The sequence below is a fragment of the Monodelphis domestica genome, chromosome 4 (genome assembly GCF_027887165.1).
Source record: "Monodelphis domestica isolate mMonDom1 chromosome 4, mMonDom1.pri, whole genome shotgun sequence".
Lineage (NCBI taxonomy): Eukaryota > Metazoa > Chordata > Mammalia > Didelphimorphia > Didelphidae > Monodelphis > Monodelphis domestica.
In genome coordinates, this window is record NC_077230.1 from 133,245,154 (window position 1) to 133,389,332 (window position 144,179).

At 36.5% G+C, this 144,179-nt stretch overlaps 1 protein-coding gene across 2 annotated transcripts; it reads right to left on the bottom strand.

Annotated features, from left to right (window-relative positions):
* Positions 1-30,242: 30,242 nt before the first annotated feature.
* Positions 30,243-111,953, bottom strand: DARS1 (aspartyl-tRNA synthetase 1). Of its 2 annotated transcripts, XM_007494108.3 has the most exons (16): positions 111,709-111,953; positions 108,973-109,030; positions 104,442-104,534; positions 87,949-88,051; positions 58,035-58,137; positions 53,430-53,510; positions 52,449-52,508; positions 43,516-43,627; positions 42,597-42,731; positions 41,075-41,222; positions 39,031-39,177; positions 35,176-35,218; positions 34,368-34,448; positions 33,283-33,394; positions 33,043-33,114; positions 30,243-30,912 (listed from the first exon to the last, which is right to left on the bottom strand). In XM_007494108.3, exons 1-16 carry the CDS (start codon positions 111,766-111,768, stop codon positions 30,821-30,823), a joined length of 1,500 nt encoding a protein of 499 aa, XP_007494170.1. In that variant the 5' UTR covers positions 111,769-111,953; the 3' UTR covers positions 30,243-30,820. The 2 variants fall into 2 exon arrangements, with proteins under 2 accessions (XP_007494170.1, XP_016289098.1); XM_016433612.2 differs by lacking the exon at positions 108,973-109,030 and having other exon boundaries at positions 111,709-111,924.
* Between the last annotated feature and the right edge of the window lie 32,226 nt (positions 111,954-144,179).

Sequence of the window (144,179 nt, forward strand, 5' to 3'; positions counted from 1 at the left end):
CTCCACAAGGTAGCCCCCTCTTCCCTTCCTCCATGAAACCTTTTCTGATAATCCTAGAGAGATGTGGTCTTTTTTACTCCTACAGCATTTACCACCTACATCATGCCTATAGCACTTTAAATTGATTATGAATTATAGCTAATTATCGTAATGTTATCATGTTAACAATGTCATATAGTTATTGCCCCTGCTTGATTTTAAATTTCTGGAGGGAAAGCACTATGTTTTTATATTTCTCGGTATCCTCTTTCCCTTCCTCAGAATTTAGCTGTCAAATATCTGTCGAATGAACGAATGATTGCTTTTTATGGATTAAAAAAGTCACAAAAGCAGCTTTAACATTTTAGTAAACATTTTTAGCAAAGCATATTATAAAGTTTCTTTTTCAAAATTTCACCTATTTTTCACGTAAGGTATATCTGTAAAAATGGGTGCTGGATAAGAAAACCTTGATATCCAGAGTTAGAGTGACTAGGCTATATAAGGAGGAGAGAATTAAATGAAGGGGTTGGAGACCATGTCCACTCTTTAATTTAAGTACTTTGTTTCTCCCAAATAATACCATATTTCTAGAATGCTTTCCTCTTCAACCTGACATACTGTCTCTCTATGACTAGTTGGCTCACTTACATTAAAGATCTTTTCCAATATTTTCTCTTCTTCATCTGCTTCCCCATGGATTCTACTGAAGGGAAAATTCGATTCAGCAGACATAAATATAAAGTTTCTAGTCTTGTGCAAGTCATTCTGTTATATGCTGGTGATACAAAGATAAAAAATGAAGTCTTGTTTTTTAGGAAGGGGAAAAAAACCTTCCCCTCAAAGGGATCATAGTTTGTTCCAAGGTGGGGAATGGAGGGATGGGAGGGATTGATACATGTTCACAGGTAAATAAACACAGAGAAATTCCAAGGGGGGATGAGAATGAACAACCAAGGGGATAACATACACCTGGTGATAAAGTTAGAGGGTAGTGGTCATCTGTAAATAGTTGGGCTTCAAATTAAAATACCTGTGTGAGGCTTATGAATGTGACAAGTTGAATCTACTGTGTCTAGTTCAAGCTTTTGCCTCTTGGTCATCACTGAGTCCATGAAGACTTCTGAAAGCTAGATTTTCATCTCTTGCAATTTGTGATGGATTTTTGCCTACCACCTGAAGTCCTTCTAACCCTTCCCTCATTCCCTATTGGTTTCCTAATATTGGTCTGATATCCTGTGTTTCTGACTTCCCTCTATGTCGAGACATCTCTGTAACCCTTTTTCGGTTCTCCAAGTAGGAGAGGGACTCCAACCACTCACCTGTGCCAACAAGCTTTTCCCCACTTGCCACTGATTATACTCATGCCAGAAGTCAGGGTACATTCATTTACACCTTGAAAATTCTCTTTTTCCCTGTAGAGACTAGTAGGGGATGGGGAGGTTTACACCAAACAGATATATACATTTATTTGCCTTACCTGTCCCCATATGCGCCATCCATGGAGATCATCCCTAAGATCTAAGACCCTCCTCTGCTCAGCTACACAAATAGGGATCAACAGCACTGCTTCACTCTAGGACTTCATTTCTCTATTTTCCCACAACTCCAGCCTTCCTCTTGACTGAGCATCTTGTTTCCCCAGTAGAATATAACAAGGACCATTTCACTTTTTACTTTGCATTTCAGAATATAACACAGCACCCATAGTAAGTGCTTTATAAATGTTAGCTTTCAGTGTCTACCTCATTTTCCTTTCTTTGTATTCTATTCCAAGAATATACTCTTAATATCATAATGCCCATCCACCATATTTTATTCATTTATCTACTCCCACCCCATAAGCACTTAATTATGGGTCTGTTTTCCATCTTATAATACAGTACTAACTCAATATGGATCAAACACAGATCTCACACTCTCTGCTAAATGATAATTACTTGCAAGAAGAGACAGCTTCTTGACACTTTTTTTGCTTCTTGACACTTTTTTTTTAGCCCATGGAGTGGGTGGTTTTTTTTGGAGGGGGTAATTCATGATTGCGACAACTCTAGAAATACTATATCAATACTACATCTTCACTGCATCAATACTGCTCTTTTTCTAAGACTTGGGACTCTAGTAGAGAAGATTTAATCATTCTACTCAGGAGCCTGTCCACAGCCTAGGGTTCCTTTGGAAGCAGGCATTAGAGCACCAGAAGGCACTGTCTTCTCTTAGGTCTTTTTTCATTTTGAAGAAGTCAATGAACAAGCTTTGGAAGGATAGCTGGAATGTCTGCTCTCTAACTATGGCTGAGAGAAAAGTCCTGAGGGAGAAACTAGCCATGACTGTAGCTACAACCACCTAATAAATTAGGCTCAGGTCCGGGTGGCCAGGATCTATAAAGCTATTGTCTAGCGTGGAAGTTTAATGAATTAGATGCCCAGGTGGGGAGTCAACGGCTCTTTGAGAAGTGATTAGGAATTTTCCTGAGCTCATCACTCTCACCTGATGGGGCAGGTTGCCCATTGAGCCATATCCCCCGAGACAGGTAAGAACTTCTGAGAGTTCCTTGCTGGAGTGATGGGAGATTTTCAATAGCCTCCAATTTCCTGCTGAAATGGCTACTTCTTAGCTATACCAGCTCCAGGAAGGGAGGGAGTACCACGGTGGAATTCTGGACCCCCAACACCCTTCTGGTCTGGATGCTGGTCTAGGGCATTTGGTGAAACTAGCTCGACTAGTGGGCCAGTGTGTGGGGACAGTAGAATCTGGTTTGGGATGAACTCTAGAGCCATCTGATGGGCTAGATCTATAATCAAATGTTTATTCTTTAAATTTTATTTTATTTATATTTATATTCAAACCCTTCCACATATACACATAGACAGACAGACATAAGGAAAGACAACCAGGGCCCAAAGGGAATCTCACAAGAGTCCTCCTTTGCTCCAGAGAGAGACGTCAGCACCTCCAGTAGAAATCCACTTTCTCTGTGTAGTAAAATCAGCAGGAAGCAGGCAGGAATCTCAAGACAGCCACAGAGAGGGAACTCAATGGCTTTTCCTAGGTCCACCCCAGGAATACCAAACAGCTACCCTCGGAGTATCTTGAGAGCAAGCAGGACACAGCTTCTGTCTCCCATGGAGTCCAGCAACCAACTCGGAACTGATTTGTCAGTAACTGTCTCTCTCTGTCCAGTCCCAGGGCCTGAGAATTCCAAGTGGAATGTTGGCCCTGCAACTTCTTCTTGCATTTTTGCAAACTCCTTATTACACTCTCCAGGTCCCAATGAGCTATCTAGCTGCTCTGCCTGCCACGTATTTATGAAAGTTGGATGTGCCACACAGGTCAAAGGAAATGGGCTCTTCCCTGAACCAAGCATCCCCAAACTAACTCGTCTCTTAGCCCTGCTCCACAGCCCCTGGCTCCATTGTAAAGCATTATCGTTTGGGAACTTGGTTATTACTCTCCTATATCCTCTGAGGGAAACGTGGTTGATTCTAGCCTAATCTCATCCTAGTCATCCTTAGTCAATTTTATGTAGCTCTGCTGAGCCCCGAGGTTAGGCAATATATCCTGGAAAGCATGAGATCAAGATAATCTAACTCATTTCTAAAAATCTTCCATTATTGCCACTCAATGAAATATTTCATCCATTCAGGACCAGCTCAGGGCAAAACTGCAAAATAGAGCAAGTTTATCTCTGTCTTCTCATTCTTTTCAGCATCACATTCCTTTCTTGGTGCTAACCATCTTGCACCCTTAATTCTGCCCCTTCCCTTCCAAAAATAGCTAACTATACTTATGTGGCACTTTGCTAACATTTATTACTTCATTTGGTATGTGGAACAACCCTATGTAATAGGGTTATTACCTCCATTTTGGAGATGAAGAAACTGAGGCTGAAAGGTTCTGTGACTTACCATGGGTCATATGTCTCTAAGGGACTTTATCACCTAGTTGCCTTTTTTTGAATTCTTAAAGGGTCTTTTTTCTTCAGATAGCTATTAGGATTACAAAGTGATTTGATTAAAAAAAATCTTTCAGGGTGGCAGCTAAGTGACCCAGTGCAGAGAGAGCCAGACCTAGAGATGGGAGATCTTGGGTTCAAATCTGGCCTCAGATACTTCCTACCTGTGTGATCCTAAGCCCTTACCGTTCTTCTGTTTTGGAACCAATATGTATGCTTTAAACATCTGCAACGTGGCTCTATAAAGGGAGATTAGGGTTTTGACCATGTAATTTTTTAGTTCTGAGAGGAATATTGACAAGTGTATTGGTTAGGTTCGTGGAGAGTGGGCATGGTTTGAGTGGCTTCTGTGACAACACATTTTCTTTAATTTTTTTATACATTCTCTTTCCTTTGACTCCTTTGCAGGCTTTTCTTCCTTCCACCTCTTAAATGCAGGTGCTCCCCAGATTTCTCTCCTTAGTCCTCTTCTTTCTGTTTTTATTGACAAAAATTATTTAATTAATTAATTTAGAATATTTTCCCATGATTATATGATTCCTGTTCTCCCCACCACCCCAGGCCAACGAGCAATTCCACTGGGTTTTACATGTATCATTGATCAAGACCTATTTCCCTATTATTGATAATTGCACCAGGGTGGTAGTTTAGTCCTCTTCTCTGATTAAAAATGACTGACACCTTCTATGTTTAAAACCACAATTATAGGGGGCAGCTGGGTGGCTCAATGGATTGAGAGTCAAGCCCAGAGATGGGAGGTCTTGGGTTCAAATCTGACCTCAGACACTTCCCTGCCTCTGTGTGATCCTGGGAAAGTCACTTAACCCCCCATTGCCTAGCCCTTCCTGCTCTCCTGCCTTAGAGCCAATACCCAGTATTGATTCTAAGATGGAAGGTATGAGTTTTTATAAAAAACAACAACCACAAAACCCCATAATTATATATCCCTGTTTATCACCATGTTCTCTTTTCCGTTTCCCCATAAGTATGCACTTACCACTTTTGATTTTGTATTATGGTTATTTGTATGTAGTATAAAAATAATAAATGGCAAGTTATAAAAATAAAATATTTATTGAAATATATAAGGATAAAGAAGGACTTCTAATTCTAAGGGATTCTAAATCTACCCAATAAACTCCCTGGTTCTTCAAGGAACCACTTCTCATTTGATTCACAGGCTACACTAATCCTCCCTGATCTGACTAACCCAAATTTATACTATCTTAAAAAAACTAAATAAAAACTACTGCTATTATCCTTATAAATCTTAACTTTGCCTTCAAATTATAAAATAGCAAAGGCTAGCTGATTGAGTCTCAACAAGAATCAAGTTAAGAGTCCAAACCAAAGACCAAGTTTTTCTTTTGATCTTCTCAGAGTTAAATCAATCTATAAAACCCACAATAGATATTCAATAGTGTTTCCCAAGTTGGGAAAGGAAAAACACTGAGTTCCTTCAGATCTTTTCCTCAGGCAGAGAGAGAGGCAAAGATGTTACCTTCTCCAACCCTGAGAGAGAGTCTCCGAGAGTGTGTCTCTGCCAACTGCCAGAGAGAGTAATTGACACAGAAAAATGGTTATAACTGTCACATCTGAAATTAGCTCTGCTTCAAACTCCAGTTCTTGTCTCAAGCAGCCACTCTACTTCTTATCCCTAAACTAATAAAACAATACTTATTTTCTAATATCATCCTTATAGTAGCAACATGGTAAGCTCATTTCCCCAAAGCAGTAGCTACATCTTTCACTTTAAGATTCTAGAGGATACTCCTGAGGAGTTAGAAGCATTTTTTCCCCCCAACCCTCCATTACATGTGTATGTGTCTTCTCTGCACCAGTAGAATATAAGCATCCTGTTCTTTTCTGTCTTGCTCAGAGTTGGCATGCATACACATTTGTTGACTGGATTTTGTTAAAATTGCACAAGAAATCCATGAATCCATATGTGCACTAAACATTATTATTATAATCTTTAGTTATTTCTAGAAAATACAACATTACAGTGAATGTAAAGAAAAAACCTACCTTTCATAGACTGAATAAATAATTTGATTATATGTTACTATTTTTCAAATGTATGGAATTACTATTGTGGTTACAAATACAAATTTATTAGCATTCTTGAATTCATTGTTGCTTCCAGTCATCATATACTTATCTTTTTAAAGCTGTCTTTTATAATATAAAATTCTCTCCACCCACTTCCACCTCCCAGTTGTGGATGAAAAATAAAACTCTTGCTCTATAAACATGTAAAGTCAAGCAAAACAAATTTCTTTTTTAAATGAAAAATTTTATTTAATTAATTAATTTAGAATATTTTCCCATGGTTATATGATTCAGGTTCTTTCCCTCCCCTCCTCCCCTCACTCCCCTGTAGGTGACATGCAATTCCACTGGGTTTTACATGTGTCATTGATCAAGACCTATTTCTATTTTATTGATAATCAAAGCAAATTTCTGCACTGACCACGTCCAAAAAGGATGTCTCGTTCTGCACCCTGAATCCTTCATCTCTCTGTGTAAGCCTTACTAGGTTTCTCTGAAATCCCCTTCAGGCATCAAACTCTACACCAGAAGGCAGAGTGCAGTACAGACTGGATAAAGTGTAATTGGGAAGTGTTTAAAAAAATACAATATAATATAGACAATGTTAATTTATGGTTTTCTAAGTCAGCATAAAGCCTGTAGGGATCCATTTATATTTCAATACTTTTCATTATGTCTTATGACACAATAGTATCCCATCTTATTTATATGCCATAGTAGCTTTTTGGTCATTCTCTAGTTGGTAGGAACCTCCTCAGATTGTCATTTTTTTTTTGCTATTCTAAGAAATATTTCTTAATTTTTTTTTTAAACCCTTACCTTCCATCTTGGAGTCAATACTTGTATTGGCTCCAAGGCAGAAGAGTGGTAAGGGCTAGGTAATGGGGGTCAAGTGACTTGCCCAGGGTCACACAGCTGGGAAGTATCTGAGGTCAGATTTGAACATAGCCAGGCTCTTAATCCACTGAGCTTCCCAGCTGCCCCCTTTCTTAATTTTTTTAATTCTTTGGGTGGAGGGGAATAATTCACTGTACCTCTCTCTGCTACTCCATTGTCTTAGGTCCACCTGCATTATGTACTTAACAGATACTGATACTCTGCCAATCAACAATCACTTCTTAGGCATGTATAAAGTACTGTACTAGGAGTTAGGAATACAAAGACAGAAATTAAAGATTTTCTACCTTCAAAGAGCTTATGTTCTATTAAGGGTGATGACTATAGGCACACATATAAGCGTAGCACCTGTTCTGGGGGCAACCCCCAACTTGTAAGCCCAGGCTGGGTCCTAGAGGAGGCCTCCTCCAGGTTCCAGGTACTTTCTGGGTCTGCATCTCTAAAACTTGAGCTCACGAGCTCCCTAAGGGGAGCTGACTTGTAGAAATCAGACAACAAACTTAATTAGCTCAAAGGAAGGCATTTACTGAGTTGGAATTGTAAAGACAAAAGACATAAAAAATCCAGAACCTTGGGATTCACTCTCCCACAACTCCAGGGAGTGTCAGTGGGACGAGGGAATAGAATGTACAGAGAGCATTGGTAGAGATGCTCATCTTTGGAAAGCATGTCACTTGGGCAGCTCATGCATCTAGCGAGAGCGTCCCCATATCCTTTCTCTTATTTCCTCCTTCCACACCATCGAAGTATCTACAAAATAATAAAAGGTAATTTTATGAGGGAGGCCACCAACAGCCAGGAGTGTTGGGAAAGACACCCTTTAGGAGATATCACTATTATCACTGGGGGGGAGAGTCTGTGAGACTTTTCATGTTGAAAAAGAGAATTTATATTCAAAAGAGCCCTGACTTAAATCCATACACATACATATAGGTTTAAGGCAAATATCATATCATATTATATACTGTAACATAACATAATATAATACAACACAATATAATATGTAATAGTATTATATAATAAAATAACAACTACATACGACATATAATATTAACTTATATATTCTATAAATGTCATTTATATAACAATATATAACATATTCTATAATTATATGTTATATTATTATAGAAAATATAATATACAATTCCATTATTGATAGAATATATTTTATTTTATATACATACATGTGATTTCCCCCTGTCTTCTCCAGTTTATTAAAGAAGTTACCAAGACTACTAGGATGTCAAGAAGGATAAGAGTTCTACAGCAAAGAGGACTGGCAGGTTGTTTATATATATATATGTGTGTGTGTGTGTGTGTGCGTGTGCACACACACACACATATATATTATATACATATATAACATATATTTACATACATAAATACATGATGCATTAAAACATGCAAATCCCTTTATCGAACAATCTTTGAGCTATGAAAACCCTGTTAGAGAAAGGTAATGAAGGTATTATCTTTGTTTTACATATAAGGAAACTGAGGCTGGAAGATAAATTGATTTGCTCGTGATCAAACAGGTTCTGTCAGAAGTAGGTTTTTGAACCCAAGTCTTGCCAACTCCAAGTCCAGCACTCTAGGCACCATGTCATTCTCTGGGCACTAGAATTTTTGCTCTTCAGCATGTGGTTAGGGCAGGATAATTTGGGCACCACAGCCTTCCCTGGGATCCTTAGTGTTGCTGCCAGGTGGGTGGTTACCTCCCCAACCTAGCATGCATAGTCCTTTGTGGAGAACATAGGTTGACTGAAGAGTTTTACATAATTTATTACCTCTTAATAGTAAGTATCAACTAGGTAAATTGTTTCCACTGTGGTTGAGAGTCCAATAATTACCCAGTGTTTTACAGAGAGATAAAACCCATCTCCTAGACTCGAGATTGAAAAAGAATATTTCACACTCCATTTTCTAAGACATAAAAGAGATACTTATTCTTCATGTGCAGTTGCATCAGGCTGCGCAGACATCACAGGTTGACCATCGCATCTTTTATCAGTCCCAGAGGACTCATCCCAGGCTCAGCAGATTGGCGTGTTGACAGGCATCTCAGAAGGAGATGCATTTATAAGCAATTCAGGTGGAACCGACTGATACATTTATCTCTGATTTGGATGTAAGACCACTAAGTTATCCTGAGACAAATGAAAATGAGAGAGAGAGAGAGAGAGAGAGAGAGAGAGAGAGAGAGAGAGAGAGAGAGAGAGAGAGAGAAAGAGAGAGAGAGAGAGAGAGAGAGAGAGAGAGAGAGAGAGAGAGAAAGCCTTGCTTTTCTCAGCAATTATCCAGTGGATTGTTTAGATGACATCATTGAGCATCTTTTAGTAAAGCCGTTCATTGTACAACGCAGTGCATAGGAGCAAAGATTAGTGATTCCACCTCTTAGCTTAATACTAGCCCAAGGAATTGAAAAAGAATTTAATATAAATAAGAAATAAGAAACAAAATCCACCCTGATTTTGACTCATGACCTAATAATTCTTATTATACAAATTAATTCAATCAGTCAACAATGTGTTTTTGTGGGTCCTGGGTATGAAGTCCTGTATATGGTACTTGGGTCTGTGAGATTTAAAATGGTTGAGGTCTTAAACTGTAGTGATTAAAATAGTGGAAGATATAAATTGTGATAGATATAAGAGAGGGTGAGTAAATTTGACCGCAGAAATATGTTTCACTACAGTGTCTTGGGTTTCAAAATCAAATATAAGGTGGTCGCCAGGGAAATATTCCCAATTATTCAAATACCCAAGTCAATTGGGTTTTATAGAGAATTTAATTAACAATACAATGAGTAATCAAAGAAAAAAAGAGAGAGTAAGAAAGGAATAAGTATGAAGGACCTCAAGCCAATATGGCCTAGACCTGAGTCTAAAAAGAGAAATCAGTCAGTTTTTTTTAACACTCACCATAAGATCTGTCTAAGTAAGGATTTCTAATGACACCAGGCCAGCAGCATCTCAGCTGCTTTCACCAGCTCCCTCCTTCATCTGAATGTTTCAGAATCAGTCTCCTCAGAACGAGTCTCTCCAATCTGAATATTTCAGAATGACTTTCCAGCTCTTCCCTGAGCTCTTATTTTTAAGGGCAAAATCTTCTCTGTCACCTCCCCTAAGTCCTTACATCTACCAATCACTGTAGATGTTTCTAAAGGACCGCCCATTCTTAGTCTTAGTCCACACCTTCTTAGGTTTTTAGATTTTTGAATAATTCACACCAGGAAAGCTCTGAGTAAGTTTTCCAGTTCTTTGTTCCTTGTAAATTCACAAGTTGCTTGACCTTTATAGGTACTTAGCTTAAGAAAAGTATGTGTTTAAGTACTTTTCATTGTTCAGAAAAGAGTTTACAACTTTATCTTCCCCTAGGGCAGACCCAAGTAGGTAAAGTAGAATTCTCACATTCCTGCTTTAAGTAGAGTTCACTGCCCAAATGGGGAATGGTCTTAATCCAGTCTTATAAAGTAGGGTCTGGGAAATTTTAAGGTTTACAGGTCCCATCTTATCCACAGATCTTCAGAAAGTTATCCCAGGTATTTTTTTTTGGGGGGGGGTCAATATCCTATCCAAACAACTTATGAGTCCCCTGTTGATAAGTTTATTTTTACTAGTCAATTTTACTTAAAAAAATGAAATAGCATAGTAATAAAAATATCATAACCTCCTTTACACTTGGAGCATCATCTCTCACAAATATACTTTCAATGTGGAGTGGACATGTTGAGGGGTAACAGGTGGTACATACTGTAAGGGTTAAAATTATGGTTGAGACTGAAAAAAATCTAAATTTAAGCGGTCACCAAGGGAAATCCCAAATAATAAAATACCCAAGTCAGCTGCCAAATGTTATGGTGATTTAATTGATAGTGGAGAAGATTAAGTAGAAGGAAGAAGGAGTAGTTTTTTTCTCTCCCTCTTCCCCGGCCTGATTAGTATTGGGTGAGAGATCAGGAAATAAGGGAGTAAGGGTTTGGAGTATGAAGGAGGAAGGAATCAGCCTGACCTCCAAAGGGGCTCAGCTAAGATGCCCGAACCTGAATTCAGCTCCAGGGCAAAACTCACCACCCAACACTCCAAGATGTCAGTAATGCTTAGCAGGCTGCCAGCCAGAGTCCTCTCTCCAGGGAAAAGAGGAAGGGCCAGGAAGTGCCATGCCTTATATGGACGTTTTTACATCATTTTTCTGCATCTCATCTGTACCAATGAGGACTTAGCTTGACTTAGGACAGCCCAGAGGTCTGTCCTTTTTATTGCAAATGTCTGTTGAAGGCCATCTCCTCAGATAATTAAATCTTGAGTTTGATGCAGAACTTCCAAATCTTGTTAAACTGAGTAGGGTGAAGAATGTAGAGTTTCCAAGATCCGATTCTGTTATTCCAAGTATCTCCATTGTTACTGATCAGGAAATAGCTAAATCACATCTTCTAAAGAATGGTCTGATTAGGGTGGAATAGTTTTGAAATTCACAATACGTGTGTGGCCAGGCTCCACATATGATGGGTACCTCATCACTATTCCCCTGCCCCCTGGGCCAATGATCCAGAAGAAGGGAAGCAGGCAAGTTGAGCTATCACTAGCACCATCCAGACCACTGTCTCTCCTAAAATCCTGATGGAAATGGCCCAGAACCCTGAACCCAAGAGCCTGGAGAATAGTGCCACCCCCAAATCATCAGACTTGCTTCCAGCTTATCCCTGTCTTTGTTGAGGGAAGAAGGCATCGTTGTGGAGAAGACTACCTTCAAATAAGATGCTATTTGTAAAGCACTTAGCCCAGTGCCTGGCACAAAGTAGGTGCTTAAAAATATTTATTTCCCCCCCTTCCTCTTCACCACCAGCAATAATTGCTAACTAATTGAGTAGCAACACCCTCCTACCAGGAGTTCTGAGTCCAGCTCATCCCTCCCAGGTATCATCCAGGGAAATAACACCCATGGAGAGGGGGGCAGCCATCCCCACAACTGCCACAGGAGACATTACCGCCTGCCCTGCTGCTGCACCCCAGAGCCATGGGATCTTTCCATTTGACTTGTGGCTGAAATCTTCCATATGTGCCGGCTTCCTCATGAGAATGTGAGCTTCTTGTGAAAATACATTGTCATACTTTTCTATATGTATACACAGAATAAACACTAAGTTTTCTACATTTGTTTGTTCTTGTTATGGAGAGGTTGGTATCTTCTGGAGAAAAATAAGAAAAATCCTCCCATACTCATCAGGGTTCACATTATCTCTTTTTAAAAGTTTTCTTAATCTGTTTCATTTTCACATTACAAATATTTTCAGTTTGTTTCTAGGTTTTGAGAGCTCTCTTGTAACAAAATAACACAATTAAAGAAAATTAAAAATAAAATGAAAGTGTAGGTAATGTTGCCTATCTGTAGCACTGCTAACCTCTCCATTTTAAAAATGCTTTAAAAAATCAACAGAAATCTCTATGATTTTCCTCCATTCCTTAAAAAGGAAAAAAGAAAAGCCAAACAAATTTCTGATAGCAAGTATTCATAGTTGAGCAAAGCACATTTCCTCATTGGCTAGATGCAAAAATATTTGTCTTATTCTACACTCTAAATCCATGATTTCTATCAGGGAATGGATGGTAGTTCTCTGGTTCTTCTTCACAGGTTCTCTGGAATTATGCATTTGTCATTGTATGGATCACATTTGTCTTTACAATGGCATTATATAAGCTGTTTTGGTTCTGTTCATTGCATATCAGGTCATAACTATTCTTTAAAATTGGGGAGAAGGGGGGCAGGTGGGTAGCTCAGTGGATTGAGAGCCAGGCCTAGAGATGGGAGGTCCTAGGTTCAAATTTGGCCTCAGACACTTCCCAGCTATGTGACCCTGGGCAAGTCACTTAACCCCCATTGCCTAGCCCTTACCACTCTTCTGCCTTAGAACCAATATCCAGTATTGACTCCAAGATGGAAGGTAAGGGTTATTAAAAAAAATTGGGGAAAAGGAAAAGGGGAGGGAAAGAACATGAATCATGTAACCATGGAAAAATACTTGAAAGTTAATTAATTAATTAAAGAATCCCAAGTCTTTAAAATTATTTGCATTTATAATATGTTATGGTATAAATTCATATCTTTCCATTTCTCTTTGAAATTGCTATTCCTTCATTTCTAATAACAAAGTAGAATTTTGTCATCCTTCCATAGCACAACTTATTCATTTGTTCCTCAGCTGGTAGCCATTTCTTGAGTTCCTAGTCTTTTTGCCACTATAAAATAAATTAACCATCTATAAAAGTATAGTCATATATTTGTTCTTGTTCAGTCATAGCCAACTCTTCGTGACCCCCTTTCGGTATTTCTCCACAGAGGTCCTGGAGTAGTCTGCCTTTTCCTTCTCCAGTTCATTTTACAGAGGAGGAAACTGAGGCAAACAGGGTTAAGTGACTTGCTCAGGGTTACACAGCCAGTAAATGTCTGAGGTTCGATTTTAAGATGAATCTCCCTGCCTCTGGGCCCAATACTCTCGCTTAGGTGCCACCGAGCAGCTATGTATAAAAATGGGCTCATCACTAAAACGACCTTTGCTCCTAGGGATACACATTCCAACTAGAATCCTGCCTCTCACTCGGTGAGCATCCTCTGCTGAGATATTTCTTCTTCTCTGTTGCCATCTGCTGGTTTTCTAGTGAACTGCAGCTTCTAGATGGCTCATTTCTCTACAAAGCTCAGCTTATTCTTTAGCCTCGATAGCTATTTCAGTTCCTTTGTGAGTCAGACCCATAGCTTCCTCTATCCACTCAGTGAAAGCCCTCGGCTTGGTTTAAATTTGCTTTCTGAATTTCTTTGCATTTGCATCAAGAGTAACTCCATGAATGCAATCTGCTATTTGAAATGCCGGCCAGATCTCCAGCCACTTGCCCCGGGTTCATGCGAATCATGATGACAGCTTCTCTTGGACCAAAAGTACTGGGTAGAGCAGGTGATTTGTTTTCCCTTCCCACAGGCACTCAAACCTCTGCTCCTCTCACATTCACCCATTTTCCTCTGTCTTAAATCCTTTTCTATCGCATCTTTTGACCTCATTCCCTTGAAATCTGGATTGACTTCACCACTTAATTGATCTCTACAAGATAATAAATGATCTCTCCATGGTTTAATCTAATTTCAGATCTCATCCTCCTTGATCTTTCTGCAGCATTTGCCACTGTTGATTGCCCAATCCTGCTGAATACTCTCTTCTCCCTTGGTTTTCAAGATATTCTTTCTTCTAGTTTTCCATCTATCCTCAGTCCTTTTTGCTAGATTATCATCCATCTTCCTCCCTCTAAACATGTTCTTGAAGAGTCTGTCTAGGTCTGCATGATAATATATGAATAACCCAGAATAAATTGCTTGGGAAGGGAGGGAGGGAAGCAATCTGGATCTTATAACTTCAGAAAACTTATGTGGAAATTTTTACCGTAATTGGTAGAATAAAAATCTTTAAAATTAAAAAAAAAATTTAAGTATTTTTTCATGGTTCCATGATTCGTGTCCCCCCCCCCTCCCAGAGCTGATAAGCAATTCCACTGGCTTATACATGTATAAAATAAAATATCTTTAATGAAAAAAAAAAGACTCTCTAAGGCACTCCTCTTTCTACTTCATATATTTTTTCTCCTCTGTGTTATCCCTTTATATGGATTACTCCCAGATCTACATTTCTAACTATAATATCTCTATTGAGCTCCAAGTCCAAATCATCAATTGCCCAAAGGACATTTTCACTGTCTTCTCAGTAGCTAAAACTCAACATGTCTAAAATGAACTCAGGAATAGCCCATACCACCAGCCCTTCTTCCAACCCAGTCTACAGGGGGAAATCATTGTGAAGAAGGGGACCACCTTCCTCGATGAACACAAAAGACTTGGAAGTGGTATTGTATAATTAGAAATCTGTTACCTTAAAAACTATATTTCCCGGAAGCCCACTGACTTCCTGTTGTTCCATACTTCCTGTCTTTACATACTTCCTGTAGACAGAGGATATTAGGTAGTGGGGTTGCTGGTCCCTGCCTCTTTGCTTTCAGTTGGCAACCAAGGCAGTGTTAAGTGGGGTTTTTGAACAGACTGATTAGCCATGGGTACATGGTTTTTTATTTCTAATGATCATTAATAAATCTTTTTAATATAATATTTTAATTATTTGAGATTAATTTTAATTTTTACATTATTATCCCCATTTCCCTCAACGTCAGTTCTGCTTCCCTCCTAGCCCTCACAGCTAACATCTGGGGAACAACTATCATGGAGAAGGGATCAGACATCCCCACCAATTGTCAACCAACTGCCACACACAGGGCACACAAGTTAGTCTAGTCCCCGTCAGCAAAGCACCCTAAGGAAGAAATAAGAAGCACCATGTTGGACAATAATAATAATAGCTAGCATTTATATATACTATGCTAAGTGTTTATAAATATTATCTCATTTGATCTTCCCAATAACCCAGAGAGGTAGGCACAAGCATTATCCCCATTTTATTGTTGAGAAAATGAGGTAAAGCAGAGAGGTTAGTTTTTCTTTTTAAGTGACTTGCCCTAAGTCACACAGCAAATGAATATCTGAGGCTGGATTTGAATTAGGATCTTCCTGACTCTAGATCCAGTGTTCTATCCACTATGCCACTAGCTACTCCATTACCATCTGCTTTGCCACTGTACTAAGGACCATGAGACCTTTCCATGTGATTTTCAGCTGAAATCTTCCATGCGAGTTGTAGACTGCCCCACTTTTCTGTTTCTCCAGAACTTTTTGCAGAAGTAAGTGCTTAATAAATGCCCCCCCCCCTTCATTCATGGCACTAATCATCTTTACCTCGAAATCTTTCCTTCCGCTGAACTTCCATCCTTTGTCACCCCCTTTTACCAGTTTGTGTCATTTTTGACTCTTCGCCCTCTTTACACAGTAACCCCTGGGGGGGGGGGGGAGAAAGAAAACCCAAACCAGGAACCAAAGGAAACATTTAAATATGAAAACCCAACAGGTTGTGAAGTCTTATGATTTTTGCATCATAAGTAATTATTACACATGGAAATGAATTCTTTCTGTCCCCTTCTCTCTTCACGTAGCCACTATCACAGTTTAAGTCCTCATCAGCTCTCCTCTGGACTATTTCCATAAGTCTTCCTGTGTCTAGTCCCTGCCCTCTCCAATTCCATTTTGTTCTAGACTCACACTTATTGGCTGGATTTAAGGCTGGGAGCTTGTTCTGAGTCTTGGCACCCCCATTCTTTCTAGGGATCTTTGAAATACGTGAGAAACGTAGCTGGAGGTCTGGACAAACTCTCCAGTGTCCCTTCTACATGCAGCACTCCAATAGATCTCTGCCATGACAGGGGCCACCTGGCCAGCTTTTAGAGCCCAACCGTAATTCTACAGCTCCAGGAAATGTTCCCTTACCTTTAATCTCCTTTCCTACTCCTGTGCTGGAAATCCCACAACTCCTGTGTATGCACTTAAGCTTTATTTTGTATGCCAGTTATTTGTGTTTTTTACCTCATGCCCCCAATAACTCCATATAGGTGGAGATGTTAGAGAAGTCACTACCAAAATTAATTAACATCCTCTACCCTTGCACAATGCTCTTACAGGTAACAAATGCTTAATTATTCAATTCAGCAAGCCTTTTTTTTTTAATTAACCCTTACCTTTTATCTTAAAGCCAAAACTATCAATTAATTCTAAGCCAGAAGAGAAGAAAAGTGTAGGCAACTGGGGTGAAGTGACTTGCCCAGGGTCACACAGCTAGGAAGTGTCTGAGGTCAAATTGGAACCCAGCCTTCATCTACCTAACTACCTACCTCTCCCTCAACAAGCACTTATTAAGATCCTACAAAACACCATAAGGAAATAGTACTATCAAGAAAAAAAATGAAAACAATCCCTACCCCTATGAAATTTTTATTTTTCCAGGTGGTTAGGTAAACTATGCACAAGAAAATAAAATCCAGATAGGTTGAGGAGAAAGATAACACCACCCAACAGGAGAATCAAACAAGGCTAATGAGCTGGACCTGGAAGAAAGATGAGGCTTCTGAGCAATAGTGGCCCGGAGGTGGAAGATGTTTCTGATTTGTTCAAATGAACTGAATTATTACCTCAAGATCTGTTAAGGCAAAGGAAAGGAAAAACCACTGAACAGATTTCCTTTTATGATCCTTTAATCTAGATGGACTCTGAAATTTTCAAGAAATATTTCAACTAGAACTCTAAACGAAACTCTAATGCAAATATTGACAACATAGAAATGGGTCAAATCAAGAGCACATGTGACACCCAGTGGAATCACGCGTCGGCTATGGGGGGTAGGGGGGAGGAAAAGAAAATGATCTTTGTCTTTAATGAATAATGCTTGGAAATGATCAAATAAAATATTATTTTTTAAAAAAAGGAAATATTTCAACTAGGGGGCAGCTGGGTAGCTCAGTGGATTGAGAGCCAGGTCTAGATTCAGGAGGTCCTGGGTTCAAATCTGGCCTCAGACACTTCCCAGCCGTATGACCCTGGGCAAGTCCCTTAACCCCCATTGCCTAGCCCTTATCACTCTTTCTCCTTGGAACCATGCACAGTATTGATTCCAAGATGGAAGAAGAAAGAAGAAAGAAAGAAAGAAAGAAAGAAAGAAAGAAAAGAAAGAAGAAAGAAGAAAGAAAGAAAAGAAAGAAAGAAAGAAAGAAAGGAAGGAAGGAAGGAAGGAAGGAAGGAAGGAAGGAAGGAAGGAAGGAAGGAAGGAAGGAAAGAGAGAAATATTTCATTAGATGCCCTCCCTAAGGATCCTACTCCCAGGGGATCACAGCCCTCCTCACTCTTAATGGTGATGTCCCATTCTCTAATGGGTATGCCTCCCTCTCACTGCATTTGCTTCCTTGATTACATATGCCAGTTAGGGCAATAAGACGACTGAAGAACTTGAGCATAAGCATTTTTATGCTTCCCACAACTGGAAAATTCAATTAAGTCTGGAGCTGGAGGAAGTAAATGACTGCAGATGTGGAGACAATGACAAATATGCCTCTGGAGCACCAGTGGTGGCTTTTGGTGTCAAAGATTTTCCTGCCAATTGAAATGTTATTGAGAAGGCCTAAAAAAGGTGATCTGGGTTAATGAGTGTATAAAGGAAGTTTGTATCGCTGCTTAAGAAGTCAGAACCAGCCTCATCTACTTGACTGCTAGAAGATCTGTTTTGCTGAGGAAACATCTGAACTTGAAATGCTGTGTAGACGGCCACTTCCATCTGTTGAATGGATTTCCAAGAAAGGCTCATCCAGAGGTATGAATGCTGAAGAAAGAGTAGTCATTTCAGTAGAAGTCAATTCCGATTGAACTTGGATGATGAACAACGTTTATAATCAATTCGTTCTGAGCATATTATTTCTAGGGAGAGTTCTCTAAAACAATCTCAACTTCTAAGAACATGAAAATCATTCAACCGCAACAAGTTCTTGGGAAATAATAGCAGCAAAGAAATCAACTTTGTGGTAAACCATCCTTTTATTTCATTTAAGTTTTATTCGACATCATGGTCACTTTTGGATAAGCCCTTTTCCCCTTCCCATCTTCACACCCCCGCTCCCTTCCCATTCCCCCAGCCCTTCCCTTGAAACAGACAAAATAATGACAGCGACATGTTGTCTTATAAGATATACAACATCCCTATACCTCTCGTTCTCCTCTTCTCCTTCACATGAAAGGATAGTGGTACATTTCTTTTCTTTTTTCTGTTGTCAGCATTGGGTATCATAATTATAGAGTGAGCAGTATCATTTTTTATAATTTTTTTTCCTAGAATTTACATGGTTGTAATCACTGTATAGATTGTTTTCCCTAGTTCTGTTTATTTCATCAGTTTGTGTGCCTTTAAGAAAAACTGTATGCTGGGGAACTACATCCCCAGAATGCCCCAGGGCTCCCTCCCCCTACTTCCTAGTGTGGAATTGGTCTATAAATGGCATATCAATTTTCCTAGATTTCTCTGAATTTTTCATATTCAGTTTCTTATAAGATAAGAATATTCTATTATACTCAGAGGCCACAATTTATTTAAACATTCCCCAGGCTATGGGTTCCCATTATTTCTAGTTCTTTGGTTAGGTAGCTTAGTTTAATGAAGCTAACATGTAACAATAGAGAGGAGAGGCAGCAATGAGAAGTTGCCACTTTTTTTTTTATAACCCTTACCTTCTATCTTAGAATCAATACTAGGTAGTGGCTCCAAGGCAGAACAGTGGTAAGGGCTAGGCAATGGGGGTCAAGTGACTTGCCCAGGGTCACACAGCTGGGAAGTGTCTGAGGTCAAATTTGAACCCAGGACATCCCCTCTCTAGACCTGACTCTCCATCCACTGAGCCACCCAGCTTGCCACTTTTAGCCAGAGAATTACTATCATCTCTCACTTACATAACCTCAACTGAGCCCTCGACTGCCACTAGGCAACCCTATTATACCTCTGTTATCAACTCACTATTTGGTGACTCTTCCAAACTTTTTCTTCCCCTCTTCAGACCTCTCCTGGGCCACCCCCCTCCCATCTCTTAGCTGAGAACCTTGCCTCCTATTTTACAAAAAAAACGGACACATTTGCCGGGAGCTCCCTCTTCTCCCTTCTTCCTCTTCTCCTATCACTCTGCTTCTACACTTCCTCCTTCTTCACCTGTTTCACTTGATGACGTAGCCTTACTCCTTACCAAGGCTAACCTACTTGTCCAATTGATTCCATCCCATCTCACTGCATCTCCTTCAGCAGATCTCCCCCTTCATTATCCCTACTCCTGCACTTATTTTTCACCTCTCCCTTTCTACCCTAGTTTCCCATTGCCTCTAAACGTGCCCTCTGGCTCCCCTATTCTTAAAAACCCTCAACTGATCTTTCCCTCTCTCTTGCTAGGTGGTGCAGTGGATAGGGACATCTGTGGGGGATGGCAAGCTCAAAGGCATGACCATCTGGTATGTGGTTAAATGCGGGGTATAAGAAACTGGAAAGGCGGAGGAGCCAGGTTCCTGTTCATCTTTCATTTTGAAGAAGACTTCTTATACCTTGCATTTATCCATGCACTCTTTGCTATTTCTCACCCATCTGATTCTGGCCATTTTTACTGGTTATTCTCCATGCCCAGAATTCTCCCTCTCTTCCTCTCTGTCTCCTGGTTTCCATGAATCCCAGGTAAAGTTTCACTTTCTGCAGGAAGTCTTTCCAAATCCCTCTTAATTCTAAGCCCTTGTTTCTGTTTATTATTTCTAAACTATTCTTAATTATTAATTAGCGGTTTGCATTAGACTGTGAACTCCTTGAGATCAGGGAATGAATATTACTTTTCTCTGTATTTCCAGTCCTTATCGCAATGCTTGGTGCATAATAGGTGCTTATTTGTTGATTGACTCATGGTTGAAGAAAGACCTTTGTAAAGCTTTAAAGGGATATATCTATATACATGTGAATTATTATTAGTTGTTGTTTAGAGGTGGCAAAGCCAGTATTGAAGTTTAGGGGTGAATCTGGGACTGCATTTTGGAAGAAAACCAAGTTTCATAGACTGACCGAAGATCAATAACATTTTAATGTTGTAAATCCTCACTAAGCATTTGCTGAAAGAACAGATGTCTTGTTCTAAACAGCCAGATGGGAAATATACTGTATATACTGATTCATTTAAATCTCATTTTAATTAATTAAAGCAAAAGGAATTCTACATTTTCAAACAGGCTTCAGCTTGAGCCACCAAACTTGAACCTTTAAGGAAAAGCTTTAACCCACACAACTTTTCAGAGATGGAATGTGAAGGGGAAAAAATTTGAAATGTGTGGGAGTTGTACAGAACTGCAGATGGAGATGATAAAAGCCCAAGTCCAAATGATTAAGTTTCACAGATTAGTAGTTTGGTTCTGCCCTACTAACTCTTCCATGTGATATTGAAGAGCAAATTTCCAGAACCTATTCTGCCAGTGACTACTTGCAATTCCAAATAGGGACGCCCTGTGTGATTCACATAATTTTCTTCTTTTATATCACAACAGCCAACAATAAACATTTGTTAAGTTCCTTTTATGTTCCAGACTTTATGCTAAGCACTAAGGAAACTTATCAGAAAGATAGTCCTTGCCTTCAAAGGCCTTACAATTTAATAGGAGAAAATAACACATAAAGAAAACTAAAAAGTGGGATACATTGGGGACAGGGTAAAGAAGTCATAAGAAATCCAAAATGAGCAGTCAGATGGGAAATGAGATGTCTGAGAATACTTTCATGTCTCTCTTCTTAAAATGGAGGTTGAGGAGTTTAGGGCTTCACCTCAAAATTTGAGGTTAGAAAATATGAATGAGATATGAGTAGTGAAATAAAAATCCTTCCTAGATGGGTGGGAGATGATAAAAACCCACCTAGGAACCTCCCCAGGGCCAGTAAATCACAACCCTTAAAATTAGTAAAAACAAGTTTATTAAGGGTAGGGAAATGAAAAATACAGTCCTAAATCTATCCAGCTATAGCCCCCCCCCCCCAATTTAGGCCCCCCACCCCCGGGGTTTGCTCTTCTGGTCTTCTCAAGCCCTTCTTATATCTTCCTGCTCTTATCTAAGACACCAAAAGCTAGCTGACTATAAACTAGCCTACTTATTATGGATTAACAAAAGAAGAAGAGAAAAGGACTCACAGGTGTATTTGAACCCTTACCTAAAGCCTGGGGTTGGCTTTCCTAGATAACCCAGAGTCCCAGGTGACAAATCCTTGAGATTACCTTGGTCAAGAGGATTTCAGGCAGATGTATCATAGGCAGATGGTCTCTGTACCTCAGGAAAAATAATCTACTTCAAGGCAAGTTCTCAAACCAAGGAATCACTAATTTCTCCACGAGATTAGGACTGCCAAGGTAACATTTGCCAGAGCAAAACCTTCTTCCAGCTCAGTCAAAAGCAGGAGAGTGACAGTTAATGCCAGTAGAAACTCCTACAATCCTCTCCTCAGAATCCTCTCCCAGGACTTGTATCCAAATTCTCCTCTTTTCCTCTTAAAGCTAATCCATGAAATTTACTCTATACCAAGGCTGATTAGATCTTGCAAGAAGATGAGAATTCTATAGTGTTTTTATGAGGGTATGGTAGAGAGAAAGCAAAAGAAGGTCAAAATGAGAGTTGCCAGGTAGGAAATGATTGTCTAAGGAAGTTTCTAAAGATAATGGAGCAATAAATGGGGAGGTGGTATAAACTGATAACATTACAAACTATTTCCTTTAAATAACAATTATTTATCCAGATCTGTGAATTCATTGTTATGGGGGTTACTCTTAAGTATGGAAATTCCCTGTAATTCATTTGTTAACATACAGTTACAAAGAGTTTCTTGAGGGAAATGAAAGTTAAAGTGATTTATCCACTGTCACACAGCTCATTTGCATTGGAACCTCAGATAGACAGACCCCAAGACTGGTCCTCTGTCGACTCTGCCTAAAATAATGTTATTTTAGGGCCTTGTGATTATGACAACTAGAGGGCCAAGAATCAATACAGAACACAACATATAGGTCATGTCCGTTTAGAATCTCACAAATATTTATTGATAGACTCTTATAGGCAAGCTACTCTGCTAGGCTATGGGGAATGCTGAAATGAAGATTCAAGGGACCTGTAATACAGCTGGGGAGATGAACATTATTCCTTTTTAAGTTGTGAGCAAAAAAAGAGATTTCCATTGTGTTTTAGAATAATTCACATATTGCACCTTATGGTTTATAAAGTTCTTTTCTCATGGCAACTCTGTGAAAGTAGAAAGCAATTAAAGGAGCAGAGCCAAAACTACATAATGCATACACACGTAATATATATATACATATATATATGTATATATATATATGTATAGTGTGTATATATACAATTTGACTTAAAAAAAATAAGAAAACAGAATGAAGGGTGTCAGCATTAAAAAGTCTGAAAGAGATCAAAGGACATATATGTAGTACCCAGCATAGTCCCTGGTACCTTCATCAATAAAAGAACAGAGTAATGAATTGGACATGCAAGATAAAACTTTAAAAGCAAAAACTTTCCATAACTAAATATAAACTGAAGATCAAAGAAATATATACAATTAAAAACAACCAAAATTTTTAGATAAATAAAACTAGGTGCCATTTTGAAATAAGGATATACTTTTCTCATTTTTTTTTTTGTGGTATGGATCCAGTTGTGGTATCTTTGTGGGTAGTAGTCTTAGCTTAGTGGCTTTTGCTTTCTAAATTGCTGAATCAATTCACAGCTTTACGAAGACCTGACGTGTCTTATTTCCCGCAAGTTAGTTCCTCCTCTTGCTGCTGGACTTTGTTGGAAATATATAGAAATGTTGATGATATATGTAGGTTATTTTGTATCTTGCAACTTTGCTAAGGTTATTTCAAAGTTTTTTAGTTGATTTTCTAGGATTCTTCAAGTATACCATTATATCATCTGCAAAGAGTGATGGTTTTGTTTCCTCTTTGCCTACTTTAATTACTTAAATTTATTTTTCTTCTCTTATTGCTAAAGCTAACATTTCTAGGACAATATTAAATAGTAGTGGTGACACTAGGCATCCTTGTTTCCCTCCTGGTCTTATTGGGAAGGCATCTAACTTATCCCCATTGCAGATGATACTTGCTGAGGGTTTTAAATCGATACTACTTATTATTTTAAGGAAAGGACCTTTTATTCTTATGCTTTCTAGTGTTTTTAATAGGAATAGGTGTTGTATTTTGTCTATTTTTTTCATTCTTTTGATTTTGTTTTGTTTCCTGATGTGTCATGAAGTCTCATGAAGTCATTAGCTTCTAATTAGTCAATTCTAACTTTTAAAGAATGATTTTCTTCTATGACCTTTTGATCCTCCTTTTTCACTTGGTCAATTCTATCTTTCAAGGAACTTTTCTTCATTGATTTTTTTTAACCTCTTTCTAGTAGGCCAATTCTAGTTTTTTAAAAAAACTTTTCTTCATTGGATTTTTGTGCCTCATTTTCCACTTGACCAGTTTGCATTAAATTTTCCCCCCCGTTTTTCTTCCACCTGTATTATTTGATTTTTGAATTCCTTTTTGAGCTCTTCCAGTACCTGAGATCATTTCTCATTTTTCTTTGAGGTTTTGTATGTGGTTGCTTTGATCTCACTGTCCTCTACTAAATTTATGCCTTGCTTCTGTCACTGTAGACATTTTCTATTTTTAGGTCTTTCTTTTACTGTTCTCCCAGACTCTTTTTGCCTCTGGCCTACGAGTTCTGAAAACTGCAGATTCAGTCCCCTCTGCTGATGGCTTGCAGGATTTAAAAGCACTGTGAGCTATTTTGCTCCAGGACTAGGGCCTCATTGTAGGCTTGAGCCAAGTGCTATGGACTTTTGGGCCTCCTTGTGGCCTGGTGCCATTGCTTGGGACCTAAGGGGTGAGTGTGGGTGCTCTGCTGTTGGCTTAGGCAGGGCCACAGGATCCCAAAGTTGGTTTGTGCTGAGATTTGGAACTATTTTGGAAAACAATTTGGAATTATGCCCAGAGAGCTATTAAATTATGTATACCCTTAAACCCAACAAGAGCCTGGGGTATTTCCCCAAGATCAGGAAAGGAAAAGGAAAGGAACCTGTTTTGTTCCAAAATATTTATAGCAGCTCTCCTTGTGATGGCAAAGAACTGGAAACTGAATGGCTAAACAAATTCTGGTATGATTGTGATCGAATACTATTGTGTTAGGCAAACTTAATTTTTTAAAAACTTGGAATTACATGAAACAAGTAGAAACAAGAGAATATTACATACATATATGTATACATATAACTACATAATTGAGGATTTTGTGTGAACTGGAAGGTGAAAACATGAAAGACTGAATTTGTCATAAACATGTTGGTCCTGGTGGATACCTTCTGTAATGTGGGGAGGGTAGAGAAGAATTGGGGATGGGATTCATTATGTAGATATAAGCAAAAGTAAGCTAAACACATAAAAGATTTATGATTTCATTTATGTACAATCCTCTTTTCCTTTGTATATGGAAATGCTTGTTTTATTTGATTTTATAGAATTTGGAATTTAAAAAAAACTTGTAATGTCCACCTCTAAAGAATGAACCGAGAAGTGGAAACAATGGAAGACACAATCAATATATACATATCTCTTTGCCAGATAATGAATTCTAAAGTGTGGGGAAGGGAAGGAGGGGCTGAATAATAATAAAAAGAGTAAAGCAAAGATGCTCACTGTCATTATTATGTGATAGTTCTAGAAATGCCAGCTACTGTAAAAAGCATAAGCAAGTGATAAACAAGATAACTGCTATGAGATGATAGTTTAGAGAACTTTATAGATTTAGTTGAAATTATGACTCCAGTAAGGTACCAAGATATAAAATAAATCCACAAAAATAAGCAACTTTTCTGTATTTTACCCATAAAACCCAGCAGGAAATTACAAAAAAAATTCCACTCAAAATGAAGTAGGGAACGAATCTACTAAGTCACACTCAGGATTCCTAGAATCATAACTATAATAAAACTCTTTAGAGATAAAAGAAAAAAGAAAAAAAGAGGAGCAGCTGGGTAGCTCAGTGGATTGAGAGCCAAACCTAAAGATGGGAGGTCCTGGGTTCAATTCTGGCCTCAGACACTTCCTTGCTGTGTGACCCTGGGCAAGTCACTTAGCCCCCATTGCCTAGCCTTTACTGCTCTTCTGCCTTGGAGCCAATACATAGTATTGATTCTAAGAGGGAAGATAAGGGTTTAAAAACAAAACAAACACACACAAAAGAAATGAGAGAGAGGAATTAGGTTTTGTTGGTAAAAACAATGCCTGAATTAATTTCTAAATTTAATGTCATATTAAACTGTAAAGGGGTTACTTTATTTAATTTTTAAATCCTTATTTTAATAACAAATTTCCACCTATGCTTTCCAAGGCTATATGATTCATGTTGTCTCTTTCCTTTCTTCCCTCCCCACTTCTGGAGTTGACAAGCAATTCAATTTGGGTTGTACATGTATCATGCAAAACATATTTCCATATTATTCATTTTGTAAGTTTATAAAACCAACACTTTATTTAAAAAAATTAAATATTTTTCATTTTACAAAAATCGATTCTTTCACTGTCTTGACATCTGGAAAAAGAAAAAACAAGGTGGGTGCCTATCAATTGGGGAATGGCTAAATGAATTATATGAAAGTAATGGAATATTAATGAGTCTTAAGAAATGATAAATAAGTTTTGGAGAAACCTAGGGTGACAAAGAAATTGATGTAGAATGAAGAAAGCAGAATTGTTACAAAAAATGTACACGACCATAACAACATAAAAACTCTTTGAAAGACTTCAGAATTCTTTTTTTTTTTTAAGTTTTCAAAACATTATTTTATTTGGTCATTTTCATACATTATTCATTGGAAACATATCATTTTCTTTTCCTCCACCCCCCACCCCCTCCCCTCCCCTAGCCAACGCCTTGCTCTGAATCCATTTCCTTGTTGTTGGTATTTGCATTAGGGGGCCCTCAACCTCTGTTGCTTTTCCTCGGTGTTTTTACTCCCTCAGTTTGTCCTCTGCTTGAGGATAGTTTTTTTTTCTCGTAGATCCCTGCAGATTGTTCAGGGACATTGTAAAGCCATTACTGGAGAAGTCCATTACCTTCAATTGTACCACAGTGTATCAGTCTCTGTGTACAATGTTCTCCTGGTTCTGCTCCTCTCGCTCTGCATCACTTCCTGGAGGTTGTTCCAGTTCACATGGAATTCCCCACTTTATTATTCCTTCTAGCACAATAGTATTCCATCACCAACATATACCACAATTTGCTCAGCCATTCCCCAATTGATGGGCATCCCCTCATTTTCCAATTTTTGGCCACCACAAAGAGCGCAGCTATGAATATTCTTATACAAGTCTTTTTCCTTATTATCTCTTTGGGGTACAAACCGAGCAGTGCTATGGCTGGATCAAAGGGCAGACAGTCTTTTATCGCCCTTTGGGCCTAGTTCCAAATTGCCCTTCAGAATGGTTGGATCAATTCACAACTCCACCAGCAATGAATTAATGTCCCTAGTTTGCCACATACCCTCCAGCATTCATTACTTTCCTCTGCTGTGATATTAGCCAATCTGCTAGGTGTGAGGTGATACCTCAGAGTTGTTTTGATTTGCATCTCTCTGATTATAAGAGATTTAGAACACTTTTTCATGTGCTTATTAATAGTTTTTATTTTTTTAACTGAAAATTGCCTATTCATGTCTCTTGCCCACTTTTCAATTGGAGAATGGCTTGATTTTTTGTACAACTGGTTTAGCTCTTTATAAATCTGAGTAATTAGACCTTTGTCAGAGGTTTTTGTTATGAAGATTGTTTTCCAATTTGTTGCTTTCCTTCTAATTTTATTTTTATTTATTATTATTTTTTAAAACCCTTACCTTCCATCTTGGAGTCCAAGGCAGAAGAGTGGTAAGGGCTAGGCAATGGGGGTCAAGTGACTTGCCCAGGGTCACACAGCTGGGAAGTGTCTGAGGCCAGATTTGAACCTAGGACCTCCTGTCTCTAGGCCTGGCTCTCAATCCACTGAACTACCCAGCTGCCCCCTCCTTCTAATTTTAGTTACATTGGTTTTGTTTGTACAAAACCTTTTTAATTTGATGTACTCAAAATTATTTATTTTGCATTTTGTGATTCTTTCTAAGTCTTGCTTGGTTTTAAAATCTTTCCCTTCCCAAAGGTCTGACATGTATACTATTCTGTGTTCACCTAATTTACTTATAATTTCCTTCTTTATATTCACGTCATTCACCCATTCTGAGTTTATCTTGGTGTAGGGTGTGAGGTGTTGATCCAAACCTAATCTCTCCCACACTGTCTTCCAATTTTCCCAGCAGTTTTTATCAAATACTGGATTTTTGTCCCAAAAGCTGAGGTCTTTGGGTTTGTCACTGTCTTGCTGAGGTTGCTTGCCCCCAGTCTATTCCACTGATCCTCCTTTCTGTCTCTTAGCCAGTACCAAATTGTTTTGATGACTGCTGCTTTGTAATATAGTTTAAGGTCTGGGACTGCAAGGCCACCTTCCTTTGTATTTTTTTCATGATTTCCCTGGATATCCTTGATCTTTATTCTTCCAAATGAACTTTGTTATAGTTTTCTCCAATTCAGTAAAATAGTTTTTTTGGAAGTTCAATGGGCATGGCACTAAATAGATGTTTGGGTAGGATGGTCATTTTTATTATGTTAGCTCGTCTCACCCATGAGCAATCAATGTTTTTACATTTGTTTAGATCTAGTTTTAATTGTGTGGAGAGTGTTTTGTACTTGTGTTCATATAGTTCCTGTGTTTGTCTTGGCAAATAGATTCCTCAGTATTTTATATTTGTCTTGGGTGACTTTAAATGGAATTTCTCTAATTCTTGCTGCTGAATTGGGTTGGAGATATATAGAAATGCTGATGACTTATGTGGGTTTATTTTGTATCCTGCAGCTTTGCTAAAGTTGTTGATTATTTAGTTTCTTGGTTGATTCCCTAGGATTCTTTAAGTAAATCATCATATCATCCGCAAAGAGTGACAGCTTGGTCTCCTCACTGCCAATTTCTTTTCTAATTGCTACTGCGTGTTTCTAGTACAATATTAAATAATAAAGGTGATAATGGGCATCCTTGTTTTACTCCTTATCTTATTGGGAAGGCTTTGAGTTTTTCCCAATTGCAGATGATGTTTGCTGATGGTTTTAGGTATATACTGTTTATTATTTTTAGGAAAGGCCCTTCTATTCCTATACTTTCTAGTGTTTTCAATAGGAATGGGTGTTGTATTTTGTCAAAGGCTTTTTTTGCATTTATTGAGATAATCATGTGACTTTTGTGAGTTTGCTTGTTTATATGGTCAATTATGTGGATGGTTTTCCTAATATTGAACCATCCTTGCAAGGACTTCAGAATTCTGATCAATGTAGTGACCAGTCAAGACTTTGTCAGACTGAAAAGAATTTGTTCCACCTTTTTACAGAGAAGTGGACAGAGTTGTATAAAATGATTCTTTTACTAATGGTCAGTGTTTTGATTGGCTACACTTATTACAAAGAAGGGGGTATGTGTGTATAGTAGTGATAAGTAATCCCCTACCCCATTAATGAAATAATATGGAGAACAAAAAGTTTAGAAGGGGGGACACCAACAACAGTTTTTATTACTATTGTGTTATACATTAAAAAAACTAACTGAAGCTATCTTATATGCAGTTTAGTTTTGTTCTTTGTAAATTATTCATGTTTGATTTTTGAGTTAATAAATTTTACTTTGCAACATCTCACAACCACCCCCTTCTCTTCTGACACCACCATCTCCCTAGTGTAGACCCTCATCACATCACTCTATAATTAAGCAATAACCTATTAGTAGGTCAGCCTGTCTCATTTCTCTCCACTCCAATCCATCCTCCATTTAGCCATCAACATGATTTTCCTGAAGCACAAATCTGTCACCCTCTTACTCAAAAACTCTAGTAGCTTCTTGTTGCTTCCAGGACCAAATACAAAATGCAGTCAGGCCTTAATAACCTAGCCCCCTCCAATCCTTGCAGTCTTCATGACCTCAGCCCCTCCTGCTGGCTTTTACCACCTACTCTTTGATCCAATGTCCTCCTGGTGGTTCCACACTGGATGTTCCCAGAATTTTCTCTGCTTTACTTCAGGACTAGAATGCTCTCCTTCCTGCAATTCCATGGCTTCCTTTAAATCCCAAATAATATCTCATCTCAGGAAGTTTTCCCCATCCCTTCTTAATTCTGGTATCATCCTTCTTTTATAGCTTTGTCTTTTTTTGTATGTTGGTACCCCAATTAGATTGTGAGCATCTTGAAGGTAGGGACTATCTCTTGCTTCTTTCTTGTCTCCCTAGAGCTTAGTCCAGTGCCTGGCACAGCTTTTAACTGTGGACTTAACACTGGACTTCTAGTTGAGAGATCTGGGAGTCCAAGTCTGACCTATGCCTTCATCTGTGTGAACTTCATCAAAGCACCAACACTTTTGGACCTTGAGTTTAAAAATGAATGGGTTGGGGTAGCTAGGTAGCACAGTGGATAATGCCATGCTGGAGTTGGAAGGCCCAGGGTTCAAATCTGAACTCTGACATTTCCTAGCTGTGTGTTCTTGAGCAAGTCATTTAACCCTCAATTGCCACTCTTCCACCTTAGAATTGATACTAACGTCCTGGGTTTAAAAAAAAATGGTTTGGATAAAATTATTGTTAGAACTTTCCAGCTTTAACATTGTGACAGAACCACTCAAAAGCACCTTCTAGAAGGATCCTTAACTACCTGCTCCTCTGTTGCCAAATACAGAGTATACTTTCTCTTCCCCCCAAAAAAGACAAAAATGACAAATTTTAGTTTTATTGAAATTTAGTTTTATAATTTTAACAACTCAATACTTTATTAAAAAATTTGTTTTTCTACCAGCATTTCCACCTGCTTTACATGATATCCAAATATAATTATTATTTAAACTAAAATGTTATTTACTACTTCTCCCCATGATAATCAAGTTAGAAAGATGCTAATGTTCCATAATATTTTTCCAGGCTGTCATTGAACACCATTACAATTGTTAAAAATTGGCTGAAATACTCAATTTTAAGACATACAATCTTATGGCCCTTGTAAGGTAAGAAAGAAAAAAAAGTTTTTATTGCACAACCTTGAAGATTTAAAAGGTTAACTGCCTAGAAATTTGTTAAAATCTGAGATAACAGAGTATGAGTTAACATAAACATGAAATCCTCATACAAAATATTTAAGCACTTCCTATCAAAGAACGTCAAAGACAGTTAAAATCATCTCTAAACTGTAGTTAACGAGTAAAAAAAAAACTGTGGCACTTTAGAAGATAAGATATTTATTCTATTGCATATTTTGAGCACTCAAGAAACAGCCTGGATACTGCTCAAAAAAGGCAGTTTCCCCTAAGGTGTTAATCTTTTGGGATCACGGGGGAACATGGATGTCTGACGAACATTGTGTAATCCCAGGTATAGCATGGTAACTCGCTCCAACCCTGTGAAAACAAGATATTTCCATCATTTGGGGGGGGGGAGGGGTACAAAAATCTTCTCAGGATCTGACGCATTTAAAATTATCAATACTAAACTTATTCAACTGAAATAAATCATAGCTGCTTTTCAGTAAGGAGAACAATACAATTATTTTGGGCTAAAGACACATACTAGTTGTCAATTCAGAAATGTAGATTATGCTAAGGAGCTGGATCAGGTGATTTAAAAAAATCTTCTCCAACAGGTGTTCTCCAATAAGCTTGCTAGTACTGCATAAAGAAAAAGTATTTGGACCAATGCAACCATTTAAAAAACTGCCCAGGAAATATGAGTGAATTCTATTTTAGTGTATAAGATTTTGTAAAATTTCAAGCTATACCTCAAACTCATTACGGTACAGAATTCAATAAAAATTGTCACTAATACTTTATAATCTTCTTTTAATAATACTCAAGTGCAAACGGAATTCTTGATTAGAAGAATAATTTTTCTAAGTATGACCAAATTAAATACCATTCCCTTATGAAGTTTTCCTTAACTTTTTCACTCTTTTCCCCAATGATCTTCCCACTCTTGGGCTTCACAAGGTACAGTTCCTCCTTTTATAAATATATTTTGTAATATCATGTATATGTCACATTCCCATAACAATACTGTAAGGTCCATGGATTGGATTCAACAAACATTTATTGATAATGGACTTGACGCCTAAATTTTTTATTTCCTTTAGTGACTAGCAACATTCTATCTATGTATCTATCTCCATCCATCTATCTATCTATTTGATGCTTAATAAATATTTAATGAGATGAGTAAAGTATGAGTATAAAATAATTTTTCTGTGCAACTTGAAAATACCAGTTATTTATTTCTATCCACTGGGACTATTTGTTAGGATTTATGACTAAACAGCGAAGAAGGCAAAAAAATTTAGCAAACTGTTTAATTACTCTGGTTTTATGACAATGTAATTAAAAGATTATTGACTATATGTCATAAATTAGCTTTATAAAATAAAATGAGATTCTCCCCCCCCACCCCCCCAATGTGGTACTGTGAAACTTATTCCTCCAGGTAGTCTGATCCTGGGGGTGTCCTAGCTTGCCGACGTCCTCACTAAAATGTGGTGCCCATAACTGAAAATGACAAAGATTTGGAGGACTTGCATTTTTTTTGGATGCAATGTCACCTTTTGGGACTGTTTCACCAAAACAGCCAGGTTCCCCCCCCCCCCTTACATAAACATTTGTTGCACATAAACATATTTCTGCAGTTGATTTCTGAGTCTATATGTAGGACTTAGTAGTTATCTTTATTAAACTTCATCTTATTAGATATAGGTCCCTTTCCTGTTCTAAAGTCCATGATTCTATGATATCTAAAATTAGATTTTTTTCCTCCACTTTCTATACAAAATAGGCAAGCTAGAGACAGTTTTGAACAAGTGATCAGGGTGGGGATGAACAGCTCACCTAAAAGCACTATTCCTCAATTTTCTTCCAAGTATTAATGGAGGGGGAAAAAAATAAATCTTACTTTAAAAAATCCTTAGCTTAGTTTTCAAAGTCAGAAAACCCAATTATAGCTATAGTCTAATAAATTACATTGAAGACTCTAAATCCTGTGAGGATGGTAAGGCAAAATGTTTTTTATTACTAATTTTGGAAGCTGTCAATAAAATTCTCAACTTCATCTAAACCCTTTTAGTATCAATATAGTTAACATTTAAAAAAAGTAAAAGAATTGAATTAGACATCTTCAAGGACTGATGAGGGAAAACTGGATATTCAATTTATATTTTGAACTCTTGTGAATAAAATAAAATCACTTCTTGCCATTCCTCATCTTACATTACTGAAAATACAAGAATTTCATAACATAGTACAAAAAACTATGGTGAATGAATTTTATCTTGACTATTTTATTTACTACCACTTATTTCAAGGAGATCTTCCCATTGAATTTATGGAATTTACAATATTTTAAACTGGGCAGTATTTGACATTTCTCTTTAAGCATTACTAAAATACTTTAATAAATTCTAGCTTTAGTGAAATTTAAGGCTGATCATTTCCTCAAATAAAATTCCAATTGTAACCAGATATGACAAAGCAATAGTAAGAAAATATTACCAATGCCACCACCAGCATGAGGAGGGGCTCCAAAACGGAAGGAATCAATGTAAGCCTTTATTTTCTCTAGGTCTACGAAAGGAAAACAAAACAGGCATAATTTTGAATTAGTTCCATTGAAAGAGGACTTAATATGTAATTATCAACAACCAATTATAGAACTATGTAAGTTCTGTTTATTTAAAATGAACTCTTCCCCTCCCTCTTTCAGATTTTTTCCCAGACATTTAAGCAAATTACCAATTCCATGATGTAAAGCCCTCTCTGTTAGCAGTTGAGGATCATGAATTCTTTGGGCTCCAGATAGGATCTCTTCCCCTCTCATGAACATGTCATAAGAGTTGGACTGTTTCTAAAAAAGGCAAAAGTGACTTAATTCTATTATGAATTCTATTATCAATTATAATACTATTATTATTACTAATTGTTACTAATTGTAACTACTTGTTTCACATGGTCTGGACCTGTGCCATCAATGGTGTAGGGAATTCCTAACAAGAAAACTCTATCAGCCCAGAATGGCAACATTCAGCAACATTTGATCTTGGAAAGTTGTTAGAGGCACTGAGAGTTAAAGGCTTTGCTCAGGATTTCAAAACCTGAGTGTGCCACAGCCAGAACATCAGTTCAGGTCTTATTTAAGCCAAAGAAGGATCTTTATCCACTACTTTGAGCTTAAATTTAAAAACAAAACAAAACAACAAAAAAAAGCCATTCCAAACTCCAGTGTAACTCTACTTAAATGTAGAGATAAAAAAATTTTGGTCACTCTGAATACTTAACAGTAAGGAGTATCTCTATTTCTGTAAAAATCTATTCCAAATAACATGCTAACTTTTTCAAAAATTAAATTACACTGGAAAAGTGAATGAACTTTAATCTGATTCAATAATTAAATATAAGCAAGTAATTTTGGATTTGGTTATCATTTGTCAACTTTTAAGTTATCAGATTAACCAACAATAATGGGAGAACTTTTAAATTTCCAATAGAAACTAATGATGGAGAACAACTAAAAATAAATTTATGATTATAACTTTTTAATTTATGTCATCGTTTTACATAAAGTTATGAATAAAAGGTACCATATCAAGTGAATATTAATATCAGGTCATATGACACATAGTTGAAAGAATAACATTCATATTTCAAGCATTATTAGATCTGCTATTACATGAAGACAGGTTAGGAACAATATGTATAACATCTATGAGGCCATTCAAGTAAAATAAGTTAATGAAGGTAATTTTCCTAAAATGAACACAAATGCCACCCCTACCCTCCACCACATCCCAACAATAATGATTTTAAAATAAAGTACTTACAGGGTTTCTTGGGTCAGGCATAGTATAGAAAGGTCTTACAGCCAAAGGATATTTGTCAAGAATATAAAAATCAGTATCATACTTTAAAGAAAAGAAATATTTTTGATAGTGTTAAAACATTTTTAAGGTGACAGAAATAAAATTACTCAACTTTGTTGATTTACTTAATTTTTTATTTACAGAAGTATATCTTACTTCCAAAGTCAGTTCTGTACTTCTTAACAGCCAGCAGGAGGAGCTCACAGACTATTCTAAATTTTATTAGACTCTTCCTCCCCAAGTTTGTATTTACATTAAAACAAAATGTAAAACTATAACCTCCAGCTTTAAATTATTTTTCTTTCTCAAAACATCAAACAATTAGTAGAAGAATATAAACAAACTGTTATTTTATAGAGGGGGTCTTTCCTCTTCAAAGATACAAAAAAAAGTCTCAAGGCTGATAAAGAAGAAATAGATTATTTCAAAAGACTCCTAAAGAATTTTAAGGTCCTCTTTCTATGTCTAAAATTCTTATGCTCCTTAAATATTTAAAGTAATATTAAAGTAACTACCATTTGGTAGGAGTATCATCTTTAGAAAATCATTTAGTACACATTAGTGAATTGCTTAACTCTACAAAATCTACTGTTACCAGATTCAGCTAAAGAACAAATTTTCTTAGAAACGTATTCTGTTATTTAATCATACTACTGGATATTTCTGGAGCAATGCTATACTAATGATTTGTTCACCTTGGAATCTATTGTTAGCATTGGATTATAGAAAATTTTGGAAATTCTAAGAAATAAATAAAAACAAATATTACCTTTTCTTTTACCAGACGACCCAAGAGTTTCTCATTTGGTGTACTGAAATAGAAATTTGAAATGTTATGCCTTTTAAGTTTCCATGAATATTTTTTTAAATTACTATTTTGGAACGTCTACACTAGTTTCAAATTTAGAGTAGAAAGGAACCTCTGACAACATCTAGTCCAACTACCTCAATTTTACAGGCAACAAAAGCACTTATTGTATTTTAAAAAATTTTAATATTAATTTTTTTTGAGATCCAATTTTCTCCTGTCTAGTCTCTACCCCACTCACTGAGAGGGCAAGCAATATGATACCTATTATATATGTGAAATCATGAAAAACATATTTCTACATTAGCCATGTTGCCAAAAGAAAGAAAAAAAATCATACTTCAAATGACACTCAAGAGTTCGTCAGTTTTCCCTCTGAAGGTAGATAGCAATTTTGTTCCTAAATCTGAATTGTCTTGAATCATCATTGATCAGAGTAGCTAAGTCTTTCATAGTTGATCATCACAATTGCTATTACTGTGCACACTTATGTACTAGTTCTGTTCACTTGACTTTTTATCACTTAATATAGATTTCCCAGGACTTTCTGAAACTATCCTCCTTGCCATTTCTTATGTCACAATGATATTACATTGGTCATATATACAACTTGTTCAGTTACTCCCCCCAAAATGGGTATTCCCTCAGTTTCCAATTCCTTGCCATCACAAAGAGAGCTGCTATATTTTTGTATATATTGGTCCTTTTCCTTTGATCGCTGAGATACAGAGTGGTATTGCTGGATAAGGGTATGCTTAATTTTATGGCCCTTTAGGCATAGTTCCAAATTATTTTTTCTTTGTTTTTCCATAGTTCTAAACTGCTCTCCAGAATGGTTGGGACAGTTCATAATTCTACTCACAGTGCATTAATGTACCTATTTTCCCATATATGTCTCCAGCATGTCCTTTCTGATAGGTGTGAAGTGGTATCTTAGTTATTTTAATTTGAATTTCTCTAATCAATAGTGATTTAGAGCATTTTTCCTGACAATTTGGCAATTTGGATTTCTTCTTCTGTGAATTGCTTGTTCACATCCCTTGACCATGCATCAATTAGGGAATGGTTCTTATTTTTATAAAATTTTATAAATTTGACTCAGTTCCCTATCTATATATTTGAGAAATGAGACCTTTATCAGAGACACTTGCTTCAACTAGCATTTATTATGTGCCTAGTATGTGTGAGATTCAAAGGTAGACAACAAAGGGCAAAAAAATCTCTGCTTTCAAGCAATTCATAGTCTAACGAGGCAGACAAAATACAAATAGTTATGAACAAACAAGATAGATAAAAGATAAAGTGACGATTAAAATCTCAAGGGTGCAGGTTCTAAGGCTCATTAAGTCCCAGGAAGGGCTTCTAGAAGAAGGCAGGACTTTAGCTGAGACCTGAAGAAGGTCAAGGAAGTCTATAAGTGGAGATGAGAAAGAGTTCCAGGTAAGCAGACAGACAAAGAGACGCTTACAAAAATGAATGGTGCCAGGAGAGGAGGTTTCTCGTGTGAAGTAGAGCTAAGAGACCAGTGTCAATGGACCATAAGAGAATGTGGAGATAAGGTATAAGAAGTCTGGAAAGGTAGGAAGGGGTCAGGTTATGAGGGGTTTTTAAGGTCAAGCAGAAGATTTTATATTTGATAATGGAAGTAATGGGGAGCTGCTGGAGTAGACTGAAAGGTGATATTGTGTGGTTGATATAGTCAGCCCTATGCTTTAGGAAGAATAATCTGATAGTTGAGTGGAGGGTAGTCTAGAGATTTTACCAACTTATTGGAAATGGCAAGGTAAGAGAGAATGAGGAGAGTCGGGGATGGCAACTAAATTGCAAGCCACGGTATCTAGTAGGATAGTAGATAGTGCCCTAGATAGTAATAAGGAAATTAAGAAGGAACAGCTGGGGGAGGGGGGGAGGTGAGTTTAAGATGTTTAAAGGACATTCACCTCAAGATGACCAGTAGGAGGTTATAGACTAGAGACTGGGAAAGAGAGGCTGGGTTTAGACAAATAGATCTGAGAATAATCTGCATAGAGATGACACTTCAATCCACAGGAGCTGATGAGATCACCAAGTGAAAACAGTTTAGAGAAAGAAGAGAAGGCTGGGGAACAGAGCCTTGGACTGTATGCATGGCAGAGAAGCAGGCAAGAAGTCAATGAAGATCCAGCAAAAGATACTGAGAAGCTATTAGGTAGGTGGAGAACAGATGAAGAAATTGAAGCCTACAGAGATCAGTCACACAAACATTACTTAAGCAGCAGGGGCAGAATATGAACCAGGTCCTTTGATTCCAAAACTGAACATAGTCTTTCCTTTGAATTCTATAGAGCCCCAAACTTGCTCCTACCTTGCCCTTCAACAATAGGATTACAAAGAGTTTCTATTTACTTTTATGGTCTGAGAACCGATTGATTCTATCAGGGAGACCTGAAAGTTTACTGGAAGCTTTAATTTTAATGGCAAAGATGGTACATTATTTTGCCTTAAAATAACATTTTTGAAATCAGAATCTGGTTCTAATATCTGTGTGAACCTGGGTAAGTTAATGTTCAAAATGTAGAGTAAGTAATAATGAAGAGAACTATTTCTCTGAATCCGATTCTGATCACTGAGAAAGGAACTTGGTTGAAGTAGAAAAGATGGTAAACTCTGTGGATGTTTGCCAAACCATCCTAAGAATGTGTGAGACTGAGAACAAAAAGAAGAGGGGAAGAGACAAGAGGGAAGGAAATTCTCTCAGTTCATGAATTTAATGCTGAGGTGACAATGCACATAAGTAGATTGTTTTGTTTCAGTGAAAGGGACCTGCAAGACAACAAGTTTTTTGTCTGATACAAACCTGTATTATGGTAGGGTTAAATGTTTAGAAAAATGGTAAATAAGTCCTATATCTTAAAATCCTCCAAGGAAAGCTGGCCTATAGGAAGCTCCCAGAAAGAAATTCTAGCAATATTAAGAGAAACAATTCCAGTGAGTGGGAGGAGGAGCTGCTCAAGAGGTGGATGTGGATGGATACACAGGTAACTCACTGATTAACACAATTTAAAAAGATACTATAGAAGATGAAAGCAAAGGCAGTTAAGGAAAAAAACTTTTTTAAGTGACAGTGCTATGAAAATAATGTAAGTAGGTCTGATTCATAATGAATGAATATTAGAAATGAATGCTAAGGATAACCAAAAAGAGTATCAAAGAAGGACGAGCATATCACTGTTTAGTGTTGATAGAATGATAAAAGAAAGGCAATAATTAATTCTTATTTTAATTTTTTTTTTTACTGCCAAGAATGACCCCTAGATTGGAAAATTCAGAACAAAAATGGTCAAGAGGTAGTTGATAATCAAGAAAAGTAATGAGAGCACAATGGAACATCAAGAAGAGTGAGAAGACTGTTTTGAGCATTTTTTATGACCCTTAAAGACTTTGGGCATGGGACCTCAGTTTTTTCATTTGTGAAAGTGGAATAATACTGCATTATCTACTTCACAGGACTGTTATGAGATAATTTCTATATATTTCTTCATATACTGGAAAGAAAACAACAGTTTAAAAGTAACTAATTTAGGACAAAGGTAAAACATCTAATAAATTTATATCACAGGAGGTATTCTGAAAGACCATGCAAACTTTTAAACATTAATAACTTAGTGTATAGGTATAATAGAAGGATTATTGAATTCCGTGGCTAGAGGATGTGAAGTCCATGCCTACTGGTTAGAGAAAACTCACAAGAAATAATTCTGTCTGAGCCGTTTAAAGCTTATAGTTTTAAAAACTGCAGAGTATTAATGAAGACTTCTCATTTTCCAAAACACAAACCTCAAATCTTCTTCATCTCCCATTTCCACTCCAGCTTCCCTGAGCAAAGCTAAAGCCTCACGATATTCTAGTCTCAAAGTTGGCTCCAAAAATTTGAAAGGCTCACACGGAAATTGTTTGTTTACTGTCTGAATTTCAGTTTGAAACCTATGAAGAGAAAATATTTTGGAGATTCTTAAAAAAAAAAAAAAAGCCCCCCCCCCCCCCCCCCCCGGCACAAGACACCACTGTTGTAACATACAAAATCATATTCTGAGCCACAGTACAGACCAAGAATGTCACAAACAAAAAGTTATTTAAGTTAAACACTTAAACACTTTATATATTAAATATTTAATGGATTTTTTTTTACACTTAATCATTGTTTATTATAGCAACAACTTCACAAATTAGGAATTCTTACAATCAACAACTAACATACTGGTTTGTTTCAGAGAAAAAGAACAGGCTTCTAGTTACCACAGGACTTGATCAGGAATCATCCTATTTAGTAAAACTGGGATATCAACAATAAAATAACCATTTAAAAAATTAGAAAGTTCTATTCTGTCAATTAAGAAATTTAGGAATATCATTAAAATATGTCTATTATGAAGCACAATCTTTTCTTAATTTAAGTATAAAAACCTCATTATTTCATTATAACTATCTACAAAAGACTTAAGTTGACAACATTGTATCATCATTTAACAGACAAAAGTTTATCTCTCTCTCTCTATTTATCTATCATATATATCAGCTGTGGGCCATCAAAAATGAGTCAGGCAGTTATTTAACTTACCTGATTTTCCAATTTACAAAGATGACACAAAAAATTTTAAAGTACTGCATGGCTTATATCTAAATCAGGCTTTTATTTTAAATGTCTACTGTACATCAATGGATGATAAGTATACCAACAGCAAGTCAAATAGTATACATTTATTATAAGATGAATAGGTATCTTTTTGAGGGCAAACTAAAGGAGGTAGCTAGTTATTTTCTGATTTGTAAATGGTTCTTTAATTTCATAAGATCTTTTTGACTGGTTCAAGCCTGGTAATTAAAAAAAAATGGAGATGTGTGGGTAAGATACCAAAGCAAACTGTCCTCATAAGAAAAAAATACAATAGCCTAAATGGACGAGATTCCAATTCTACAATTTCAGAACACAACTTCTTGTCTTGCAAAAGTGAAAAAGAAAATTAAATTTTTTAAAAGTCTGTTCAATAAAAGTAGATCTCATAATTATAGCTGGAAAAAAGGGACACTATGAATTGTACTGAGGGCTAACTGAATTTCAAAACTCAGACTTAAAACGTAAATATTTGGTGAGGGGAGGGTAAGAGCAGGCAACAAAGTTAGGATATGAGACCATTCTATAATAAGGCAATGTAGAAGACTGCTGGAAAATATCTGTGCTTATGCTAAGGGAATAGCTATACTAGATCAATAATTCATTTCTGAGCCCTTGAAATTACTTGCTTGGTTCTCCTGAGAATAGCCATAGAAACTCATTAACACTTTTGCTGCTCCTTCCCACTACCCTCTCTTACAAGTCACCTACACTTAGAGATGAAAAAAAAGGGGAAAGAATGAATTTAGAAATGAAGAACTTTGCAGTGAGATACCTGCCTAATATCTATTATTTTATAATATTTTGGAAGCAAGCAGCCCCATCAGTGTGTGTAAATGAGTGGGATGGACTTTCATTTGGAGCACCAGCAACATCATTATCTGGCATAGCCTTTTCTACAACATAAGTAGTGGAGAAGTCACTGCTAATACTTATGCTGGAGAGACCACCAATGCTTAAACTTTGTCTGTGGTTAAGATTATAAGACCCATTAAGGGTTTTATACAAGAAAGATTTGGGGGGCAAACGTGAGATCTATATTTAGATTAATACGGTCTGGTTCACCCCACAGATTAAATCTAACTACCAAATCTTCATTTACTTTGTTTAATAGTCATAGCTTACACATCTCTTATGCAAGAGTCCTTCCTTTTCTGAAACATTTCATGAGTACTTAATGAGATGCAGAGAAATAGAAAACATTCTTACCTTTCTTGAAGTCCTTTAAATATTTGTACCAACGTGTCAGCAATTTCATCTATTACTTCATGGTAATGGTAATTAAAAGCCATTTCAATGTCCAAACCAACAAATTCAGTCAAATGCCTATGTGTATTAGAGTCTTCAGCTCTGAATACTGTAAAGTTAAGTAAGAATAATAATTAATGGTGCTCCAAAATTTGAGGAAATTGCCATACTTTTAAAAGTACAAAAATCAATTCTGCCCTACTTGTGCTATTCAAATGAGGCTGTTTTCACAGAATTATAGACTTAAAAGAGGCTATGACATGTTATTTGCTTTGACTTCCCTATGGATTGTAAATTTATTACAAACTTCTGTAAGAAAACCAATCCATTCTATAAGTTGGCCTTTCATAAGCTAAAAATCTATTATCAATGATCACTAGTGTAAGGATAAATGATGTTCATGATAACTCAAAGACAGTGCAAAACCTTGAAGTGTCTTCTAAAAGTGTGAAAATTATTTTAAAGTATGTTTGGTGTGGCCTTAAATATGTTCAGCTACATTTTAATTTTGTACAGATTAATAACTCACACATGGACCATAACATGATATTCTAATTGTGGAGAGGTCAAATTGCATACACCAAAGCTTTAACATACCTAGGTGCTTGGCCCTGAAGGAATAATTTTACCTAATAGCAAAAACAGGCCTTCCAGTGGAACATCTGAGTGTTATCTGCTCACAGAGAACATGGTACCTACAGTCCTGGTCCACCAAAAGGTCTCATAATGAGATAAGATTTTTAAGAAAATAAATTTTCTTAAGCAATTAAAGTAATTAAAATTATAATCAGTCTTCAGTAATTTCAGAGTTGGGACCTGAAGAGCCATCCTACCTACACCTAATTAAGTCCATCCTACAATGTACTTGACAAATTACCAACTAACTTTGCCTGATGACATCTAGTGAAGAAGAATCTTATACTTCTGAGGTACACATTCCACTAATGGATTAGCTCTACCTATTAATAAGTTAAGTTTCAGACAGTAGGGATATCTTCTTTATTAACTAACACACTTTAGTTTATTAACACTCTTCCTAGAGTATAGAGTTTAAAAGTAACATTTCCCCAGAGGACTGTAAGATTGAGGGAAAGGATATCTAAAATAACTTGCACAAAACAAGCACATAATGTTAAATGAACTGTATTATAAAAGAATGAGGGTAGCTTGCCACAGTGACATATATTTCAGCATAGTCTAGAATACCATTTAAATTGTAGTATGAGAATTTATAGATGGGATTCATGATTTGGGGAGGTTAGACTAAAAGACATGCCTATCCTGTGTGAGGAAATCAAAAAGTTCAATCCAAGTTTTTTGTGTTAAAAATGATTAGCCCAAGTAGGTCTGTTAGCCTATAAGGCTTTTCCTGTCCAATATACCATTTTGATATTTAAAGGAAATTACTATTTTGGTTAAAAATATTTCTAAACTATTAACATATAGTTCTAACCAAGTAAAATCAAGTTGATCAAAAGTTTACCTGGTCCAATGCAGAAAACCTTTTCAAAATCAGCACAGATACACATCTGTTTATATAGCTGTGGTGACTGAGCCAGGTATGCATTACTTTTAAAATATGATACAGTAAATACATTGGCTCCTCCTTCACTGGCAGCTGAAAAGTACAATATTCATATTATAATAAGAAGTTATAATCAAACTAAGATATAGTACATGTGTAACCTCATAGGAAAAACAATTTACGCTTAAATTTTATATTTTAATTGTTGACCTTTAAAATGAAAAGCAAATGGAAATTTTATAGATACTTATAAAAGACTTCTTTTTTAACATAGGGCAGTTATTAAAGCAACCATCTAAAAACAACGATTAAAGAAGTAAAGCATGAGAACAATGAGATTTCCCTATGTGCTGTATTTAGTAATTTTATAAAATAGTATCTACTCAAATAAGATGGCTACAACACCAGTAGAAAGAAAACTAACTAAAGAAAATAGTTCTTGATGCAATTTACTTGTTACTTTGTGGAAGATGCAGTAGTGCTTCAGTTTAGAACTACTTAATTTTACATAAAAACTTTTAAAATAAGGGGAATGAGTTGAATTTGTGGTGAGACATTGGTAGTTTCATAATAAAAAATATGGAGAACTGTTCACAAAAGCATAAAACAAGAAAAGGAAATAATAAATTTGCATTTAGGTAGCCCTTTAAGGTTTCAAAGAAGCTCATAAATATCACATTTTTATTCTCACAATAACTCTGGGAGATTTACATATGAGGAAATTGAAGCATATAAGTTTTCAAATGACTTTCCATAGCATAGTCTTTAAGAATAGATTTGAACTCAACTCTTCATAACTCCAGGCCTACCATTTTTTCTATTGTATAACATCAACTCTGGGTACTGCAATTTCAATTTTTCAAATTTAGATAAATACCTGAAATGATTTTGGGGGTTTGGATTTCTACAAACCCTTTGTGAATTAGAGTTTCACGGAAGAGGTGGCAGATACCAGATTGGAGGCGGAAGACTGCCTGACTAGTTGATGTCTGAAAGAGAAGTAAATAATGAATTTTAAAATAATTTAATGGTTAAAATGTATTTTGTCTGTTAAATCAATAAAACAAGATTAAAGCTCATAGAAATAATTACTGGGCAAATCAAAGTATAAGAGGCTCCAGAAAAGTAATACAATTTTCAACAATTAATAAAACACCCACTGCATGTAGATAGCATCTTGAATTTAACTGCATACAATGGCTTCTATTTTAAGAAAAGGGAGAATATACTAAATAAGTAGGATGTATTACTTAACTGTGTATTACTTGGTAAAAAGCTAGCCTAGGTAAAAAGGATTTTCAGACTTAAAAACAAAACTTATACATTTGAAAAATTGTATATTCTTCATTTCTTCTACATATTTAATTAAAAATAAAAACAAAAACATCACTATACTATCATTCCATGTATTACCAGCATAATACACTGCTTCCTATAGTCAAGATCAAAAGAAAATTGTTTTGCTTCTGAGCAATTCAATATTGTTAAATTAAAAAATGAAGATGGGCAAATGTTAACAACAAAGTTAATTAACTTAGAATACTGAATGGCACTGGAAATAATTTTTAAAAATCACTTTATTACCCCCTTTGCTTATGTTTCTATTCTAGATGGACATTAATTTAGCTCAGTTGATATACTTATGGCTAAAGAGGTTAATAACTGCTGGATTTGAAGAATTTGTGTTTCAGGTTCAAAAGGTAATGAATTTTACTTTCAATTGTGTGACTGAATTTCACAGCAAAAAACATGCTAGGAACGATACAAATTAATTTTCTTAGACTTCCCTGGAGCTTTAGCCACATACTTGACCATCAATCTAGGTAGGCCTGTCATGTGAATGGGATATTGTAGCAAACCTGGATAGGCTTTACATTCTCTATGATCTCAATAGATGGAACTTAAGAACTGGCTCATTTACAAAAATTCTAAAGTTATATGCAAAAATATTTTTCAAATACTGTTAATAAAGGAGGGCTATGTTATAATTGTTTCATATTCAAACTGAAATATGCTACTTAATATATTTTAAATGCACTTAATTTTTTTTCACACAAATGAGGAACACATGAAAAAGATTTTCGTCATTCATCACACTGTTTACTTGTTCATTTTCAAGGTATTTGCATTTTCAGTTAGACAGACTTGTGGTTTTCACTTATGTGTGGTTTTGTGACACATTCTTTTTATCCAATCAAAACAAATTGCATAATCTTGAATTTGAAAAGCCCAGTAACCCATTTAAAAGAAAGGCTAGCTTTACCTTCACTGAAAAAAAAAATATCTTTACCAAATTTTAATTCAATACAAACCATGTAAGACTTAAAATAATTTTATTGCCACATTTTCTTTTATTTAGTTAAAGTAACTAAATTCATTTTGGCCTCCTGCCAAATAGAAACTGAATTAAGGAGGCAGTATGGCCCAATGGAAATAATACTGTACTTGGAATCAGAAAACTTGGGTTGCAGTCCTCATCTTGCCAGCTGCATAATCTTAGATAAATAATTTCACTTTCACAGAATTAAGTTTCCTCATCTATAAAGTAAATGCTAAAGTCCCCCCCCCTTTTTTTTTATCTTTGACTTATTCTATGACTCTAGTGAGTGAGCTGTGACTCTTCTTAGCACTGGAATTTCTCTAGTTGTATTTTCATAAAACCAAAAGTCTACATTCTATAGTTACAATATATGAATAAAAAATACTCATTATCAGCTACTACATGGTAATCTTTTTACTCTTTTGTAGTCTGATTCTTTATCATGTTTCCAATAGCAGCTATTTTAAACCTTTTTCATCTTTACCGTTTGCTAGTGTTCCTTCCCTTTCTCAAATTACCTTGTGTATTATCTGTATACATGTTATACCCTCCTAGCAAAACATAAATTACTGGATAGCAGGGTCTGTTTTTCATTTTTGACTTTGAATATAGTATCTGCAGGTAATCATTTGTTAAATATTTCCTGAATTGAATTTTTCTTACAATTTAACTGGATATCATAATCTTATAGACTATGAAAATAAAAATGTTAAGACAAAAAAATTTCAAAGAATGATGAAAGGTGTGTAGATGGGAATTAAAGTGTGGCCTAGGAATATAGAAATAGAAAAAAAATTCTCCTACTAACCCAGAATTACTCACTATATATAAAATAGATATAACTGCAAAAAGAACTACACTCCACTAGTAAAGTTTGGGCTGCCCATTCCAGTGGCTTAAGGAAAAGTGTCAATGAAGTATGTTTCTGGGTTTATCTGAGTTTGTCTTTATGGTCACAGCTACATTTCATCTAAAGCAAAGTCATGATCATAGTTATAAAAAGGGCTGATGAGAAAGATCAGATAGTTCAAGGTTCATGCTTTACAATGGTGGGCGAGTGACATTATTTTACTTAAAAAAGTCTGTGAAGTAATAACTTTTTTTGGTTTTACATAAAACCCATCAAATTCAGGAGAATGTAATAAATATGACTCTTTAATTCTCATGACTAGTGACTTTAACAACTGACAGTTAAAATATCAAAATGATGCAATTTCATATTGTAGCATAAAATGAATTTGTAAAAGAAGCAATGCAATTGTATATGTAAGCTGGTTTTTTAAAAGCGCTTTTTAAAAGTCTATCATTTTATTATAGTGCTAAGAAGTTAGGAGCTGATGTTTGTAGCTGGTAAGTTGAAGCAGTTGAAGCAACCTTTAGATACCTAATTTTGAATCTCTAGATACAGTTCAACTTTCCACTAACTATAACTTTATATTAATTTTAGAGATTCAATATCACAAAGATTATATAATATATATATACACATATATTTCAACTTTTTATTCAGCTTAAAGATACACTGAACAAAAAAGCCTACTTATTCTTCTTTATAGGTGAAGTGCCATGCTTTATAAAAATGAATGGTGCCGGGGACAGCTGGGTAGCTCAGTGGACTGAGAGCCAGGCCTAGAGACCGGAGGTCCTAGGTTCAAATCTGGACTCAAGACACTTCCCAGCTGTGTGACCCTGGGCAAGTCACTTGACCCCCATTGCCTAGCCCTTACCGCTCTTCTGCCTTGGAGCCAATACACAGTATTGACTCCAAGACAGAAGGTAAGGGTTTAAAAAAAAAAAATGAATGGTGCCTTTGGGAAACTGATACTTTCAGTTACTCTTACTGTCTCATCATAAACAGAAAATAAATTTGGGATCTTAAGATTTAAAAGTTAAAAAATGTAAAAGGTAAAAACACATGTACTTAATTAGAAATATCCTTCTCAAAGCTTAATAAGAATAATAATGAAATAGAAAATTAGGCATTGGGTGTTTCAGAAGGCATAGAATACAAAAGAAAGTAAGGAACTAGTTTTCTTTACTTTTTAAAGAGTCAGGTAGGTAATTTTTAACTTTAAAGTTCCCCTTTCCTTGAACTTGGCTCTATAAAACGCCTGCCATTCCTTATAGACCAGAGACCATTTTCCATTTTCTAGCAAACTGTCTTAAAATGTGGGCCTCTTCTCTCTACTAGCAGTTTATTAAACTTGTTAAAAATAAGATATTGGCATTATGAACAAATGAATGACAAACAAATCTGGAGTACTGATATACAGTATAATTCATTTCCCCGAGGACCTCTGAAAGCATTTGAAAAATGTAAAAAAAAAAGGTAAAACCTGATTTTCAAGATCTCTAAAAGGAGATAGGAAAATGAAAACAATTTCAATCTTTAATATCCCGCCTCTAGTTCTACTAAAATCATTATATTTCCTACAACAAATTGCTTTTTATGTTGAATGAAGTATATTGCTTTAAAAAATACTTAATAGTTTGCCATCTTAACCATTCTCACTATAGCTTTTGCTTAATGCTATCACATAAGAGTTCTTGACAACAGTTAGGGCTAACTGTTGCATAAGATGCTACAATTTTTGAAGTCATAAGGCAAAAACAAAGGAAATGGAAAAGAGCCAAGAAAAGTAGTTTTAAATTAATATCTGAAATGTATTTCAAGAATCTATTGAAGATCAAAGTGATATGTAAATTCTTGCCATTGGGCATCAAGGTACCAAGAACCTGAAACAACATAAGTTAAAGCAATCAGAAGGAAAGTATTTTTTTGTTCTTGTTATTATTATATAATAGAGGACTACTATATTACACTAGAAGGTATATGACCCAACACTCCAAAAATTACCTCATTCTAGTGGCTGAAAGGGAAACACTATAAATAAAAGTTCATAACCATTATGAACCTATATGCTGATAATACATCTAGGTTTTTTTAGGGCATCTTTAAAAAGAATTTCTAATGGCTGGATTGGTTTCTGTAAACAAGTCTCATCTGCTTCACATAGACATCCCCAATGTCTCTAGTCCATAATTATCTCTACTCTTTCTCTTAGCACTAGTAACACTTCTCCATTCAATAAAATCTACCATTTGATTATATGCTTTTACATAATTCTCAATTGTTATATGAGTTTACATTTTATATACTCCATAAACCACAAATTTCTTAAAAGTAGGGAAGACCCATCTTTTGGGTCTTCTATAGTGTTTAGAATATTGTGAGGCAGGGAACAGCTGGGTAGCTCAGTGGATTGAGAGCCAGGCCTAGAGATGGGAGGTCCTAGGTTGAAATTTGTCCTCAGACAATTCCCAGCTATGTGACCCTGGGCAAGTCACTTAACCCCCATTGCCTAGCCCATACCACTCTTCTATCTTCTACACATTATTGATTCCAAGGTAAGGGTTAAAAAAAAAAAAAGATATTGTGAGGCATTGTAATAGTCATAACATCTCTGTTGACTAATAGGGCTGTTCCCAGAGTGTGGACCAGGAAATCTCTTTCACTCTCAAGATGGCTCACATGGTCTCATGTAATTCTGAGATGGTTCCAATTCTGAGGTTATTCTAAGAAGGTATATTCAATTTTTTACCTTGGTTTTGCATTCCCTTATATGTCCCTTCCTTGATTCCTATATACTTAAAGGGTGAAAAACAGACAGAACTGAACCCTTCTAAGCAAAAACCTCTTATGGTGGTTTCGGTCACAGGAACTAGATATGCCCTTTAGGAATTTTGTAGGTGCAATTTTTATTCAGATTTCCTCAGTAGCACAAAATATGCCTTAATACTTTTGTTTATTTTCCAGGTTAGTATGATATCAGTCTATTAAGATGAGAGCTGGAGAAGAAAAGTTATGAATAGAAGAGATAAATGATATTAAAAACTTTCAATTGAGGAAGGCCCTAGGTCAGAATCTTCCTAGATTTTCCAGAATTTTAAGATTCCAAAGAAGTCAGTGGAACTCAAAGAAATAACTAGCTATTTCCAAAATCCACATCTTTCCAAGTTAAAGCTGACAAAGACTAGTTGGATTTTATTTTTAACTCATAAGTGGTTTAGTGACATGAACTTGAATGATACTAATAAATGACAAAAATTTTTACTTAAAAGTAGTGAGTTACATAATAAATATAGTCTTGAGGCAAAATGAAGAAAAGAGTCAAGAGAGAGCAGAGTATATTGTTAGTAAGGCTAAAATACATGACATGGACTTGGGTTATAAAAGAGGAAAACTGGCCACATGCTTATTACTAAAGCTCTTTAATATAAAAAGGGTCGTAACAACTAGTTATTATGCATAACAGCTCGGTGAGCCACAAGGATTTTGAATAACCTATAATTTTCCGAATTATCAGTCTGTAATAGCCAAAAAACAAGCAATAACCCTGGTACTTGAGAACTATGGTTCAAATAATTTAAGAAGAGGTTCCATCATACCTCCAACAACTACCATTGCCAAGAACCTTCAGTGGGATGTTATATCTCACTGTTTTAGATATCCTGTAATTGCTATCATTCTTTGGATTTTTTATTTTACCTGGATTAATCCAGGGATACCAGCTGTACCTAATAGCCAAATTGTAACAAGAAAGAATAAAACAACTAAAAAGTGAAAAAAAAAAATATAAAAAGGGTCACAAAAAAGGGAAGAGGCCTAAATAAGAGACAAAGGAGTTAGTCGGGGCAAAATCTGAGTAAAAGATATGGGCAGACATAAGAGAAAGAAAATTACAGAGGATTTTTTTTAACCCTTACCTTCCATCTTAGAATATATTCTAAGTACTGGTTCCAAGTGTAAACCTTAAAATTTCTTAGACTTATAAATGTTGGAAATTTCACCATTGGGAAATTTCATACTTGAAAAAATTTCCTATTGATAGTGGGTCTTGGCTATTGGAATGTGAACCCCATTGGCATGGGAGGTTCCTCCTCCTCCCTTCTTAAGATTACTTTAGGACAGAAACCTTTTGCTGAACAATGGAAAGGACTTTGACCTATGCTTAAGCATAGAACAGGAATTTCTTTGAGTCATGATTGATTTTAGAATTGATACAATGGAGATACTTGGAATGACAGAACCAAGTCTTGGAAATTGCAATCTCCACCCTACTCAGTCCTAACAGGATTTAGGAAGGGCTGCAGCATAGATCAAAATTTAATTATTCCAATCTCTACCCTACTCAGGGTAACAGGATTTAGGAAGGGCTGTAGCAAAAGATCAAGATTTAATTATTTGAGAATATGACCTCCAACAGACATGTGCAAAGCCACAGACCTCTGGGTGGTCCTGGGTTAAGCTAGAGCCACCATTGGCACAGGGAAGACATGGACAGTGATTGGTAGATGTGAGAATGGAGGGGAGGAAACTTGGATGGTTTGCTTAAAGACAGAGGGGTCTGAGGACTGAAGGTGGGTTGGAGAGTTTTGGCTCTGAGTGGTTGGAGAGGTGCTCTGAGAAGCTTGCTCTGAAGGAAGCTGGAGGTGGAGGCCCCGGAGACTGTTTCTCCATTTTGGTCACGTGAGTAATAGGGACTGATCTCCTTTCTTTGCACCAGCTATCTAAGGGCTTGGGCCTTTTGGCCCAGCCTAAACAGAGGAAGTATTTAAGCCCTATTCCCTTCTCTCCCTCTCTCTCTCTATCTCTAATTCCTTTCTTCCTCCTGTTTGTAATTAAACTCTATAAAAGGCTGATGGCTGACTTGAGTTTTCATTTAGGAATTACATAGCTGAATTCCTTGGCGACCTTAAATTAATATATATCAGTCTTTTAAAGTGATTTCCTTGTCACACAAGGCAGAAGAGTGGTAAGGACCAGGCAATGGGGGTTAATTGACTTGCCCAGGGTCACACAGCTAGAAAGTGTCTGAAGCCAGATTTGAACCAGGACCTCCCATCCCTAGGCCTGGCTCTCAATCTACTGAGCCACCCAGCTGCCCCCTACAGAGGATTTTTAAAAGGTGAAAAAACAAACTACAGGTGGAATAAATGATGAAACCACATTAACAAATTCAAAAAGGAGGAAGATGTGGTCAGGATATTAAGAAAGATGACACTGGTTTTACTACAATGATGAAACCACCAAACTTTTCACTTGCAAACCAAACCAGAATCTGAAGGGGGTAAAGACCAATGAGACTATTGCAAAACCCACTAATACTACTTTTACCATATTAAATTATTGAGTTTATATTCCATAGCCTAGTCAATATCAAAAGAATTTTTAGCATCAGTTCAGCATTTGCCCATTTTATGCCCAATTTCCTTTATAAATATTAATTCACTTTTCAATTAATCTTAACATTCATTAAACATTAACTTTGTGGAAGGAATTACTAATCTCTGACCTCAAGGAAACTTATAATATACTAAGGAATATGAAACATGTATACAAACTATAACACAAATTAGAATAAAAGTGGAAAGAATTCCAAATGAAGAAGGAGATTTGGTGAGGGAAGAAAGGTTTTATGGAGAGGCACCTTAGCAGAGTTATTATAAAGAAAAGAATGCCAACAAATAGATGATAATGACCGAACCAAACTGTACCAAGATGGGTTTGGGGGAGGGGAATGGATGATAAGTGTGAACATGGGCAAAAGAGTTAAGAGAATGAGAAGATATGAAGATACTAAAAACGAGTAATTTGGTGGGAAACAGTGTGCCAAAGAAATCAATGTGAGATAAAGCCGGAAATGTAGGTTGGAATTAAACTACAGAAAAACTTGAATGCCAAGTCACAAATATTTGCACTTCATTTTGTAGAGAAGAGGAAAGAAATAAAAGTTTTTTGAGTAAGGAAATGAGATAATTATTGCAGTACATTAGGAAGATTATTCTAGAAATAGGATAGTCTAGAAAGGAGAGATCATGGGGCAGATCAGTTAGGAATATATAAAAATAGTCTAGTTAAAAAATAGGTAAGACCACAATTAAGATGGTGGCAGACAGAATGGAGGATACATATACAGGAAAGAAAAGGTAAAATTGAGAGGACATGTGAATTGATTGGCTGTGAAGGTGAAAGAAAGGGAAAAAGTCAAATGACTTAAATTTCTAGCATGAGTGATTAAGAGGACAGCAGAACCATGAGAAGAAAGAGACAGCAAAGGGTCTGGATATGATACTCTGGTTGGAGTAGATGACTTAATTTTCCTCACTACTCTAACATGTCATGAGTGGAGGGGAGCAGGACAGGTTTGGCGCTGGAAACTTGGGTTTGAAATGCTGATGACACTTCCAAGTAAAATGTGTAGAAAGTAGGTGAAAATGAGGAGCTGAGAATGTTTATTTTTGGACCAAGAGCCATCTACATTTATAAATGCTCTAACCAGCTATTATCCTAGAATACGTGTGTCTTAAGGGTTAATCTACTTTTTCATGTACTTCCCAGTGTATAGAGAGAAACCAAACTTGATCCTTACATGGCCTTAACCACCTAATAAAAATTCAACAATATGCTAAAAAAAAAAAAGTCTTACCCTAAGATCAATGACTCTGTTATCTAGTCTTGTATCTTGATTAACAGTAGCTCTTCCTTCCTAAAAACAGATCAACAAAAATTTTCTTAAGGATTAAAACATATTTAGTAGAAGTATTAAATACTTTATTAGCTTTCCAAAACACTTTTGCACCTACAAGTAAAAAAGGCAATTTAGAAGTATAAAAGCAGAAGCACATAAATACATAAATCATTAGAACATAAAATATTTGCTAAGATGCCTAAAATCATGCCATATGGAACCATACTCAATTTCTTTTGGAGATAAAACTGATGGCAACAGGATCCTTTTTCACCAGGACAGAGGAAGAGTTGGAAAAAGGGAGTATGGTAATATTGTTATTTACAGACCCTTAATTCATAGTTACTTCCATTTTTACTCAGTGTGCTGGTCTTCCTGACCTAAAAGGATGGCAATATCAGGAAAGGAGAACCAGACAAAAGGCTAGTGATGAAAAGGGACAGGAAAGAAAAAAATGAGAAAGAAAAAGATACAGGAGAAGTTAGAAGGGAGAGATGAATCTAAACATGTGGCTATTGATTCTTTCTTAAAGGCCCTTCTCTATTTCATGACGTTATCTGCCATACTCATAATGAATTTCCCTTTCTTAGATATAGTAACTGCATGCTCCTCTGCTAAGAGTGAAGTTCCAAAAATTACACTGAACACAAAGGTACTGGTAGTACCAGGTGATTAAGAAAAGATAGCATGTGACACAAATGACTAAGATAAATATAGACTGATTTTAATGTTATCAAATTACTTACCATCTCAGGGAAAGGGGAAGGGGAAGGAGAAAGGGAGAGAATTTGGAACTCAAAATATTAGAAAACAAATGCCAAAAATTGTTCTTAAATGCAATTGGGAAAAAGCCATTACCAACGGGGGAAAAACCCACATGCTTTCAAATCACTGCCAACTAAAATACAGAGCAAGGTATTTCAAAGACAAATTTTTTACCTCTTCTCCCTCTACTTCAGGTCGAATTGCATCATCCAACTGTAAGGGTAGGCGAGGTTCAGCCAAACTGATCACATAGATCTAAAATTGAGACAATATGAGAAATATTATGAGGTACACAGAAATAAAACATATGTAGAAAATAGTCTACAGCTAGTATAAACATAAAGCACCATTTGCATAAATCTTTAACTGAAACTGAGGAAGTTTAACTAAGCATATACCAACTCTAAGCTATTTATCTTCACTTTTAAGGACCAATTTAGCTCAACTACATAATTTCTTTTATTCCTATTTCCACTCTTGCTCCATTTGCTTTTCTCAAGTCTCTGTTTAATACATTATTTAACTCTGATTACATATTATGTTGCATAGAAGGGAATAGCTATTGTCCTTTTTTCTGCTGAAACCAATTTCCTCCCATTCCCCAACTTTTTAACACTCCATTAATGCCCCATTTTCTGGGGAAAAAAATTAAACTCAATTATTAAAAAAAAAATTTTTTGTGTGTGAAACACACGAGAGGAAACAAAGCTCTTCTGGTTAACCCATGGAAAAAAGTATGTTGCTCCAAACTTGGCATCATCAGTTTGGACACTTTAATAGTAGAATATAACAGTAACAAAAGATTTTTATTCTATTATTTTGACAAGACTATGTCCAGTATGGACCCATACTTTAAAATGAATGAGATTCTATAATTGGTATGTCTATAGAATACTGTCTAGTTCAATTTTCTCCCAAATAAGAATGCTCTATTCCCAAAGTCATTATGCCTTTGCCTGAAGTCCTCTAAAGTAGAGAAGATAGGTGGGAAATTCACTATTACCTAAGGCAGTCCATTTTATTTTTGGATAGCTCTAATTGTTAGGAAGATTTTCTTTACCACCAGGCCTAAATTCACCTCTTCGCAATTTTTACTTATTGTGTCTAGTTCTATCCTCTAAGTCAAACAGAAAAAGTAATCTGTTTTGAAGAAAGAAATCAATCCTTTCCCTGCACACCTCCACATCTTTCTTTCCCTAGTTCTTTCAACTGATTCTCAAATCATATGATTACACAAGAATTCACCATTCTAGTAGCTGTCTTCTGGATGCTCTCCAGCTTGTCAATGTTATTCCTAAGTGAATGTAACACTCGTGATGTGGTATGAGCAGAGCAGAGAACAGTGAGATTATTAGTTCTTAAGGCCTGAAAATAATTCCTCTTTTAATACAATTTAAAATGTATTTGCTTTTTTGGCAGCTCAATCACATCAGGCTTGTATTATACAAAGCTTTACACCATTTTGAAATGCCATGTCACCCATACTATACATTTGTGAAACTGATATATGAGATTTTATATCAATTAAGTTTCATTTTATTAGTTTCAGTCCAATAGTATTATCAATATATTTCTGGATCCTTAAGTGCATTAAATATTTTAGCTATGCCTTTTATCTCTACTTTACTTATAAATTTGATTAGAAGGCCAACTGTACATTTATCTAACCTATTATAAGTATTATCTATAATAAAGATAAGCTAGAAGGCTTCCCAATAAAATCAGGGATGAAGCAAGGATGCCACCATCACCATTATTATTCAATATTGTAATAGAAATGCTTGCATAGCAATAAAAGAAAAAGAACTTGAAGGAACTAGAATAGGCAATGAGGAAACAAAATCATTACTCTTTGCAGATGACATGATGATATCATTGGAGAATCAATTGAAAAACAAGCTGAAATAAGTAATAACTTTAAAAAAGTCATGGGATATAAAATAAACCCATATAAATCATCAGTATGTCTATATATTATCAACAAGTCCAGCAGCAAGATATAGAAAGAGAAATTCCCTTTAAAATAATTTTGGACAATATAAATACATGGATGTCTGTCCACCTGCCAAAACAAACCCAGAAACTATTATGAATGCAAAATATTTTTCAAAACACTTTTCACCCTAACAGTCAGATCTAAACAACTGGAAAAATATTAACTACTCAAGAATAACTTGAGCCACTATAATAAAAGGACAATTCTACCTAAATTAAGTCATGTATTTGAAGTCATACCAATTTAACTTACCAAAAATTATTTTAAAGAGCTAGAAAAAACAACAAAATTCATCTGAAGAATTAAAGGTCAAGAATATCAAGGGAATCAGTTTTTAAAATGTAAAGGAAGTTGGTCTTTTAGTACCAGATCTCAAATTGTATTTCAAGGTGGTAATCAACAATCTAATAATGGCTAAGAAACAGATTGATAGATTAGTAAAAATAGTTTAGGTTCATAATAGAGTGTAGTAAATGACCAAAGTAATCTAGTGTTTGACAAATCCAAAGATTCAAGTTTTGGGGACAAAAAATTTTGAGAAAAAAAATTGCTGGGAAAATTGGGTAACAGTTTGGCAGAAACTAGGTATAGATTAATGCCTTACACTGTATAATAAGATAAAGTCAAATGGGTACATAATTTAGAAGCAAAGGGTAAAATCATAAGCAAATTAGGGGAGAATGGAATATCTTATTTATCAGATCTATTGATAAGTTAGAGAACATTACAGGAAGTAAAATGGATAATTTTGATTACACTAAATTAAAAAGGGTTTGTACAAACAAATCTAAGGCAGTCAAGATTAGAAGGAAAGTAGAAAACTAAGAAAGAAAATTTTACAGTAAAGGCTTCATTTCTCAAATATGTTAGAGAATTGAGTCAGATCTTTGAGAATATGAGTCATTCCCAATTGATAAATGATCAAAGGATATAATATAGACAGGCAGTCTTCAGAAGAAGAAATCAAAGCTGTCTATAGTCATGTGAAAAAAGGTTCTAAATTACCACTGTATAAAAAAATGCAAGTTAAAACAACTCTGAGTACTACCACATACGTCAGATTGGCTAATATGACAAAAATGGAAAATGACAAACCCTGGCGGGATGTGGAAATATTGGACGTTAATGTATTGTTAGAGTTGTGACCTAAGCCAACCATTCCGGAGAGCAATTTGGAAACCAAGTCCAAACGTTTATAAAACCGTGCATACCCTTCGATGCAGCAATAACACAACTAGGTCTATATTGCTTAGATTAAAAAAAAGAGAGAGAGAGATGAAAAAGAAAAGGAGCTAAATAAATTTATAGCAGCTCTTTTTGTGATGGCAAAGAATTAGAAATCGAGGGCATATCAATTGATTTAGGGAATGGCTGAACAAATTGTGGTATGTGACTGTTGTGTCTTTTATAAGAAACGACAAGCAGAAGGTTTCAGAAAAACTTGGGAAGATTTATATGAGCTTATACAAAGTGACCTGGGCAGAGCCAGGAAATCACTATATACTTTAAAAGTAATATTGCACAATGATCAACTATGAATGACTTAGCTATTCTTAGCACCATAATGATCCAAGACAACTCCGAAGTACTTATGATGGAAAATGCTATCTACCTCCAGAGAAAGAACAGATAGACTCTGAATGAATATCAAAAGCATACATTTTAAAAGTTTTCTTGAGAGTGGGTGGGATAATGTGTTTTCTTTTGCAACACACCTAATATGAAAATATGTTTTATATGATTGTACACGTATAATTTATATCAAATACCTTGCCTTCTTAGGGAGGGAAGAAGGGAGAGAATTTTGAACTTAAAATTTTTAAAAATGCCAAAAATTATTTTTACATGCAATTGGGAAAAAATTAAAAATAAAAGGGATGATATTTAAACAGATAAAGGGAGATAAATTGTGATCTAGGTTCTAAGCATATATAAGAATTTACAAGGGCAATGAATTATTAATTCTGGTTATATAGCCCATTCCATTCTCAAACCTCAAATACCATAAACCAAATTCTCAAATACCATAAACCCCATTCTTTTTGGGGGACCATAGGAGAAGGGAGTGGGGGATTAATTTAGTAACAAATACTTTATTTCTAAAAAGATCCTAGGGGGAAGCTGGGTAGCTCAGTGGATTGAGAACCAGTCCTAGAGATGGGAGGTCCTAGTTTCAAATCTGACCTCAGACACTTCCCAGATGTGTGACTCTGGGCAAATCACTTAACCCCTATTGTCTAGCCCTTACTGCTCTTCTGCCTTAGAACCAATACACAGTATTGATTCCAAGACAGAAGGTAAGGACTTAAAATAAAAATAAAAAGATCCTCATTTGAAAGATTCTCTAGTTTAGTTCCACAGTCTTCTTACCCTATACTGGAATATCTATATGGAGTCTATTTAAAGAAATCAATTATTATGATCCCTTTGAATTTTTATATTTAAAAAAGGACAATTAAATTTACTAGAAAAAAGATTAGATCTTGAAAAGCAATAAGATGAACTAAGCTTCTAATTTTTCCATATTCTAAATGGTCAGAATTAGTTATTAACTGTTGGTGCAAGTAATTAACCCACAGAACTGGATCACTGGCTGGGAAAAGAAAAATTTTAATTGTATTTTGCTCATATTAATAATAAAAACTTTTAGATTTTACTTTTTTCCCATGATGAAGAAAAACTGTGGAATCATAACACTATATACTTAAAAAACATACATCTGATGTGGAAAACAATTAAAATGACTTAAACTAGCAAGTGTACTTTATTTTTTAAAAAATTACCCTTTGAACATGAAGCTCAACATCTTGCTGTGAACAGCTTCCAATTTTCTGATTCACTTTCCTCACAACACCTTCCACATCGACGATGCTTTCTTTATTGATGCTGTCAACAAAATAGCCAACTTTAATATTTTCATCAGGTGTCAGCACTCAGTTGGAATCCTACCACCAGAAAAAACTATTTTATTTTATTGAGTTGAAAATTTTTATTTATTTAATTTTGAATATTTTTCCATGGTTACATGATTCATGTTCTTGCCCTCCACCCCACACTCCTTCCCATAGCCAACACGCAGTTCCACTGGGTTTTACATGTGTCACTGATCAAGACCTATTTACCCATTATTAATATTTCCATTAGGGCGATCACTTAAGAGTCTACATCTCTAATCATATCCCCATCGATCCATGTGATCAAGTTGCTGTTAGAAAAAACTATTTTAAAAGAAAATTGAAAATTTTAAGTTTTTCTTTAGTAGACTTAGGACATTTGAGACAAAAGCAGTCTACTGACCTATTTATAAGTCATTATAGTTTATCCTTGGACAGCTAATTTCACCCATGTCATCATTAAGTTACTGCTTGTAAGGTATGATCAGAAAAAAACTACAAAATATGGAATTCTGAGAACAAAGAAGAGCGTCTTTCAATCATTTGTTCTCATATGACCAATTTAATACTAAGATTAGAATCATTTGCTAAAACAGAATATAAAAACAGTAAAAATCACTTGAAAAAAGATCAAAGTAACATATGGGAAATTAAATATCTCTATCTTTCTAGATATAGTCTTCTATATTTCTTAGAGCCTACTTTGTCATTTGGCTATTATGAGAGGTACCCAACTAGATGATCTTAACCTTTCCTACAAATATTTAATAAGCACCAACAATAGGTCATTTGTATTACATTAAATATAACATGAAACTGTATATGAAGGGGCTAACAATCTATTAGAGGAGAAGATACATACACAAATAAGTATACTACAAATCAGAATATGATAAATGCAAAGAAGTAATCCAAACAAAGCAAAATGAGACTTAAGGAGGAAGAGATTTTTTAACCTTGGGATACTCTTGTTCAAGTTTCTTGATATATAGGAAGGCATAAATATTAAGGTAGCTCTATTCCCACCAGCTCCATTCCCCTTACCCCCAAACCTTCCCCTCCTATTTGTTATAGAATTCTTCCTCCATTTCCTCCCTTAGTTAAATAGATTTCCCTTTCCTTTTCTCCCCTTCAATTAGTCTCCATTATTTTAAATTTCATTTCTTTTCATATTCTATTCGAGAGGATTTCTTCATCACTCCTTATGTAATTATCCATCTTCTCAGTCTACTCTAGAACTTTGTTCAATGTTTCATGACCCCTACAATTGCCCAGTTTCTCTTAATTCTTTGTATTCCTCATTTAATTAAAATGTCCAAGGCATCCATTTCCCCCCCTGCTTCTCCTCCTCTTTTGTGCATTATTACAAGGCCAATTCCTTCAAGAGCCAGAGAGGCCCCTCTCTAATGTTAAGATCCCCCTTTTCATATCCCTGATTATGTGACCCATCACTGATCTATGCCCCGTCTTCAGCTGGTTATCCTCTTTTCCCAAATTGCTTCAAAACTCCCTGAGGGGCCCATGCCTTCCTGCTCCTCAGGTGTTCCAATCCCCACTTCACTCCTCAGATAAAATGCTCTTTTCAAGAACCAAATCCTACATATACCACCATAGAGCACAAGGTTCCTATCTTTCTTCACCCATAGAAGCATTATTATCTCCTACCATCAAAGCAAAGCCTCCTTCCTCCACCTTCCCCTTTATACTTTCTCACTCTTCCTCTTCTGTTTGGCTCTTCTCATCCTGAAACCACAGGGCAAATTTTCCTCTTTTTGCATGTCCTTGATTTGACTGGGGCATCTTAAATACTTCTTTCTCTATGCCCCTTTTCCTTTCCATCCCTTTCATGTTTTCCTATTTTGTCAAAGTCACTGCCTCCCCTTATCAACAACAAAACTTGATTTACCCAAAGACAGGATGCTGTGAGATTCTGTCCATAATGTCACACATCAGCACCTTCAATGTTACCTCCAGTTTACTTCTGCCTTCACACCTGTCTCTGTATACATTTATAAAGAAGTTTCTTACGTGTCTCTCTACAGTTATTATCCTTGGGGGCTTCATTTATTTACCTGTTCAGCTAGGTGATACAGTGGACAGTGCTGGAGTCAGAAGATGAGTTTTCCTGAGCTAAAATCTGGCCTCAGATACTTACTATGTTGACCCTGGGCAAATCACTTAACCACATTTGCCTCAGTTTCCTCATCTGTAAAATGAGCTGGAGAAGGAAATGACAAGCCAATCTTTGCCAAGAAAACCCAAAATGGGGTGATGAAGAGTTGGACATGATTGAAAATGACAGAACAACAACAACAACAACAACAAAATCTGCATTGCTGTGGTGAGTGTTTTGAGAAACAAATAATCTCTTCAGTTCTGGCTTTCCTTCTAAGAAAGCTTCAAACACCTCTTTATTGAAGAGCCATCCCCTCCCCCCCCCCCTTTAAGCACAGATTTACAAGATAGTTCATCCTGAGCTCAATTGTAAGCTTCATTGCTCTTTGGGACATTTTCTGGTATGTAGAGAATTTTCTTGTTTTGTTCAAATTTCTTTCATCTTATATTTGAAGGTCTTTCTCCTTATTGCTGGCAGAACCTGGTATTTCTGAATTGAACTGTTAAATTTAACCACTAGGTATCTAAGTTTTTGTTTTCTAGAGCAATCGATGAATTCTTTCAACTAGCATTTCATTTTCTGTGTTCAAAAGTTGTGAAGCATTCCCTTATTTTATTTCTTACATTATGCTGCTAATCTTGTATTTTTTTTTAATCTTCTTGTATTCTTCTGGGAAATCTATGATTCTTACTGAGGTTGTCTCTATGCAATCTGTCTTTAAGATTATTAAATTTTGCTTACATACTGATTATATTCTGTGTGTATTCTACCTGACATGTATAAAGCATTTTAAGATTCTTAAAAGACCTGTGAACCTATACATACTTGTTTCCCACAATAACCATGAAGTAATCAAGGTATTATTTTTTCTTTTCTTGTGTTCTAAATTTAGTAAAAACTAACAAAAAAGAACATTTTCATATTAAAGTTAAAAAAAGACAACTGTATTAGGAAACCATGAATACCCATTAGAAAACTATATACTTAAAAAAAACCCCTACATAATAAAAGGTGTGATTTTCAAAGCTATCCTGCTATTTGTCTGTATTTCCTTCTGAATTTTCTTTGTTTCTCTTCTGTCCATTTCTCTCTTTTTCTAGGGGGAGGATAGGAGTGAGGATAGGGGAAGGGCAATGTTATCACAGCTTCTGTCAACTACCCTTTCCCCTGGGAAAAACAAAACCTTTTGTCAGTAAGCATAGTGAAGCAAGAGAAATGCACATGTGAGCTGCGTCCAAAAATATATACTTCATTCTGCACCATATATCTACCATTCCTCTCTCTAGAGGTAGGTCACACACTTCATCAACACAATCAGTCACTGCTAACCTCTGTCTGCTTGTTCTCTCGACTATAAAATGAGGATAATAACAGTACCTATTCTGAAGGGTTGTTGTGAAGATCAAATGAATTGTTAATATTTATAAATTGTTTAGCACAATGCTGACATAGAGTAAACGCCATATCAATAAATAATAATATTTTAGTCCTACAGGATTGTTGTGATGCTCAAATTTAAGATAACACAATGCAAAATATCCAAAGCATAAATAAAGGTCAGTTATCTTTGTTTTATCATGTTTATCTTCTCGCATTAGATATTAAGTTTCCACTGGGCAGATACTTAATCATTTTTTATAAGTGGGTACCTTACACAGCAGGTATTTAGCAAATATCTGTTTAATTAAATCCTTCACCGTTATGGGCTTAAACTGCATATTCCTATATATAAATGTTACCAAAAGGACACACTTGTGGCCAGAAGGATTTTCTACTCAATATATCCATGAGGATAGCAAAGCACTTTGGAGTGCTTAGGGTGTGTTGGAGCACAAAGGACAACACGGCCATCCAATGCAGCTGAGGAAGTCTCCAGACGTAACAATTTTTCATGCCACTAGACCCAGGCTTCCAACGCCGAGAGAATGGGACTGTCTCTGTGCATTGGCTTTTCCACTTAAATCTCTTTCACGCACAAGTATCTTTGTGCACACTCATCTATCCTAACCCTGTCCACCCTCTTCAAGACCTGCGGCGATGGGGGAGTGACGACGCAACAGGTGGAGGTGACCACTGGCAGGTGTAGTCATGATCCTGCACGTAGGCGGCCCACAGACCAGTGGTCACTCGGCCCTGTAGGCAGCAGGGACGTTCGGCAGCATCCTGGGTGACTGAGCGGCCCTCTCTAGGACAGCACTGCTCACCCTAATCAAGGGAGGGGACTAGAAAAGGTGTCCCAAACATTGCCTGCCCTACAAACACCCGGTCAGCACACCGCGGCTGGTGGGTCATCCCCTTTAAGCAGTCGTAATCAAAGAAAAAATACAAAGAAACTCCTACTAGGAGCATGGAACATCAGGACATTACTTGATAGAGAGAACACCCCAAGATCTGAGAGAAGAACAGCTCTAATCGGTAAAGAACTGGCGCGATATAACATCGACATCGCAGCCTTAAGCGAAACACGCCTACACCTTCTTCTGGAAAGGTAGAGCCTCAAATGAAGACAGAATCCACAGTGTTGGCCTGGCCATCAAGACCAACTTGCTCAAACAGCTGCCAGACTTGCCTGTGGGCATCAGCGAGAGGCTCATGAAGATCCGTTTGCCTCTCAGCAAAGACCGATATGCCACAATCATCAGCGCATATGCCCCAACACTGACCAGCACAGAGGAGACCATCGAGCAGTTCTACTCTGACCTGAGTGCCGTCCTGCACTCAGTGCCCACAAATGACAAGCTGATACTACTGGGAGACTTCAACATTATACTCAACAGACTCCTGTCATCTGTTTCAGAGCAGAACCTGCCTGAATCACAATGTGGCTTCCGACCAGATCGCAGCACCATCAACATGGTCTTCACGGTGAGGCAAATGCCTTGAGCAGAACCTGAGTCTCTACATTGTCTTCATAGACCTGACAAAGGCGTTCGACACAGTGAACAGGGATGCATTGTGGGTGATCCTCAGCAAGCTCGGTTGCCCATCAAAATTCGTCAAACTGATCCAGCTCTTTCATGTCGACATGACAGGGGAAGTCCTATCTGGAGGAGAGACTTCCAATCCTTCAACATCTCCAATGGCGTGAAACAAGGCTGTGTCCTCGCTCCGGTACTATTCAACCTATTTTTCACCCAAGTATTACAACATGCTGTGATGGATCTAGACCTGGGCATCTACATCAAATACTGACTGGATTGCTCACTATTTGACCTTCGCCGCCTGACTGCAAAAACAAAGACAACAGAGAGACTCATCCTGGAAGCTCTCTTTGCAGATGATTGTGCTCTCATGGCCCACCAAGAAAATAATCTCCAAACCATGGTGGACAGGTTCTCCACCGCAACAAAACTGTTTGGCCTGACTATCAGCCTCAGCAAAACAGAGGTGCTGGTCCAACCCACACCAGGGAGGCCAACTAACCAGCCTTGCATTACAATCGACGGCACGCAACTTTCTAACGTCAAAGCTTTCAAGTACCTGGGCAGCACCATCGCCAACGACGGGTCCCTAGACCACGAGATTAATGCCAGGATCCAAAAGGCCAGCCAAGCACTTGGGCGGCTGCGCTTCAAAGTCCTCCAACATAAAGGTGTAAGCACTGCGATGAAGCTCAAAGTGTATAATGCAGTGGTCCTCAGCTCGTTCCTGTACAGTTGTGAAACATGGACACTGTACCGGAAGCACATGAAACAGCTGGAGCAATTCCACCAACGCTCCCTCCGGTCAATCATGAGGATCCGATGGCAGGACCGAATCACCAATCAGGAAGTCCTCGACAGAGCCAACTCCACCAGCATCGAAGTCATGGTCCTCAAAGCCCAGCTATGATGGTCTGGACATGTCATCCGCATGGACCCACAGTGTATGGGGAACTGTCAGCTGGACTCAGGAAACAAGGCCGGCCAAAGAAAAGATTCAAGGATCAGCTAAAGTCCAACTTGAAGTGGGTTGGCATTACACCAAAGCAACTAGAACTCGCTGCCTCTGACAGAAGCAGCTGGCGAACCCACATTAGCCATGCCGCCACCACCTTTGAAGATGAGTGACGTTGACGTCTTGCCGCTGCGCGTGAATGCCGACACCAGGCCACAACCGCACCTCCCATAACAACTGGAGTCCCAGGCCCCATGTGCCACAAACGCTGCGCCTCAGCCTTTGGACTCCAAAGCCACATGAGGGTACACCATAGATGAAACTGCACAAAGACAATAGTCATTCTCGATCACCGAGAGATGACGACGACTACGACAACTACAACAACTACGACGACTACTACGACTACTACTACTACTATTATATCCACGAGGATATAGACATAGCTGCTATTGTTTCTCAAAAATGTTATCATCTCTGACTAGTCCAACAATTTACAATATTCCAAACTGTCGCAATTTAACGTCCTATTGCTATTTATTCATCTCAACTTTTACCCAGAGGCTTTTAGTTAATTGCCATATTTCAGATCATCATTCCTGATATAACTTGTCATGGCATATTAAATATGGTTTTCTAGAAAATGGTAAATAAAAAGTATAGAGTTTACTCGGGGAAGACAATTAATTCCAGTGTTTTGAACTTGCCTTTATAATAGCAAGGGATCTCTTTTCCCTCTTTGCTGAGATGGTGACTGGGTATGAAACACTACCATAAACTGTAGTGAAGGATGTGGCTGTTATCTGTATGGGTGAAGGATTTGAGAAGTTGGTTCACAGAGAGAGAAAGAGAAGAAAACAAAGGTCTGAAAGAGGGGGAAAATAAAAGAGATATTGTCTGAGAACAGAGTAGAGAAATGGAGAAACTGGGGCACTAATGACACTTTCCCTACTTTATAAATATCACAAAGGGCCAACACCATCAATAAGGAAATAAATTACAAATGAAAAGTTCTAAATAAAAAAGCTTTTTACAAGTCCTGGAGAAGGTTGCTCTGTCACTTTGGTGACAAAGTAAATTCTCTATTAAAAATACTGTACAGAAAAGTTAAGATCATATTTAGAACTATAGAGATTTTAAGAGTTCCCACTCCCCTCATTTTATAGATATGGGAAGGGGGTAGAGAGAAGAGGAAGAAAAGGTAAATGGCTTGCCCAAGTTTAAGTAAATTTATCTCCACTTACTGTCCATTAACTTTCATCTTCTCTCCAGCCTCATCCCTCTTAGATATCTCAACTGTTGGAACAAATAGGAGCTTAGGTGCTTCAATCAAGATTATGGTAATTATATATACACAAAACTGCCTGTATTTGGGGGCAACTGGGTAGCTCAGTGGATTGAGAGCCAGGCTCAGAGACAGGAGGTCTTGGGTTCAAACCTGGCCTCAGACACTTCCTAGCTGTGTGATCCTGGGCAAGTCACTTGACCCCCATTTGTCCCTTCGAACCAATACCCAGTATTGATTCTAAGATGGAAAGTAAGGTTTAAAAAAAAACAAACAAAAAAAACTGCCTGTGTTCCTCTACTAGTTTTGACAACTGTGTGATCTAGTGGGAAGTACAAAAGACTACGGAATTTCTGATTATTTCCTAATGTTAAGATTAAATTTAACTCTCTCCTGATTGTGAAATTGAAATTAATTCACTCTCCCCTGATTGTGAAAATTAAATAAACTCCCCTGCCCATTTTTTGGTTTAACCACTAAAAGTGTAAACAGTCTACTTAAAGTTGTGAGGAGATCTGTGCATTTTTAGACTTAATCACCAAAGGTATAAACACCCCATTCACACTTAGTGGGGAAGGTCTGTGACACATGTGTGCAACAGTGGGTGATGAATCAGAATTAAACTAACTGCCCCTTGACAATCTTAAAGAAAAGCTTCAACTGTGACTGGTAGATGTAAAATTGGGGAAGGCAGAGGAAGTGATGCAAAAGAAAGTGTCTTTAAAAGGGAGTTACAACTTCCTGAGTCACTCTACTTGGGAGTAGAGGCTGAAGAAAAATCTGTTGACTGGACCTGAGACCCTGTTCCTGGAGAGACTGTCCTTATTTCTTCCTTTGGACTATATATTAAGGAAAGGAAAAGACTGCATTTTGATTGACAGAGACATGTGACAGAATCACATGGGACCCTGGGTTAAGATTCCAAGCAAGGAGGTTGGGGGAGGTTTGTCCCAACTGACAACAGTTTTCCCTTTTGGAGCAGAAGTAAGTGTGGCTGATAGCTACAATTTCAACTATAAAAGAAACCACTGGTCCTTGGAAGACATCAGCTGTAGAGAGGGACTATTTCAGCCAGAGTGCAGGTCAGCTGGACTGGAGAATACAAGGAAGATTCATCTACTTGGCTGGGAGCTATTATCTTCCCTTTTGGACTTTGGCCTATCTTGGACTCAACTTTGTGAGATACTATTAATGTGGACTGAACTTATTTAGCTTAGGAAGTTAGCCAATTGGATAGTTATTAGTTTTGGGGATAAGATTTAGAAATTTCCCTTCTCCTTGCTACCCTCATTCCTATCCCATTTCCCAATTAATAAACTCAAAATATTTAGATGTTTACCTCTTGTTTCTTCCCCTTAACACCCCATAATAACAGCTGACATTTGGTGACTCTTAACTGCTGGATTTTTCTGAAGAGACTAGCCTCAGGAGAGACCTATCCTCTTGAGAGAGAATTGCCCAGGTCCTTCACTTTGCTGAGGCCAGCTGAAACTAATTCTCCCTGCCCAGGTTGAGCCAGGGGCCCAGAGTAAATTACTTAGTGCTTAGGCTAGATATCTTACCCTATCCTCTCTCTGATTTCCTACTTCATTCTTTCTATATTTTGTAAATAAATTGCAAATAAATATCTTTGGGATGAATTAAATTCCTGGCGACCCTATTTTAAATATAATCCAGTCCAATGTTCTTACATAATTAACATCTTTTCCCCCCTTACACTAATGTGACTGTAACTTCTAATCTCACCTTCCTCACCTGTAAAATGAAAGCTAAGACCATGTAATTTCCAAGAACTAATAATTTTCTGTCTCTATGTCTTTTTTTCATTTATAAATCCACTACAAAGGATTGAGTTTAAAGCTTTTCCCCCTGACCACTGGGAATTCAAATACCAGAAAGGCTATTTATGACAAAATTTATCCCAACAAAGTAATCTGGACTTCACTAGAGATTTGTTTTACAAGTTACTTTAAATATAATTTTGAAAATCACATTCCCAGTATTCAGAAGAAAGGGAATATAAGATCTGTACTCAATCTGGAAATGAGTGGCAAACACACTTATTGGGTGATACTTTTGGTATCCCAAGCACAGGGAGCAATAAAAAAGCAACAAAGAAATACCTATATGGGGGATAGTGAAGAGTTTGGCTTAAGCACTGTACACAGTATGTAAAGGGCAAAAGCAGGATATAAGGTTAAAAGGTAATGGGGGGGGGGGGCGGGTGTTATCAGACAGTGGTGGGCCCTCAAAGGCTGGCAACAATCTCAATGTTATTCATTAGACAGACACATTAGACATTATTATTTAGACATTAGACAACAGGAACCCAGTTAAGGGTTTTGAGGATGCACACCAAGAACAAATCTGGACATATGGAAAAATATGACAAAAATAAACAGAATTAGTTGGGATAAGGGTGGAGGTAAAAGGGAAAAACCCAATTAGGAGGCTTTTTGTAATAATTTAAGCAGTTAGTGACAGTGGGATGGAAAAGAGAGATAACAGAGTTAATAGGACCTGACAAATAACAGATATAGATTGAAAAGAAAGAACTTGGTCCTACCAGACTTCATCTAGGGTAATGGATAGAGGATGTAGAATGACTTAGAAAGCTACAAATTAATACTATGTTGTATTGTGTTATTATTTTTTAAAAGTATTTACCAGGAGTCATGAAGCCTGTAGGCCTTGGTATTCAAGTTGAATACCAAGGACCCTAAGACATTATGTCATTTGGGGCATCACTGTTTAAGAACACTGAAAAACTAGTGTCCAAAGGAGGACAATCAGGATGATAAAAACCTTTAGTCCATGCCATGAGATCATTTTAAGAACCTATACATACTCAGGTTGTAGAAGAGAAGACTTGGGATTGTCTTCAAGTATTCAAATAGCTTTCTTATATGGAAGAGAGATGAAACTTGTTATGTTTTCTTCAGAGAACCAAGAATAATAGATGGAAGTTGCAAAGTAGCTCATTTTGGCTTTATGTCAGGGAAAATTTCCCAACAATTAAGAGTAGTTAAATGGAATGGACTTGCTTTAAGAGGTAGTAGAAATAAGGTAGGAGTATATTCCTTTTATAGGGAGACAGCCAGTAGTCTGATCTAATCATATGATTCTCCTACACAGTCAACCTCAGTGAATCCCTATTGACACTAGGAAAAAATACCAGCTTTTCTACTTAGCTATTAAAGCTCTATAAAATCTAGCTCCAATCTCTGTCTCTAGCCTCACTGAACATTACTCCTCCTCATATACAAAGTAGGTTCTTAATAAATGCTTGGTGACTAGGTGTAATCTGCCCTTCGGGTTATGGTAAAAAGAGAGATGGGCTGGAGATATTAAAAGGAAACTGTTATTAGTACCACTAATCAGATACTTTTATTATAATAGAAAATTCAGCAAGGAAAAGCAAGGTCAAAGATCACACTAAAATTGCTAAGTGCTGCATTTTAATTTAATTTAAAATGAAGCTTTAAAAACAAATTTATCTTATACACAATATAGTTTAGCTTGAAAGTCCAAAAATTTAAGATGTACAACTGAATAATTCATGAAGACCTGGTATATCAGATAGCTTTGGAAAGTAAAATTTAAAAAACACAGTAACTATTTCTTAAACAAAATATTAAAAACAGTGGGGGGGGGGGGCTTAAAAGTCTAAAGTGGTAGTTGCAATGCATACATCCTTTGAAATAATTCTTTTAGGGCTATTCAGGACTAATAGGAATTAATAACCTATTAACTATCTACGGAGTATTTTTTTAGGAGTGTGTATATGTGTGTATGGGTGTGTATAAGATACATAATAAGACACAGTCCTTTCCTCCAGGACCAAATAGGAAGAATGAGAGAACTAATGCTAGTATACAGGACAATGTGACAAGTAACAAATGATCAAAACCATGTGGTTTGATCTTATGTGATCCAGTTAATATCATATAGAGGGGGAAAATGATCCACTTCACTCATAAACTTGACCAGTCATCTTGTAAAATATGTCACTAGTTATATGTATATACGGCAGAACAAAAAACTGGTAAAACTGGAGAAAAAATCCCAGGCCAAGATGTATATGATTATAATGACAACAATATTCTTTTGTTAAGCACAATATTTTTTGTCTTGGAATTTATATTCCATTATATGATGAAGTATATATGGAGTTAAGTACTCCAAAATGCTTTTATTATCATGCTTGATTTTTCCAACAAATTTTTTTTTTAAACCCTTACCTTCTGTCTTGGAGTCAATACTGTGTATTGGCTCCAAGGCAGAAGAGTGGTAAGGGCTAGGCAATGGGGGTCAAGTGACTTGCCCAGGGTCACACAGCTAGGAAGTGGCTGAGGCCGGATTTGAACCTAGGACCTCCCGTCTCTAGGCCTGGTTCTCAATCCACTGAGCTACCCAGCTACCCCCATTTCCAACAAATTTTTAAATCTATAGAAAGACAATATTTTTACTGATAGCTTACTACTACATGATGTTATTAGTGATTGTAAAGGGGTGGGAGCCTGAAAATAATTAAAATATTTTTGGAGTTCATTTTTCATAATTATTCTTATAGCCAGCTACTAGAAGAGACTGAAAATTATAGTAATTTTTTTTCCTATAACACATGTAGCTACATTTACTAAAACAAAAGTAGGTGCTAAAATTATTGCTTAGCATTAAAAGAATGGACAGCAAAAGAAATGGAAATTTAAGAGTGTGACAGTGGATTTTAAAATCTAACACTGAGGCACTCTTTTTCAGTAGAAAAAGGCAAATCCATCAAAACAAATTTTTGTAGTTACAAAGGGTATCCAAATATATTACTAAATATTAGTGGTTCAGAACAAAAATAATGTGTTAGATATATCCATCATGATCCACATTCAAATAAAAAAGTTCTAATTCTTAAAGAGGAAATGGCAACACTGTCCATAAATTACTTGTTTTCAAAATGCACTGATAAAATATACTTTAATAAATGAAGACTCCATGAACAATCTAGTAAATCAAAAGTTCACCTGCTTGGACTATAATCACTAAAAAACACAAGTCTCTGTGTCCTCTTTCTCATTCATGTTACTATAGTACATAATACTATAATATAGACAAGTATAAAATATCTTTTTATGATGAGATCTTTTCAAGTTCCAGCACAAGGAGCTTATTTACAAGGAGATCAAGCTTAGTGTGTTAAATTAGTCAGTTATTATAAATCAATGGATAGCATTATTTTGTAATTGCCAGTATTAGAAAGATTATGAGGTGATTAAAAATAAAAGTTCTTGCTCTAAAGGAGATTACAATCTAACCAGAGAAACAATACATATGTAAGTGACAAAGCAATTTAAATTAGCAAGTGTTAAACAGTGCAGATTATAAATGCTACAGTACATTAACATTTCAAAGGATGACCATGATTAACTGCAGTAAGAATAAGTATCATGAAAGTGGGGTAGGAAGGATGAACAAAATTTAAATAGGCAAAAGCGAATATGGGATAGCATTCCAGCAAAGGAATATCAGAGTATTGGTGAAATAAATTTGCATAGTAAGGCAATTGTGGCTTACAAGTGTCCTTTTCAGGCATCCTTGAAAGCCAAGAGGAGTTTAGTTGAGACTTTAGGGAATGGGGCCAAAGAAGACTTTTAAACAGGGAGGTGATATGATTAAAGGTATTTAAAGATTACTTTGATATTAACATTTAAGATGGACTCAAAGAGATAATACTAACATAATATGTTTAAATTTTACTTTAATAAATACTTGCTGAGAAAAACACGTTTTTTTTAGAAAAATTAAAAACCAAAACAGAAATCCTAAAAACCAAAACAGATGAACAAAACTGAAAACAAAAACAATCCACTGATTAAATAAAACTAAGAGTATTTTTTTAAAGTTAAAAAACCAAATCATTGGTTTCAAAAATGTAAAAGGTAAAAACTTTGGGGTCAAAAAAATTTATACACATTGGAATAAATGTTTGAAAAACATATGCCTGCTATGATAAAAAAATAACACAAACTAAATGCTCCTAGGGGACTGAAAAATCAAACCTAATAACAAGACAGAGCCAAGGAACCCTCCTGCTGGACTCAATTCAAAAGGGATGCCCCAAAAAAGCTGGAATTCAAGAACACTCGGGTTTAAGGGGAAGGCAGAAGGAAGGTTCCACCTAGAGCACTAAGCCTCCAGTGGCAGCGGGAACCTCTGGCCGGGCCAAGGCACTTGTCTGGAGGGTGTACCTTGCGGGCAGGGCTGTGCCAGACTCAGAGCGTCGAACACAGGTGATGGGGAAGGAGCTGGAGAAGGAGCACAGAACAGGCAGCCTGGCCACATTGGCAGAGACCCTCCATATTGCTCCAGCCTTCCAGGAGGTTTTGGCCTCAGAACACCCAGCCCAACTCAGCTGAACTTAATCCCATCAAAAGTCTTCAGAGGTCAGGGAAACCCAAGCTCCAACACCTCTCCCCCACAGACTGCTGGACTTTAATCCAATCAAAAGCCTCCAGAGGACAGGGAAGTTCAAACTCCAATACCCCTCCTCCACAGACTGTACAGAGAGATCTTCTGTCAAAGCTCCAAGAGGAAAAACTGACAGAAAACCCCAAAACCAAAAAAATTGAGAGGAGCAAGAGCACAGACAAATATGGGGAGTAAAGAAGGGGTAAATATGAGCAAACAACAGAAAAAGAAATTACAATAGACAGCTTCTATACAGGCAAAGAACAAAGAGCAAACGGAACAGAGGAAGAGGGATCATCAAACGATAAATCAGAAATCCCAGCGAGAACTCAAAATGCAATTCAAAACACAATTAAGAGGCTGAAGACAAATTGGGAAAAGAACTTAAAAACTAAGATAAGTCATCTGGAAATATAAAATAGTGTCTTGAAAGCCAAAATCAACCAGCTTGAAAATGAGGCAAAGGAGATGAAAGATGAGGCAAAGGTGATGGGAGATGAGGTAAAGAGGATGAAAGATGACCTCCGAAGAAAATCAGACCAGAATGAAAAGGATGACCAAAAAGCCAGGGATGAAATCCAATCTTTAAGAACCAGAACACAACAAATGGAATTAAGTAACCTCACAAGGCAGCAAGACACTATAAAGCAAAACCAAAAGAATGAAAAAATTGAGGAAAATATGAAGCATCTCATTCACAAAAAAGATGATTTAGAAAATCATTCCAGGAGAGACAATTTAAGAATCATTGGTCTACCAGAAGACCATGACAAAAGAAAAAGCCTGGACATAATACTACAGGAAATTATTCAAGAAAACGGCCCCAATATTCTAGAACAAGAGGGAAAAGTGGAGATTGAAAGAATACACAGATCACCCCTGTACTTAATCCCCAACTGACAACACCCAGGAATGTTATAGCCAAATTTAAGAACTATCAGACCAAAGAAAAAATATTATAAACTGCCAAAAAGAAGTCATTCAGATACCATGGAACCACGGTGAGGATAACACAGGATCTGGCTGCATCTACAGTGAAGGACCCGAAAGGAATGGAATATGATATTCTGGAAAGCAAGGGAACTAGCTCAACAATCAAGAATCAACTACCCAGCAAAACTGACTATATTCTTACAGGGGAAAGTATGGTCATTCAACAAAATAGAAGAATTCCAAACATTTGTAAAGAAAAGACCAGACCTGAACAGAAAATTTGATGTCCAAGCACAGAACTCAAGAGAATCATCAAAAGGTAATTAAAAAGGAGGGGAAAAAAGAAAAACAAAACAAAACAAAACAACAACAAAAAAGCCACTTTTTTAAAGAGACTCAATAAATTAAAATGATATGTATCCCTATAAGAAAAGAGGTCATGGGTAAATCTTAAAGACTGTTATCACCTGGGCAGCTAGAAGAATTACACTTTGAGGGAACAGTGACAAACTGTATTGGATGAAATAACAAGACAAAATAGGTATATAGATATATGTATGCATAAATACATATATGTGTATATACAGACACACACACACACACACACACACACACACACACACACAACTAGAGCTAAAAAAAGAAGTTAATACTAAAAGAAATGGGAAAAGAAACAAAAGGGGGTAAATTTTGTAAATCTTGAAATTTCTCAGACTTGTGAATGTTAAAAATTTCCCCATCGGGGAATTCTCAATTGGAACAATTCCCTACTGGGAACATTCCCCATTTTGATGTGAGAACTCACCAGGATCAGAAATGGGAGGACCTCTACTCCACCCGTACTTAAGACTGCTTTAGGGGAGAAAACTCCTTGCTAAACAATGAAAGTACTTAGACCCATACTTATAATGAGGCAAGGAGTTCTTTGAGCCATGCCTATTTTTAGAATTGATACAATGGGATGCTAGGTACCTATAAAGGTCAGGCAACTTGTAAACTTGCCAGGAGCAAAGAGGTGAAAACTTATTCAGAGGAGACTTTTGAAGGGATTAGTCGACCCAGCAGTGTTTTTAGAATGGGTTGTCCTTTGGAAAACGTTTACTGTGATTGGTATTTGGAAGAACTTAGGGGAGGTAATATAGGAGAAAACCCCCTATATAAGAAAGAGATTCTCTTGAGAAGGGAGCTCTGATGACAAGCTTTTTGGAAGGGATCTCTTATGAGGATCGCTTGGGAAGAATCTCTTGAGAGAGGCTCTGGAGAAGGGAAGCTCTTGAGAGAGGCCCTTTGAAACAGTCTCTGGCTGGATCTCTCTTTGAGGTGGACTCTGGCTGGAACTCTCTCTGGTGAAGTCAGCTGAGATGGAGCTGGCCTGGTGTCACTAGAATCCTTGCTTAGACAGACCTTGTGGTGAGTGATAAAAGACTGACTGACTGATCTCTCTCTCTTAAGACTCAGGTCTAGGCCATGTTGGCTTAAGGCCCTTCATACTTATTTCCTTTTTCTCTCTTTCTCTCTTTTCTTTAATTCCACATTTGTATTAATTAAAATCTCTATAAAACCCAGTTAACTTGGGTGTATTTCATAATTGGGAACATTTCCCTGGCGACCACCTTATATTTGATTAAAAAACCAAGACACTGTAGTGAAACATATTTTTTCTGCGGTCAAAATTTACTCACCCACTCATATCTAACCTCAACAATTTTAAATCTCACAGTTTATATGTCACAAAGAAGCTCATGGCGGGAAGGGGGAGAACATCAATATACTGGAAGGGTAAAGAGGTTGGAGGTAGGAAATACTCAACTCTGACGTGCATTGAAATTGACCCAAAGAAGGAAGAACAATCCAATCCATTGGGGTAGAGAATAGATTCGCACCCTGTAGGGGAGCAGAAGGGTAACAAACAGACTGGTGGGGAAGGAAGCAGTATAAGGGAGCGAGAGGGGGGGAGTAGTTTTAAAAAAGACTGCAAAGAAAATAAGGGGGGAATAAGAAGGGAGGGGGGTAGAAAGGGAAGTAAAATAAGGGTGGGAACTAGAGGGACTGATTAAAAAGAAACATTGGTATAGAAGGAAATGGTGAAAGAAGAAAAGGAGGACCAGGAGTCTACAGGGGTGTAGACTCTAAATGAACATCCTAGTGCAAACATCATGGAAATAGGTTCTGATCAAGGACACAAGTAATACCTAATGAAATTGTGTGTCAACTGTGGGAAGGGTAGGTGAAGGGGAGGGAGGGAAATAAAGTAATTATTGTAACCAAAAAAAAAAAAAGAAGATGACTGGCTTATCTCCCCAGACAGGAGAAGACTGGAGAGGTCTGACCTTTCTCTTTCAACATTTCTCCCTGGCTGAAAGCACTCTACCTTGACCAATGGTGGTCAGCCCTAAATTAGTCAGTCCCACTTCTCAGACCTCTTCTGGATCTTTAAAAGAGGAGTGAATAAAGACTAAGGCAGAAAAGCACCCTATACACTAAAGAATTGCTTTTTGCTGGGTTTCTTCCTATATATGCAACATTTGTTTTGCATCTGAAGACATCTTCCTTTACATTTCAACTGTCTTTTTTACCCTGAAGATCTGATTTCTGAAGATTTCTGAAGTCTCACAAGGCAGCCTATTATGCCAGAAATGCAAGGTCACATCAATGTTATAATTGATCTTCATGAAAAAAAAAATTCCAAATTATGTCAATCTATGCAAAATAGTCTTTAGAAAAAATTTGATAGCAATTCCTGTTGGAAAAAAAAGTGCTAGGTTGCTCACTGGCTACAGGAAAGGTGGGGGGGGAGGAGAGGGAAAGAACATGAATCATGTAACCATGGAAATTTTTTCTTAATCAATTAAACAAAAAAAAATTTTTGTTAGGCTTATAGTTTTCCTAATATTGAACCAGCCCTACAATCATGGTATAAATCCCTACTTATCTTAATATATGATCTTTGCCATAAACTTCTTGCTATTCCCATGTTTCTTAATAATTACTTTATTTATATTGTGCACGCACGCACGCGCACACACACACACACACACACAGATATATATCTATATCTGAGGAAACTGAGGTAGACAAAAGTGATTTGCCTGGGGGTCACACAGTTAGGTGTCTGAGACTAAATATTAATTTAGATTTTCCTAATTCTAGTACTCTATTCACTGTACCTAGTGGCCAATAAGATGGTTACTTAAAAGGTCCTAAGGAGAGGTATCAAATACTTAAGCTTAAAATGTCTTTAGGAAAAAAATTTTATGAAAATATACAAATATTTAATAGAATATAGTGTTAATATGTGGTTTTTCTAAGTAATGTGGGCCTATAGGGATCCTTTTAAGTTTGACACTTCAGCAAAGTTATAGGTATAGAAAAATAACTTAAAATTTACAAACTTAAATAAATTACAATTTTCAAACTTCAACATTTCTCTCATTCTCTCAGCATTACTAACAAAACCTAACAGGACAGAAAAAGAAATTACTTTAAAATAATTAAGGAATGGATAAAACACTTGGGATCCTATCTGCCGAGACCAAAACAGGAACTCCATGAATACAGCTCTAAAATATTCTTTACACAAATAGACATATAGCTAAATAAAGTGTAGAAATATCAATAGCTCATAGTCAGGCTGAGCCAATAAAATAAAAATATTCTCTAAATTAACTTATTCAGGGTTATAGCAATTCAACTACAAAGGATTACTGTATAAAGCTGGAAAAAATAACAAACTTCATCTGGAAGAACAAAAGATTAAGAATCTCAAGGGAATTAATGGGGTTGGAACAAAGGAGGTTCCAACTCCAGATTTCACACTATACTAGAAAGAAGTAATAATAAAAAAGATTTGGCATTAAGAAAGGGGTTAATCAGAGGAACGGATTAAGTATACAAAACTTACAGAACTAACCCAATTACTTCAACTATTGAGACAAGAACTCACTAACAAAAATTGCTGGAAAAACTGGAAAGCAGTCTAGTAGAAACAAGGTATAGATCAATATCATACAACAAATAAGATAAGCTCCAAATGAGTACATGGTATATAAAGAGTGACATCATAAAGAAATTAAGAGGTGTAAGGAAGAAAATACCTTTAAGATTTATGATTATGGGACAGGCTTATGACTAAAGGATAAAGAGTATCACAAAACTTAAAAGAGGCAATTTTGATTACATAAAATTATAAAGTTTTTGCACAAACAAAACTGATGCAGCTAAAATTAAAAGGGAAGCAGGATGAAAAATCTCTGCAGCAAATTACTTGCAATTAAGATATTTTCAAGATATATAGGGGACTGATTCAACTGTTAATAAAAGATACTCCTTAATTGATAGTCAAAGGTAGTTTTCAGAGGAAGAAATCCAAATGATCAATAACCACATTTTAAAAGATGCTACAAATCACTAATATTTTGGAAATACAATGAAAGTAATTCTGGAGTTCCACCTCAAACTCTTTAGATTAGCAAGGTTGGCAAAAATGGAAAATGATAAATGTTGTAGGAGCTATGGAATATAGGTTCTTTAGTTAAAGCACTATTGAAGATGAGAACTGGTCTGACCATTTTGGAAAGCAATTTGGAAATATCCCAGAGGAAGTCACTAAAGTTTGTATGTCCTTACATATACTCTAAAGAGATCAGAGAAAGGGGAAAAGGAATCATATGTACTAAAAGTATTTATAGCAGGTCTTTTTATGGAGGCAAAGAACTGGAAAATAAGAAAGTGCCATCAATTAGGAAATAACTGAACAAATGATGGTATATGAATATATAGTAGAATACTATTAGACTGTAAGAAAATAAAGAGACTAGTATGAATAGTGAGAATGATGAGAACCAGAACAATTTATATAACAACACTATGAAGAGAAACAACTTTGAAAGACTTCAAGAATGTTGTAGGAATAGGAATAAATGGAGAGGGGAGATGGAACACAGGCAAAGGGATGATTGACAGATGGAGAGGCAGAATGGGTAGAGGGATGCTGGGAAGGTTTTCAACTGACTGAAAGGGAAGTTGGATCCTGAGCTCTGATTTGAGGAAATCTCATCTTATTGAATAGCCTGGAGTGTCCCAAATAGACTGCAGTGCCTCTGATGTTAATTAATCATCTTAAAGCTCATCTTGTGAAACTTTGGTGGTCAGACAGGACATTTAAGATTGGTCCAAGAAGGATTAATCCTAGGAGGGCAGTCTTGTGTTCTGGCCAGAAGAATCATTTATCTCTGTTACCTCTCAAGACTCAGAACTCAAACTTATAATTAAGAATTTAGTTTAAGTTAAATATAGTTTAAGGGAAAAGGAAGAATTGTTTTTGGACTGGTCCCAGCTAATGGCCACAGCTGAGGACTCAAGACCAGTCTGAATAGATTAGCTTAAGGATCTCCTGAATCCCACTTTCCTAAACCTTTCCCTCACTTGTCACATTAATAAACCACTGTTAATTTATATTGAATGAAGTCAGAGAAGTCTTTGGAATATATCAAAGAGTTAGAGGGTGATAGGGTTCAAACAGGGAGTCAGTTCTAAGAGACATCAGTTAATGTCGGGTTAAAAAACCCGAGATGGGCAGCCATTACTGACTCCCTAACAGGGTCTATATTAGAAAGGACATCTAGGGGTGCCAGGCATTTTGCTAAGTCCTGGAAAGCCACCAATACTTTACCCCATTGATGTCTTTTATCTGAATACTGGATCCTGTCTCTCCCTGTACTTGATTTTCATCTCAGGGACACTCCCTTGAGACCCTCTGGTTAAGAAGGAAGACAACCCTGCTAGGATTCAAAAACCATCCAGCCTAACTAAAAATATCATCATCAATAGGGGTTTTATTTCTCATCTTACAACGTAATGACTGTTATAGAGGACCCATGATGAAAGAAGATACACCACACCACCACACACAGTTAAAGAATTCAGTGTATAAATTAAGACATGCATTTTTTGAACATGACCAATGAAGGCATTTTTTTTTTGCCTGATTATGCATTAACTGTTTTTTTTTTTTGTTTTTGCTTTTTAAACCCTTACTTTCTGTCTCAGTAACAACTCTAAGACTGAAGGGAAAGGGTGAGGCAAATGTGGTTATGTGTGACTTGCCTAGGGTCATATAACAAGGAAGTATCTAAGGCCACATTTGAACCCAGGTCCTCCCAACCCTAAGTCTGGCACTCTGTGAACTTGTGTCCCCTAGTTGTCCCTCACTCATTATCTGTTAAACATTTTTATTCCCCTCCTTTCTTTTTTTGATGGGGTAGAGGGAGACTGAGCAATTGGACTGTTATTATTTTATAAATTTTAACTTAAAAATAAGTTCTTTCTGAATAAATTAAATTTTGCTAAAATCTAAGTATCACCCAACAAGAATTGAAAAGAAAAATATTAGAGAAAGAGTAGAGTGTAAAGCAAAAAAAAATTATCATCCATCCAGAGGAAATCACATTTATAAAATTTTACATGTTTTAAGATAAAGCTAATAACCACATAGTAGTATATTATTTTTCATTATTTTTTACTTTTTTGTGCCATTAATCCAACTAGTGGTTTACTATTTATTCTACAAGAATATAAAAGATCCATTTACATATAAGCTAAGGTATTTACAGTAGTGAAAAAATTGTATAATACATTTAGACCACAACTGGTTATGAAAGTTCTCATTTTTCATGTTAATGCTAAAAAGAGGAACATCTGTTTACTGTTCCTGAAAATTTTTATTAAACTCTTTTATCACAGATTCTTGTCCTTTTAAACTATAACTATGTATACATACACCCACACAACAGAGAAGAAATCTATGACAATTCTTATCTTTTACTCATAAATATATTACTTTCATTAATTTAGGTTTGGAAAGGGCATATTTTCATAGAATGAAGACAGCTAAATGACAGAGGGGATAGATTGTTGGACCTGGAGTCAGAAGATATGAGTTCAAATCACTTAACCTGTTTGCCTCAGTTTCTATATCTGTAAAATGAAGATAATAATAGCTTCAACCTCCCTGAGTAGTTATGAAGACAAAAGGAAGTAACTTTTGTAAAGTGCTTTGCAAACCGTAACATAAGGCTGTCCCCAAAGTCTTAGTGCAATTTAAAAGCTTTTCTAGCTTAAAACTGCCCTAAAATTTTTAGAAGGTCCTCTATATATGAACAAAATTTATTCTATACTATTTGCAAAGCACTGTGCCAGACACTGAGGACACAAAGAGAAAAATAACACAGATCCTATTGTCAAGGAGTTCATATTCTAACAGGGGAAGAACACCTAGAAGTTTCAGTTAAGTCATATAGAAAGATTTCATGGTCCCTGGGGTACAGGGGCAAAGCACATGGTAATGTATCTTTGTTATTTTCATTGAAAAGACCATATCCATCTTTGATGCTGAATCATTTGATAGTACTAAGGACTTCAGTGGCAAGAACTTTCTTTTCTAGGTCTTCAGCAGCTGTTTCTGGTGAGGGGGCACAGGCCGCAACACCTGCAGAAACAGTTACTAGGTCATATCTCTACCTGGGTCGATTCCCTGGATGCTGGCTATAAGGCCTGAACTCAAAGTAGGGCTGGTGGTTGGTGAAGTGTTTTAAGTTCAAGATAAAACTGTTCAGGTATATGCAGTTAATTCTTGTAAATTAGATTTTTGTAGAATCAGAGCTTTAAAGCTGGAGTGATTTTAGAAATGAGCAAGTCAAACCTCCGATTTTACAGAAGAAAACAAAGCTTTTTTTTTTTTTAAACCCTTACCTTCTGTCTTGGAGTCAATACTGTGTATTGGCTCCAAGGCAGAAGAGTGGTAAGGGCTAGGCAATGGGGGTCAAGTGACTTGCCCAGGGTCACACGGCTAGGAAGTGGCTGAGGCCAGATTTGAACCTAGGACCTCCCATCTCTAGGCCTGGCTCTCAATCCACTGAGCTACCCAGTTGCCCCCGAAAACAAGGCTTTAGGAAGCTAAATGACTACTTTAGGTCACTCAAGAAGGAAATGACAAACCTGGGAATAAAAGCCAATTCTGAATCAGTTCAATAATTTCTTTGTATCTTTTTTGCACATTCGTTTCCCTGCATAATCTACTCTAATACTGGTATAAAAGCAGAGCTCCTCAGAGAACTCTATTATTTCACTAACATCAGTAAAGGAGTCAGGGGACAGACAAGTTTGGCCCTGCTTTCCTCTGTGAAAAAATGCTTTGCTCTAACCTACTGCCATGAAGATATGGACCTGGAGTTATTTTTCCAAGAGGCCTAAGGATTTGTAGTGTTCCACCTGCCTGTGGTCCTTTTGACCAATGACAAACATTTATCAGCTGTCTTGCCTAGAAAAGAAATGTAATTTGAAGTTATATAAAAGAGTTGTTAACTGCCAGATAAAGGCTTCTCACTGTTTACTTATCACAATCTTTAAAATTGCAGAAAGCATATGTCAAGTGAATATCCTTTTAAAATATCAAAAATCCATGAACACATTTATAATTAATAACTCAGCCTGATCATAGCCACAGAGAATTAATCAGCAGAAGTTTATTAAGTGCCTACTATAGGCCAGATGCTGTGTTGGGCAGTGATGATAAAAATTAACCTGTTTCTTCCTTAAAAGAGCTCAAGAACTAAATAACTATTTCAAACACTATATTAAACTTATCACACAAAACTACAGAGCTCTATGTAACCAGTTCAAATCTTTGTACCTTTATAGCATCTCTATTATGAAACCCCCCTTTCTTTCACATATTCAAATGGATCTATGATCTTGCATCAAAGATTCTATCTAAAGATGCAGACCTCAGCCCACATCATTGGTATTCATCTTGTGCAATTCTTGTCCATGTCCTACCAAAAGTTTGCTGCAGGGGGTCCAACTAATATGATAGGTTTCCTTTGATTATGGTGAAGGTAGAATACTCTGACTTTCCACTTGTCTTTCTTTGTTCTTGCGAAGTGACCTTTTTTCTTTCTTTGATACAATTGCTTGATAATTTTTTTTTTACTTTTTTCATACTCATCACATGCCTTTTCACTGTACTATGATGGTAATCATGCTCATTGAGGATGCCATCAATTCATATATAAGATGACCTTGAAAAAAACTTTATATGGAAGAGTAGTCATATGAGTTGATAATTGTTGTTTTCTTGGTGACTCCTTTTGGGTACCGTTAAAGTATGGGATTATATGTCCTCAAGCTTTAATTAATATCTTCCCCTTCTTATATCTTATAAACTGGTCCTTCAATTACTTCATTACTGAATCACCTCTAATAGAAATCTCCCTTCTCTCTCTGATCCAATTTGGCTATTTCCCCCATCTTTGCTGTTCTTGATTTTTTTTTAAAGTGTCATTTCTAGTTCCTTTTAAATAACTTCAGAAACTATAATGTTAGGGTATGGCATACTGTGAGGCCACTATCCTTGATGGAGAAAAAAGTTTCATTGTAACAGTTTTTTGCAAATATTTTCCATTTTCCTTTTGTTTGTAGTTGTCTGTTTTTTCATCCTGGGATGTCTTTGCTAAGTACACTCCCTCCTAAACTACCTTTAATTATTTTATATTTAATTCCACACATATTTTTGTACATGCTTATTATCTTTCATCAGAATAATTATGAATAGCCATTATTTTTCACCACATGTATTTGTATACCCAGTGCTTAAGTGCCTGGCTCACAGAAGGTTCTTCATAAATGCTTATTGAATGACTAGCATGTGAAGATGGGACTGACTCTCCCCTTGCCTATTTTTAAATTTAATCAATCAAAGCGTAGACACTCCTATGTAACACTAAAGTGGGTGACAACTCAGAAATCTCTAACCACCCCTGGGCAGTGCTAAGCAAATTTAAAGACAGCAATTGGTCCCCATAAAGTGGAGGAAGGGACTTCTTGAAATTTCGGATTGGAGGATCTTGGACTGGGACTGTGGCTTGGAACTATGACTTGCACCTGGGACTCTGGATCTTGGACTGCTTCTGGTAAGACTGCTCCTAGATCTTCTCCCTTTGGAGCTTTGGCTTGGGTGAGTGAAAAGCAGACCCTCCTTTCCTGGCTTTTGGAGAGATTAGTTCTGGAGAGGCCTCCCCCTTCTTGGAGGAGGTTGCGTGGGTTGAACCCTTGTTTAATTCACCACTAAGTCCTCCAGCTGAGGGGTTAACGAGCCTTGCCTGGGACTGGAGCTGGGATTAGAGCAACTTTAGGGTGATAGTGTAGACATTTTCTCTACCCTCTTTTACATTCCTCTACTTTCACTTTTCCACCTCTTTTTAAATAAAACTATTGAAAATCAATTTGACTTGGGCTATATTTTTAAATCAGCAACCACAGTATTTCCTTAAAATTCTCATATATTTAGTCCAACCACAAATTTTAATTTCTTACAAGCACTTTTGCCGAACATTATTTGGCTAGTTTCATTCTCCACTGCTTTCCTCTATTTTCTAAGATGGCACTGCTTATTATCATATGCCATATTCCTTTCTTAAGATGTTACATAGGGATAGTAATACATTGTCGGTGAAACTGTGAACTGATCTATTTTGGAGAGCAATCTGAAATTAAACACAATGAGTTATAAAGCTGTGCATACCTTTTGACCCAGTTATTACTGCTTATAGGTTTATTCCCTAAGGTGATTAAAGAAAACGAAACTATATGTTCTGAAATATTTATAGCAGCTCTTTTTATTGTGACAAAGAACTAGAAACTGAAAGGATGCCCATCACCTAGGGAATACCTAAATAAGCTGTGGTATATGCTTGTAATGGAATACTATTGTGCCAGAAGAAATGACGAGAGCAGCACAGAAATACTTGGAAAAGTATCATATGAAGTGATGCAAAGTGAAGTGAGCAGAACCAGAAGAATGTTGTACATAGCAACAACAACAATGTATGCTGATCAACTGTGAGTGACTTCTTTATTTCTCCCATGAATTTTTTTTCTAGTGTTACATCTCATAGGGAAATATATGTTATATGAGAATATATGTATAAGCTATATAATATTACCTACCTTCTGGGGGGGGGAAGAGGTAGGAGGGGAAAAAAGAATAAGGCATAGATTTTTGAATATAGCTAATGTGAGAATATTTTTCCTTGGATAAGCATATTTATTATAATTATTACCTATTTATAGCAAACCATATGTCTTATACTATTTTCATGTTGCATAATTATATTGTTACATATATCTGTATTATACACATACATAAATAAAAAAAATTTGTTTTTAAAAAAAGAAAAAGAAAAAAAACAAGGGTTCAAATTCTAACCCAATATTGCTTTTGGCAGCTACCTTTCTCCTCTTAGCCATTAAATCAAATGTTTATTGATTATATGTGCTTTTGGGGCTATTTTGGGTTCAGTAAACTTCATAAAATTGTTAGTGTTGATATTATTTGTGTTGTACATGTCACATTTTTAATTTTTCAATAGCTTATTTAAAGCATTTAAGATTAAATCCAAATTGTATATCACTTTTCACCATTACTAATTTTTGCTGCTTCTTTGTTATACCAACTATTCTTTTTTTTTTAAATGGCATTTTTTATTGACATATTGGGTGCACTCTTTAGCATGTGTTTCGTAAATTCTTTTCCCTCCCCTGTACATTTTTTTTAATTTGGAAAAATTTATTTAATTTAGAATATTTTCCCATGGTTACAAGATTCATGCTCTTTCCCTCCTCTCCATTACATTTGATTGTATATACCGATTATTCTGATGATGAGTAGTTTATTATAAATCTTGATGAGCTAATGGTCTGAACATAAACAGAGAACTCAGGGAGCACTCATAGGTCCATAAGTATTTTCCTGTTATTTAAAATGTAGTAATTCCAAATTGTAGTATATGTTGGTGATGGAATACTATTGTGCTAAAAGGAATAATAAAGTGGAGGAATTCCATGGAGACTGGAACTACCTCCAGGAAGTGATACAGAGCGAAAGGAGCAGAACCAGGAAAACATTGTACACAGAGACTGATACATTGTGGTACAATCGAAGGTAATGGACTTCTCCATTAGTGGCAATGCAATGTCCCTGAACAATCTGCACGGATCTAGGAGAAAAAACACTATCCATAAGCAGAGGACAAACCGTGGGAGTAGAAACACCGAGGAAAAGCAACTGCTTGACTACAGGGGTGGAGGGGATATGACTGAGGAGAGACTCTAAATGAACACTCTAATGCAAATACCAACAACATGGAAATGGGTTTGAATCAAGAACACATGTGATACCCAGTGGAATTGCGCGTGGGCTATGGGAGAGGTGGTGGGGAGGGGGGAGGGAAGAAAAGAAAATGATCTTTGTTTCCAATGAATAATGTTTGGAAATGACCAAATAAAAAAATTTTTTAAAAATGTAGTAATTCCTTTTCTTATGATGTTATTTGGTGCATGTCATGTCTAGAACCTACCAATTACAATTTCTTTAAAAAAAATGTTTATGATACAAGTGTGAGGCTTTTGTATAATTTATTAAATCTTCAGCCTCTTATTTCTTTCTTCTGTATCATTACATTTTTCTTTATCCTCACCTTTGCAATAAATCCACCAACTATCCAAAAGTATATTGATTTAATTTGGAATTCTAAAAACACCTCCCAATATTTTACTGTGTAAAACAAATTCAAAATTATTAAAAAGCTATTTTCAGCTTAGCCTTAAACATAAAAATTAAACTGCACATGTATAGTTAAGCTAACAATTTGCTGAGGTTTAAATTTTAGAACAAAGAAATGCAGAATTAGCTAATTCGTCTCTTGGCCGTAAGGCAGCACCATACTTAAAATCATATCAGAGGGGGCAATGGAGGTGGATGAGTGGCTAAAGTGTCAGACCTGGAAACTGGAGGCCCCAGATTCAAATCTGACCTCAGACATTGACTTGCTATGTGACCCCAAAACCCCAATTGCTTGCCATGTTAGAACTGATACTTAAAGTAAGAGTTAAAAACCAACAACAATAAAAAACCATACTAGAGAGATAAAAGCCTATTTAATTCTGAAAGACCCCAAGAGAAGCAATTGCACAGCTTAGTAAGTCACGCCCATGTTTTAATACATATTATTCTCAGGAAAATTTCCCCTATATCTAAGCTAAATTTATCATGCTACAATTTAGGATAATTTGTAGTAAGAGTTTTTAATAACAAAATGATTTCTACATTTCCGCACATCCCGAACTGAACATTTCATAAACTGTCAGGGTACATACTTTTCCAAATGGGTCAGACTCTAGTTATTTTTGGAAAATACCTAGCACAAGTTTTATAGTTGCTTAATCAAGTACCTTTCTAGAGTTAATGATAATTTCATCAAATTAATGTATATTTGAACATACATATTTTAATTAGCTTATAAAATATTACATGACATAACTACTTTATATCTCAGTAATAGCAAAATGTCCTTCAAAGTAATGTTAAGATTCTTAAATGCATTTTTGAACCAAAATATTTTCTGTGGGAAGGTACTAATAAAACTATAATAGTTTATATGATTTCACATGTATAATTGATATCATATTGCTTGCCTTCTCAACGGGTGGGGACAGGAGCTGGAGGCAGAGAACTTGGTATTCAAAAATAATTTAAAAATAGAAATCAAAAGAAAACTATTTGTATTTTCTTTAAACATTAAAAAAAAAACCAACACAACTTATTCATAAGGTAAGAGGGCCAAGTTACATCTTGTTACATTTCAATTATAGGTAAATTAATTCACAGATTACTTTCCCCAGTATTTTTCTAGGTACTGAAGTTAAATATATATATGTGTGTGTGTGTATGTACATATATGCACTCAATACAATATGTACATACTTGTGTTTATACAGGCATGCATTTTTTGCCTTTTTAATGTGGATCTGTGTTTGTCTCAGTGTATAAAGCTCCTGATGAAGAAACTTCTCCTAAGTAGATCAGCACTTTTGCAATTTATAATCTTAGATAGTGGCCTAAATTTGTCTCAGCTGAGAGATTAAGGGCCAGATAGATCTCTTATATGTCAGAGACTAGATTTGAATCTAGTATCTTCCTGACTTCTTGACTCCTGACCAGTTTTTATCTACTCCTCCATTCTAGTGTACATGCATATATGCATAAATGTTTTTATATATTGTTTTAATAGTCACTCTCCTTTTTAAAGATGTGCTATCAATGTACAAACTACTCTCCAGGATTCAAGGTATAGTCCACTAGTCTGTTAAAAGTTAAAAAAAAATTTTTAGGGAGTGGAGTATCCAATCTAATTAAAAGGTCTCTGACAGAAGGAATAGCTTATATATAGAGCAGGTGCTTAATAAATGTTTGCTGTATTGACTCCAACCTCATGCCATAAAATGGCTATAGATTTAAAAGGACGCTTTCACATAAAAAGAAAAGCATGCTGCTTGGGAGAGAGAAAAGTTAAAAAAGGCCCACCCACCCCTATACACAATTTCCCTAAATTACCATGAAGACATGCACATATAAAACAATGTGACTATGGTTCAAAATCACACACAAAAAATCTTTTCTTTCTTACGGTTCCATTTGAACAACAAAGCAAATAAATATGCTTCTAAATAAACTATAGGTTAGATTTCCCAAGTTTAATATATGTATACATGCATAAACAAAAGAGAAAAATATTTCTCCACTTAAAAAAAAAAGTGTTTGTGTGGCCATGCACATCCACACCCATAGTTTTCTTCCTTTCTTCTAAATCAGGAATCTGCTTACAATATTCCTTCCTTTCAAGATAATACTGCTTGTTATTTATTAAGTTTGAAAAACCTGTTGCTCAACTATAAAAAGGTCATGCTTAAAAAAAAAAGAGACATATCCAAATGGAAGAGAATGAAGTGGTCTTGATGCTGGAGCTGCCAAGCTTTTTGTTACTCAGTCTGAAAGTCAATGTGGGCTGTCTCTGGAAAGACTGCTACTTCAGCACTTCCAAATGAATTTCAAGTCTATGCTCTAGTTTATCTTTTGTAAGTTTAATGTATTCAGCAATAGTGAACTGACAATTTAAATAACTACATTTTAAAACAAATGATGCATTGATGTTAATGTGTGAAAATGGTCCCAACCCCTGGGAGTCTTGGTTCCCACCATTGTTTACTCTGACAACAGGATATAATTGCTTACTTACTTGGCAGCAAATTTTACCATCTGCTTGCTTGCATGGTCTCCCACAGCCACAAGAGCCTGGACATTAAACTGCTGTTGACGTAGTACTAAGAAACACTGCTTCCCTGAATAAAGAAATACAAACAATGTAGGTACATTAGGATCAAACTACTTTGTTTTTTTACAAAGAGAAAATATTTCTTCACTTGAAAGTAAGGCTAAAACTTAATAAATGTAATATGTATGAATATATATGTGCATCCAGTCAGTTTCTTAAATGCATAAAGAAACCTCTTTTCCCCCATCAAATCACCCCCACAGTCTCTCATCCAGTTATCTATCATTACTAAGTAATTTAAAACATTACACAAGTTCTAGAACTCAGATCAGAATATATAATCTTCAAAAAAAAACATACAATCATTTAGGAAAAGTGCTTTTTCCCTCTTGCATTATAAATTTAAGTTAACCTCAAGTCATTTCTGACACTAATAGTAAATAGGAATATAATACTCTACTAAAACAAATCATAGTTCATAGAAAACTATTTTTTAAAGGAAAACAAGTAAATAGAGCAATTCATCTTCTGTTTCCTTCACTTTTCCTTTACAAAATTCTTTCTCATTTTGTAGCAGTTACTTTTATTTTCTGTCACAAACTTTCTAGGTAGCCATCTAAACTTTTTTCTTTAAAAGATTTTCCTCTTCATTCAGTTTTCTTTTCACACTTCTCAACTCTTGCTTCTTTTCTATTCATCAATTCAGAACCATACAATTTTAGAGGTAAAAGGGACCTACACACTCACAGGACCATAGGATCACAGATCTGAAGCTCAAAGGATCCTCAAAAGCTATTTAGTCCAATCTATTCATTCTCCAGACTGGAAAACAAAACAGGGCAGTTAAGGGTTACACAATAATGTGCTCCAGAAGTACAATTTGAATGCAGGTCCTCTAACTCCATACCTCTTTCAAACATACCAAAGTGCAACCCATCACTAAGAACTCCACTACTTCATTTTACAGGCAAGAAAAGTGAGACTGAAAAGTTAAAATGACTTGTTCAAAATTATAAGAGTTATAACTAGAATCCAATCCTGAATTGTTTTTTTCTACAAGCCTTTTTTTTCCTCTTTAAAAAAATCATTCCTGGGGGCAGCTGGGTGGCTCAGTGGATTAAGAACCAGGCCTAGAGACAGGAGGTCTTAGGTTCAAATTTGGCCTCAGACATTTCCCAGCTGTGTGAGCCTGGGAAAGTCACTTGACCCCCATTGCCTAGCCCTTACCACTCATCTGCTTTGGAGCCAATACTTGACTCCAAGATGGAAGGTAAGGGTTTAAAAAAGAAAAAGTCATTCCCTTAAAAAATAACAATGGAATTAGAATTAGAAATCATAGGAGCATAGATTTAGAGCTGAGAGATATTTTAAAAATGTCTTCTATTTGAACCTCTTATGTTATATGTGAGGGAACCAAGATCAGGGAAGTAGACTTGTCCAAGATTACATGGGTAGAGTCAGAATTAGGATTTGAACACAAGATCTCTGAATTCAGGGTCCTAGGTTTAATTCTGCCATTTACCAATTATATGAGCTCTAGAATGTGATTTAACCTTCTCAATCTATTCTTAATCAATGATATGGTGATCAGGTGCTATCTTCTGTACTCTTCCAAAGCTGACTAAAAGAGCCTCTGAATCAAATTTTGGGAAATTAGTTTCCTCATATGGTATTTAAATCTAAATAAAAATTTATACCTCCTGTTCTCATTATTACACACAGAGCTTTAAAAAAGAAAATCTAAGAATATTCCTTAATAAAAAAGAGTAGAGGCATTATTATCAAGCACTATCTTCCATGTGAAGCCTTTTCTGATCTTCTCCAGCTGTTAATCCTCTCTGTTCCAAAACTACCTTGTTTTAACTTTGAATGTTTTACACAAATATATGCATGTTTTCTCCTCCAATGGAATGTAAGCTCCTTGGGAGAGTGGATTATTTCATTTTTATCTCTATATCCTCATTATTTGGTACATAATAGGTTCTAAATAAATGCTTAGTTAATTATAGTTAGCACATCAAATGGTTTGTTGAGTCTGATAAAAGGATAGTAATATCCAGTTAAATATAAAAGGCTAAAAAACCCCAAGGCTGTTAATTTTAAACACAATCTCTTTAAATTGTTGACCATACCTTGTTAATTGGAATATCTGCACCATTTCATCACCCCAAAGCCACAATTTTATGAATCTATACACTAATTATACAATGGGAAAACACTTAGTGGCATGGCTTCAAGATGGTAGTTTATCATCATAGTAGAAACTCCAGATACATAAAAATATCAATGTCTATCCTGAAGAGCTGCCTTGAACCCATGCCAGATTTTTAAAAAAGGGCAACACATGGAAGAAGGTGCACTTACTCTAATGACTGGTGCCGAAAAATGAATAAATGCCATAATCAAAGAATAAATTGCTATTAACTTAAGAGACTAGACTTTTAGAATTTTTAATTTTCAGTGAACTAAAATTGCACCCCCAAATCCCAAGGTTCTGGCAACAAAATAAGACTGAGCAACAAGTTAAAAAGAAAATTTCCAAGAGCTGAGGGTTATTCCCATTGTGTGGTTCCTTGTCATGTTGCTGACCAGAGGGACAGGACCATCTGGATGGCTGTCAACATCTATAAAAGGCCAGAAGTTTCTCTAGAAAGCTGAGATGCATGGGAGAAGTAACACGAGACAGAAGAGATAAAAAAGAAAAGCAGAGAGAAGAGAGTGACAGAGATTAGAAGTGGTAGCAGCTGGAGTAGTACTGAGACTACTGAGAATAACAGATACTCTGATATTAAGGGAAAAAAAGTACCAGTGAGAAGAAAGAACAATTCTATTATCTGGAGTGGGGAGGAACAACATCTAGTATGTCTTCAAATTTTTAAAAGCCATTATTAATATCTTATTATTATATCAGTTTCATTTCTGAATATATCCTTCCCACCTTCTCTATTCAACAAGTCATTTCTTGTAACAAAGATTTAAAGAGAAAAAAATATTCAATAAAACCAACTTAACAACAGTTTGACAGTAAGTATGATATCTTGTACCTATAATCTCCTGGCTCCCAACACCTTCCCACACTCCATAAAGGATCCTCTTCTTTGGGTCAAAGTTTGTCATTATAATTATATGGGATTCAGTTTTACAACACACAGTTCTACTTATGTAGTCTTTGAATGTACATCTCTAACCTGTGTGTGTCAGACATGGGGGTGGGGAGTATAGAGAGAAATAGGCAGATACACAGACTTGGGAATTATTAGTCCTGCTCTGTCACTAACCAGCTTTAGGCAAGCTACATGACCTCTTTGATTCTTAATCTCTTCATCTGTAAAGTGACAACCTAGATTATTTGATCCTTTTAGTTTTAGACTATGGCTCTGAGCCAAAAAGTACAAGCCTGCAGTTTGGAAAGTATTAAGTATAGAAAGAAGTGGCAAGCTAAAATGTAATAAACTTACTGTTTTCCTGAATACAACCAACAGAACAAATATATATACTGTTACTTGTATTATAAATTTCCTCTAGAAAAAAGCATAAAGCAGAATTTTAATAAAATTGTCCTAATATCGAAAGAGAAAACAATAATTTACACATATTGAAAAGAGCAACAGAAAAATACAGCCTCATTAAGTCCATCAAGGTATCTAACATGTGCCAAGTACTGTGGAGGACACTAATATAAAGCAAGATGGTACAAAGGAGTAAATGCTGAATTTGGAGTCACCTATGCATCCTTAGGCAGGTCCCTTAACTTCTATGGGCATGCCAGCTGACAACAATAAAGCAAACAAACAAACAAACAAACAAACAAAAAAAACAACTGAAGGGGTGTGAATAAATAGATGCTCCAGCCTCTTCAGTTCCAAATCTATAATACTGTGGTATACGGCTATTTCAAACAAAGACACAAATGAATCACTTTTTGACCTTAAGGTATTACATTTATTAGAGATACACATCCACATAAAATATATAAAATATGTACATAAAAATGAATACAGGATAAATTCAGGTGGAGGTGGGAGAAGGCACTTGCAGTTGTCATTGGAAAAAGCTCCAGGAAGGAAGATGCAGTTGGGGTTGAATTTTGAAAGGAACTAGGTATTGTAAAAGGTGGAAACAAGGAGAGGGGACTATGCAAAGGCAGGAGATACAAGATTATGTGTGAAGACCATAGCCAATTTGATAATGATTAATTTTATAGTCTTCCTAAGGTTTCACCCTTCTTGTATCTCTGGTCTAATATCTAGATTGTCATTAAGATCTTTATTTGATAAATAGAATCAGGAGAACATTATACATAGTAACTGAAATATTTTGGGATGATCAAATGTGATAGACTTTGCTACTAATAGCAATACTATGATCCAGGACAATTCTGAGGGACTTATGAAAAAGAAAGCAAACCACATGTAGAGAAAGAACTGCTGGAGTAGAAATGCAGATGAAAACATATGATTTATCACTTGTTTATTTGGGTATATGATTTGGGGGTTTAGTTTTATAAGGTTATACACTTACAGAAATGACTAATACAGAAATGTTTTGTGTGATAACACATGTATAACCCAGATCGAATTGCTTGTCAATTCTGGGGGAGAAGAAGGGAAGGAAGAAGGAAGACAACATGAATTATATACATTTGGAAAACTTATGTGTAAATTACTTATTGAAATAAAATAAAGATAAAACAAAAAACAAGCTCTTTAATTGGTTTTGGGTTGGGCATTTTAATTTTTGAAGATAATCCAGGACTTCTTTTGTATAATCAGGTTGGTTGACATATATGATGCTATTTATTTTTTTCTGCTTTTGTTGCCTAAGATGCAGAACAGCAATTGATCAATTTTGGAAGAGGGAGCTTCCTCACTGGGAGATCCCCACATTGATGAGGTTTAATCCAACGGAAAATAATGCCAGTAGCTTATTTTCATATAGCACTTTATAACACAAGTAATTTTCATTTACATTACCTCATTTGATTTCTAGTAATAAAAACTTTAGACAGAAAAATGTTTTAGTTCGTATACTATTCACATTTGCTACTTTATTTGATTCCTGCAACAGCCTTTTTGAAGTAGTGAGGGCCATCTGATACTTTCTATTTTGTACACCTGAAGCTCAGATAGGTCATAGAGCTTCTAAAAAGGGTTAGATTTTATTTTGAAAATGCTGAATACTTTAAAGCCCTATGTTTTCTTTCTCTTCACAATAGAGGTAATTGTGAAAAAATTTTCTCTGTTTTGCATTTATTTTAGATAGCAATAGCATCAGAATGAATACTTGAGAAATGTTAATTAACTGTCAGTTTTAGGTTCGGAGAACCAAGGAACTCACAGATACCACTGGATGAATGCAGTGATCCTGTTTTTACATTTTTTCTCCCCACCCACTTTTTTGAACCCTAAAGAACATCCTAAACAAATTAACTATATATAATACCTTTATCTATATATCACTTTCCAATAGAATGTTCTCATTTCTCTATCTTTTAAGTTAAGATTCAGGTCTTAGAATAGATTTATTTGCTCTGTGTACAAAAGACTAGGAAAAAATGTACTTCTGTAAGGTCAAATCTAATAGCAGAGATAAGCCAATCTGTGGAAAGTATCAACACACTGCAGATACGTATATCAAAAGAAATCACAGAACTACAAGTTTAGCACAACTAAGCAAATTCAAAAGATCACTTAGGTAACAAACAGGAAGAGCTACCAACACAATTTTAAAGTAACACATTTCTGTATGTCATTTTCCCTGACATGGCCTTCCTTACTTGAATGATATTGTGCTCTAGATTTCAGCATAAAGAGCCCTAAATCATTTGCCTAAAGAATAGTTACCAGGGGGCAAATTGCACCACCCTGAATAGCAAGTTGAGAACTTGGGCAATGGTAAGCATAAAATAAAAGTTGTGTTTAATAATAATATGGTATGACTGCATAGGAGTTTAATGCTTTATGGAAAAACCACTGGAAGGCTATTGACACAGTTTAGGAAGGAGATAGTCTCAGGATTGGACCTGTGATTTCATTAGAATAAGGAACTACTATTCCTAATACAAGTTGGTACCTTTTGTGTAACTTTGTTAAAATGCTGCACAAATATGACATAAATATTATCTTATTAAATCCTCAAAACAATGCAGGGAGGTAGGTTTTTTAATTATCTCCATTTTACAGATGAGTAAACTGATACACTCAGAGTGACCTTGCTAAGGGTCAGTCATTTAGCTATTAAGTAGATGAAGCCATATTTTCCAGCTGCAGGCCAATTGCTTTATCCACTGCACTGCCAGCTGCCTTGAACAAACTGCCTAGCTTAATAACCACTCTCTAGTAAAAATCAACTGCAGTTTTATTTTGTTTAGTTTTGTTTTCTCGGAGATTTTAGGCTGAGAGATGAAATTCTGTTTGGGCAGAGCAGGATTACTTTCTATCTTGAGAGGGAGTGAAAGCTTTTCCCCAGGTTTTTTCCCTCACATCTAATTAAGAAACAGCCCATTTACTGCCAGTAGAGTAGCTGAAAGATAGAAATCCTCCCCAAGTGAAAAACCTCAGGTCTGCAAATTGGGTTATTTTGCAAGGGGGTGGGGTGGGGTTGGGAACAGTTTTCCCAGGTGAGGTCTCAGGGTCCAGCTGCTAAAATTAAAACAAAAACAAAAAAGCTATGCTAATATTTATTTTTAAGGGGAAAAAGGAAAAAAAATTGAACTTACCCCCACAGCTGATTTGTGTATACCCAAAATAAGCTATTAAAAGCTGACTTAGGGAGAGTCTCTCATACATACACACATACGAAAAGTTAAGAAAAGTAGAAAGATTGAGGGTATTTCGTCGCAACCGTTGTGGTCTGCCAAATAAAATGTAAGGGGAAAAGGGGTTATTTTAAAAGGGTTGGACTGGGTTATTTAAGAGTGTGGTTGCCAGGAATTTAATTTATTCCAAAGAGATTTATTTACAATTTATTCACAAAATGTAGAAAGAGTGAAATAAGAAAGACAGAGAGAGGATAAGGCAAGATATCTAGCCTAAGCACCAAGTAATTTACTCCCAGCCCCTGGTTCAACCCGGGCAGGGAGAGTTAGTCCATAGGCCTCAGCAAAGCCGAGGACCTGGGGAAGTCTCTCTCTAGAAATCTCTCCTGAGGTTAGTTTTTTCAGAAAATCCAGCAGTTAAGAGTCAGTTTTTTACTTAACACGTGTCAGTTCAAAGGAAGAGATTTTAGAACAGCCTCACCAGGAAACAGGGTCTCAGGTCCAGCTTCCAAAGATTGAATTACTATCTCCAGTCTCCACTTCCAAAGAATGAAGAACTGTCTCTCATAGGAAGTGACAGCTCCTTTTAAAGATGCTTCTTTTGTGTCACTTCCTGTGTCTTCCCCTAATTTTACATCTACCAATCACAGTTGAAGCTTTGCTTTAAGACTGCCCAGGGCCAGTTAGTTTAATTCTGACTCGTCACCCACTATTGCACACCTGTGTCACAGATCTCCCTCTTAATGATTAAGTGGGATGTTTACACTTTTGGTGATTAAATCTAAAAATGGGCAGATCTCCATACTCAACTTTTAAGTAGGGTGTTTACACTTTTGGTGATTAAATCTAAAAAATAGGCAGGGGTTATAATTTTAATCTTCACAATCTGGGGAGAGTTAATTTTAATCCTTGCCCAATGAAATAATTTATGTAATAATTTTTATTTTCCACTCTCTATCCCAGAATTGTGTGGCATTCATGCTGTCAATGAATGAATCTAAGATTAGGTAATGAGCAATGCAAACAGAAAACATAAGTCATTCCTACACAACAACATTGTGTACATACATGTACAATATAGGGTATAGGATGCTCAATTAAATATTAATTCAAAATGAATGTAGTTTCAATAACAGAAAAATATAAGACATGCTGTATTAACCCAAATAAATGAAAGTCTTAAATGTGAAATGGAAAATTTGAGCAATTTTCATTAGGCACATAAGAGAAAGGAAACTACAAATAGAGAAACGTTGCAATTTTAAGAAATCCCAAGAATCTTTAGAAGTTTTAAAACATCCTCAAACCATAAAATGCTGGTGTCCATTGAGAGACACGATATACAACAGAATTTGTATAATTTCTTTTAAAGTAACTATTTTTAAGACAGTTAATAAGCAATGCATTAAGAATATTTCGGTCTAGAAACTACCACATATGTTTCAACTCCTATAACTCTTTTAGGCCCATTACTGGAGGTAGACTGGGGAGGGGGACAAATGCTATTTTTCAACTTGAAGACAACTGTGGTAGCCCAGAAAAATTTTTGGTTTCCTAGGCCTAAACTTTTGGTTCTGCTCTAGAGCCTACTCTTCTGTCTCTTTTGGAATATACTGGGAACTCATTTCCTAGGAAACTTCCAAATTCATAGCTAAGTGGCAACAGCAGAAAACTAAAACACAATCAAATGAAGTTCTTCCCCTCTATAGAGACTTTTAGCCATTTTCTGCCTTGAAGAACAACTCTGCTTTAGGTGTTCCATCAAAAAAATGTTACTTCCTCAGAGGCAAGGGCAGAATGGTACCTCTCACTTAGAACACTGTCTTTCCTTCTCCCACAGGGTCTAAAAATGGCATAGCCAAGATAAAGATACTAGGTATCCTGCCTCTTCTAGAGGTCCTAGTTGAATTCTTGTAATCCTTATATATATCCTTCTCTGTCTCTCTCCTCTTCAGGCAACTCATTAACTCCCTTCACTTCTGTGAAAATTAATCTGGACATAAGGGGCCTAATTGCTTTCTGTAGTATTAACTATTTTTGTTTCTTCTGTGGAAATCAATTAATGTACCCAGATATATTTGTGCAAGCTACATGAATAGGGATTAGTTTTTTCATTTATTTGTATTTCCAGTACCTGGCACATAGTAGGCATGTAGGCTTGTTGATTGTAATTTATTTCAGTAACACAGATCACCTATCCTGGGCAACATATCAATTCCCTGACTTTTCTTAATGCCTCCAAGACATCAGTGAAGTTCTTGGGCCATTGACCTATTGTCCCAGGTTGTGACCATTCCGATGTCTTTTCCTATTATACACTTCTCTGATTTTCTTCAAAGTTCCTCAAATGGTTAAATAATGCAGGCTGCTCATAATTATATGCCCTTTTGTCCTCTGTGTCAGTTATTTTCAATTCTTCAGACTGCTGTGGTATATTCTGGACAGCTATTCATAAACACCAGTATAGTACAACAAAGGAGAAGCTTGAGGCCATTAAAGATTTTCAATTTCCTGCAGTTAATTCCGTCTGTTCTCTTCCTCTTTGATTTTGATCCTAAATTATTGTCTATGTTTGTTTCAGACAAACACATCATTGGAGAAACCTTCATAGGTTACATTTTGAGACTTAGGCAATGGACATTCTTCATCCAGTGGGTCTTTTCTGTATTATATATATATTTGTATATATTCTGCAAGCTAATTCTTTACAACAATGGGCAGGTCAAACACTTTTGTGTAGTTATGGGTCTCTTGTAAAAGGTGCTGTAATTTTCTGGAACTTGATGCAACCAACATTTTGGCCCTTATAACCAAAAGTATCTGGAGGACTTGACCTGACACAGTAAATTATTCTTCAAGTTGACTACTATGTTGGACTGCTCCCTTTACAGAGATGGATACTTCTAGTGAACATATAACTTAATTGATGTTTACAAGCAAGAGTTCTTGAATAAGGTTATTTTTATTGTTAGTATCTTTTAAAGAATATTGAATTGTTTTTTTTAACATGGTCACAATGGATAGAGTATTGGACCTAGAATCAGAAAGGTTGAGTTCAAATTTGGCTTAGGCTTATTAGCTGTGTGACTCTGGGTAAGTCATTTGCCCTTGGCTTGGCTCAAATTTCTCACATATCAAAAGGGGATAATACAAAAACCTACCTTCCAGGGTTTTTGTTAGGATAAAATCAGATAATATTTTTGATAAATGTTACTGATGATGATGTGAGACACCTGGTGGAGAGCCTTTGCTTTACTGAACCAAATTATTTTTTACATTCAATAAACACAAAGGATTTTTGTATTTTCTACATGTTACTAAAGTCAGTTACATGTTACTAAAGATATGGTCGGTCTATTGTTGAATACTGCTTCTGAAAGCCTGCCTAATTCCTACTTCCATATGGAATATGCCCCAGATATTTGCAGAAGAATCTCATAAAGATTTTGTATATATGAAAAAGTAGGAATGTAGACTAGTAGTTGTTGAAACTATTTTAGCTATACTTTTTCAATATAAAGTCCAAGTTTTTTCTACATCTTTGTTATTACTCCCTGAGAGATCTCAGGAACCAGTTCCTCAATGCCCCAAGGATTGTATAGAATGCCTAGTCTAACCTGGCTACATTTTCCATCTTTCTCTCCTTAGTGCCAATTCTACCTCCTTTATTAACATATTTGGAAATGTGATACTGAGTTCAAATGTAATGACTCTTGTTTTTGATGGTAAAAAAAAGTTGGCAATAAAATTTACCAAGCTTTCCTTAAATTAGTTTTCCTATCATCACTGTTTTCTTTATGAGGATATATTGTTCACAATTACTCCTCATTCTTTTTTATAAGGATTACAATTAAATTTATACTCTACAATAGTGCTGCCTTGAGCTACTACCTCTTTGCTTAATAAGCAAGTCAAATGTTTGCTGACAAAAGTAGTTTTAAGGTCCTTTGGTCTCTGGATTATGTATGGCAACTGATTTACAAAAATTAAATGTCTATGTGAAAGTATTATTAAGAAAATCTCCAAATTCCAAAAAAAGCAAACTGCAAGAGTAAAGAAGAGGCAGGTGTAAGAGGAATTGTGGAAGCAGATTAACAGGATGTGGCAACTAATCATTTACTTCAGGAATAAAAGGAAGAATTAATCCCAATTTAGATTTTAAGTTAGGGTGACTAAAGAGGATGGTGATGTCCTCAAAAAAAATTGAAATAGACTGAAAGAAGGTCAAAAAGTAGCAGTAAACACTGGTAACATGCTTTTATAAAGCTGTCACAATCTTACAAACTATTAGGAAAGTATATTATTTCAACTGGGCTACAAAGAGCAAATTTTCTGCCACCACTCAGGAACCTCTTTTCCTTTGAAGTTCACTTGATAAAACTTTTTATCTATTTCAGATCATGATAGCTGTTGAATACCAACCTTCAGGTCATCCTCCCCATCCTTCTGAAAAGGTCAGCAGTAAGCTCACCATCTTCCTCTCCTTGACCCAGTCCTTATTTTCTCCAGTAGACTGTCCATCTTAATCACTTCCTTTCCTCTTCAACCTCTCCTTATCTACTACTTAGTCCCTTCAAAAATGTCCAAGTCTCCCTCATCATTAAAAAGCCTTTAGTAGACCTTATTATTCTCTTCCTCTCACTCACTTCTCAATCCTACACAATGAGTTTTTCAGCCTCATCACAATGTGGAATCCCTTTCTCTAGTTACTAACAATCACTTAATAGCCAAATGTGATGGTCTTAGCCCTCACACTTCTCAATCTTTTTGCTATACTTGGCACTACTGACCACCCTCCTCTTGAACATTATCTCCTTGGGTTTTCATGACACTACTCTTTACTGGTTCTTCTCCTCATCTAATGGCTCCTCTTCTCAAGTTTATATCTTTGGCCCTCTTTTCTCTCCACACCAGAGGTTCTTCGCCTTTTGTGCATCATGGCCTCCTTTGGCAATCTGGCAAAACCTTTGGATGCCTTCTCAGAATGTTTTTAAATTCATAAAATGTGTAGTACTAGAATGAAAACCATTTATATTGAAATGGTTATTAAAAACATTTTAAAAATAATAACTGAACCCAAGTTAAGAATCCCTGCTCTATGCATACACTTTTTATTGATATCATTAGCTCCCATGAAATTCATTATCAGTAAGATTCATGATAGTAGAAATTAATATCATTTGTATTTGTATCTTCAGAGTCTAGCAAAATGCCCAGTACATAAGAGGCACTTAATAAATTTTGGACCAACTGATGTCTCTGGTAGAAGACATACCTATCTATATATTCAGATCTATTTTCTTCCTTGAGCTCCAGTCTCACATTACTATTTAACAGATACCAGAAATCAGATACCCCAGGGGATATTACAAACTCAACATATCCAAAACCAGAATTCAATAATCTTTCCCCTTACACCAAACCCTCTTCCAAATTTACCAGTTTCTGTTAAAGGCATTATCCATTTTTCAGTCTCCTTGATTGGTAAATATAGTTATCTTTGACTCTGCCTTACATTACACATGTAATAACCTATTTCCAAATTCAATATACAATATTCTTCCCTCCTGCATTCTACTGTCAAGACAGCAGGCTCTGTCCCTCTGATATAGCACCAATTCATCTCTGGTCTTTGTACCATCTGTCTCCACTGTGCTCTCACCTCACCTCTGCCTCATGGAATCTTGTTCTTCCTTCTGAATGTAGTCCACACACCACTTTGTAAATGAAACATTTCCTGATTCTCCAACTACTAGTATTCTGTCTCCCTAACTAACTTATAAATAAACATATATATACTTGTTATCTCCAACATTAGAATGTACCTCCTTGAAGGAGGATTGTTTCATTTTTATATTGATACTCTCAGTGCTTGGCATATGTCTATTGTTATTATCATTATTATAGAGATCAATGAATATGTCAAAAATTTTCTGATGAACTCAATATTTTTTTAAATTACACATAAAAGATGGTAACAAGTGTGCTTTATAAAATGGCTCTCAGGTTAAGGGGGATATGACTGGGGATGTAGACTCTAAATGATCATCCTAGTGCAAACATTAACAACATGGAAATAGGTTCTGATCAAGGACATGTGTAAAACCCAGTGGAACTATGCGTCAGCTACGGGAAGGGGCGGGGAGAGGGGGGGAGGTAAAGAATATGATTCTTGTAACCAAGGAATAATGTTCTAAATTGACTAAATAAAATCCCCTAAAAATAAATAAATAAAATCAGCAACTTCAGGGAAAAAAGTGGCTCTGAACCGTGGGAGACTACATCTCCCAGGACTCTCTACCTCAGCTTCCTCAGACATCCCACTTCCTTTGTGGGAGGTGTCTGAGAAGATATAAAAGAAAAGAGAAGCATGGGTTTTGGTGCCTTTTCTGGAGAAAGAGAAGAGAGCCTTTTTCTTTATTCTACATATATTTCTATATGTATCTCTTGTCTCCCTCATTAAACCATAAGCAACTAGGGACTGTTTCACTCCTTTTATTTGTATTTCTAGTGCTTAGCATCATGCCTAATACAGTATAGGCATTTGACAAATGATTATTGAATGGCTAAATGCTTACTATGTGCTAGCATTGCAGACATTGAATATATACTGAAGTATATACTGATATACGTAAAATGGATGTGTCATTTTGGCAGGAGGACTGCTAACAGCTGGGTGGCTAGGAAGGACTTCATGTAGAAGATGAAATGTAAGCTCAATCTTGAAGGAAATTCCTTTAGAACAGATTCTAAAAGATAGGGATGAGGAGGGGAATGTGTGGGAACAAAGACAGTAGAAGATAGGGAGAGAAGATAGAATGCTATGAATGTTAAACAATGGGAAAGGACAGTATAGTTGGATTGTAGAAAATGAGAGGGGAAGCAAAGTAGGAAGGGGCCAAATTGTGAGAAGATTTCAATGCCAAAGTTTTATACAGCAAGAAAGGTACATGAGTGTGCATACATATCTATGTCTGTGTGTGATGATCAGACCTGAATTTTAGGAAAAACAAATTAGTGGTTATATGAAGAATGGATTAGAATACATAGAGGCTTGAGGCAGGATGATAAAATTGGAGGCTTTATTACACTAGTTCAGGCAAAAAGCAATGAGATCTTCAACAAAAGTGCTAACTAGATAAATGAAGATAAGGAAAACTGTAGTTTAGATTTTTTTCAAAAAGGAAGAGGGTGAAATTTTAATTTTAGGCTACTGAGCTTGATTTCAATTTGGCAAAATTACAGAAAATATTACCATTGAAAGAATGGATTATGTGGTATTTATATAAAAAAGTAGACAATCAGCATGGATTCATTAAAACTAATTGATCCTGACATCATAAGGAGTACATTCCAGGCATGAGCAATAGTCAGTGCAAAAGTAAAAGAGAGGAATTGGAGTGTCTATGTGAGATCCAAAGAAGGTCAGATTGGCTATTCACAGCCTGTAGGAGAGGGAATAAAACTCAAAGAGCCTGATATGTCCAGGCCAGATTGGGAAGAGCTTTCTAAAGGGTTTATGCTGGAGGCAATAGGAAGCTTAGAGTTAGTTGAATAGTAAAGTAACATGGTCAGATCTGTGTTTAAGGAAAATTACTTTGGCAGCTATATATTAGAGGGACCGGAATAGTGAGAGACTTAAGGTAGGGAGAAAAATTAGAAGGCTGCTGCAGTAACCTAGGCAAGAAGTAATGAGGACCTGAATTGGGGTCGTAGCTGTTTAAGTGGTGAGAGGGAGTTTGATGGGAAAGATGTGAAGGTAGAAATGGCAATTTTTGTCAAATGACTATTGGAAGACAAATTTATAGATTGTGTGAAGCTGAGAGTTAAAGGTAATGTATCAGGTGATACCAAAAGATGTCAACAAATTTGAATGATTAGTCAAGTCAAATCAAAGTTCAATTCTATACTTAGTCCCTTGACACCACCTGCCAACTCCCCCCTCCCAAACCCCATCAACTTAATTAGCTAGCCAAAGACTAACCAGATAATTTGGTGGAAAAAGAATTAGCCATTCAGTGGATCACAGTCTCTAAGTGTGACATGGTAGCCAAAAAACCAACATTGTTATCCTTTGTTACAGAGTCAATGTTCACAGCAAAGAGGTCTGGTTTTTCTTCTGTACTTTACTTTGGTCAGATCACATCTAGAGTAATGTATTCCATTCCATTCACCATATTTTAGGAAGGAAATTAACAAGTTGGTCAGAGAACCTCCACCAGAAACCATACCATTAGAGGACTGGCTAAAAGAAACAGTCAATGTTTAATTTGAAGTAAAGAAGCTCTAAAGAGGGCATTATAGCTTCCAGTTTCATATCTTTTAAGAGAGGCTGATACAGTCTTCCTAGCCTCATACTGTAGAACATAAGAAATAAAGAAATATCTGGGCCATAATTCTGAGCTGAAAACTGACTTTATTTTGGGGTAAATAGACTCAGTGGTCCCATCACTATTCCCTGTCTCTAATGAAAGACATCTTGTGGATGTTTAGTTGTTTTTATAGGTTTTTGCCAGTTGATACAAATCATTGATTAACAAAACCTACATACTCAAATATGTTAGTTATAGTTAATCAATTTTACTACAATGTCCAAGCATTTTATTGATCCTGTCACTATCTTCAGACAGTAATTTAGGAAAAGGCTTTACTGGTATTATAACAGACAACTCACAAGAAAAAATTTAAAGATACATAAAGTTACCTCTCTAAGTCATAAAATCTGAGGACCTTACTAGTGACACACATTCCTAGAAAAGCAAATACCAGTCCTACTTTTATAACTGATCCTATGATTGCTTCTGTTATCTTATTCAGAATTAAGAGAGAGTAAAAATGTTTACTTTACACAAGGTTTACAATAGGAATGCTTAAGCTAACTCTTATCTAATAGTTAATTAACAACTGAGACTAGCCTTTCTAATACTTAGTTACCTATAAGATAAATTAGTTTTATACTAAATGATAGAAAAAGAAATTAACTGAAATAAATGCAAGTTAAGCTGTTCAAGAACTAGAAGCAATGAGTGAAAATTTCAAGAGTAAATTTAGGCTTCATAAAGGAAAAGCTTTTCAATAACTAGAGCTACTCCAAGTAGACAGGATATTTTTGAGACACAGTGGACAATAAAATGTTGTAAAAATTAAGGCATTATTTGATAACAAGAAGTGTGAATAACAAAGGTAGGCCAAATTAGGTCTCATGATTTTACTTCTAAAGGGTGCTAGTGAAGCACTAAATATATGTACCAATAGTTTCTTAAAAGTTAGAATGCCAAGCTCCTTAAGAGTTGGAATGGTTTCATTCCTTGTATTTGTATCCTCAGCACCTCAAACAGTACTTGGTATATAGAAGGCTATTAATAAATGTTTGACTGATTAAAGTCTAGCCCTCAAGTTATTATAATCCTTAAGAAAAAGGCAAAATGTCTCATGGAATTAGTCACAGGCAAATATTTTAAATCAAATACCATAAGTATTAGGTTCATGAATTTGTATATGAGAAAAATGGAAATTCAAATAAGGTATTCATATAAATATTTAAAAATACACTTATCAGGGGCAGCTAGGTGGCTCAGCGAATTGAGACCAGGACAGTCCCCACTGCCTCAATCTTACTCTCTTCTGCTTTGGAAGCAATATACAGTATTGATTCTAAGATAGAAGGGTAAGAGTTAAAAAACAAACAAAAACCACTTACCTTTAGCTCTGCTTGTATGAATTCTAGCACGAACCCACACTACATCATCAGCTTTTTGTACTGTCAAATCTTTAACCCGAACCAAAATTCGATCTGCATGAAACAAGTTTAGCAAGTCAACAAGTTGTATAAGTCTAAATCGTCATTCTAAAAAAAAAAAAAAATCCTATTTCAGTTTTGGCATACAACTAGGTGAATAGTTTTATTCTGTCATCTTTTGATAGCTTCTAGGTTTTTCTAATTTTTTTTTAAACCCTTACTGTTCACCTTAGAATCAATACTATGTATTGGTTCCAAGGCAGAAGAGTGGTGAGGGCTAGGTAATGGGGGTTAAGTGACTTGCCCAGGGTCACACAGCTGGGAAGTGTCTGAGGCCAGATTTGAACTTAGGACCTCCCATCTCTAGGCCTGGCTCTCAATCCACTGAGCTACTCAGCTTCCCAAGGTTTTTCTATCTCTTATACTTTCACTTTACCAAAAATCAATTATAACAAGATTTCAGTGATGACAATAAGAGGATGACTATATTTTTTAAAAATTGTTTTTTCTTACTGAAAAAATGTTTAAGTTTTTTTCTTTTAAAACAATGGAGGTTAAGTGACTTGTCCAGGGTCACACAGCTGGGAAGTATATGAGGCCATATTTGAATCTAGGACCTCTGATCTCTAGGTTTGGCCCTCAATCCATGAGCTACCCAGTTGCCCCCTAAAGTCTGAAGCTATAGTTGAAACTTAAAAAGGAAAAGTAGGACCACAGGGAAATGTATAAGAAAAGGGTACAAATTAATAAGTAAGAGTGAAGTTGGGTATAATGAGGGCCAAGAGAAGAGACTGTTTTTTATTCATAAGTTGAAAAATCAGGTTTAGCTAGTGACTATACTTAATATAGTATCTAAAAGCAGAGGCCCTTAACCTGGGATCTGTGAACTTGTTTTATAAAATATTTTGATAACTGCATTTTAACATAATTTCCTCCCCTGTATTTTATTTTATTGACTTGGAAACCTAAATCTGAGAAGTGATTTTTTTGCAAGATTGCCAAAGAGTTCTATGACACAAAAAAGATAATTCCTGGCCTATAAAATTGTCTGCAACAAAAATGATGATAGCAAATAAAGGATTAAAAGTAACATTAATACGAAATAGTGGTTTTTACCTATTGACTTTGCATTAGTGTATAGATAGGATATAAGTAATCCATGGATACAAAACTATATGTGATCTTATTTCTACCAGACTGTCTGAGGGATTCATGGCATAACAAAGGTCAAGGATCCCAATACTAGACAGTGATAGCTAAGTACAATCTCAGTTTTGGATGGTTGAATAATGAATCAACTCTGACTTATTCTACATTAGTACATCTTGTGTATTGCCTAACCTGACCATGTTGAAAATATGGGTGAAGTTAATAAACTAGTTATCAAGACATAGGAAACCCAATCTAGATTAAAAAAAAAAAAATCCACATTAAATGTCTGGTCTGAACTAAAGAACTCTTCTTACTATTAGTTGAGAGGAAATGTACTGTTTAAATACACACACACACACACACACACACACACACATTTGTATATACATGTACATCGATCCATAAAAAGAACAAAGTTGTGCCAGGCCTGGCGTCAGGAAGACCTGGATTCAAATCTGGCCTCTGACACTTCCTAGCTGTGCGACCCTGGGCAAGTCAATTAATCCCATTTGACTAGCCCTCACCTTTCTGACTTAAGAGTTGTTACAAAGACAGAAAGTAAGAAAGGAAAAAAATGAACAAAGTAGTCACATATCTTAAACCTATGTTGCTTTTTGGTTTAAATCTGTCATTTCATCATTCTAGGGAACTCCTCCTAGTAATGAAAATCTTTAACTTGTTTTGTAATCTTATGTTGCAACTACCATAATAAACTGGATGCTTAACTTCTTAAATTTCAAACAAAATATTACATAACAATATGAGCATGAATTCTTCCTAATTTATGAAAAAAAAACCAATTCAAACTGCACTAGAGTTGAATGCTTCTGAAAGGAAACAGGGAGACACTGATTTGCTTTTTTTGGGGGGGGTAAAGTGAACTCTAACATTCTTTAAAAATCTGGGTTCAACTACATGTACAACACCCCTCCCCCTTAATTCATTTTCAGTTTTTAGGTAGTATCTTCTTTCAAATACAATGGCAAAAGGAGACTACTAATGTTAATCTAGAAAGAGAAAATTAAGCAAGAAAACAGGGATAATACTCTTTGATTGGATCAAATCATACTTGTGAAGAGGATCCTTATTCTCAAAGGTTCATTATATTGCCCGAGAAGCAATCAATGTCATGTACAACACAGAAACTGTAATTACAAAGCTACACTCTTTCCAACAGAGTACATATCAATAAGAACAAATCTCATATTTTAGAACAAATATACTTTATGATTTTCCCCTGCTTTTGGAGATATTCTGGCACAGAATAAAAAGCCCTAGATTTGGCACCATTTAAGTGTTGAAATACTGTCTCTGCCATCTTATGACCTTGAACAAATCATTTTACCTCTCTTGGCCTCAGTTTCATTATCTGAAAATGAAGAAGCTGATCTAGCTGTGTGTAATTATGACTCTTGCATAAAATACACTCATACAAGGAAGCAAGATACACAAGAGAAAAGGTAATTTTTTAAGAGATGAATAATTTTCATAACCAAAAGTGAAAAAGGACACATATATGTGTGTCAAAACAACATTTTTTAGAACTAGACTTGAGATCAAATCTATTTCCAAGTCAAATGGAACATCTTTTTTCCTTTGTGCAGATTCAGTCATTAGGAGAAAAGAAAGGGAAGAAAGGAAAAGTAGTATAACCTCTTACTAGAAAAAAATTTATGTAACTCAAAAGAAAAAGTTACAAGAAGACTAAAGTTGGAAGAGTAATGATTGGGAAGCCAGAAGGATGAGACACAAAGCCAAAACAATTCAGAATGAATCACTTAAAGAGAATTCTGAATAACCTTGATAGTCCTAGAAACTGAAAATTCCTAGATTTTGTTATGTTGGAAACAGAAGTTATGATCCTTCCTTCTCCTAAAATTCCAACTATATTAATATATGAATTTGGGAAAACTAAAGTAGCAAGTGTATAAAGCTGCATCTGAGATTGTATTAAAAATTAAGGTTGAATCAGATGAAATGAGGTCTATTCCCAACTTAAGACTTTATGATTCAGGGGGCAGTTGGATAGCTCAGTGGACTGAGAGCCAGGTCTAGAGATGGGAGATCCTATGTTCAAATCTGGCCTCAGATACTTCCCAGCTGTGTGACTCTGGGCAAGTCACTTAACCCCCATTGCCTAGCCCTCACCACTCTTCTGCCTTGGAATCAACAGAAGCTAAGTGTTAAAAAAAAAATTATATGATCCTATGATTTTAGAAAATATAAAACCAGCATAGTGAATTATTTTATTGATTTGCTATATCAGGTACACTGTAGGATTAAGTAAATTTGGAAGGTAAAGTGAATTTATGTTAGTGAACAGAGTATTAAGTTCAAAAGGATATAAACAGAATCATGAATGTACTATATTCTAAAAGTACAACTTCTTAGGCAGTTCCCTTTTTTGAAGCTTTCAGTTATTTAAAGGTTTAGTAGAAGTTTTAGTTTCACAAAAATAAAAAGATGTAAATCTGCACATCAAGCAAAAGAATTAATTAATAATGAGGAATGAGCAAAGGAAGAGAAACAAAAAAAATTGTAGAAAAAGCAGAATCCAAAGAAAATGAAATAATCATGATTAGGGAAATAAATATAGGAAAGATTTAGTAAATTAAAAGTAGACAAAAGCAATCATAATTGTACCTAAAGAGGAATGTGCCTAAAGAGTAAGCAAAGCTTTGTACAAAATTCAAAGTAAATGGATATCTACTGTTTTTCTTATAATTTAACAATATTCTCCAAGTTCTTATTTGAAATGTCAACTGTTTCTGCAAGTGAGGCTTTATTTTCACTCTTATTTTAAATCAGAGACAAGATTATAAAATCTTTTCAATAAGATATGATAGATACAGTATGATTCACAAATTCCAGTTAGGCCTCTTTCTAGAGGAACTTCTAGTAAGAATTGTAGATCTTCCACTTGAATGAACTGTATAAAAGATCATTTATTCCAGGTGTCAAACCTGCCACACTTATGAATGCTGTCCAACCCAGATTAAAATATAACTGGGAAATAGTTAACAAAATTAAAAAAAAAATACAACAAAACATATGATGTTATTTCATGATTTTATAAGTCTATATGTGCCTATAGGAATCCTTATATGTGGCTTAGTTGTCTGGTTTCTAGTCCAATCCCCCCCCCCCTTTTTTTTTTTGAGAAAAAGATGAGGAAATTGAGGCCCAGAGAAAGTGGCTTTCTGAAGTCACATAACTAGGGAAAGAATAAATTTGAACTTGGGTTTTGTGACTATAAACTCAACATTCTTTTCATTATATCAAAAAATTTCTTGGCATTAGACAGAAAAAAGTTTAACCTCCTTGAAAAATAGCAACTAACCTGGTTTCTCTTGTGATTGTATCATTGAAGATATTCCATATCTTTCTTTAGCATAATCCTAAATTTTAAAAAGATTTTACATATTATGTCTTTATATTGATAACAAGTCATATACAGTAAGTTAATATAGAAAACAATTATGAACATAGTAATAGTTAACATTTAGTACCAATTTGATTTAGATACTCACAATCCTAAGGGAACTGAGATATGTAATAAAAGAAAGGCTAAGTCAACATACATGTCCTGTTCAGAAAGGGACATGGTATGTCTCTTTAACATTAGAACATATATATCAACTAATATTTTAAACAAACATTTATTAAAAGGTTCCCATTTATATATGCTTTAAGATTTCCAAATCAATTTATCTTTGATCCTCACAACAGTTCTGAGGCATGTTATTATTATCTTTATTTTACAGATGAGAAAATTAAGTCTGAGAGATTAAATATCTTGTCCAGAGCTACATAGCTACTGTTTGAAGCAGGATTTGAATATCAAGTCTTCCTGATTCCAACTCTAATTCTTGAACCACTGTCCCAATTATAAATTTATATATTTTAATGTTTTTTCAAAAATATGCCACATTATTTCAAAGAAGTAAAATACATTAAGTCCAGAGATAAAGACAAATAGCACAGACTAGACTGGCTAGATTAGAATCTTAGCAGCTTCTTCTTATTCCAGGAATATTAAGACTTGGAACCCATTTTGAAGGAAATTATTTTGTTTCAGAATTCTATTTAGGCTTGAGATCTGACATGTTTTAACATATAACTTTCCACTTAAACATCATCAAAAAAATATCTCATTAATTTGTATTTAAAATGGCCTTTTCACAGAAGCAAGTTATTTCAACCTTATGCCTAAACTTGTGGTATTTGCAAGGCTGTATCATTAACTCAAAGTAATATCTCAAAATCAAAAGGACATTTTCTTTAGATGTGTGACAGTGTAAGTAGTATTTCTGATGTAATCCATCAATTTCTGTCTACACATTCTAGCTATCAGATAGAACACGGTGTATTATAAATTTCTCCCTTCTATCTTCATAGACCTTAAATTTTAAGTAAAGAAATTAATCTGGACTATGTGCATCTATGAAACTACAATGCTTAAAAAGATAATTTAAACCTTTCATTTTCACAGGCATCAAAACTACATACATCAATGTTGCAGGTGAATTTGAGTTAAGTAGTCACAGATCTCTCTATAGGCATCTGGGAGTAGAGTGAACTGGAGTGTTTCATCAAGAAATTATTATAGATAACAGCAGCTCCCATTTACATAGTACTTGTAAACTTTAAAGCATTCTCCTCACAACAATGTGAAATAGGTTGTACAAATACTCATTTAATGGATGAGGAAAACGAGATACATAGAGATTAAATGACTTCATGGAGTCTTCCTATGCCTGTAATAGCTTCATACTTTAAGAACTCTATTCCACATACAGGCCAAGTCAGTATTTATTAAACATCTACTATGTGGCACTGTGCTAGGGTTAATGTTATATATGGAATCTAAAAATAGATTTAAGTGTCACTTTTCATTCAAATATTTATAACCCTAAGGGAACTGAGATTTAGTAATAAAGGAAAAGGCTAAATTTATACAAATGTCCTATTTAGAAAGTGATATGGCTTATCTTTATATCATATGAACATAAAACATCTAATACCAGTGACATTTATTAATAATAGCTAGCATTTACAAATATTTTTAAAAGTCACTTTGCATGTCACCTATGATCCCCACAAAAAACCTGAGGTAGGTGCTACTATCCTCATTTCATCTGCTAAAGGATGAAAAAAATTGAGGCTGAGAGATTAAATGCCTTGCTCAGTCACACTTTGTGAATGACAAAAATAATATATTCATTTTATTTTCTATTCAGAATTCCGTATGAGAACAGGAAAAAAGATTAAGATGCCCTAATATTAGCACAAAGCTGCTTGAGGGATTGCCAGTCTCCTTTAAATCTTTTTAATTTTACAACTGGTGTGTTCCTACCACAAACATCAACATTAGGCTAAATCTTTAATCTCAGTTTTCAGGCTAGTAAAATGAAATTAACAGCTGCACCAGGTCTTGGAGAAATTGAAATTATGGGTGTGAAAGTTAAAATTACCTTTCTAAAAAAAAATAACCAAAAGTACTTAGTACAGCTTCAAGAGCTGACTTTCTGATGCACTTAGGACGAAAAAGTTACCTCCTCGCCAACAGTGACACTTTTATGGGTCTGGGGCGTGGGTGGTGAGGCCTAAGAGGTAAGCACGGAACTAACCCAGAGCTACAGACACTTACATTTCGTTTTTTAAAATAACGTGGGTATGGGAGTGTGTTTTGTATATGGGGGGGGGGTGGATTTAGGACCCCGATGTGTTGGGGGGGTAAGAACCCCAGAGTATTTGCTGTGAATTAAGGACCCCTCTATGAGTGTATAGGGGGGAGGTTTAAAGACCCCACCACCACCACGGACAGCGGTCATTCTGTAAAGATTCCCCCCACGCACGCACACACGTGTTAAGGCGGGATCGTACAGGTCTCAGACTCGTCGAGAGACGGGGGTCATTGAGATTACCCAAGCCCGCAGGCCCAAAGGCCTGCCCTGGTCTAGGCTCCACGATGGCCATGTAGGGCAGGGCCCGGGCTCCCGCATTTCCCCCACCCCTTAAAGCAGGTCCGCCCAGGTGACCATTCCTCCCGGCCCCAGGGAAGAAGGGCACCCACTTCCGCCGCCTCCATGATCTCCCGCGGCTTCTCCTGACTCTGGCGGCTTGCGCTGGGCATCGGGAACAACTGGACTGTGGCGAAAGGGCCACGCTTCCTCGCAGGTTTCCGTAACTCTCGGGCCAAGGGGCTTCTCCCTCCCCCAGATCCTGATCCTGCCCCCGCCCCCTCAGTGCCTCAGACACGCAGCACACGCGCTCACGCCGTCCCTGCGCATGTGCGTCTTGAAAGCTCGCGAGAAATATGCTTCTCCTCCCCCCCCCGCCCAACCCCCGCTCCGTCTCTCGAGATCTTGGAAGGCCCAAGAACGGGAGGGAGGAGGGGCCCAGAGCTCCTCCTTCTGCTAAGTTCCGCGACCCTCATGTAGACTGCTAGGCTAAAACGCGCGGGATCTGGGTTTCCTCGCGACATTTCCCTGAAAGAGAGAATTGAGGGAATGAGATGGATAGCCTTATCTAGAAGCTTCCCCGTGGTTTTAGTCTCTTGTGTTTAAGGACTTGATATAGTTTTCTTCACATTGATCTTTACATTGATTTCATACCAGCTAAATCCAGTGGCCTCATCTTTAATCCCTCTGCTTTATCTGCAGTTTTTGACACTTGGATAAATTCTTTTTCAGGGATATTCTATGGAGGTGAGGGAAACACGCCCCTGTCTCCCCCCCCCCCCCCCCAAAGAGACCAATATCTTCCTTGTTGGTTCCCAGCCTTGTAGGTCGCTGGATGTTCTGTCCTGGGATTGTTCTACATCCACTAGTGAGGATTCTCATCTACCCAAGAGTTCAATGATTATGTAAATCTACATATCCAACCTGTACTTTCCTGAGCCCCATTCCCGGGTCATTCATCCCAGGAATATTAACTGATTCAACTTCTGTCAAAGGCCTGGACATCTTTACAGTTGATTGCCTGGGTTCTTAGTTTCAGTAACATCCTCCCCTCTTTCCTTTTCCCTCCTATATGAAATCATTTGCCAAATCTTCTGAATTTCACCTCCACCATGCCTTAGGCCATAAATATTAAGTGCCTACTATGTGCCGTGCACTGTGCTAAGTGCTGGGGATACAAAAAGAAACAAAAAAGATTTTTATTTCAATCCATTTCTCTCCACTGACAGAGCCACCACTGCATTTCAGTAGCTAGCTAATTGGTTTCCATGCCTCAAGTCCCTCCTCCAGTTCATTTCCCAAAGGAGGGCCAAAATGATTGTCCATAGGTACAACCAAGTCACTATACTCAAGAAATTCCAAAGGGTCTCTGTTGGCTCTACAATCAAATTCAAACAACTTTCACAACTTGGTTCCAAACTACCTTTCCTGCCTTATTATATAGTACTTCAATCCAATAAACATTTATTAAGTACACACTGTGCTAGAGACCAGCGATACAATTAATAAAAACAGGGTTCTTGCACTCAAGAAGCTTACAATCTAATGGGGGAAGACACACACACACACACACACACACACACACACACACACACAAATGCAGGAAAGTGGGAAGAGAGAGGAAGAAGCTAAGGGTTACCTGATAAAGGTAGGGATTTTTTTTTTCCATGGAGTTGAAATATACCCCTTCCATATACTTATTATTTTAGTCAAACTGGCAGTGTTCTTTCTCACCAAGATATTTGATCTCTTGTCTCTATGCTTTTGAACAGGCTGTCCCATATATGTATCCAGTATAGCTGATAGTCACTTTTTCTTCACCTTTGCTTCTTAGAATTCTTAGCTTCCTTCAAAGCTAAGTTCAGAGGTCATCAACTATTTGAAATATTTTCTGATGATCTAGCTGCTATGCCTTCCCCCTAAATTGCTTTGTATTAGTCTTCATATACTTACTTATACATGTGCACATGGTCTCTTCCAGAGAATGTAAATTGATGGCAGAGACTGTTTCCTTTTTGTACTTTGCATTCCCAGTGCCTCTAGATAGTGCCTGTCATAACAAGCACTTAATAAACATTTGTTAATTGATTCTTCATTATTATCTTCTATAAATGTTTATTGTCTTTTTTGATTTCACGTGCTTTGCATCATCAAGTGAAAAGGCACTGGTGAAAGGGAATAGGAAGAAAGAGTAGGTATCAGTTATTGAGACAGCCTAATGTTTGAAAAAACAGAAAATCTGTTTAAGTACCTAAGTATTAGCATCCAGGTAGAACAATAAAGACAAATGGTTGTAGGACAAAGAATAGGAAGTTTATACTTTTTAAGGTGGGACTTGGAGTGACAAGGCAATTTTCTTCTGCTTTGGGGGGGGGGCAGATTAAGCCTATGAGTAAATTAATTTATTACTAAATCAGTGGTAGGGAAAAAAAGGGAATTCAAATATTTAAAAGTGGGACTTTGGGTAGGCAACTGATTCTTCTCTCTTTCTCTTAAATCTTGAAGAAAAAATAATAGAAGGAGCTTTTGCCCTTATCCTTCTCCAATAAATCCCTTCATTTCTTTTCACAACTATCCTATATTCCCTTGATAGAAGGAAACTAATTTCTCCCCATGTAACCTCTATGTTTTTGTCAGCAGCACCAACATTTTCCTAGTTGCTTGGATTCAAATATCTGAAATCACATTTGACTCATTGCTCATATCCAATTAATTACCAAATTCTATGTATTCTTTTTTTCAAAATGAAGCTTTTATCAGCTGAGACAACTCCCACTCCCAACTCCCATGCTTTGGCAAATTAGGTTTCCTGAGTAAGATTAAATCTCCTTAGTGTTGTAGGGGTGCCCTGTGGGACAGGAATGTCCTTTTTTTCCTAAGTTTTTATTGACATTTTTAAAAATTTTCCAAATTTTTATCTATAGCCTTTCCCTTTCCCTGTTCCAGAGTGTAGAAACTAACAGATTTTAAGCAAAAGAAAAAAGGGAGAAAACAAATTTGACAAAACACCAATTAAAAAAAAACACCTTATACTGTAGTTCTACCCCCATAAACCTCTTTCTCCTCCTTTCTCTTCTTATATCTCTTTTTTGGGGCCAAGTTTATTCTTTTTTTTTTTTTTTAATTTTTTTTAAACCCTTACCTTCTGTCTTGGAGTCAATACTGTGTATTGGCTCCAAGGCAGAAGAGTGGTAAGGGCTAGGCAATGGGGGTCAAGTGACTTGCCCAGGGTCACACAGCTAGGAAGTGGCTGAGGCCATATTTGAACCTAGGACTTCCCAACTCTAGGCTTGGCTCTCAATCCACTGAGATACCCAGCTGCCCCAGACCAAGTTTATTCTTTGTAATTAAGCAGCATTTTTTTTGTTGTGGTGGTTGTTTTGTTGCCATTTATAATGTTGTAGATATTATGAATGCTGTTTTCTTGGCTTTATTTGCTTCACTTAGTTCATATTGGTCTTTCTAGGCTTCTCTAATTATTATATTCATTATTTACTTCAGTACAGTAATATTGCATTAAATACAGGTACTACAGTTTGTTTAGCCATTCCCAATTGGTGGGGATCCATTTTGTTTTCAGTTTCCTGTTGACATAGAAATGTTGCTATAAATATTTTGTTGGATATAAAGCTTTGCTTTGATCAATGACACCCTTGGGGTATGTACATTACATACATAGCAGTAGAATCTCTGGGTCAAAGTGTAGAGACATTTCAACCACTTTATTTGCATTATTCTAGATTACTTTCCATAATGATTGCATGAATTCAAAGTTTCACCAAGCTTTCCTTCCACAACTTCTCCAATATTGACTTTTGCTATCTCTGTCAATTCCTTAGCTATGAGATAAAACCTTGGGGTGTTTTGATTTGCATTTTTCCTATTATTAGTGATTTGAAGCATTCTTTCATATGCTGTTTGAAAACCAGTTATTCATATTCTTTGACCACTGATCCTTTGGGGAATGATTTTTGATCCTATATAATTTTGTTTTCTATTTATCTTGAATATTTAAAAAATCTGACAAATTTAATTAATATATTTTCTAGTTTATTGTTTTCCTTCTTATACTAAATATATTAATTTTCTTCATGCAAAAGTTCTTCAGTTTTATGTCATCAAAATTAGCTATTTTGTCTTTTATGATTGCCTTTATCCCTTCTTCGATTAAGAACTCATGCTCTATCAATAAATCAGAAAAATATTTGATCTGCTTTTCTTCTAAATTTTTCATTGTATGTTTTTTAATATTCAAATTATTTATCTATTTTGAATTTCTTATGGAATATGGTATGTTATTGGTCTAAACTTTATCAGCCTGCTTTCAATATTCACAATAATAAATAAGGAACTCTTTCCTAGGTAATTTACATTTTCAGGTTTACTCAGTACCAGGTTTTAAGTCCTAGGATTTCTGATATACATATATCAGAAATCCTAGGACTTAAAATATATATATACATATATATAAATATGTATATATATGTATATATATATGTATATATATATATATATAGTTTGAGCTCTGAAGGCATTATTTGGGGATATTTTTCTTTTTTAATTTGTTTTTTGAAAACCCTTACCTTCCATCTTAGAATCAACAATATGTATTGATTCTAAAGCAGAAGAGTGGGAAAGGGGTAGGCAATGTGGATTAAGTGACTTGCTCAGGGTCATATAGCTAGGAAGTATCTGAGTTCACATTTGAATCCAGAACCTCCCATCCTTGGGTTGGTCATTGGTTCTTTAAGGTTCTGGTTGGTTCTGGCTCCTTAAGGGACATCTTTCTAATAGAATTACCTCAAGTTCCCATTCCAGTATATCAATCACTAGTGGTTCCTAAATTAATATTTCATCCATTAGCTTTTACAAAAGGAATATTTCCTGAAAAGATACAGCAAGAGTAGAAAGGCTTGGGAGCTTTGCCCACCTTCCAGTCTCCATTTCCCAATCAGCGCTGTAGCCACATCTTTTCTCCTGCCCCCCAAATCACAGAACAACTGGTTCTGTCCCTTGCGCCACCCCTGGTTCCATGCTATGTGGTACCTTTCTTAGTCATTTTGATGCCTTCAGTGCTGACATGGAGAGGCAGTGTGATATGGTAACTGGAGCCAGGAACACCTGGCTTCAAATTGTGTCTCCGGTATTGGTTGTTTGACCCGGCCAAATCATTTTCTCACTTCTCTAGGCAATACTTTACCAGAGAAGATATTGACTGGAATTGGTGGTAGAAGGAATTTCCTTGCCAAGGAGTTCCCTAAAAACCTCTGGTCTAACTCCTATCTCTGTGATAACAGTGAAAAGGGGTTGGGGGTGGGGGGGGTTCTTTATTCTTAACCCTAATTTTCTTTTAAAAGGGAAGGGCAAGGCTTAGGCAAATGTGATTAAGTGGCTTGCCCAGAGTCACACAGCTAGGAGATATTTGAGGTTAGATTTGAATTTAAGGCCTCCCAACTTCAAGCGAGGTGCTCTATCCACTGCCATCTAGCTGCCCAAAAAAGAATCTTAAAAAAAAAAAAAAACCTTCCAAAACAGTTTTCAGGGTCATGGTTACAAACATTTATTATACTACTTGACATATGTTTTCTGTTCCTATTACAATGGATAGGGCCATTTGCCAATTCAATAATTGGTCCTAAATTGTTGTGAAGGTTTTTTTTTATTTTAATTTTTTTTGTTTTTATTTTTCCTTTCTCTTCCTTAATTCATCTTAATTCATCTCTTCCCAGGTAGTAAAAGCACTTTGTTGTAGCCCCTCTAATTTGCTGCTTCTTATCTGTCCGGTGCTTGGAAATCAAGTAAGTTTATGAGCATCATGTGCAAAATTTAAAAAAAATGGCCTTTAAATTGGGGGCCCAAGAAACTTTTCTGTGAGAAAAGTGAGTGAATTTTGTGGCATCTGTTTTTGTGGTCTCAGATATTTTTAGTGGGTATTTACTTCTTGGTTCTCACCTATACTTTTAATAGGTGAGATTGTTATTAGCTCATTTGAACTATTATCACCCCCAAAACCTCTCAAACAAAACATTTTGCCAGTATGGAAAAAATATTTTCTGCAGTTTTTGCAAATATGTATCACAGTTTTTGTTGTGGTTGTCGTTGACTTTCAAAGTGACTTTTACCTCATTCTCTGTTAAGTTCTTGAACTACTTGAGACAAAAAAAATTTTAATAATTACCTTTCTTTATTATTTTAAGATTAAGGAAGTGCTTTCTTCATAAGTCTATGTGAGATAACCAATACAAGCATGTTTATTCCTTTTTTATAGACAGAGAAGCTTAATTAGCTTGCCGCAGGTCATTTGGGAGAAAGTGGTAGAGAGGTCTTAAAACAAGCCTTTTGACTGAAGGCCAAAGTTTTTTTCCCCCAATACATTTAATTGTCTCTTGGTATGCAAGGAGCATTGGCTTGGAGATCTACTGATTCTGGTTTTCCTGCTCTTTAACTGTGAGCAAGTTACTTAATTACTTTGGACCTTTTTTTTTTTGTAAATTTTTTATAAAATGAAAGGATGAGACTAAATGATCTCTACAGGCCTTTCCAGCTTTAACATTCTATGACTTGAAACACATTTTTATTTGAACTATACACAATCTGCCCTCTCACCCTCCAACCCCAAAAACCTACCCCCAATTGATAACACAAGAAAAACAATATCATCAATTAAAGCATATTTTCACATTGTCCATGTTGAAAAAAAGTTTGTCTTATTGTGCATTGAGTCCTTCATCTCCCTATCAGGAGTTAGGGAGCATGTTTTGCCATTAGTTCTCTGGAATCCTTGTTGGTCATTATGTTGATAAGAGTTTAATATAGGAGGCAGCTAGGTGGTTCAGTGGATTGAGAGGCAGGCCTAGGGACATGAGGTTTTAGGTTCAAATCTGGCCTCAGACACTTCCCAGCTGTGTGACCCTGGGCAAGTCATTTGACCCCCATTGCCTAGCCCTTACCATTCTTCTGCCTTAGAACCAATACATAGTATTTTTAAAAAAGAGTTTAATATAATAGTATTCCATCACATTTATTATATACTATAATTCATTCATCCATTTCCCAATTTATGAGTATCCCCTCAGACTCCCATTCTTTGCCACTTTAAGAAGAACTAAAAATATTTCTGTACATTCTTAGGGTTTGTTGCAATTAGGGTTAATCCTTTTCTTAGTTTATCTTCCCTCCAATTCTCTCTCCCTCCATTTCCCTTTCCCCTATTTCCCTGTTGAATGAAATAGATTTCTGTATTTATCACTAGGTGTATATATTTTTCTTTTGACCAGTTCAGATGAGAAAGAGGTTCAAATGTCAGCCACTGCTCATCAGTCTCTCCTTGCTTGTGGAGATGTAGACTTGTGTACTCATATCATGTGAGATGATTTCCCCTAGTATTCAGCTCTTCATTCTGCCATATATTATTGTTTTGTTTCATTTCATTTATTTTTAAGTTCCTAATTCTGTCTTTCCTTCCATGGTTCCTTTACTCATTGAGAGGGCATATCAATTATACGTGAAATAATGCAAAATATATTTCTAGATTAGCCATGTTGCCAAAAAAAAAAGCAAGAAAAATAAAGAGTAAAAAATTAGACTACAATTTGATTCAGAGTTCATCAGTTCTCTCTCTAGAGGTGGATTACATTTTTCATCACAAATCCTTTGGAATTGTCTTGGATCATTGAATTAGTCTGAATAACTAAGTCTTTCACAATTGGTCATCATTACAACATTGCTATTATTATGTACAGTGATCTGATTCCATTCACTTAATTCTGAATCTGTTCATAAAGGTCTTCTCAGGTTTTTCTGAAACCACCCTGCTCATCATTACTTATAGTATAATAGTATTCCAACACTATCATTTACTACAACTTGTTCAGTCATTCCCCACTTGATAAGCATCCTCTTAATTTCCAATTCCTTACCACCACAAAAAAGAATGTCACAAATATTTTTGTACATATAGGTCCTTTTCCTTTGATGTCTTTGGGATACAGACCTAGTAGTTGTATTGCCAAGTCAAAGAATATGCACAGTTAGATGGCCCTTTGGGCATGTATCCTATAATTGTTGGACCAGTTTACAACTCTACTAACAGGACTTTAGTGTCCCTATATTTCCTTTCTTTTTCTATCCCCTTAGCTAATCTGATAAATGTGAGGTGGTACCTCAGAGTTGTCTTAATTTTCATTTCTCTAATCAATAGTGGTTTAGAGTTGTGGTGTCCCAATATGCCTCTGGTACAACCTTGGTATGATCTAGAACTTCTTTTTGCACAAGCATGCAGCTTTTCCCAGGGCATTACAGTGCTTTATGTGCAATTTACTTCTGGCCTGACCCTTCCCCAATGTCCAAAGACCTCTCTGTTTGTCTCTCTAGGCACAACTGGGTTGGACAAATGGTACACTGTGCTTTTTTTTCTCCATTTCCCCATCAAGATTCTGCCTACTGCATTTTCTAGGACTGCTTGGAGGATTCTTTAGAGGAGAGAGCTCAAAGCACTGCTTTTAAAATCTCTACCATGTTGACAACCACCTCTAACTTTTACTAGAATGCCTCTTTCGACTGTAATAATGCATTTTTCTCTCCATTCTTTTCTCATTAAAGTCTTCTTTATAAGATTTGGATAACTTCTTCTTCTTGGCCCCTGATTGATCATTTAGAGCATGCTGTTTCCCAGAAAGCTTCCTAGCCCAACATCATAGATAACTCATTTCTCATGCCTTGCCCATCACCTAAAAGGATGATGCTTTTTCCGCTGGCCTTCTAGCCGTAGACTTTCCCATGGTTTTACAGTATGCAGCTGCTACTAGATACCAACTACATTTCTGCTGAGTGAATTGCCTTCCCTTGTCTTGTTTCTCTATAGTTGATTGTCTTCAGTATTTTATGTGAGTTGTAAACATACTGGGTAGAAACTGTATTCAATGAGTGACAAACAGTAAAATGAATGATAAAAATGTACTATCTCATAAAATGAAAATGAGTAGGGCTTCTATCCTAAAGAAAAGTAAGAAAACATATCATATATTATGAAAATAACAATTGCTTCTTTTTCTCAAAATACTCTACTTTGAAACTCCAAAATCTTTGTCTCTTTTATCCTTCTTGCATTCTTTCCCATCAATAATCTACTTTTCTTCTTAACCATTTTTATAGTTTCTGTAGAAAGTATAACTATCTTTATAGTTAAAAATTGCAGTCATGGGGACAATTCCTCAACGTGCTAAATTTAGAGGATTTTTACAGGACTTACATTTCTTCAGGAGCTTAGTTAGTAAGAATAAGTTAAAATGATCTTAGACAATTCTGAATGATTTATGACACAAAGAATGTTATCTACCTCCAGAGAAAGAACTGTTAGAGTAGATGCAGATCAAAGCCTTCACATTGGTTTATTTATGGTTTTATTTTGGGCTTTTGGTTTTATGAGTATTCTCATATTCTCATATACTATATTTTATATGAGTATTCTCATACATGCAACTGGGAAAATGTCTTTGAATAAAATTATATAAAAATGAATAATTAATTAAAAGCTGCAAGGGAGGGGCAGCTAGGTAGCAGGGATAGAATTCTAGACCTGAAGTGGGTAGGACTTGGGTTCAAATGTGGCCTCAGATACTCAGATAGCTGTGTGACCCTGGGCAAGTCACTTAACTCTGATTTACTAGCCCTTGCTTCTCTTCTGTCTTAGAACTGATATTAGGACAGAAAGTGAGGGTAAAAAAAAAGTTGTACAGGCAGCATAATATTGAATAATTAGGGAATGCAGGAAAGAACCAAAGCTGAATAATGAGTCTGGATGAGTCACCCCAAAATAAAACTTAAAAAATTTTGATGGTCAGCTTTAGAGTCTAAAATACTTAGGGTTAAAGCCTCCTCCAGACACATATGATAAATTGCTTATCAATGGCCCAAGAAATTCTCCAAGACAATTATAGGAATGTTCCTGATCTACATTGGTAGAGGAAGTCACCATGCTGAGAGAAGCCTTCAGTACTCCAATCTTCCAATGGATCTTTTATCTTATCATTGTGAGCCCTCTAACAATGCAAATTATAACTCATTCATACCTATTCATCTTGCTCTAGGGTGGGTGTACTATATGCCTTCCTTATATTCTGCTTCCTTGAAGGAAATCTCCACATTGGGAATCTTCCACAGTGATGGAATCATAGATTTGGATTCGAAAAAGGAAAACTACTTAGGAAAGCTATTTACTTTGTAGTAAGTAGCTTTCCTTCAAGGAACCAATATCCTGGAGGCTCCTTCTTCTCCCCCCAACATTTCTCTCTTTTTCCTTCTCATCCCTGTTCAACTAACGTTACCTTATATGCCACAAGCACCAAGCAAGGTTTGTATTATCTGCAAAGGTATGGAAATTCCAAGTTAGAACTTTGTTCTAATCATTCAAGCCAGGAATCTTGGAGTAAGAATATACTTAAAAAAAAACATATTAAAGTAGTTACCAAGGCATATTATTTTTTTTCCTCCTCAACATTATTGACATTTACCATTTTGTCGAAAATGGGTTTTTCACCATTGTGGGAAGGAAGAAAAGGACCACTTGAGGTTCAAGTCAGGTGCTATAATCCTCCAGCAGAATTGTGAACTCCTTGAGCAGAGGGATTATTCATTTTATCTTTATTACCTCTGTTGCTTTGCTTATATGAACACTTGTTGGTTGTGAATTTCTGACTTCTTTATAATATAGTAGATACTCAATAAACATTTTTGACTGAACTAATAGAGTTCAAGGACACAGATTGTTGACCAAATATATGATATATGAGAAGCAGAATGTCAATAGTGGATAAACTATTGGACTTAGAGCCAGGAAGACCTACGTTCAAATCTTTCTTGTGATACTTACTAACTACTATGTGATCTAGAGCAAGTCACTTAATCTCTCTGTCTTTGTTCATTTTGTAACATGGGGACAACTATATCTGTTGATACTATGTAACATGGTCTTAATAGGAATCAAGTAATAGTAAAGTGCTTTGGAAACTTTAAAGTGCTAGTGGTTCAGTGTCATAACTCATTGCCTGAGGAGTAATGAAATAGTTTTTAAAAATAGCCCAAAAGCAAATCATATGCATGCAACTTAATTTAAAAATTCATGTATTACACATCAATCAGACAATAAGCATTTCTTCAAAGATAAAACTAAAGCAGTCTTTGCCCCAGGGGGCTTATTCTCTAGCAAGACAATCCATATGTTTATATAAATAGAAATCTGAATACATATATACAAAATTATGAGAGGAGCTACACAGTAAGATCCTATCTTTGTCAGGTTAGACTAGTTTTTCCTTAAAAGGTATTAAAACTGTCCAGGGCATTAAGGCTTGGGTCATTGGTATAGCTTCTGGTGACCTGAGAACTGAAACAATCAAGACCTAAAGGAATGGAGCTCTTTGCTCAAACTTTGGACAACATATCTACAGCAGGACCATCAGGAGTGAGGAAAACATTCCAAGCATTGTAGATTTACCATGGACTTCCTTTTCCATCACCTCTGCTACTTCTTGCATTGTCAGCACAAAAAACAACAGATTGATTAGGGAAGGTATCTCACTGCATATAGCCAGGACTGATGAAGATGCAGAACTAGTACAACAAGCAATGGCCACTCATTCTATTTTGTTGGGGAAGGGAACTTCACAGTGGCTGGAAAGATGATAAAGGGCCTGGAAGGTAGAAGGAGGTCAAAGCTCTTCTTTTCTCCTTACTGACTATTATAAGGAGAAAGGCAAAATCATTTTTTTTTTGCCCGTTGAGAGTGGTAAGAGGGTATATTACTGCAATTTGCTCAGAAACCAACCAAAATGGTTAAAATAAGTCTTTTGCTTAAAGCAACGAACTCTCAGAAATCCAGAAAATTTGTAGTCTTACTGTTGAAAGAGATTTTGAGAAGAGATCTAGTTCAACACCAATTGAAATAAGAACCTTAGTAACTTCCGCAACAAGTGGTCATCTAGCTTCTTCTTGAAGACATTCTGAGATGGAGAATTCACTAAATCCAGAAGTAATCCATCCCATTTATAATTATTGGAAATGTCTTCCTTATATTGAGGAGAAATCTATCAACCTTTAAGTTCCACCCATTTATCTTCCTTCTTCCTTCTTTGGAACAAACAGAACAAGAGTAATTCTTTTATCTATGAATTCAGAATGATTTATTTTCTGATGTTCTCTATTGTTTTGGGATAAACATAATGTCTTTGTATTATTACTTCAAGCACAAAAATTACTAGTCTTGAACTTCTTGCTTTCTATTTAACAGTTTTCCTTTCATCATATTTAAAAACCTTTTTGCAGTTCGCTTTTCCAGGTGATCAGATTTAATAACTGTTTCTTCCCATATGTCCAAAAAAAGAAGTGAAAACCTATCCTGAGTGAAATGTGTTGTATCTTCTTAAAATTTAAGTTGCTAGATGATAAAATTTATGTTTGTGTTTTCTGTATCCTGCCTAGCACCAGAAAAAAAGGCATTGGTTTTCTTTTATCTTGGAGAGAGATAATTCTTTCTCTTTATAAAAACTAAGTGTAAGCTGGTACAGCAGGGAGCTAAATGGTGACAGTGGATAGAGCTCTGGTCCTGGAAGTGATGATTTCAAATCTGGTTTCAGATGCTTACTATAAAACTCTGGGCAAGTTACTCTACCTCATTTTTCTCAGCTGTAAAATGGGGATAATAAAATGCTTATTCTCTTCTCTTCCCCTTTATGACCTTCTTTTAAAAAAAACTTTAATATAATTTGTTTTTGCATTGTATTATTTTCTGAATATATCCATTTCCCTTTCTCTATTTGGCAAGTCCATACTTCATAACAAAGAATAAAAAAAGGAAGAAAAAGAAAGCATTTGAGTAATATCAACATATATATATATAAATCTGACATTATATACAATATCCCACACCCATTATTTCCCACCTCTGTTGGTTTTTGACCTTTGTCCTTGAAGAGGATCAAAATGACATCAGTATGTTAATACCAATGTATGGTGTGTCCATCGGTGGCTGATCAGACTAATATGAGCTCAGAAAGCTCTTCCACAGGCCAGGCACAAATAGCCCATATGAATTATTTGAGTTTGAGATATCTCTATGTTTTTGCATCTCATGTTTCTTTTGAACTACTACAATTTTACTTTGCTCATAGAGCACAGTGCCTTCTTTGATGTGGGTACACCTTGTAGGACAACCCTGTGCCAATATCCATGTCTCACTATCAATTCCAAAGTTCTTTAGAAAGAGCTTGAGAAGGTCCTTGTATTGCATCTTCTGTAAAGTATAGACAGACATACTTTTAAAAATAATATTTATTTTTTTCCTAAATTACATGAAAATATAATTTTTAACCTTTTTTTTTGTTGGAGTCAAATTCTCTCCTTCCCTCCCTCTCTCCCTCTCCACCCCTCCTCCCTGAGACAGTAAGCAATCTGATGTAGATTTTATATGTGTAATGGCATAAAACATCTTTCTATATTAGACATTTTGGGAAAAATAACTTGAACAAAAAAAAGTGAAGAAATAAAATAAAATATAGTGACATACTTTTTCTCAAATTTTTTTTTCAGGGGGGCCAAGCTTAGGCATTTTAATTCTAAAGAGATCAGTTTCCTTTCTTTTTGTTCTTTCCATTTACGCCTTTATAATTGTTGCACATATTGTTTTCCTGGTTCTGCTTACTTCATTTTAGCCATCAGTACATGCTTCTCCAAATTCTTAATATTCATAATTTCTTATGGTACAATAATATTCCATTACATTCACGTACCACAATTTGTCTAGCGATTCTACTTTCTATGGGTATCAACTTCATTTCCAGTTCTCTGTTACTATAAAATATGCTATGAATGTTTTGATATATATGGGATGTTTCAGACTTTGAACTCCTTGGCACATATCTTGGCACTAGAATCTTTGGTTCAAAGGACATCACGCCCTTAAATTTTTTTTCTTTCTGTTAGTGTTACTTAAGACACTAAATCCTACCTCTTTTTCATATGAGGTAATATATTTTATAGTTATATAATTAGTTTAGGAGACAGTTTTAGTTTAGAGGCAGCTAATGCTGTATGTAAAGTAAATGGTGTAGTGGATAGAGTGCTGGACCTGAATTCAGGAGTGCAAAGTTCAAATCCTATCTCAGATACTTTCTAACTTTTGTCTGTTTCAGTTGTCTGAACTATACAGTTGGGGAAAATATAATGGGGAAAATAACACCTGTGTCCCAGGGTTTTTGTGAGGATCATATGAGATAATATTTGTTCCCTTAGAAGTATCTGGAACCTAACAGGCAGCTTATTAAATGTTTATTCCCTTTCCCTGCTTATATACTATGACACTGAATATGCTTTAGATGTAAAAAGATCATATATATGAATCTAGAAAATTTCCCCTCCTTTCTTTTATAATTCCTTTCTACTAGAAGTAATTTGGAACATCTTTGAATTAAAATAAAGCAATTTTAGGTTTAAAGGGAGTAAAAACTGATCCCATATTTTAACTGATGTGATTATTCTATTTTTCTCAGTAGTGAGTTAATGAAAGCAGAGAGGGTAGTTGTTCCCCCTGGTTTACCACCTACCTGTCTAAAGAGTACTATCACCTTTTCTAATTATATTTAACAAACAAAAACTCAAACTTCCTTGTACCTTCTGTTACCAAAAAGTCACTAATGGAGGCAGGTCTTTAATTGGCAGTTACTACCTGGAAATGTATTCAAAATGATGAATATCTGAAATGTGTTCCCTGACACATACCTGGGGAAAAGCCACAAGAGACAGCCACCATAAAGAGGATGATTAGTTTTTGTTCATTCAGAAGGGACTAATGAATGAATATAAATGACATCACCGTGAAGCTGCTGAAGAGGCAGCTGTTCAAGACCTACATTTTGCTCATGCAATGGGACCTACCAGACTGCAGTGATGCTAAATAATTTATGGCTGAGGAGTATAGTCAAGCACAGAGCTGAGAGGGGAAAGCTATGATCACGTCAACATCTAAAGATTTAAAACTAGCCTTTCCCATCCCTTAAAAAGAAATTGTGTGTGTGTGTAATACAATTTCACTTAAAAAAATAAGCTGTACATACTAGTGAAGTGCTTGGAAGAACAGTTCTATGAGGAAACTCTAAAATAATTCATTTTAAGTCTTTTCTTAATGGTCTGTAGCATTTTTCCCTACATGGTCAATGCTAATAATTCTCTTTTATTCACTAATATTTTCTATTGTTCATTAAATGCAAAATGAAATCTATTCAACTAAATACATTTTTAAAACCATGTAAGAGAGATACATGTGTAAAGACATTCTAAATCCACCTGTTCCTAGTCACATCCCTGGAACATTTGAAATCATGCACAGGATGAACGTATGTGAGTGTCTGTGTAACAATAACAAAACAAAAATTGTCATCTGGATTCCGGAAGTTTTATTGGGCAGGGAGCCAAAGTTTACAGGCCTTTCCACACATGGTTGTATATTCTGATGTTCATTGACCAGGAAAGCAATTTTAAGGTTTTCAAATGACTTTTTTTTCCTTCACAAAGCTGTTGTAAAATAAAATACAAATCCTTCCTGAATTCTCCCAGCTCTACTTCCTTTAGGAAGTTTTAAGTCAGTGGGAAACAAAGCCTTATTCAGAGGATTAAAGTCATAGTCATTCTCTTTGTTTTCAAACTTCAATAATATCATTTTCTTCCTACAAACAGAAACTTTAATTCATAAATCTTCTCAAAAACAGGAAATTTGGGAAAGCACGTGCTTATATGATAACAAACAAGGGATATGTCACTTGCCACAAAAAGTTTACACAAATAAAAGATGCATCCTTTGTCATTTAAAAAAGACATCCAATTTCTGAATGAATTTGAGAAAGATTATCCTTTATTTATTCCTTTTTAAAACTCTGACCTTCTGTTTTAGTACAGAAGAGCCGTAAGGACTAGGAAATTGGGGTTAAGTGACTTGCCTGGGGTCACACAGCTAGGAAATATCTGAGGACAGTTTTAAACACAGGTCCTCCTAACTCCAGGCCTGACACTGTATCCACTGTGACCTAATTGCCCCTGAAAGATTATCCTTTATAGAAGATATCATATATCATGGCATATTAATTGACTTAATTATTATTAATTGTTTATGTTTTATATATTTATTAAATAATTAATTAAAACTAAATTAAATAGTGGTTTTGTTCTTTAAAGGGTAGGATGTTAATTACAATTGCATTCTCTGATGTCATATTCTTCCTTTTTTGCTCTAAATCTCATCCCTCCATCTCCACAATAATAATAATAATAATGATAATAATAATAGCATTTATGTAGTATTTTAATTTTTTTTATTTTTATTTGGTCATTTCCAAACATTATTCATTGGAAACAAAGATCATTTTCTTTTCTTCCCTCCCCACCCTCCCACCACCTCTCCCATAGCCCATGTACAATTCCACTGGGTATCACATGTGTTCTTGATTCAAACCCATTTCCATGTTGTTGGTATTTGCATTAGCGTGTTCATTCAGAGTTTCTCCTCAGTCATATCCCCTCCACCCCTGTAGTCAAGGTAGTATTTTAATGTTTGCAAAGCACTTTACATATTCTATTTCATTTGTTCCTTGTAATAACTCAAGTAATTGTAAAAATAAATGTATAAAAGTTTAAAAAAAAATAACCCTTTCAAGTGGGTTCTATTATTATCCTCATTTTATAGATGAGGAATCCCAAGATGAGAAAAGTTAAATGACTTGCTCGGGGTCACACAGCTAGGAAGTGTCTGAAGCAAGATTAAGTTTAGTCCAAGTCAGTTTGACTTGATTCCCCACATTCTATCCCCCTAATTTCTCTGTCCCATCCCAGTCCAGCCTCATCTAGTCCTCCTTTTTCACCTGTGGGATGGGGAAGGGTAAGAAAAAACACATAATAAGAGGATGAGAAAGGACATATAATAAGCTGGCAGGGATCACCAGAAGCTTACAGCAATCATAGGGGAACAAGGTAGGCAAGGTTGTTATGGTAACCAGGGAGCCAATATGTGGCACTGAGCAGGTGGTAGCAGTCCTAGACATATTTATGCCAATTATCTTGGACTTAGGACCTCATAGTCATTGGTAATAAATCGTACTAGAATAAATTCACTTTGGAAAATTAGCCAGGGTCTTTCTAAATTAAATGCTGGTGACATGAGGCAGTATGCTGTAGAAGACAGAACACTGATCTGAGAAATAGAAGATCTTGATTCAAATCCCACTTAAAATCTGACCTGTCTTCATGTCAGTTCTAAGACAGAAGAGTGGCAAAGGCTAAGCAATTGGGGTTAGGTGACTTGCCCCAGCTAGGAAGTGTCTGAGGCCATATTGAGCCCTTCCAACTCCATATCTGACACTCTATCCACCATGATTCCTTGCTGCCCCTCCAATCTCACTTCTGATGCTACTTTAATGACCTTGGGGAGGTTGATTAACATCCTGGGCCTCATTTCTCTGAGGTGTCTTATAGATTTGCAATCCTATAATATTGTTCTTTAAATTTATTCCTTGTTTTGATAGCAAGATTTTTGACAAATGTCTGTTTTATTGCCAAACAAAAATAGGTCATCACAACAAAGCTTCCATCCTATTAGTATTTAGTGGTAGGAATTTCCCTTGACAACTATTCCTCATAGATTAGCTCATTCCCTTTGATTTTCTTCCACACTTCTAGGGCTAGAGAAGCACCAGACTTACCCCAAAAGTGAGGTCAACCATGAACAACTGTTTTGCTACTTGGCATTGTGTTCCAAGCCCCAGCATCTAGGGATGCCGTGCACAGTGATCAGTTGTACCCAGACTGGTTCTAGACCAGACTCCATGCCTTCAGAACACCTTTTATTGCACTGTTATAGGATCTTACTTGGTCTTCAGAGAACAAGAAATGGCAGGTTAGATTTCATATTTCCATTTTAAAGAAAAAGAAACTGAGCCTCAGAAAGATCAGGTGACTTGCCTAGAATCATACAGCAAGTAAGTAGAAGAATTAAAATCGGTCTTATGGCATACCATTATATTTTCTAAAGATAGACATAACCTTATAAGTTTACAGATGAGGAAACTAAGTCCCATACAGAAATGACTAGCTCATAATCATAGAGGCAGATATTTACATCCAGTTTCTTTGCTACCACCCTACCTATATTGTTGATTTGTTGCAAAAGATACTTATGCAGGGAATACTTATAGACATAGAAATTGAGATAGATAGTAGTGATTTTTAGGGAAAAGACAAGCTGTATATCTAATTATATAGTATCACAGGATTTAGAGTTGGAAGGGATATGACAGATCATCTAGTCCAACCTTTTCTTCATTTAAAATATGAGGAAATGTTCCCTGCACTTCCCTCCTTCCCAGGTTGAATGACACCCAATGTCACACTGGAATTAAGTATCAGATTCAAGCACAGATATGTTTTCTGAATATCAATCCAGTGCTCTTTCCATTATAACATCTGCCACCCAATTGCCTCCCTACTACCCTTGAAAACAATCAAGATTTAAGAATAAGATAACAATAGTTATACACCTAACATTTATATAGTACTTACTATGAGCTAAGCACTTCACAGTTTTTTTTTTTTCATTTGATCTTCACAACTCTGTGAGGTAGGTGTATTATTCCCATTTTGTTGATAAGGAAACTGAGGCAAACAGAGTGACATGCCCTGGGTCACACTGTCAGTATGTGTTTGAGGCTGGATTTGAATTTGGCTCTTGACTCCAGGCTTAGTGCTCTATCTATTGTATCACCTAGCTACCTAATGGACAGCCTTTTGACTCTCCATCTGTAAATAGGAATAGGTGATGTATGTTGAAAAAACAATTGGATTTGGTATCAGGAGACTTGGATTTGAATCCTAGTTCTGATATTTAATAGCTATGTGGTAATGGCCAAGATAAATTCTCGAGCTTCAGTTTTTTCATCCATAAAATTTGGATATTTGCATTATCTGTCTCACAGGATTGTTGTAAGGAAAATGGTTTAAAATTGCATTTAAAAAAAAATAAACCTAGGGGGCAGCTGGGTAGCTCAGTGGATTGAGAGTCAGGTCTAGAGACTAGAGGTCCTAGGTTCAAATCTGGCCTCAGACACTTCCTGGCTGTGTGACTCTGGGCAAATCACTTGACCCCCATTGCCTAGCCCTTACCACTCTTCTGCCTTGGAATCAGTACACAGCATTGACTCCAAGACAGAAGGTGAGGGTTTAAAAAACAAAACAAAACAAACCTAGATGTGATTTCATAGACATAGGGAATTCTCTTTACAGAAATACCAAGCAGATACTCTGCAATTTAAAGTACTCGAAAGTTGTCTGAGGCTTTGAAAAGTCTTGCCCTTCTGTGTGAATCAAGATAGTACTGACTCTGAAGACAAGTTTCCATCCACTACTATCCCATGATGCCTTGAATTATCATTTCTCTTGGTAAAGTTCTTTGACAATGAATTTCAAGGAGCTATTCCAAATCATTTTGTTCTTCTGAAATAAGTGATCTACTTGCTAAGGGTTTAGGGATCCTTTTGGGCAACATATAGGTATTTTTGTCATAATAACTTTTGTTTTAGTGGCATTTGATCACTAGGGTACACCCCACAATGCTTCACCATCTGTCTATGCCCACATGCCAACAAGTCTGGCCCTGGTTAAACAGGAAGTTCTGGCTGGCAACTATTTTCAGAGTTAACAGCTGCAACTGCTTAAGCAATCACTACAACTTGTCACTAACAATTTACCTGGGTAGCCAGGAAAACACTGATTTTTGAAATATTCCTCCAGATTCTTGTATAAAAAAAACCCAGTGTATTTTGATGTGTTTGGATAAATATCGAATGGTTGGCAGCCCTAACACAACAAAGAATGACTCTTTGATTTATTGTTTCCCAAACATTAAAAGGGAAATTGTTTACAACATTTTACTTTGGGGGAAAGAATCTGATCTTCAGAAGGGCAACAAAATCCTTTCAAATCTCTCTCATTTCTGTCTCTGTCTCTCTCCTTCCTCCTCTGCACATTGTAAAAGTGAGGAAATTGTGGAAGGAATCATAAGGGCATAGAAGGGTCTCTCCCAGTCCTACGATCTCCTCTACAATTTCAGAGAAAAGTGAATGGTGTCTGTGTGAAGTCTTTGACCGACAAGTTCTAATTGGATTTCAACTTTTACGGGCTCATGGGTTTTTAAGTGGAGGAGTCAGGCTTGCCAGTGGAAATGCTGACTCAGTGTAAAGTCGGAAAGGCAGGAACAGAGCTGCTCTGTTATTTGTAAAAACTGAGTTGGGAGTCTGCACCAAAGCTGATTCTTAGCAACTTCCCTTTGTCCCCAAGGCAAAATTCAGATAAATGATGATCTGTAACAAAAGACTTTACACGGGTTTCTTACTTTCTTCGGCAGAAAAGTCCAAGACTTCTGTGTCAACAGAATCTGCTGCTGATTTCAGGACTCTGGAGAGACGATTCGGATAGCTGGTGAATCAGCCTCCAGACGATCTTTACGTGTAAATGCTAAGTTTAGTGCGAGCGAGCATACTAGGGTGATTCCTGGAGGAAATAAGCGTTAGCCTGAGAACAACAGCTGAACTAAAATCCCATAAGCCAGGAAAAGCAGCCACACAATTACAGTAACAGGTGGCTGCTTTCAAAACAGATTTCAAGGTCTGACTGGGCTTTGCACCTGCTTTAGCCTGCTTTCTTTTAAGGGGTTAGTTAGCGCTTGACAAGGACCATAGAGAAAGAATTTCATTCTTTGTGACAATCAAGTCATCTTTACTACGCCACGAGGAAGATAAACTACCTTCAGTTGTGGAATAAGTACTACGCTAGGCCATAGCTTGTCCCTCCTCAAATGTTAACGATGTTTGTGTCAAAGGTTGTCAAATGGTGAACCTTGTCTTTCAGTCGGGAAAAATCTTAGTGCTTCGTGCAACAGAAGTAGCCCTTTGCTGGCTATTAAGAAATTGGAGTTCTGGTCCCAGGTCTGCCACCAATTTAAATATGCAAAGAGGGACAAGTGAGGGGAGCCCACCTTTAAAAATGAGAAGAGGGTCCTTTTCCTACATTTCACTTTATGACCTAGCTTACAGAGTTTTTGTAAGGAAAGCACTATGCAAACTTAAAATACATGAATTGGAGTTATTACCCAATAATATAGCAGGTAGGATATGACTATTTTACTAATATATTGTGTGAGCTGTGGAAACACATGGTTGTCTCTCTCAACTAGAGCAAATTTCTATTCATGTGAATACCCACGAAAACTGACATTGCTTTGTTTTAATTCCTGCTTATTAAGTCATTCATTCTCTCAGACTGACAAAGGAATAATGATGAAAATCTATAGAACCAAAAGCTGTTTAATGCATCATATTCTGAAAACTTTTTATTTTTTATTTATTTTTTAAATTTCTTACCTTCTGTCTTGGAGCCAATACTGTGTATTGGCTCCAAGGCAGAAGAGTGGTAAGGGCTAGGCAATGGGGGTCAAGTGACTTACCCAGGGTCACACAGGAAGTATCTGAGGTCAAATTGGAACCTAGGACCTCCCATCTCTAGGCCTGGCTTTCAATCCACTGAGCTACCCAGCTGCCTCCAAAACTTTTTATTTTAAAAGAACTTGAAATGACTTTCTCAGAGAGCAAGAAATGTGGCTTAGTATATCCTTTTTATTTTTAATCTCACTTTTATTGATATCCCTTGTTTTTCACTTTCATTTCTACCTTCTCTACTCAGAGAATCAACTCTTATAACAAAGATTTTAAAGGAAAGAGAAAAAAACACTTGGCACAACCAACTGTATTAGCAATATTCCACATTCATAGTGCCCCTTTTCTCCATAAAGTGGAGGCAAGTATATTTTCTCAACTCTTCTCTGGGGCCAAATTTAGTCATTATAATTATAGAACATTCAGTTTTGTTTTGTTTTTTATCCTTTTGATTTTACATTGTTGAAACTGCATCATAATCTTCTTTCACTAACAAGGTCATTTTGCAAACTCAAATTTGCTTCTTATTCATGTTTTATATTTATTGTAAAGTGTTATGTAAATGTGAATATCATATGTTCCCTCTGTTACCCTATAAGTCCCTGGAGGGTAGGTATTACTTTAAAGTAGCTTCGTTAACTCCTCTAGAACCTAGTAGAATATTTCATGTGTAAAACTTAATAAAGTTGAAGAAATAAATATTGAAATTCTTTCATTCATTTTCTCAATATATAAACAGGAAGTTCCTATAATATGTAAGGTAAACATTTTATACTGCTGAGTTGGTTCCTTTTAATCATTCCTGAATAAGCACTGAAGTCCTATTCTGGTATCATTATAATGTAAAAATATATTATTATTTTAAATTTCAAAGTTTAAATTCCTTTTGAGAAGAATTTTAGGCTAAGAAACATGATACCTCTCCGAATCCAGAAATTGAACTGTTTGGAGAAGACACCATGAAGATGCCTTCAGACCACAAGCTGCAGGAGAAGATCAAGGATGAACTTTGGGTGTGGTTGATTGAACATTTATTTGTATGTATACTTTCATGCCAAAGGGGACTGCCCCCTAACTGATTTTTTGTCAATGTTTCTAGCAATTATTGGTTTGTTCTTTTTTCCTCTTATCCTCAAATTATTGTAATCTTTAAGTTGATTATATTTTCATGATCCTTTTGGGGAAACTCTTCCCAATAGGATCAAATGAGGACATGTAAAAATGGAGATTTGAACACCAGACTTCAATTCCCAGAAGTCCTTGGTAGTTCCCAGAATTCCCTAAAATCTCACCTGAGTGCTCACCTGGGCCAAGAACACAATTTGTATTTAAACTGACTGTACTGCCTACTTGCTCTCTTTGCTTCTGCTTCTAAGCACACGCGTCTCTCAAGATGTAGTAAGTGAAATTGAATGGGCTATTCAGCCCTCCTAGACACGTGCTTTTCTTATTTTGTATTTTCTTTATTTCTTAATCCTAACAATCTTTAATAAACCTCATAAAAATATAATACTTTTAGTAGAGAAACTAAATTTAATTTTTACAATAGTCAGAAGTTGATCCAGGATTCTTGAAGGCTATGCTATAGCAGACCAAAGTCTTCCACAGGTTCTACCAACTAGCAGAGACTTCCAACATCAGCCAGATAAAAGTCTGAAGGCCTATAATCTGAGGACCAGCCTGACTAGATTGGTAAAGTTTCAATTAAATTCAACAAATATTTATTATATTTCTGCTATATATAAGATGCAGGGGATTAAAAAGACACAAACAAATCAGTTCTTGCTTGCAGGAAGCTGACATTTTATTGGGATCTCCAATTTAGTCGTGGGGAGATGATTTTTTCTCCCCATCCTGTCAATTCTTAAAGACAGTTAAACTATAGGGGAACTGCCATCTGTTGCAGAAGAAATTCTCTTCCGGATAACAAAATCACAGATCCCTCAAATATTAAAGTGATTTGAGGCATTTCAATGGTTATAACGATATATGACATGGTCTCTGTTCTCAAAGAGTTTGTAATCTATATCTATATCTATATCTATCTATCTATCTATCTATCTATGTCGTAGTAGTCTTCGTCTCTCGGTGATCGAGAATGACTATTGTCTTTGTGCAGTTTCATCTACAGTGTACTCTCATGTGGCTTTGGAGTCCAAAGGCTGAGGCGCACAGTTTGTGGCACATGGGGCATGGGACTCCAGTTGTTATGGGAGGTGCGGTTGTGGCCTGGTGTCGGCATTCACGCGCAGCGGCAAGACGTCGACGTCGCTCATCTTCAAAGGTGGCGGCGGCATGGCTAATGTGGGTTCGCCAGCTGCTTCTGTCAGAGGCAGCGAGTTCTAGTTGCTTTGGTGTGATGCCAGCCCACTTCAAATTGGACTTTAGCTGATCCTTGAATCTTTTCTTCGGCCGGCTTTGTTTCCTGAGTCCAGCTGACAGTTCACCATAGAATACCTGTCTTGGTATTCGCTGTGGGTCCATGCGGATGACGTGTCCAGACCATCATAGCTGGGTTTTGAGGACCATGACTTCGATGCTGGTGGAGTTGGCTCTGTCGAGGACTTCCTGGTTGGTGATTCGGTCCTGCCATCAGATCCTCATGATTGACCGGAGAGAGCATTGGTGGAATTGCTCCAGCTTTTCATGTGCTTCCGGTACGGTGTCCATGTCTCACAACCATACAGGAGTGAGCTGAGGACCACTGCGTTGTACACTTTGAGCTTCGTTGCAGTGCTTACACTGCTGTGTTGGAGGACTTTGGAGTGCAGCCGCCCGAGTGCCTGGCTGGCCTTTTGGATCCTGGCATTGATCTCGTGGTCTAGGGACCCGTCGTTGGCGATGGTGCTGCCCAGGTACTTGAAAGTGTTGACATTAGAAAGCTGAGTGCTGTCGATTGTAATGCACGGCTGGTTTGTTGACCTCCCTGGTGTGGATTGGAACAGCACCTCTGTTTTGCTGAGGCTGATAGTCAGGCCAAACAGTTTTGCTGCGGTGGAGAACCTGTCCACAATGGTTTGGAGATGATTTTCTTGGTGGGCCATGAGAGCACAGTCATCTGCAAAGAGAGCTTCCAGGATGAGTCTCTCTGTTGTCTTTGTTTTTGCAGTCAGGCGGCAAAGGTCAAATAGTGAGCCATCCAGTCGGTATTTGATGTAGACGCCCAGGTCTAGATCCATCACAGCATGTCGTAATACTTGGGTGAAAAATAGGTTGAATAGTACTGGAGCGAGGACACAGCCTTGTTTCACGCCATTGGAGATGTTGAAGCGATCAGAAGTCTCTCCACCAGATAGGACTTCCCCTGTCATGTCGACATGAAAGAGCTGGATCAGTTTGACAAATTTTGATGGGCAACCGAGCTTGCTGAGGATCACCCACAATGCATCCCTGTTCACTGTGTCGAACGCCTTTGTCAGGTCTATGAAGACAATGTAGGGACTCAGGTTCTGCTCAAGGCATTTTTCCTGCATTTGCCTCACCGTGAAGACCATGTTGATGGTGCTGCGATCTGGTCGGAAGCCACATTGTGATTCAGGCAGGTTCTGCTCTGAAACAGATGACAGGAATCTGTTGAGTATAACATGAGCGAGGATCTTTCCGGCAGTAGAGAGTAGTGAGATGCCTCTGTAGTTGTCACAGGCTGCTCGTGAGCCTTTGTTCTTGTATAGGGCTACAATGGAGGCATCTCTGAGTTCTGGGGGCATGTCTTCCTCTTCCCATATGCTGGTCAGTACTATGTAGAATGCCTGGAGCGCCTTTCCATTTAAGGCCTTGTACACCTCTGTTGGGATCCTGTCTTTACCGGGTGCCTTGCCTGCACTCATTTGTTTAATGGCTTTTTGGACTTCCTCTATTGAAGGAGGGACATCAAGTTGTTCAATGGAGCGGTTTTGGGGGATCTGGTCAAGGGCGCTTTGGTCGACTGAAGAGGGTTGGTTGAGAAGCTGACTGAAGTGTTCTTTCCACCTGTTGCTGATGCCTTTTTTATCTTTTATGAGAGTGTCACTGTCAGAGGATAGCAAGGGAGTGGTGGTGGGTTTTGATGGCCCATAGACAGTCTTGAGGGCACTGAAAAAATGTTTGTAGTTTTTCATATCAGCAAACTGCTGGATTTCTTCTGCCTTTTTTTCCACCATCGGTCTTGCATCTTCCTGATCTCACGCTGCGCCGTGGCTTGGAGAGACTTGAATCTGTCCTTTTTAGGAGCAGAGTTTGGCTTATTTTGCCACTCCATAAAGGCTTTGTTCTTCTTGCTCAATAGGTCTTCAATAGCAGTGTTGTTCTCGTCGAACCAGTCCTGGTGGTTGCGCTGTTTGGGGCCTAGGACTACCTTTGATGTTTCCTTCACTGTGTCTCTGAACTGGTTCCATTTCTCGGTTGAGCTTCCAGTGAGTGGTCCCTTGGCAGACAGCTTGTCGTCCAGGCAGGACTGGAATGTTTGCAAATAAGATGGATCTCTAAGACGACTCACGTTGTAAAATGCGCGAACTGTCTGGGTGAGCTTTGGATGGGGAGGCGCGCAATGCGCATTTGAAGAGTCGCTCTAACCAATCGGTGGTCTGTCCAGCATTCAGCTCCTCTCATGGCTCTGGTGATCTTTACATCCTGGATGTCTTGCCGGCGTACAATGATGTAGTCAATGAGATGCCACTGTTTTGATCTTGGGTGCATCCATGTTGTTTTATATTTGTTCGCCATTCTGAACACAGTGTTCGTGATGGTGAGTTCGAACTCTGAGCATTTGCTGAGTAGCAGTAGGCCGTTGTTGTTCATTTTGCCCATGCCGTGTTTGCCGAGCACTCCTTTCCATCTTTCATGGTCCTGGCCAACACGGGCGTTGAAGTCTCCCAGTAGTATCAGCTTGTCATTCGTGGGCACTGAGTGCAGGACGGCACTCAGGTCAGAGTAGAACTGCTCGATGGTCTCCTCTGTGCTAGTCAGTGTTGGGGCATATGCGCTGATGATTGTGGCATACCGGTCTTTGCTGAGAGGCAAACAGATCTTCATGAGCCTCTCGCTGATGCCCACAGGCAAGTCTGGCAGCTATTTGAGCAAACTGGTCTTGATGGCCAGGCCAACACCGTGGATTCTGTCTTCATTTGTGGATCTACCTTTCCAGAAGAAGGTGTATCCAGTGGTGGGTTCGCTGAGTGATCCCTCTTCTGGTAAGCATGTTTCACTTAAGGCTGCGATGTCGATGTTATATCACGCCAGTTCTTTACCGATTAGAGCTGTTCTTCTCTCAGGTCTTGGGGTATTCTCTCTATCAAGTAATGTCCTGATGTTCCATGCTCCTAGTAGGAGTTTCTTTGTATTTTTTCTTTGATTCCGACCACTTAAAGGGGATGACCCGCCAGCCGCGGCGTGCTGACTGGGTGTTTGTAGGGCAGGCAATGTTTGGGACACCTTTTCTAGTCCCCTCCCTTGATTAGGGTGAGCAGTGCTGTCCTAGAGAGGGCTGCTCAGTCACCCAGGATGCTGCCGAACGTCCCTGCTGCCTACAGGGCCGAGTGACCACTGGTCCGTGGGCCGCCTACGTGCAGGATCATGACTACACCTGCCAGTGGTCACCTCCACCTGTTGCATCGTCACTCCCCCATCGCCGCCGGTCTTGAAGAGGGTGGACAGGGTTAGGATAGATGAGTGTGCACAAAGACACCTGTGCGTGAAAGATTTAAGTGGAAAAGCCAATGCACAGAGACAATCCCATTCTCTCGGCGTTGGAAGCCTGGGTCCATTGGCATGAAAAATTGTTACGTCTGGAGACTTCCTCAGCTGCATTGGATGGCCGTGTTGTCCTTTGTGCTCCAACACGCCCTGAGCACTCCATAGTGCTTTGGTGCGTCGCCATATCAGCCGTTGAACCTTCTTATTGGTTTCTTCCATCTGTTCGGCCTAAGTAGTCTTCACATGCTGGGTGAGCAAAGCCCTGGTTCACCAGGGGCCAACGACCCAATGGCTACCCTCGCAAGGTTTGGCCGGCCTGTCGAAGCCGTTGCCCGGGGTGTGGCCGCTGCCACATGCTAGCAGCTACTGGGAGCCACAAGTGAGAGCTGGGTGTCAGGTGAGGGTCAGAGGCTGGAGAGAGCTGCCCTAGGAGGGCACGACAAGCCCTCCATACCAGAGATACTACCCCTCCCTGAGCATCCCATACACCCCAGTTTGTAATCTATTAGGAAAAATAAGACACAATTATAATAGAAGTCAAAATGAGAGCCATCTTCATGCATAATATGGTGCTCCACACTCCCTACTTATAACTCTGGGAACAAATGATAAAATCAACACTACTGTTGGTACAGAGGTTAAAGGGCAGAGTTTGGAGTCCAGAAGACCTGAATTCAAATCCTGCCTCAGACAGTTGGGCAAGTGTTGTAACCTCTGTTGGCCTCAGTTTTCTCATAGGTAAATTGAAGATGTTGGATATGAATTTATGATCAGTCATGGAAAAGATCAACTAATCACTCTATAACTTCACTCACCATCCTTCTTACTCTCCTGTCCAAAACACCTCTCTGGTGTCATCTTCCCCTATTAGAATGGAAGTTATCTGAGGACAAAGACTTTCTTGTTTTTTTCTATTTGTATCTCCAAGGCTTTTCACAGCGTCTGGTACATAAGTGTTTAATAATTTTTCATTCATTCATAGAGAAGTAATTTTAAATTTTAACCTCTTTGAGGGCTCTCTTGCTGTTCTTCAGATAAGACATTTAGCTGTGACTGCATAGCCTTTCCCCCATGTTTGGAAGTAACCTTCATCTCCCTTTTTTTTCTCCTAGCATTCTTTGTTTCATTTAAAGTTCAGATTATATGCCACCTTTTACATAGAATCTTTCCCTAATCTGCAACTTTGGGCTGCTTGATGCACCATAGATATTACCTGGAGTTAGGAAGACCTGAGTTCAAATCTTGTCTCAGACACATAAAAGCTATGTGTCCTCAGGGAAGTCACAAATCGTTATTATAGAACCAACCTCCTTGGATTATTGGAAGGATCAAATGAGATATTAGTAAAGTGCAGAGCATGGCACATAATAGGTTTTTAATAGATGCTTCCTTTCCTCAAATTACCTTGTATTCATTTTGTATATATTCTGCTAACAGTTATATTCCCACATGCTATCTCTCCAATAAAACAGGTGTTGTGAAGATCAAATGGGATAACTTATGAAAAGCACTTTGCAAACTTCAAAGCACAGTGTAAATGTTTGCTATTGATGATGATGGTGAAATGCCAGCTCCTTGACAAGGCAAGGACTGTTTTATTTTTGTCTTTGTAGCAGATTCTTAAAAAAAATGTTTCTTGATTGATGTCAAAAGCCATATTTTATTTTTCCTTGTTTCTTCCACAGAATTAGGCCTCTAAAGAATAAATAATCAGGGAAGGCTTCATGGAGGAGAGCCATGGATGCTAGGATTTCAATAAGCAGAGATGGAGGTAGTGGTTTACAAATTTACTCAACATACATTTAAATAACACCTATACAGTGCAAGGCACCATTCTAGATACTCTGGAGGATATAAAAACTAATAAGATATTCCATCTGTTTCCAAAGAGCTTATGGTATAGTAGAAGATATAAAATTTGTTTACAAATCTCTATAATACATGTCAGTATATGGTTTGAGCAATATGCTTTAGGCTAAGTTTTATAGGAATGCAGAGGGACCAATGGATTCAAGTTGAGTCAGTTCTTTACTTGGTCATTATGTTATTTGCAGAGAGTTATATCTTTCTAACACATTAAATATATCTCTCTGGCTTGAGGGGAATTGGTCATTTTTTGGTTCATTGAGGACGCTCCAAATAATTCACTGTGACTGGCTGATACGTCTGATTGAACCATGGAGGTGATAAAATAGTAAATCAATAGTTAGTCAGCTGGTGAATATTTCTTTGCTAAGTATGCTATTAGGGTTCATTTTCAGACCCCCTGTGCCCATCAGAGGCAAACCTGCTAAAGGAGCATAAATGAGACATAAATTATGTTGGGAAATACTTTAATCAGGCTTTTAAAATGCCTAGAATTTTTCACATTTCCTGTCAATAACCAAATTAATTCATTACTCAAAAGTCCCGTAAATGGCTTGCAAAAAGTCAAACTGCATTTAATTCCCTTTTCTATACTTTAGATGGGTTATTTACATACTAAACATATTGTAGAAATGTTTGGGGTTCTGAGTGACAATCTCCTTTGGAAGAATGAGTTTTTGGCAAAGAGAAAGGGCTCTTATTCCAGCATTACTTAGGCATTATAGATTTGCATACTTTGTATAACTTAATTTGACTACAATGTTTCCCATGGATTTTTTTTTATATTAGGCAGATTTTTTTAAAGGAAAAAAAGGTAACAAGACTTTCTACTCCTCCCAAGGTCAAATGATCCTAGGAATAGTAATAATACATATACATATACGTAAATAGTACAGAAATATATATTTCTCTCTACATGCACATACATATACAAACATGCATGTATACATGTATATAATTTACTCTACCCCCCCCAAGAGGAGGAATTATTAATTTGTAAAAAATGTTATGCATAACATTGGGTGGTGTAATGAGAGATTTGAGACAATGAATTATCCTGTTGTCTTTTTCAGTGGCCCGCTACTGGTAATCAAAATGAAGCAGAGGGCTAGTCCAGTCAATACGAAATTCAGCCCCTATTCCTTGTCCCCTCTGAATTTGCCAGAATTTTCAGGGGACTATGCCTTAGAAATCAATATTCTTCCAATCTAGGACTCAAACCAGAATGAATTTGATGCATTATTTCTCATTCACTGTATAGTAATAGCTAGCCTCAACTCTAGGGATGCTATGGCATTAAAATTCTGATTATCTAGTAGATTAAACCTGAAGCTGGTCTGTAATTAGAGTGGAATTGTTTGGGAGGGTCATAGGATCTATAGGACACTATCTCTACAGCTCTTTCTTTAGAATGTTTTTCATATACCCTGCCTGGGGTCAATGGCTTCTATTAGGATAAAATTAGTTTAGTTTAGTTTTTTTTTTTTTTTAAATTTCTGTATCCCTCCAGTCAAGGATGATCGTATGGCTTTTGTGGGACCCTAAACCATATGTGCTCTTGGGGCTAGGAAGGAGCCGTCAGTAGTCCTCTGAGGGGCAAGCTTGTGTTAGCAGAGTCCCTGGCAGGTCAGTGGGCTGTGACAAGGTTTGACTTTAAGACTCTTATTTGAAATAGAATGGTCTGAAATCCTTTGAGATTAGGCAGGAGTAGAGCAGGAAACAGCTGACAGTTGAATGGCTAGGGCATTATGGGATAAGGAAAAGAGCACTGGACTGGGAGTCAGAAAATCTGGCCTCAGTCCTGGCTTTGCCACTAACGAAGGGGCTAGGTGACATTGTATGAGGAAATCCCTTAGCCTCACCCGGACTCAGGTAGCTCTTCTGTCAAACGAATCAGAATGAATGATTGTTAAGGCTCCACTGAGATGCAAAAGTTTTTGACTTTTTCCTATCAGGAAGCAGGCTTGACAAATAGTACCAAGCTATAACAGTTTCCAGACCTGCTAGACCAATGCTGTCTTGTTCTGACAATGTAAAAGTTCAGGTTTAATGTTCCTCAATTCTAGATCTCTCTCATCCCCTTACCCCCTTCCTCAGCTCTGACATCCTGGATTTCTTATACTAAAGGGAGAGCCAATCAGCTGCCAATCAATTTGGAAAGGGCCTTATAAACTAATTAATCTAGTGATTTAATAGCCAATAGCTGGCCCTTCCAGGATTATGTGCATTTCTGCATCCTGTAGCTCAAAAGGTAGAGAAGATCATTGAGGCAGGATTTTTTCCCCTCCTTTCCTCTCAGCCCTGCTACTTAAATCACATCACCGAAGCAATAGCCTTTGATAGATCATTTATTAAAGGTTTACTATGTTTCAGGCATTGTGCTAAGTGCTATAGATGCAAATATAAGTAAAAGAAACTCAAGGAGCTTAAATTCTAATGAGGAAAGGCAACATGGAAAAAGGGGAGCTAACAAGGCAGGAGATAGGATGGCCATTGGAAGACCTACTTCAAATGGAGCCATGAAGTTTGGTACATATCTTATATGAATAATACTAGTTGACGTGTTACTATTTGTTAGTCTTTCATTTTCATTTGCCATCTGTCCCCAGGACCTTAGGAAGGAAGTATAGTCTATTAGAAACTCCTATGCAGAGACTTGGTTCTTTTTTCTGGATCTATTCTGGATGGTACATAAATTTGTTGTCTTTACCTTTATTTCAGTTTCTCTTCCTATTAAGTAGGGTGTTACAGTGATTTCATTGCTCTTCTAACATTTATCACATGCTTTTGTGTCCTTTGAAGAAAGTTGATGTATAAGCACTATTTTAAATCACAGTTAGATAACAAAATATAGTAATATTCTACCTTCCTTGTTATAAGAAGCAGTATTATTTTCTATATTTATGACCTCTTTACATAAGGAGAGTTATTATCTTCTAATTTATACTTCATCTTCAAAATAAGGACATCTGGTTGTGGTTTTTTCTTTCTCAAAGGATGATCCTGCATTTTAATGATAGTCTGTCTTAAGCATAAAATATAAGCCACCTAGAAATATTTGATAGTTGCCTTATGTGAAAAAAGAATAATTTGCTTCACTTACATGTGAAGAAAAACACATTGTATTCTATCTTACTTTGTTTCTGGCAAAGCATAGGCCTTTGCAGGCAATGAAGATAAAATGTGCATACCCTAAGTGAGCAATAAAATTATTGTAATGTCTTTTTCCACCATGATAACTTTTTGGCCTGAAATTGCTTCAGCTCTCTACTTTATTGTAGAGAAAGTCTAGTCACACAGCATGCCAAAGTCTAAGTTAAACATGCAATAGATAAGCTCTTTAAGCAAAACTATGTGATAATAAGTTGGTGATGTATAATTAAAAAAAGTTGGACTCCATATCCCAGAATTCTTTCCTCACCCCAAAATTCCTTTTCCCTTTCTGTTTACATGCATTTTTATGTTATTGTATATATGTTTTTGTAACTCCTCCCTGGTTCTCTCTTTTTCCCTACGTGCAAGGC

Bases quoted from the DNA above. Each gene is read 5' to 3' on its own strand.
- DARS1 (XM_007494108.3), bottom strand. From the start codon at position 111,768: ATGCCCAGCGCAAGCCGCCAGAGTCAGGAGAAGCCGCGGGAGATCATG. The intron at 53,511-58,034 runs GTAATTTTTTAA...TCTCAATTTTAG, and splicing joins TTGAGCTTCATGTTCAAAGG to ATCTATGTGATCAGTTTGGC. The intron at 33,395-34,367 runs GTAAGTACTTTA...TGCCTTTTTTAG, and splicing joins TGCCTGACCCAAGAAACCCT to AAACAGTCCAACTCTTATGA.